Here is a 138,729-nt window from a genome sequence, read left to right as displayed (position 1 = left end):
ACCGTGAGTTTTTCCTCTAGGAAGTGGAGATTTCATGATATGTCATTACCGTATTTCTCCAGTCAGCGTGCACAGGCCCCGTTCTTTCTCAGTTGTTCGTTACAAGTGTGCCACGCGGGACTGTTGTGGTCCTAGCCTGCCGAGTCACCCTGCGTCCTTCACCGGGCTGGAACCCTGAGACCCCGCAGTGTGTGCGGTCTGACCGAAATGCGGTAGTCGCATATCATGGGATCTCTGGCAGGTCGCCCCGCGGGGCGCTGCAGATGGCCGTCAGCTGAGGACATCTCGGCTTCCAAAGAAAATAACTCGCTCTTTTTTCAGCCCTGAGTCTTGACGGAAGCGATCGCCAGGAAGCCGGTGAAGTGTTGACATTTAATTTTCCATAATATAAAGTTGTTGCGTTTTGTATTTCAGACCATTGCCCTCTTGAACATTTACCGTAACCCTCAAAACTCTTCCCAGTCTGCTGACGGTTTGCGCTGTAAGTTCATCCAAGTTCCTTCCCTGGTTCCCTGGGCTTGCGCGTCAGAGCTCAGTGTCCACCGCGCCTGGTCTGCCGCTCTAGTGTCAAGGACCGCCCTCTCAGAGGCGCCCAGCTCGGCCCCCATCGAGCTCGGCGCCCGGGCCCCTTCCCTAGGAGGAGGAGCAGGGACAGCAGAGGTGCCCTGGGGCCAGCGCGGAGCTGCTCGCCTGCCCCTGGGCCGTCACCGGGGAGGCTGCGGCAGCACCGCGCCCACGAGCAGACGCTTCTCCAGCTAGAGGAACCTCCTGAGAGCGCCCCGCGGGTTCTTACGTAGACCTCTCTGCCCCTAAACTCCACTGGGCGAGGGTGCTTTTGATCGTGAGAGCCCTTCCCAGATGAGGGCTGTCCAGTGACAGTGAGCCCGAGCCCGCCTTCCACGCCAGCCTGAGCCGACTTTGCATCGCCAGAAAACCTGGTGGGGGGCTCTCCCGCCTCAGGACCCAGGCGCTCCCATTGGAAGAATAAGGGACGCCTGGTAGGGAAGAGCGAGACCGGGCCCCCAGGAGCCGCTCCTGGTTTCCCCGGGTGCGGGAAACACTGAATTGAAGTCAGGGGTGTGGTGTTTACCCGGGGCTGGCTGTTAGGAAACAGGACAGGCGCTGCCATCATGGGAAAGTTGATTAACTACACCGTAAGCTTCAGAACCGGTGAGCTGTAGAGTGCATTTGGTCACCCGAGGAGACGGTGGCATGAGCGTCCTGGCCTTGTGTTAAAATCCAGGGGTCCGGACCCAAGGGAGCTGTGAAAAGTCATCACAAAGTAGCCACACAGGGTCCCTCCGTAGCCACAAACCTGAGTCATGTACACCCGTGGCCTGGAGCCCCTCAGTCTACAGGGTGACCTGCGGTGGGTGGAACCGTCCCCGCAGCCGCCACCTGCTCGAGGTGGCCCCAACCAAACTGGGAGGCCTCCGGGTGCGTGCCCGGGGGCCGTGTCTGCAGGGGAAGGACGGGTACATTTTTCCTGAGAGACACCACATGTTTTTGCTGCTCATGCTGATCTGGTAGGGAATTCATTTCTTTCCCTGAAGCTGATGGTAGCAGGATTGGTTTGATAGCCCTTGGTTAAAAAATGCCTGGTTTTTTGGTTTGTTTTCTTTTTTAAAGAAATGAGATGAGTAGGTGGGGGAACTCTGTATGCGGGCTGTTCCAGCCCTGCCCGGAGAAGCGAATGAGAAGCAGTGACTAACGACAGTTCATCATTCTCTGCCCTGAGCGTTTCGGGGGGAGTGTGTGCTTTGTTGACAGAAGAATGTTGTACCAGCTCTCTTTGTGTCAGTATTTGTGATGCACAGTGCTCTTGTTTTGCATATGCTACAAAGTAAAAGTTTAGCTGTACTAAATATTGCCATTCTGGGGTCCCGGTTGTATAAATTATATGAAATTTTGACTATGCAATTCCAAAGGAATATCAGTTTAAATTGACGAACTTGAAATATCTGGCAAAAGACCCTTCCAATAGAATTCCAACCAGCTAGGCTTAGCAGTTTCCTAGAATTACTGTCTCTTCTCAAGATACCCTTTTATCTGTAGAAAAACAAGCTTTCTATGCTCAGATTAGACTTAAACGTGAACCCCAGTTTAAGAGCGTTTCTGTGAGAAGACTGGATACTTGCATTTAAACTATTGAACAGTTTTTTAATCACTCATCTCTGCCTTTCAGGTCATTTTGATTGACTCGGTGTTAACCAGAGTATAGGAGAAAAAACTCTGCCCACTGGCATAGCAATATTGTTAGGTAGTGACAGGGTGGAAGCACCATGGACACAGCCCGTATTTTAACCACCACCAAAATTTGATTCTCGATACTGCTAAAACTTTGAGGGTGTAACTATTTTTTTTTGTTGTGGAGCAGGAAATTAACTTCCAACATTAAAATCTGCCCTTTGGAATGGGCTTCTCTGACATTGAAAACCTCATTTCTCCTTGAGAAGAGGTACGTTCCTGACAGCCTTTCACTTGGGCTGGGCTGTCGCCTGATACCCTGGGTGAGGCTTGTGTCCCAGAGCAAGCCAGAGTCCTGGAAATTCAGAAGGAACTGCAGAGCAGGGCCACCCCCACCCCAGTGGCTAGCAGGTGAATGTAAGTCGTAGTCAGAAACAAAGTCGAAGCGGGTTCTGACGCTCAGAGTTTTTTAAAAAGGTGTTTCCAGGAAGCTAGGGAACTGCTTGCAGGCAGCAGAGTGTGGCTAGAACTTGGGGCCCTGGGTGGGAGCCCGGAGGCCTTGGGCCCAGGAGGGGGGCCGACCCTCGAAGCCACTCCCTGGCCTGGCTGTTGGGGACGTGAGTTTCTTGACACACAGCCTCGTGCCTTCTCAGATTTAGGTTCAGAGAACTTCCGGGTTGGAACCGTAAAATTTGCTAGAATGATATTGAGGGTAGAATGTCAATCTGCAAAATCTCTGCACGCAGTGGACCTGATGTCACTTAGTGCCCGTGGATTATGAAGAAACCCGGTGGAAAGAGCTTGAAATGCAGACAAGGCTTTCCTCAGCGCATTGAAACCTTCCCTTCATGGAAAAGAGGGCGTTCAGAACACTGTCGCTGAACTTGGTTATATCCTACCGAACCTTTATATTTGGTCATTTGGGTTTTAATTGCATCAGAAAGAATTTTAAAAGCATTTGTCAGCTGATAAGCAGTCAAAGCAACTAGTCAGGAAACATAAGCTTTTAATTACCTACCTTGGTTTCAGCTTTCATTTTAACCTACTAAAGGAGAAAAAAAAAAAAAAATGAGTGTGATTCCTTGGCCTCCATTTTAAATCTAAAAAGAGAATTTTCGTTTAAAAATTTGAGAGTCAACGTTTTCCTCACATTTTCTGAAAATGTTGGCCCTTTGATGCTGATGAAAATGTGTCGTGATTGGAGTATTTTCGTAGCCAGAGCTGAGCCCGTGATGAGGCCTGTACAGATCTCACCACCCTGTGCAGCCTCCCCGAGGGGCCGTGTGCCGCGTGTCTGCCGCCTCCAGTAGGACGCAGCTCTCGTTCTCTCTAGATAATCTGATGTGTGTCGCGTAGCACGTCGAGGCGGGCGCGGCCGCGCGCTCACCCGCCGGGCCTCTGTCGCCTGCAGGTGCCGTGAGCGATGTCGAGATGCAGGAGCACTATGACGAGTTCTTTGAGGTGAGCGGGACCCCCGGCCGGCGGGCGGGCGGGCGGGCAGGGCGCCGCACCCTGGCCCGTCTCGCGGTGACCGCCCCGTCTCCCCCCAGGAGGTCTTCACGGAGATGGAGGAGAAGTACGGCGAGGTGGAGGAGATGAACGTGTGTGACAACCTGGGCGACCACCTGGTCGGGAACGTCTATGTCAAGGTAGGAGGGGGCCGTCGGGTCGAGACCCCCCCCACGTGGCAGCCGTGGGGGCGCCCGTTCCACCCCCGGCCTCCCTCCGCGGGGGAAGGCGCCGGCTCTGCCCCGAGCTGCGGCTCCAGCTCCAGGTTGACCCCTGGCCCAGGAACCTCCACGTGCCGCAGGTGCCACCTGGAAAGGAAAGGGAAGAGGGTGGGAGTGAGGGGCCGCAGGGAGTGGGTCCCCTAACCGGGGGGGGGGGGGGCGCCCTGCCCTTGAGGTCCCACCTGCTCAGACCTGTTCCTGCATTGCTCGTGGCTCCAGCCCGTGGCCGGCCTGTGGGTGCTGGAGGCCGGGGCAGCGGCCTGGGCGTCCGCTGTCCAGGGACTGGGGAGGAGCAGCTGCTTCCGCCTGCCTTTTTTTTTTTTTAAATCTTTCACTGCCTGCACTAATCACTGCATTTGTTCTTTTAACCAATTGAATTTGAAAACCAATATAGCGTATCTGGTGTGACCTTCGCGGAGGGAGGGTAGCCTCCTTTATGGCACCGAGCGACTCGCCTCTGGGAGCCCAAGTGTCTCTCTGAAGCAGTAGTAGGAAATCTGGCATGGAGGGGTGAGAGGCAAGCATTTTTGTTTCGTGTTTGCAGTTTCGCCGTGAAGAAGATGCGGAAAAGGCCGTGATTGACTTGAACAACCGCTGGTTTAACGGCCAGCCGATCCACGCCGAGCTCTCGCCCGTGACCGACTTCAGGGAAGCCTGCTGCCGTCAGTATGAGATGGGGTAGGTGTGGACAGGCCCCAGGGCGCCTGCGCGGGGCGGGGGCGGGGGCTGTGCACGCGCCCTGTGACCCCGTCTGGTTCTCCCGCAGAGAGTGCACGCGAGGCGGCTTCTGCAACTTCATGCACCTGAAGCCCATCTCTAGAGAGCTGCGGCGGGAGCTCTACGGGCGCCGTCGCAAGAAGTGAGTATTGGGGTGGTCTGTTCTCAGCGAGTGAGGCTTGGCCTTGGGGTCACGTGTCTTCCTTACAGGGCACTGCTGGAGTGTCGTGCGTGTTTATTTATGTGAAAGTTTCCAGGCCAGGGATCAAACCCGAGCCACAGCAGTGGCGGCACCAAATCCATAACCACTGGGCCGCAGACTTTAACTATAGAGTGTTCTTTCTGGAGGCCGTTGCACAGACCCGCGTCTCTCTAGTGACTGCGGGTGGGTCGGGCTGTCTCCCTGGTGTTTCATTCCCACAGTGAGAGCAAAGCACAGTCTCCTGTACACACCGTCCATCTCCAAGGGAGTTTCTTTGGTGGGCAGGCCAGGGTGGCACTGCCCTGCAGACCACCCAGCAGCGGGCACAGTTGGCTGTCCCGTCCTGGTGCTGAGGTGCGGGCGGAGTGTCAGCAGAGGCCCAGCTGTTGGCGGGGCGAGCCACTTTTCCTGCTCCCGGAGTTCTGACTCTCTTCTGCTGGGCACCCGCTGTTGGCGGTGAGCAGAAGCTGGGAAGCAAGAGCCCCCACCTCCAGCCGACGTCTGCGGGAGGCGGCCCGGCTGGGGCAGGACCTGGAAGCGGGGCCGGGCGTCGGGTGAGCGGCGCGCACGTCCACTTCGCTCTGGGCTACCGTTTCCCTGGTCATTTAAAGAGGCGGTGCCACCGCAGGAGACCCAGGATGTCCCCCCCGGCCCCCCACCGTCTTAGAGCTTCGGCCTGCGACTTCATCGGCACCTTTCTCCTTTCGCATCCGTGTCGCCCCTAATGCAGACGAGACACGGTGTGTCGCGTTAGTTCGCCAGCTCCACGAGACGCCCTCGTGGGCTGCCCGCGCGGTTTGGATGCCATGGTTTTGTTTCTTGTCCTTGGTTGCAGGCATAGATCGAGGTCCCGCTCTCGGGAGCGCCGCTCTCGGTCTAGAGACCGTGGTCGTGGCGGTGGCGGCGGCGGCGGCGGCGGCGGGGGACGGGAGCGCGACAGGAGGCGGTCGAGAGATCGTGAACGATCTGGGCGATTCTGAGCCAGGCCATTTTTACCGTATGTCTGCTAGAAAGTGTTGTAGTTGATTGACCAAACAAGTTCATAATGGGAATTTTTTTAAAAAACAACAAAAAAATACAAAGATGGGTTTCTGAATAAAATTTGTAGTGATACAGTATCCCGGTGTCACTGACTCCTCGTGGAAAGCCCTGGTCTTACATGTCCTTGAGGTGAAGCTGTTACTGCCGCTGTCACTTTGGGTGTAAGTGACACCGTCGTTCTGAACTGAGGGCATGAAACAAACCACCAGTTAAGGGGAAATTCCTGTAAGAACAAGTCACCGTGTCGCCCGTTACCCGCACGCCCCCTGACGGTGGCCCTCGCTGCCCGCCTGGAGTGCAGCGCAGCCAGTGCCCCTGAGAGCCGGGCCGGGCCCGGGAGGGAGTGCCCCCTGCCCCCTGCGGGCTCAGCTGTCCCACCACCGGCTGCTGCTTGGCTCCGAGAGCCCCCGTGTGTTTGAGACACAGGTGGCCCAAAACAGGAACGCGTTCAGGCCGCCCCCATGTCCTGAGCCACCGAGGTGACAGGGCTCAGACCTGGCTCGGCAGCCTCGGTCACGACAACCCCGGGCAGTCTGCCGGCTGCTGGGCAGCCTTACCCGGAAGCGGCCCAGAAGCGATTGCAGGGGACACGGCGTCCTCACCGCCGGCCTCCAGGCCCCGGCGCCCACTCTCCCGTGGCTGGTGGCGGCGGCTCAGGGAGCGCGTTCAGCCCTGTGCCGTCCCGCTCACCCGGGACCGGCTGGGAGGAGCTGATACTTACTCGGTCCCCTGGTTTCATGACAGTCCAGTCATGCTCGGTCAGTTATTTTAAAAAGGGATTCTAGTGATTTGAACATTAGTTTTTACCTAAGTTGTGGTGTCTTGAACTTTCTGGAGCTGGGGGAGCAGAGCAGCGTGTGGTTGGTCGCACGTTGTGTTTCGGGTTTGGTTTGTTTTCCGATTAATGAGTGACACTGAGGTGGTGATCTAGGTGGTTTTGTTTAAAGCATCTCTCACATTCCCAGAAGAAACACCCCTATTTCAGCTTTCCCAGCCAAGTTTGGCCAGAGTTAAGATTGACCATTTCCTCTCCTCTGAAGGCGAGACCGTGTGGCCGTTCTTTTTAAAAACAGTGGCCTTGATGTGCAGTGTCGGCCGATGTCTGCCGCACAGCAGAGCGGGTCGGTCGGTCGCGTGTGTGCCCTCGGTGTGTCACCTCCGTCCTGGTCCAGGCGGTCCCCGAGGTGACAGCGGGACCTTGCGGTCTGTTCCAGAGGTAACAGTTTGCATCTCCTGACCCCAGACTCCCAGTCCAGCCCGCAAAACTCTTACTTTTTACTTTGGTCTTTTTAGGGCTGCACCTGCGGCACACGAAGGTTCCCAGGCTAGGGGTCTAATCAGAGCTGCTGCTGCTGGCCTACACCACAGTCACAGCAGCACCAGATCCGAGCCACATCTGTGACCTACGCCACAGCCCACGGCAGTGCCAGATCCTTCGCCCGCTGAGGAAGGCCAGGAATCGAACCTGCCTCCTCATGGATAATAGTTGGGTTCGTTTACCACTGAGCCACGACGGGAACTTCAATCCCACAAAATTCTTAATTTGTATTTTTTTGCCTCTGGGGGGAGGTGGTGGTGGTTTTTGCTGTACCTGTGGCATGCAGAAGTTCCTGGGCCAGGGATCGAACCTACAGCACAGCAACAACCTGAGCCAGTGACAGTATCAGATTCTTAACCCACTGAGCCACAAGGCAGTGCCCATGAAAGAGCATTTGAATTGTTTTGTTGTTGCTTTTGAGGGCTACACTCTCTGCATATGGAAGTTCTCAGGCTCAGGGTCCAGTCGGAACTATGGCTGCTGGCCTGTACCACAGCCTCAGCAACGCCAGATCCCTGACCTACTGAGCGAGGCCAGGGATGGAACCCACTTCCTCGTGGCTACACCTGCAACATGTGGAAGTTCCCAGGCCAGGGGTGGAATCAGAGCGGCAGCCACAGCCACGGCCACGCTGGGTCCGAACTGCACCTGCAACCTACACCACAGCTCACAGCAACACCAGATCCTTAACCCACCAAGCAAGACCAGGGGTCAAACCCATATCGTCATGGACTCTAGTCGGGTTCTTAACCCACTGAGCCATAGCGGGAACTCCTGAAGATTTTTAAGCATGACTCAAAAGTAGAGAAATTGTGGTAAAGCCCCAGAGACTTAAGCTTTGTAGGCTTATGCTCGCGCCCCTGACACGCAGGACTCGACACCACCGTCTCAGGAAAGCTCAGCACAGCTTGGTTCGTGCGCATCCCCAGCGGCGCCCTGCCTTTCCTGTCTGTGCGTCTGGGTGTCGCAGCACGAGTGTGTGCCCAAGTCAGCGAGATGGAATGAATGCCTTGTTGGCATTCGGGGACAAAAAGAAGCACGGCTCTACCCTTGAGAAAAGGCTGCTCAACCAGAAGAGGGTTCAGAACCCCAGGCGCTGGCGTCCTTCTAGGGGCTCAGGGTCAGAACCCCCAAGGGCTGCAAAAGAGGCCACAGAGCTGAGCCCTGGAGGCCAGTTCCTGTCCCTGCAGATGCAGGCACAGGGACCTGGTTGGATCTGGCCGTTTATCCCAGGTAATCCACGTGAGCTTTCCTCCAAATCAGAGGAAGCAGCTCCGGAAATACTGGTAAATTGAGCCAGTTATCCCAAGATAAGTAAAAAGCAGGCACCGTGAACTGATTTAAGTAGCAGCAGCAAAAGATGCATTGGCTGTGTTGACGGCCAGCTCTTTCTCCAGCAAAGTCGGGCTTATTCAGGATCAGCAGAGACTTGCAGTTGGGGTCTGCAGCCGCGGGGAGCTGCTTGCAGGCCTGGGTCGGCTCCGGCTCGCCCTGGGGGCCGTGTCGCCACAGGCCCGCAGCAGGGTGCTTCTCCAGGCTGCCCACGACAGGAAGGACACCGTGCCCAAGACACCCAGGCACCCGCATCTGACCCACACAGGAGCTGCGACTTGTCCAGTCGGGAGATGAACAGCTTTCAGATTCTTGTATGAAATGCGGAGTGTGATGCTGACACAACTGGCAGACGTGAGACGCACAACAGGGTCACCTCACTTTTGAACGTGGCTGCAGAAGTCCTAGTTCTGCCGACAATCTCCAGCACTTATTACAATAAACACGCCACAGTTAGGTGGGTTTCTTCTGGGGTTCCCGGGTGAATGATGATGTTTCATTTGCTCTGTTTTAAGTTTTCTGAGGAGAGCGTCTCTGCTCTCCCTGCGGGCTCCATATTTGTCATGATTTTAATGAGCTGCACGTACCTTCAGCACAGCACTTAGAGACACAGCAGTGTGAGGTGAGCACCCGAGGAGGCGCCGCCCCAGCCCTCCTCCCTCCAGGGAAGAAGCCAGCTGCATCCCTGCGCACCGTTCTTGTTCGTTTGGTTTCATTCATCTACGCGGATCGACCTAGAGACAGTCATGCCAAGTGAAGACAGACGGACAAGTAGATGATAGCACTTGCACAGGGCATCAAAATACAGACAGGAGCTCCCGTGGTGGCTTAGCTGGCTAAGAACCCGACTAGTACCCATGAAGATGCAGATTCGATCCCTGCCCTCACTCAGTGGGTTCAGGATCCGGCGTTGCCAGGAGCTGTGGTGCAGGTTGCAGACAAGGCTCGGATCCGGTGTTGCTGTGGTGTAGGCCGGCAGCTACAGCTCCGATTTGGCCCCCAGTCTGGGAACTTCCATGTGCTGCAGATGGAGCTCTAAAAAGCAAAAAATAAGTGAATACAAATAAACGTACTTACAAGACAAAAATGGGCTTGACATGAAGTCAAACATATGGTAAGCAAAGGGGATGGGGAGGAGGCAAATGAGCGGTTTGGGATTAACAGATAGACGTCGCCGTGTGTATAAGAGAGAAACCAGAGTCTGGCTGTGGCTCCGCAGGTTAAGAACCCAGCTAGTATCCAGGAGGATGTGGGTTCGATCACTGGCCTCGGTCAGGGGGTTAGGGATCTAGCCTTGCCGCGAGCTGCAGTGTGGGCGACGGGTGCAGCTCAGATCTCAGCGGTAGTGCAGGCCAGCTGCTGTAACTCCCATTCAGCCCCTAGCCCAGGAACTTGCATGTGCTGCAGATGTGGCCGTAGAAAAGGAAAAGATAAAATAAACCAGCTACCTGCTGCGTAGCACGGAAAACCATTCGATGCTTTATGATAACCTCTAATGGAAAAGAGTGTGGAACATGCACCCGTGTGTAGGACAGCGACTGCACCCGGAGGCATTAGAAATCAGGAACAGAGTGTCTGAGAACAGTCTCCCTGGGCCTCACCACGCCTGGCAGCTTTGCCCGTTTCTGGATTTTACATAAACGGAGTCACTGCCTTCCACCTTGCCTTTGGCTCAGCTTGGCTGCAACTATTCAACACAGTGTTGGACGCACCTGCCTTGAAATTTGCAGCTCGAGGCCCAAGAACGTGGTGAGGAAGGAACCACGGTTGGTGCGTCCTGCTGGCGCCACCGAGCGCGGGAAGGGGAAGAGGAGGGGGAGTGGGACGAGCTCCCTGAGACACGCGTGAGCTCGGACGTGCATGGTGGAGCGGGGCAGGCTGGCACTAGCCTGTGCTGGGAAACACGTGGCCCTCGGCCTAGGTGCCCGTCCAGTGCCAGCTGCTGTGAGCCCCTCATCTTCACTTGGGGTGGCTGGGGGGCAGCCCCCACCTGCCGCCTGCAGAGAGCGGGCACCTCCTTGCTGGCTCTTCAGCTCCGATCAAAACGACGCCTGAACTAACTTCCAACTTCAAAGCGAGTCCCGTGGCCCCTCGGGATGGCAGCTCAGAGGGGCGAGAGGAGGACTTCGGGCGGCCAGAGCGCCCTCCGAGCTGTAGCAGGCCCCGTGCGGGGAGGAGGGTCGCCCCGTGGGCACGGGGAGGGTCGGGCAGGGGGAGGAGCCTAGAGCAGCGTCTTGCTGCAGCCCGGAGAGGAGGGAAAGGCAAGCCAAGCGGGAGCCCGCTGCTGTGCTCAGGCCGCGGGGAGGGCGGCAGCAGGCAGGCCTGGCGAGTCTGGGCCGCAGTGACACCTGGCACGGGCGCCTTTTCACGCCTTCGGCCGTTTGCATATCTTTGTGAAGCACCTGCTCAAGTGGTTGCCAGTTCTAAAACCAAGCGGCTTGTTTTTCCCTGTGTGTTTCTAGGCGTTCGTCCCAGGGCGTTCGTTTGATGTGGGTTGCAACACCCCCCTCCCCCGCCAGTGATGCGTTTCACGTGCCCAGGGCAGTGCAGCGATATTTCTTCTGTGGACAGTGCTTTCTGGGCCCTGTCGAAGACGTCTCTGCCTCCTGGCTTCCTGCTGATGTTCTGGTTTTGCCATAAGCTTCTTGTCTCACCATTCACACTTAGGGCTAGGATTCCTCTCTGACCATTCGTATGCTGTGAGGGTGACTAATTTTCTGCTTGGATAACCCCTCGACCCAGCAGCTTTTATCGTGGAAACAGCCAGGACCCTCCCCTGCAGAGGTAACCCCACAAGGAGGTGGGTCTTTTCTGGATCCCCTTCCGTCCCGGGCCCCTGCTAGACGTCCTTGTGCCTCACATGGGTTTGGAATGAAAGAGAGCCCGCAGGACGCGCTGGGGACCAGTCGTGGGTGAGAGAAGGTTCCGGGTCGCCCACACGGGCTTTAACCTCAGTAGATCTTTTTTTTTCCCCTTTATCAACTCTATTCTGATAGAACTGACGGAGAGCACAAACCCCTTAGACCTTGTACCACCACCTCCGTCCGTGGTTTGGCCACAGGACCGCCCACCTGAGGGACAGCCTGGGTCTGCAGGGCACCACAGTCCCCAGGACGCTGCCAAGGCCAGTCTGGGGAGGGGAGACTCAGCCCTTGGGGTTCGCACCCTTGAAACTGATCTCTGTCCTGCAGTCAGGAGATACGGACCAAGAAGCCCCTCCACGGAGCAGATGCCGCCCTGCTCTCCTGGGAAGAAGGGGGCAGGCGGGAGGAGAGGGGAGGGAGCAGCACCTAAGTGGGAACTGGAGTTAAGGGGGTGTGGCTGCCCACCCCGCACTCCTCAGTGACCCCCCAGCCAGAGTGGGCTGGGAGGGGACATCCCTCGAGGCTGCCCTCTCTCCCCAACACCCCCCTGCACCCTTCCTGGTCCGCGGATGGACGGGTGGCTTCACCCCTAAGAAGATTTGAACAGGTGAGAACTGTGCAGCCCTCAACTCAGAGGCCACCCCGAGGCCGAGGCTGAAACTTCCCTCCTGTCCGTCCGTCTCCCCTGGGCCTCCCTCGGTCCCACTGTCCGAGGGGCTCCCCTGCGGCCGTGCAGAGAACAGAGCCGGCGATCTGAAGTCACCGGAACTGGGAAAGGTAGCCCTGCTCCCACGTCACATCCCTAAGAGGGGGCGCATCCTGAGCCGAAATCACCTTCCCCTCAAAGTTCAAGCTGGCAGCGCTCCAGCTCTTCCTCCCACGGCCTCTGTGTAGTGGAAGCTCCTCAACCAAACAGTCCCGAGGCCACCAGGTGGCCACCTTCCCTTGCACCTGTTCCAGGAGCCTCAGGGCGGGCCTGAGAACAGCTCTGCAAGCCCACGTGGCCGGTCCGGAGAGGGCCTTGTCCAGGAACAGCAGAGCCGCGCCCGCCGATGGGACAGTGTGGCCGGTGGGGGTGGGTGTTCAAACCTTACACAGCAGAGGGAGTTCCCGTCATGGCGGGGCGGAAACAAACCCGACTAGGAACCATGAGGTTGCATGTTCAATCCCTGGCCTCGCTCAGTGGGTTAAGAATCTGGCGTTGCAGTGGCTGTGGTGTAGGCCGGCAGCTGTAGCTCCAATTGGACCCCTAAACTGGGAACCTCCATGTGCCTCGGGTGCAGCCCTAAAAAGCAAATAAAAATAAAAGCCCTTGAATTGTACACTTTAAATGCGTGAATTTTGTGGCATGTGAGTTGTATCAGTGAAGCTGTCGCAATGGGCTTCCCGGCTCCCGAACCATGAGAAAGAAATGCCTGTTGTTTAAACCAAGCCCCCACTCTTCTTAGGGAGGATTTTACCAGCCCTTGTTGAAAGGACCAGGAGGACTCGTCGAGGACTCTGCTGCAAGAAGAGAGACGTGGGGCTCTACTGTATTTACTTACTTACTTACTTACTTATTTATTTATTTGTCTTTTTAGGGCCACACCCGCAGCACATGGAGGCTCCCAGGCTAGGGGTTTAATTGGAGCTGCAGCTGCCACCCTCTGCGACAGCCACAGCAACGCCAGATCTGAGCCACATCTTCCACCTACACCACAGCTCAAGGCAACGCCGAATCCTGAACCCACTGAGGGAGGCCAGGGATCGAACCCGCAACCTCACGGTTCCCAGTCAGATTTGCTAACCACTGAGCCACAGTGGGAACTTCGGGCTCTACTTTTTTGTTTGTTTGTTTGTTTTCTTTCTTTTTTTTTTTTTTTGTCTTTTTGCTATTTCTTGGGCCGCTCCCTCGGCATATGGAGGTTCCCAGGCTAGGGGTTGAATCGGAGCTGTAGCCACTGGCCTACGCCAGAGCCACAGCAACGCGGGATCCGAGCCGCGTCTGCAACCTACACCACAGCTCACGGCAACGCCGGATCGTTAACCCACTGAGCAAGGGCAGGGACCGAACCCGCAACCTCATGGTTCCTAGTCGGATTCGTTAACCACTGCGCCACCACGGGAACTCCGGGGCTCTACTTTTAAGACAAGGAGGCAGTTGAGGAGCAGAGGGAGGGCTCCGTGCCGGAAAGATGCTAGTATCAGCTAGTACACGCCAAGGCGGGACAGTCTCGGCAAACAGGCCTTATGGGATTCTCGCTAAAGGCAGGCCAGGGGCTTCTCCATCAAAGGCGGGGGTGAGGAGCTTGACCCAGGTCAGGGGTGATCAGATGTGGGGGTTCGGGGACTGCCTCTAAACTGACTTAGCCAGGAGCCATTTCCATCATGGCTCAGCGGGTTAAGAACCCAACTGGGATCCACGAAGGTGTCGTTGGGATCCCTGGCCTCGCTCAGCGGGTTGAGGATCCAGCACTGCCACACGCCGTGGCGTAGCTTGCAGCTGCGGCTCAAGTCCGGTGTGGCTGCGGCTGTGGCGGAGGCCGGCAGCTGCGGCTCTGATTCAGCCCCTCACATGGGAACCTCTGTGTGCCACAGGTGAGGCCCTAAAAAAAAGAAAAAAGTGTATATAGAGAAGACAGATGGGAATCCATGGCTAAGAGCCTCAAAGAAAATAATACATTCAACAGGGTTGGAAGATTCTGAAATGAAACCCCTGAGAATCAAACTGCGGATGAGTTCAATGAGAATAAAAGCAAGTTTAAGAGACAAAAAATAAATTAAAAGAAACAAAACAAAACTGGCTTAGCAGGACTCCTGCTAAAAGTGGCCCAGGCGGGCCCAAGACGAGGGGGCCGTGCTTGCGGAGAAGGGGGTGTGGAGGGGGCTGACCAGGTTTGGCCAAGACCTCTTAGTCGCTCTAATGGCCTCGTTTTCACTTAATCACTTCTTCAAAGACTTTACCTCCAACAATACATTCTCAGGTGTTGGGGTGGGGGGGGCACTTCAACACGTGACCTTGGGGAGGTCACGGTTCAGCCCATAACAAGGACCTGTTGTCTAAGCAGGTGGGGTCGGGGGTCCCCAGAGAAAGAGAAGCAGGCTCGGCTTTCTTGACAAACCATTCTTGGCCCGAGCCGTTCCGTGGACCAAGCGTGGCCGCAGTGCTTGCTCTCGGACGGGTCTCGGTAGTTGACGACCTTCAGGGAAGTGCGAGAAGTGAGGAAGGCAGGAACACAGGCAAAGCCGTCAAGTAATAATAATCCAGCGATGAAACAGAGTCCTGGTTCCTCCCCCAGGGACGTGCCCAACAAGCCGATACATCCTGAGCGCTGCCGGGAGCAAAGCCCCCACCCAGGTACAGCCACCCTCGTGACCAGCCCGCTAAAGCTCAGACCGTCGCCCCTGGCCCCGGTTCCACCCTGAGCTCCCTTCTGCTCAAGCCCTCGCGAACATGCAGGTAGCCTGGCGTCGGGCTTTCCCGCTGCTGTCGGGGAAGACGCTGCCTGGGAAGCACGCCGATGCCCTCCTCACCTGCTGGGGGTGATAGATTCTTCCTCTCCTGATCTTTGGGCTCCATACCCCCCAAGAGGTGAAGCCAGTTTTCAAGGAACAACAGGGTTCAGCTCGAGTTCTAATCTGGGATCATTTTACCATCAAGATAAGGCCAGTAAAAGATGAACGCCCACAGGGTAGAGCAAGAGTCCATGCATTTACCTTATGGAAATAAAAGCATAAAGCAGTCCTTTAACCACTGATGGGGAGGTGAAGGATGGCTGCTCGTGGGTCTAGACTGACGCAAATGTTAAATTGTGGTGATGGTTGCACAACTCGGAATTCTAAATATTACTTGGGTATCAAAAAATCGCATTGTGTGCTTTCAAGGGTAAAACATATGCTTTGGAGGAAAGGAGCTATGAGGAGTTTCCTGGTGGAGCAGCAGGTTCCGACGTTGTCGCTGCAGCGGCTGGGGTTGCTGCAGTGCAGATTCGATCCCTGGCCCCGGAACTTTCACATACTGTGGACATGGCCAGAAAGAAAGGAAGGAGGGAAGGAAGGAAAAGAAAGCACACTGGTATAAATAAATGAATGGGGAGAAGGAAAACCCTTCCAGTGAAATGCCAAATCATAAATGCAGAAGGGGTGACGGGATTAGAAAACCAGCGTGGAGGGAGTTCCCTGGTGGCCTGGCAGTTAAGGACTCAGCATTGTCACTGCCGTGGCTTGGGTTTGATCCCTGGTCTGGGAAGTTCTGCATGCCGTGAGTGGGGCCAAAAAAAAAAAAAAAGAAGAAGAAGGACGAGGAGGAGGAGAAAGAACACCACCACTGGGCAACCATTTTAATTGAAGTTGACTCAGAAATCACCACTGGAACCTCAAAACAGAGGATGAGATTTGACAGGGCAACAGGGCACGTGCATGGTTTCAAAGCACCTCCCCATAAGATGCTTCCTGATTAAAGAGGGAAAATGGTGCGTTTACAGTGGAGAAAACGTGGTCAAAGCTACGCAGAAATGGGACACGAAGACAGCTAGCTGGTGCCCCTGACAGGGCAGAGACGCCGACTCCGCGTCACTCCAGGGGACTCTGTCCAAAGAGCATCCCCCGGACGGAGCCAGACCAGTCCGGGGACACTCTGCAAAATCCCTGGGCTGTGCACTTCAAAAGCGGCAACGTCTTAGTACAAAGAATGGCTGAAGAGACAGGGTCACTGAGGGCGTCACGTGGCCAAGGACTGGTTGTGCAGGATGCTGTTGGAACCACTGGCAAACCCTGAGGAAGGGCTGTTGACTGAGTCAGAGTTTGGTATCGATGTTAACTTTTTGTTTGTCTGTTTTTTAAAGCCTTTGTTTGTTTATTTACTTATTTATTTATGCAGTTTTAGCTTAACTTCTTCCTTTCGACAGGTGATCTGTGGCTGTAGAAAACAGTTCTTTGGGGGGATACACCCTAACGTAGTTGGCGGTAGAGGGACATCGAGTCTCCAACTTACCCTCAATCACTCAGAAAACCGAATAGATAAGATCTTAGACAAATTGATGACAGAGACTGAGAGTCATGTTGCTTTTTCAGCGGCACCCACAGCACAGGGGCGTTTGCAGCCAGGGATTGAATCCGAGCTGCAGCTGTGACCATGTCTGCAGCAATGCTGGATCCTTAACCCACTGCGCTGGGCTGGGGATCAAACCTCCACCAAGGCAGAGACAATGCCAGATCTTCAACCTGCTGCGCCACAGTGGGAACTCCTTAGAGTCATATTTTTCATGCGTGACTCTGATAGACACAGAGGCAGAGAGAGAAGAGTGTAAAGCAAACGTGAGAAAAATTTAACATTTGGAAAATCTGGATGAAGGGCATCTGGGAATTCCTTGTACTGTTTTTGCCACTTTTCTGGCAGTCTAAAATTATGTCCAAAAAATTTTAGGGAGTTCCCGTTGTGGCGCAATGGAAACGAATCTGACTAATATCCATGAGGATGTGGGTTTGATCCCTGGCCTCGATCAGCGGGTCAAGGATCCGGCGTTGCCGTGAGCTCTGGTGCAGGTCGCAGATGCAGCTCAGATCCCTCTTTGCTGTGGCTGTGATGTGGGCCGGTAGCTACAGCTCCAATTCGCCCCCTAGTCTGGGAATTTCTATATGCTGCAGGTGTGGCCCTAAAAAGACAAAAAATAAAACCACACAAATTTCTGGCCTCCCACAGTTCTGGAGGCCAGCGGTGCAAAATCAGGGGCCACAGGACCAGGCTCCCTCTGGGTTCTGGGGGAGGCTCCTTCCTGCCTCTTTCACCGCCTGCTGGTTGCCAGTGTCTTTCTTTTGAGCCCGTAAGACCCCCGGTTCTGCCTCGTCTTCACCTGGCCACCTCCTCTCCGTGTCTGTGTCCAAATTTCCCTCCTACAAGGACAGGGGTCAACCTTCTTCTAAGGACGCCTGTCCTGACCACCTTCTTTTTGCAGTATGACCTCCTCTGAAGTGAATTAGATCCTCAAAGACCCTCTTTCCAAATAAGCTCACGCGCACAGATTCGGGGTTAGTCAAAGGCTAACATTTGGGGGTGTTCCTTGGTGGCACAGTGGGTTTAAGGATCCGGTGTTGTCACTGCTGTGTGTAATCCCTGGCCCAGGAACTTCCACATGTGGGGAGTTCGCAGCCATCTGGGTCCCAGATGTCAAAAGCTTGACATCTGGGACCCAGTATCTTAGAATCCTTATGCTCTTCTTGCCACTTTTATAGCAGTCTGAAATTATGCCAAGATAAAATAATTCAGCGCATAATCAAAAACTCCCCCCTGGAAACCCTCCCGGGGCCCCAGGCCATTGAGACTAAAATCCAGCTCCCGCCCTGGACCCAAAGGCCCTCGGACCGGCCTCGCCTCCCATCCTCTGCAGCCGCATGGACCTTCCCTGGTCCTCCTGGCACCCTGGGCTTGTCCCTGCCCCGGGCATTTGCACTGACGGGCTGTCTTCAGGTGGGAACATCCTTCTCCAGAATAAGATCTGGTCCCTAAGCTCTCTGCTCAAGTGTCGCTGGTCCAGAGAGCCTTCCTGACGACCTGATCCACGACTCTCCCACTGCTGTGTCTCTCCATCCCTGGCTTTACCATTCTCCATGTCCCTTCTCTTTAATGAAAGGTTTTGTTTGTTTTTGCTTTTTTTCTTTTTTAGGGCCGCACCTGCAGCATATGGAAGTTCCCGGGCTAGGAGTTGAATCAGAGCTGCATTTGCCAGTCTGCGCCACAGCCACAGCCACACCAGATCCAAGCCACATCTGCTACCTACCCTGCAGCTTGGAGGAACACCGGATCCTTAACCCACTGAGCAAGGAGTGAGGCCAGGGACGGAACCCCCATCCAGTGGAGACTATGTCTGGTTCTTAACCGGCTGAGCCACAATAGGAACTCCTCACTGACGGAAGTTTTCAATAAAGCGCTGTCTTGTTGAGGCCGCTCCCCTAGCACAGGCACTCCTGTTTCCCTGCAGTGCCCAGTGCAGTGCTGGCACGTGGCCGGAGCTCTAATTAGTTGGGTGCTGGGCAAAGTAACTCCGTCCTCTGTTCAAGCCGGGGCCCCGCCCCTGACTTAGTCACAAGGGTCAGGGACTCTCCATGCAGCTCGGAACCTCAAGAGGTAGACAGGCTCTTTAAAAGTCAGGAGCACTCAGTTTGGAATATTTTTTATTAGTGGTGGCCTTCCTAGCGGTCAGAGCCTTCCTGGCTGTCAGCCTTTGGTGCCCCATGGCCAGGGAGAGCCCGCTGGCGGCCGGCCAGCCGCTTTGTGGCTTCTGGCCAAGTCCACGTGCTCTCAGGTTCCATCCCTGATGGGAACGGCCACCGGGCTGGGCAGACGGGGGTCCAGGGCGGAAGCACTGTATATGCTGGGTCCTCGGACCCTGAGGGGGAGGAAAGAACCGCATGGTGGATCCCAAGCCCGGGTGCTGTGCGCGCAGGCCCACGGCTTTCAGGCTCTGGGGTCCTGCGACCAGAAAGAACCGCGTCAGGCGGTCGCAGGACCAGGGCCGGCATGAGGGGACGCGGCAGGTGAGATGTGCGCTGAGGCCCATCCTCAGGGCCTCCCGACCGCACGTTTGTAACTCAGCAATGCGTCCTCATTACTCCCCGCAGAGCAAGGCGTTACCCTGGTGGACACTGGGTACAGAGCGTTCTGCACACAGAAGCGCGGCTCTGATTGGGGTCGTGTCGCGGGGCGGGGGGAGGGGGCAGGGGAGAGAGAGAGGGTAGGGGGCAGGCCGCGCGGGCGGGGGTCCGGGGAGCGGAGGGGACAGGGGCCAAGGGCGCCTGGTTGCGTCAAGAGAGATTAAGGGATGGGGGTGGGGTCCTGACCCGAGGTGAGGCTTTGGGGGCGGGGTGGGGGCGGGGCGCTGAGGGCGGGGCGGGTTGGGGGGGCGAGGGGGCGGGGACGAGGGAGGTGGCGGCCCGGCAATCCGCAACTTGGGATTGGCCAGCTGCCGGCCCCCGCCCCCCTCCTCTCGGCCAATCGCCTCCCTCCCACTCTGGCCGCCGGGTCCCCAGGGAGCCGGCCAGCCCCTGGTCTGGTCTCGAAGTCGCAGCTTTCCGGGTCACTGCTCGCCGCTCTCAGAGGCGCCCAGCCTGCTGCTCTTCCCCGGTCTCGGTCCAGGTGAGCACCTGCCGGACCGAGACTGAACCTACCCTTAGGCGGAGAGATCCGACTAGCGTCCAGGAGGGGGTCCCTGCCGCCCCAGCCCCTCGGCCTGGGTTGCATCATCTTGCACGCGCCCGCGGCGGACCTGGGCCAGCGCCCCGCGCGTCCCGCTTCCCCAACCCTCCCCTTACGGCGAGTCCGGACCATCCTGAAGCTGGCGATTCCGCGCCCACGTGGCCCAGGACCCCCGATCCAACTCCCGCGGCTGCGGATGGACCGCAGGGGGCGTGAGGGGCGGAGTGTTGCGCTGAGACCCCGGGAGGGAACTTTTGGAAGAGGCGCTCTGATGGTGCCGTCATTGATTTTTTTCGCTGCGTTTTGGCTGGGAAATGATTGTTTGGCAAATTACTGGCCTCCACCAGTTGTGTGTCGTGGGCGGGGGGGGGGGAACGTGTAAATATCGATGTAATTGCGCAGGATGCACGGGAGGTGGCCGCCCGCGGGGGGAGGGGGCCCTGACCCCAGCCCAAACCAGGAGGGTGGAAGAGAGTGACCTGCGACCCCAGCTTCGAGCCTAAGGTTGGCCGGATGGCTAGTCCGGAGACGGGGGAGGGTGAGTGGGGGAGGGGCGTGAGCGCAAAACAGCCTCCCACAGGATTACCTGGGGGTGTTTATCCCAAACTCTGTCCCCAAATGCCCCTCCCGAAGGCCGGTGACCGGGCCGCCTCCAAGTCCACCGTAGGGTCTCGATTTCCCGCCCTGACAACTCACATCGAAAGAGGAGTTTCCTACCGTCGGTACTCTCGGCCCTAACTGGCCCTCTTGGGCCGACTGGTGCCGTGTGCAGGGTGCCTGGGGGGCTAGGGGTCGTGACCCCCAGGAGGGTTCTGTGGTTTGAGGTGCTGCGGGAGCCAGCAGGGCGGCGTCAGGTAGCCCGCCTCCCCGGAACCAACGTCCATCGGCGCACAGGGCTCTGTGCCCGAGGGGAGCTGTGCCAGGGCCAGCGGGGCTGAGCCGGGCGGTGCCAGGAGAAGCCCGCCGATTGGAACTCAAGTCATCAAGCGAGCGACCCGCCTAGTGCCTGTGGGTTCTTCGGAGACTAGGTCGCTTTCAATCTTTGTTCCTGGCGGTCCTTACTTTTTGGGAGATTGCTCCAGGTGAGGCAAGTCGCCACATAGGAGGCGCGGGGCTGCCCGCGTGTTCGGGCTGCTTTGCGTGGTATTCTGGCCCGTCTCGCAGCTGAGTGCGTGCCCACCTGGCCAGGGCGCTGCAGGCAGGTCGGCCTCTGATGGGGAAAGAGTTCTGCTGGATGGAAGAACCCTCTCCCCACGGGCAGGACTCCGCTTCCCGCGGGCACTTTTTCAAAGGTGAGCGAAGGCGGCAAGACTTGCTTGCGTGGCTTCCCTAGGGGGCCCAGACCCCCTGAAAAAGTAGCCGGTGATTCCAAGACTTGAAGGAACTACGGCTCTAGGCACATTTAGCAGAATGGCTGGGAGGCTGGTTTCTCCCCGGAAAGCGGGCGCGCCGCCCAGCCTCGTGGATTTGAAAGGGAGGGGACTGGGGAGGGTGGGGGTGTCCGCTTCCCTTGTGCACAGGCTCCGGCCCGGGCACCTGCCGCGACCTGCTGGGCGCCGGTCCACACCTGGCGCTGGGAGAAAGGGAACCAGCAGGGCGCTGCCTCAGTGCTGGGGTCCGAGGTCCTTCCAGCTTCCTGGAGGAGCGGTGGGAGCTCAGAGATCACCCAGAGCCACATCCCTACCTGGAGCTCCTCGCAGGGACCTTCCAAACCCACGGGGCTCCAGGGACTGGGGGGCAGGGGGGCAGCAGGTTTTGATTTACGGAAAAAATGAGAGAGGGAGCGTGGAGTGAGTTCCCACACACGTCCCCTTCCCAGGTCCCGGTGTACTGAACACCTTACACCTTAGTATGGCGGGGCTTTTCTGTTTGTTGTTTGTTTGTCACAATTAATGAACATTACTGGGTTTTTTGTTTGTTGGTTTTGTTTGTTTGTTTTGTTTTGTTCCCTTTTCTAGGGCCGCTCCTGCGGCATGTGAAGTTCCCAGGCTAGAGGTCTAATTGGAGCTGTAGCCGCCGGCCTACACCACAGCCACAGCCACACAGGATTGGAGCCGTGTCTTCGACCTACACCACAGCTCACGGCAACGCTGGATCCTGAACCCACTGAGCAAGGCCAGGGATCGAACCCGCAACGTCACGGTTCCTAGTCAGATGTGTTAACCACTGCGCCACGACGGGAACTCCCTAATGAGCATTCCTTTTTACTAAAGTCTGTACTTACCCAGATTTGCTTGTTTCCCCCAGTCCCGCCCTCCGTTCTGGGAGGCCCCCCAGGAACCCCCGTTACCTTTAACAAAAGGTCAGCTTCCCGGGGGGGTGACTTTTCAGTCATCAGCCAGGCGCATGATGGCTGTGGTCCTGGCCTCTGTTCCCTGTAGAAACTCGGGGGGAAGCAGCAGACGGGCTGGGTTCTGTCCTGGTTGACGAACTTGAGAGCGGGCGCCCGCTCATTGTCACCCCCAGCAGCGGCCAGGGCTGCAGTCCCTCCCGTGTGCGCCCATTCCCCCCCTCCTTTTTTGATCACGTATGTTAAGGTTCCATGAGGGTTTTTTTTTAATTTGAGAAGATGTACATAATCTGCAATCGATTTTAACCGTTCTAAGTACCTACATTCACTGTGCTGTGCAAAATCCTCGGGATTCTCTGTACCCGGGGTTTTTTCATCATGTCTGTCTTCCTTTCTTTTTTTCTTTTGAGGCTGCACACGCGCACACGGCATATGGACAGTCCCAGGCTAGGGCTCAAATCGGAGCTGCAGGCTACACCACAGCCACAGCAACTTGGGATCAGAGCCTCATCTTCATCCTGTGCTGCAGCTCACGGCAAAGCCAGATCTTAACCCACCGAGCAAGGCCAGGGATCGAACCTGCATCCTCAGGAATACTAGTCGGGTTCTTAGCCCCTTGAGCGACAACGGGAACTCCCTTCTTCATCATTTCTAACAAAAACTAGGACCCGGAGTTCCCGTCGTGGCGCAGTGGTTAACGCATCCGACTAGGAACCATGAGGTTGCGGGTTCGGTCCCTGCCCTTGCTCAGTGGGTTCACGATCCGGCGTTGCCATGAGCTGTGGTGTAGGTTGCAGACGCGGCTCGGATCCCGCGTTGCTGTGGCTCTGGTGTAGGCCGGTGGCTACAGCTCTGATTCGACCCCTAGCCTGGGAACCTCCATATGCCGCGGGAGCGGCCCAAGAAATGGCAACAACAGCAACAAAAGACAAAAAAAAAAAAAAAAAAAAAAAAAAAAAAAAAACTAGGACCCATTAAACAGTGACTTCCCCGCCTCCCTCCCGCAGCCCCCGGGAACTTCTCTTCCAGTTGGCTCTGATGGCCAGTGCTGTGGTACCTCGTGTAGGTGGAGTCTTTCAATCTTTGTTCTTCTTTGTCCGGCTTATTTGACGAAGCACAGTGTTTCATTCCCCTGTTTTTAGGGTAAAAATGTACTATTATCTTCCTCTTATTTCTATTATGTGAACGTAGTCTTTATAAAAACAACTTTATACAAAAGTTGCATATATAGGCGTTCCCCTGTGGTGCAGTGGGCTAAAGATCTGGCGTTGTCGCTGGTGTCGCCTGGGTCATTGCTGTGGCGCTTCTGCATGCCAGGAGCGTCGCCGAAAGGAAGAAAAGTTGTGTGTGCGTTTAAGGTGCACAGCTTGGTGTTTTGACCTAAGTATACATTGCGCGAAGACTTCGCCGTCAAGCTAAGTAACTGTCATCTCCTCTACATACTTGCTGGGTGTGTGTGGGTGTGTGTGGGTGCCCGCCCGCGCGCGCGCATGCGTGTGTTTGTGCCTGAGCTCGGGTGTTGAGATTTTAGGGCTCTATTCCGCTTTGATGGCTGCATACTATCCCACTGTATGGATAAACCACACCTGGTTTATCTGTTCATCCGCCGATGGACACTTGGCTTGTTGGCACGTTTTTGCTGCTGCGACTGCTGCTAAAAACGTGGTGGGCCAGTATCTGTTTCCATTTGCTTGAATACGTGCCTAGGACTGGAATTGCTGAGTCACTGGTAGTTGTATGTTTAGCCTTTTGAGAAACCACCAAGCTGTTGGGCAGGCCAGCTGGCACCTGCATGGTTATGCCTTTTCCTGCTGAGCTGCTCACCAGAGAGGAGCCCTACCCCCACCACCTGGTGGCAGGGAGCAGGATTCCCAGGATCAAGCGGCAGGAAAGTAGGCTCCAGAGTTCCCACTGCGGCTCTTTGGATTGAGGACCCGACATAGTTCCCTTGAGGATGCAGGTTCCATCCCTGGCCTCACTCAGCGGGTTGAGGATCCAGTGTTGCCACAGGCTGCAGCTCGGGTTGCAGATGTGGCTCAGAACCCACACGGCGGCTCGCATCCAGCGTGGCTGTGGCTGTGGCATAGCCCTGCAGCTGCAGCTCTGTTTCGACCCCTGGCCGGGAAACTTCCGTGTGCCATGGGTGCAGCAGCCCTTAAAAAAAAAAAAAACAAAAGAAAGCGAGCCGGCTCTGCTGCGGGGGTTTGGAAATGTTGGAAGCGGCCTGAACTGACAGCATCTCTTCCCTTCCCCATGACAGATCCCGGCATGCCTTCTGAGACACCCCAGGCGGAAGAGAGGGCTGCGGGGTGCCCCCGCCTCTCCGCGGCACACTTGCGGAAAGGCAGCCTGGAAAAGCGGCCTCCGGGGGACAAGGACACCAAGGAGCACCTGTGGATCAGTCCTGACACCCCGAGCAGGTGCCTCTGGCAGCTGGGCAGGCCCGTCACCGACTCTCCACACCACCACACCACCTTGTAAGTGCCCGCCTCTGATCCTAAGACGGGCTGTCCATTCCCCGGGGGAAGAGTTTGGTACCTGGAAGCCAGACAGCCAGGGGGCCGGCACGAGACCCCACTCCCATCGCTGTGCCCTCGCAGTCCCTCCGGGTGGTGAGCTGGGCTGGGAGGCACCTTATAGGGGCGTCGACCGAGGCTCAGAGAGGCCAAGACTTGTTGGTGCTGCCGCCCAGCACTTAGCTCAGTCCCTCAGGGAGCAAATGGTCAGCCCGTAAAGAGATGGGCCCAGGCCACAGGCTCCGAGGGACTGGTTGGCGTGAGGTTTCTCTCCAGGTCCGTCTGGCTGCACACTCCCGTGTGAGGCGAGAATGCATATTGGTCAGAAATTAGGGTTGCTGATGCCTGCCCGTGTCTGCTTCAGGTCATGAAGGATTTTTCTGATGGGCTCTTTTGCTGTTGGCGGAGTAAACCTCGAGTCTCAGCCCTCTGTTGAGCATTCGGGTGTCCGCCTGACATCCTTATCATAATTGCAGTGAAAAATAAGTGTGTGTAGTCAGAGCACCTGCTGTCTGGGTGCCCTGCTGTAGGTGCAGGAGGCCAATCAGTGGGAAAAAGAGGCAGAAATCTCCGACCCATCACGAAACTCAAATCCAGCTCACCACATCTTAGGACTGTATTTATTTCCGTCTGTCATCTCCCAGTGTTGTGGAAACTGCAGGAACCCAAAAACCGTGGCAGTGGAAGGAGACAAACAGCCCTCGGAGACATGGAAAAGCCAGGTTTATTCAGCTCCGGTGCGGGCTCAGAGGAGTCACCTCCAGAGTCTGAGCACCAGGTCTTTGTTCTCAGTAACTTTTATGCACTACAAGGGCTTGATTTTGCCATGTAAGCATCCCAGACATCCCCCCATCCCCAAGCAGTGTTCCTCCCTAAGAAACTGAGCCAGCAAGGTTACGGAAGCAGAACTGATAAGCAATGCTGGGTACCTGATTAGCAGGGCTGCTGGCTTGGACAGAGGGCACACAGTTGTTACATTATTACAAGAAGGGTGGCATAGTGACGAGCACAGCTGGAAAGGCTTGCAGCTGCCTTCTTAGCCAAGGGGGAGTTGTTCTTTAGTTAAAACTCTTATTTCACCAGAAGTAAACCAATGAGTCAAAGAATACACCTTTTATGTATTATTATTATTTGTCTTTTAGGGCTGCACCCGCGGCATATGGACGTTCCCAAGCTAGGGGTTGAACTGGAGCGACAGCTGCCAGTCTACACCACAGCCACAGCAACGCGGGATCTGAGCTGCACCTGTGACCTACACCGCAGCTCACGACAACGCTAGATCCTTAACCCGCTGAGCGAGGCCGGGGATCAAACCTGCATCCTCATGGATGCGAGTCAGATTCATTACCGCTGAGCCGCAACGAGAACGCCCAAGAATGCGCCTTTCAGGTGTTTGATTCTTACTCCGTATGGGCTATGAACCACCCCTGTGAGTACTGATTTTAGAGTCAGAACTGGGGCGGGGCTGGCAGGTACGATCTCCCGTGGGGCCCATGGACAGAAATAAAATTGACAAACCCAGAAGGTCTCAAGGTCAAACGTATCTGGATATCCGCAGCTTAGGAGGCCGCCTTGGCCGCTGGCCATAAAGGATGAGCCCTCGCTGCCAGAACACCCCAGAGCAGGGGGCGAAAGTCCTACATGAGGCTGGGGGCGGCTGCCGGGAATGGGGCGTGCAGGAAAGAGGGTTCCCGGTGGCTCAGCGAGGAGGGGGGGCCCGGCCGCCATGTCATCCAACCTGGCATCACACCTGCCCTCCACGTAGGGGCCAAACCCTCCTAAAGCGCCCTGGCAGGGTCGCTGTCCCCTCCTGAAACCGCTCGTCCCAGGTCAGGCCCAGGTCACGGGGAGCTGGGCTCGGGCCTGAGGCGCTGGGGGCCCCCTGCTGGGAGGAACTAGACCCAGGTCCCCGGAGGAGACACCCTCGGGGAGCCTGGCAGTGAGAGCACAGGGGTGGGGGGAGAGGGCCCTGCCCGGGCGGTGGGGGAGACCTCAGAGCCGGTACCTGGATGGCCGAGCTGTGTGGCTTCTGGAGACAGCGAGTTCAGATGGTTCCAAGGTGGATGGGCTTAGAGAGAGGAACAAGGCGGGAGCAGCGGTCGGGGGTGGGGAGGCAGCCCCCTGCCCCCACCCGGCCCCAGGAGTTTGAGGCTGATTCTCAGGGGCTCTGGGTTCTGCTCCCGCAGCCTCCTGGGCTGTGCCCCAGTGAGATCACTCCGGCCCTCATCACCGCCCCCCGGCCTGGTGCCACCGTGTTGGGCACGCTGCCACCATCTCCTGCCCCAGGGGGCGGGCCGGCCTGGACTGGGCTCCCCCTCCCTGCTGGGGGCGGATGACTCAGCCCCTCTAGTCCCTCCCGGGTGTACCCCCCTGCCTTGGCTTTAACTCCTTAATGCGTCGAACCCGGGCTGCCCCGGGGCCTGGTCCCCTCCAAGGCCGGGTCAGGAGCCCTCTGTCCCGCCCGGGCTCTCCCGCACCCGACCGTCCACGCCCCTCTTTGCCAGGCCTGCCTCTGGCGTGGCCTGGAGCGTCCGGTTTAGCTCCTCGCCCCCTGGAAGGTGCAGCTGGCTTCCAGCCGGTCCGTGTTGCCGCCTGTCTGGGGCCGGGTGGCAGACGGGTGGAAGGCGGCGTTCCCTGGGGCCGATCGCTGCCCTGGGAGTGAGTGGGGGCCCTGGGAGTGAACGGGGCGGGGAGTCTTCGGGTTAGTGGGGTCCTGCCGTGCTGACCTCGCTCGCCCAGGTTTGAGAAGGGAGTCCGGGGCGTGGGAAGCTGCTGTGTTTCCTGGAATGGATTCCTTTTTCATATTCCGGATGAGTGGTGGCATGTCCCTCTCCGTCATGACAGCGGCGGGGCTGTCCTACAGGTGGCTGTCACCTGTCACCAGCTTCTCAGCTGGAAGAACCGCTGGGGACGGGGCAGGTCCCTCCCGTGTGAGGGGGACGGTTGGCCTGTGAGAAGGGATTCCCGTTCTGAGCCTGAAGGCCAACCTGGGAATCCCTCTGACCTTGGCCCCAAGGACAGAGGTGACCAGCCCCGAAGGCCTTTGTTCTTTGGTCTGAGTGTCGCGCAGACTCTCTGAGAGCTGCCAGGTGCCCGGGTGAGCACTTTGCAGCCACTGTCACTGCCTCGTAGCCAGATTGTCTGAGGGATCTCTGCCCTGGGGTCCCCACCAATGTTTTCGTCAAAGAAAAGGGAAGGCAGGAGGTGTCGCAGGTGCCGAGAGGAAAAGAACGGAAAGCCCAAGACCTTCTAGAAAAATGCATCAGGACCTGCTGTTGCTTTCAAGTCGGGGCGTGTTTAACTTTTTTATTTGAAAAGAAGCGGCAAAAATAACTCATAGAGGTTGTGGGGCCCTTTGCCCAGCTGCCCGCTGATTCTGTCTGTTAGAGCAGCAGGTCTTCAAACCCCGGATGCAGTGGGGCAGCTTTCGTGGGGTTTAGAGGTGCTCGCCTTTGCACGTGTGTGTGACCTTGACCCAGGTGTAGCTGTGTGTGAGCACTGCCCAGGTCCTCATGGAAGCCACTTCTCTGATTTAGGGTGGTTTTTTTTTTTTTTTTTTTTTTTTTTTTGGTCTTTTTTGTCATTTTAGGGCCGCACCCACGGCATATGGAGGTTCCCAGGCTAGGGGTCCAATCGGAGCTGCAGCCACCGGTCTACACCACAGCCACAGCAACGCCAGATCCAAGCCACGTCTGCGACCTACACCACAGCTCACGGCAACGCCAGATCCTTAACCCACTGATCAAGGCCAGGGATTGAACCCGCAACCTCATGGTTCCTAGTCGGATTCATTTCTGCTGCACCACGACGGGAACCCCATCTCTGATTTAGTTTTTGATTTACTTAAAAAACGTACTGGACTGCCAAGGCTGCCTTTCATTTTAGTTTTCCTTTTTTCTTTTTTTTGTCTTTTTAGGGCCGCACCTGCAGCCATATGGAGGTTCCCAGGGTAGGGGTCGAATCGGAGCTGCAGCTGCCGGCCTACACCACAGCCACAGCCACGTCGGATCCGAGCCGAGTCTGCAATCTACACCACAGCTCACGGCAATGCTGGATCCTTAACCCACTGATTGAGGCCACGGATCAAACCCACATCCTCATGGGTGCTAGTGGGCGTTGTTACTGCTGAGCCACCATGGGAACTCCTAGTTTGGCGTTTCTGAGTAATCGTGGATTCCTCTGTTTTAGGGCAAAATCCCCCCAAATCTTGCCAGATATCCTGAAGAAAATTGGGGACACCCCCATGGTGAGAATCAACAAGATCGGGAGACGCTTCGGTCTGAAGTGTGAGCTCCGTGAGTACCGGCTCCCGACCCTCAGACCCGGGGGTGGGGTGGGGGCCAGCCCTGGTGGAGGTGGGGAAGCACAGGGGCAGGGAGGTGCTGGAGGTGACCGAGCCTCCCTGGAGTCAGTGTTGGGGGGGGGGGAGGCTGGACCGTGGCGGGAAGCCCCAGGGCAGAGGTCCAGGGCAGAACGTGAGCCTTGAAGGAGGCTGCGCTAAGCCGGCCGCTGCGGGAGCAGAGCGAGTCCGTATCCTGTCCTGGACACGCCGCTGGGGGCTGGGCTGACGTGACAGCGGGGCCGCTTTTGCCACGAGGGTCTCAGCCACCAAGCGGGCAGGAAGCGGCCCAGACTGTTCATCTCTCACCTATGAGGCAGAGTGGGGAATAGGGGCTGTGTCTGCTTGTCCCGGGTACCCAAGGCATCGCCCATGAGTCTTGTCTAAGTAAGTCCTGTGGGGAAGGGGCTTCCTTGCAAAGGCTGTTTCCAGAAACATGAGAAGGTGGGCGCTTTCTTCACTGCCACTGTTCTCCAGGGCACAGAGCCCACGTCAATGCCAGCCTTGTCCCAGGGGACGTGGCAGGTGCAGAGGCCCTGGGGGGAACCAGCGCGGTGCTGCTGGGTCAGAGAGCCGGACTGGGGACAGCGTGGCAGGGGGGCACCACTAGGGGATGGACCGAGGCTACGTGCTGATTCACCCCAGAGGCGCCGTCATCAGAGGCCCCCGCCCCACCCCGGGTGAAGAACCCTCTGATAAGCAACGAGCAGGTCACATTTGCAGACTCTGCTGGGGTGTCCGGGCTGCATGGGAACAGCCCCGGGAGAGCTGCTCTCTGCTGTGTGCTCTTTCGTCAGATAACCAAGACCATTCACTAATGCCCCGCAGGCCTGGGCCTGCTACACCAGCGGGAGCCCCTGAAGGAGGTTTTAGTATGTCCATTTTTTCTTTTTTCTTTTGAGGGCTGTACTTCGGTCTATGGAAGTTCCCAAGCTACACCACAGCCACAGCAACGCCAGATCCGAGCTGCATCCACGACTCACACTGCAGCTCATGGCAACGCCAGATACTTAACCCACTGAGCGAGGCCAGGGATCAAACCCGCATCCTCATGGATACTAGTCAGATTCCGCTGAGCCACGACGGAAACTCCCTTAGTGGGTCCATTTTACAGAGGGGAAAACCGAGGTTCAAATTGATTATGTGGCTTGCCCACGGCTGATCAGCTTGAAGCCTTGCGTCCGTATTGGCCTTCCCATGGCTCAATAGAATGTTCTAAGAGTAAGTCCAGTGTGTGACCGACAAGAGTCCTGGGGCGCAGGCCTCCTCAGCGGTCAGACACTGGGGAGTCCCTTGAATGGCTGGGCAGCAGCGTCTCCTGGTCCCAGGAGTGAAGTCTGTCTGCAGTTGTGGAGTTTCAGGAACCAGGACAGAGCAGGGGGGGTGTTTTGCGGGTGCTCTAGGAGGGCCCGGATCCCTGCTGCAACCCCCCCCGTTACAAACAGTGCTCGTTTTCAGGAGGTGGGACGGATCCCTCCCAGAAGGACAGGAGAGCGGAAGCCAGGGCCTGGGCATGGGATGGACGTGGTGTCTGCCCGGTGGGGAGGGTGGCGGCAACCCACAACAGAGGGCAGGAGGAGGCCTTGCGGGTCCTGGTGGGGGGTGTTATGAGCCGTGGCTTTAGGACATCTGTCAGGCCCGCTGGGTACGGCCCTGATTCAAGGTGGGGCTCAGGAGTTCCCGTTGTGGCTCAGCAATAACAAACCCGACCAGTATCCCTGAAGATGCAGGTTCCATCCCTGGCTCTGCTCAGTGGGTTAAGGATCCTGCGTTGCCTGTGGCTGTGGTGTAGCCAGCAGCTACAGTTCTGCTTCAACCCCTAGCCTGGGACTTCCATAATCCGAAGGTGGAGCCCTAAAAAGCAAAACCAAAAAAAAAGTTGGGGCTCAAATGGGCTCCTCACTGCAGACCCAGCAGGGCTCTTGGGGACCGTGCTGCCCCACGGGGGTGGCTCTGCTCTGTCGCTGCCTCTCTCACTTGGAGTTGCCCTGTGGCCCAGGTGGGGTGGGGTGGGCAGGCGGGAGAAGCCCTGGCGGGGGAGCACCAGGTCCAGGGCAGGTGTGGAGGCAGCGATGGAAAGATGATGACTCCCAGAACCAGCAAAGGCCACACCTGTCCCTGCATCCCGGGACATACCAGGGCGTGGGGGGCGACCTCAGTTAGGGGCTGGGGCCGCTCCTGACGCACCTCTGGCTTCCAGTGGCCAAGTGCGAGTTCTTCAACGCTGGCGGGAGCGTCAAGGACCGCATCAGCCTTCGGATGGTCGAGGACGCAGAGCGCGCTGGGACCCTGAAGCCTGGGGACACCATCATTGAGCCGACGTCGGGGAACACAGGTGGGTGCTGCTTCTGGCCAGAGCCCCCAGCCCAAGAGATGCACAGCTGCACGCACTGGCCTGTCGGCCAGCCCTTCCCTTTGCACACTTTGCTCAGCACCTGAGGCCCAAGTGCAGGTGTGCACCCCAGACCTGCGTTCTCTGAGGCTTGCCGTCCAGGCTGCATTGATGCCATTGGCGTCTGTCACCTGGGCAACCACACGTGGGAGTAAAAATCTGCCCTAGAAGTTCCTGCCGTGGCTCAGCGGTTAACGAATCTGACCAGGAAGCATGAGGTTGCGGGTTCGATCCCTGGCCAAGGCGTTGGTAACTCAGTGGGTTAAGGATCTGGCGTTGCCGTGAGCTGTGGTGTAGGCCAGCGGCTACAGCTCCGATTCGACCCCTAGCCTGGGAACCTCCAACATGCTGCAGGTGTGGCCCTAAAAAGACAAAAAAAAAAGATAAAAATCTGCCCTCGTTTCCTCGGGCTGCAGTGATGAGCCCTGCAGCCTGGGCGGCTTAATCCACAGCTGTTTATGGTCTCCCAGTCTGGAGGCTGGACGTCCGAGACCTGGTGTCAGCGGGCCGGTCCCTCCCGAGGCCTCTCCTGGGCGAGTCGAGGGCCGTCCCCTCCCCGTGGCCTCAAACGCATCTGTGTGTCGGCGTCCTGCTCTCCTCTTCCCACGAGGACGTCAGACATGGGGGATCAGGGCCCACGAGACCCCACGTGACCTCATTAATCACCTCTTCAAAGACCCATCTCCCTGGAGTTCCCGTCGTAGCTCAGCCGTAACGAACCCGACTAGTGGTCCATGAGGACGAGGCCTCGCTCAGTGGGTTAAGGATCCGGCGTGGCTGTGGCTGTGGCGTAAGCCGGCCGCTGCAGCTCCAATTCGACCCCTAGCCTGGGAACCTCCATATGCCGCAGGTGTGGCCCTCAAAAAGCAAAATAAGTAAATAAATAAAAAAGACCCGTCTCCATTGCTGACACATTCTGAGGGGCCGCAGGGTGAGACTTCAAGGTAAGAATTTTGGAGGGACACAACGCAGCGCGGCCCCCAGGATTCCTGTCCTCGGATGCGAGGCACACCCACCCCGTGCCGGCAGCCCCTAGGTCTGAACACACCCCAGCACCTACGCTGTCTCATCTAAGAACCGCTGTTGGAGGTGGATGGGGCCGGAGGCACCGCTGCTCCCGGGGCGAATTCCACCCTGGCTGTGACCCTTGACCCCAGACTTGCTGTGGGGTCCTGAGGGCCGTGGAGGGACTGGCTTGGGCCGGACATTCCCAGTCCCAGCCCAGGAAGGGGCCGCGGGTCAGGCAGGGCTGAGGCCGAGCAGGGCAGATTCCAGGGGTCCCGAGGCTCCGGAACCCTCCTCTGCGGCGTGATGCTTTGTCTTCCGGAGAGTGGCCGCGGCCCCTTGGAACTGAGGAGGAGGAGGAGGTGACCGGCCGGGGCCTGGGCTCCGGGCCTGCCGTGGGTGTGGCAGCGCCGCCTCCAGCCGCTGTCAGGGTCACTGCCCTTCCTCCAAGGGTCCTGCGTGTTCACGGCGAGCGCCACGTTTGCTGTGCTTGCCCCTTCCTTGTCACCTACAGGCGCCCAGTGAGAGCTGGAGGAACTGGGGTTCGTGTTCTGCACCCCACTCTACTCTGGGCGCATTTGCCTTTTTATCGCTGCCTCCACGTTCTCTTCCCCCGCCCCTGTTTGAGGGCAGAAGGGGATGGTGCTGGCCATGGTTGGGGTCCCGCAGCGCCCCCTCTCCTGGGGCTTCCAGGCTGGAGGCCAGGTCTGGGGGGCACTGCGACCCCTCGCTCCCCTGTGCTGTCCCCAGGGATCGGGCTGGCCCTGGCCGCTGCCGTGAAGGGCTACCGCTGTATCATCGTGATGCCGGAGAAGATGAGCTCGGAGAAGGTAGGCGGGGGTGCGGGGGTGCGGGGGGTGAGGGGGGAGAGGGCGTCTCTGGGTCTCTGGCCTCCGGCGCCGGCGCTGCAGGCCTGGCGGGGAGGTGAAGCCCGCGTGCCCTTTGCAGGTGGATGTCCTGAGGGCCCTGGGGGCCGAGATCGTGAGGACGCCCACCAATGCCAGGTTCGACTCCCCCGAGTCGCATGTGGGAGTGGCCTGGAGGCTGAGGAATGAGATCCCCAATTCTCACATCCTGGACCAGGTGAGGCGGGGGCTGGGGCCAGTGCGCACCCAGAGCTTTGGACCAAGCGGGGCTGTCCCTGGGGCACCTCTGTCGGGGGCGGGGTGGTGCCGCCTCTGCCGCAGGAGTGACCGATGCCCTGGCGCGCAGTCGCTGGCTTCTCCCGGCCCGTTCAGGTTCCCGCATGCCGACTGGCAAGGTCGGACAGGCCTTTGGCTCTGCCGTGGGTGTGCCGGCTTCGACGGCTCAGCTCCAGGCGCTGGGTGGGGATGCCCTTGGCGGAGGACCCCAGAGGCTCTGCAGGCATAGGATGCGCAGAAACCTTTGTATCGGAAGCTGTCACTCCGCCACTGCAGAAACTGCATCGTCTGGAGAGCTGGCTTTCATGCTTGGTGTCTGCTGAGGTGCCTGTGCCGCCCCTGAGCGGCCGGGATCCTCCGGCTCACACGGAGCTGTTTGCCGGGTGCTGCCCGTCCTGCGCATTGACTTGACTCGGGGCTTTGGCTCTCTCTCTGCAGTACCGCAATGCTAGCAACCCCCTTGCTCACTACGACATCACAGCCGAGGAGATCCTGCTGCAGTGCAACGGTGTGTACTTCTAACCCTGCTGTGCATCTGAACCGGGCGGGTGCATGTCCCTTAGCCACTCCTTGGTAAACTCCTATCCACCCTTCAAAACCCGGCTCAAATGTCCCCTCTCTGTGCAGTGCTGTCTAGAGCATCACCCCAGAGCAGTTTCCTCCCTCTGTTGCGCCCTCCTGGACTTTGCTGACGCTTCTCCTGTGACACCAAACATTGCATGTGGTCGTGTTCGTTTACCTAGCAGTCCTCCCTCTAGTCCTGTGGGAGCTCCTAGGTGCAGGGAACAGGTGTGTCTCAGGCTGGTTCGGGCTCGCAGCTGGGGCTTCACGTTGCTAAACTGCATTTGGCCTCAACCCTCAAGGGGGCACTGAATTCCACATTCAGTTTTTCCATCTCCAGAGCTGGGGCGGTGACGCCTGCAATTAGCTTCTTCTGTACGGACACAGGGCTGCTTGCCACCTTTCCATGCGTTTGGTGCCAAGGCCCCAGGGATCCTGATGTTTTCTGATGGGCTGTTTCCCGAAGAGACTTTCAGGAGTGGCCAGGGGCTCGGCGCCTTTGGCTGCCTGTTTGGAGCCTGGCATTGGCGTAAGTGCCCCAGGAGCCAGACAGCAAAATCCAGGCATTTGCTCACCCAGGTTTTATGGGTGAGAACTCTCATGTGGCAAAAACGGCCCCTCCACCTCGGCCCGGGTGCCTGTGCTGACTTGCCTGCAGGGAGCCTGAGCTGGCCCCCGGGCACCGTGAGAGCCTGGCCGGCATTGAGCTGAGCTGGGCAGTTTATTCTAGTTCCTCAGATATTTCAGTTCACGTATTCTGAGTGTTTGGGGAAACACTCAGAACCTCCCAGGCCCAGCCCTCAGCCACCCGTGCCCGCTTCCTGCGGAAGTCACCTCCTCTCGATTCATGGATCCATGACAAAGCGGGGTTTCGGTGACTGCCGGTCATTTAGACTCAAACGGAGCTCCCAGGTTCCTGCTCCTGTGAGTGGTTCTCAGCAATGAAGGAGCCTGATGAGAGGCGCTAGGTTTGAGGATAGACGCACTCTTGTCCTTACCTGCCTTCGTTGCGGTTGAGTACGTTTTTGCTCCTTGGTCAGAGTGGGGAGCCAGCCGTGCCCGCCAAGAATCTTCTCCCTGACAACCCTTCTGTCCCAACAGGGAAGCTGGACATGCTGGTGGCCTCGGCGGGCACGGGCGGCACCATCACGGGCATTGCCAGGAAGCTGAAGGAGAAGTGCCCGGGATGCAAGGTGAGTGGCCCCAGGTTGCCCTGCCCCTGGGAGGTGGGCCTGGACGTGCCTGTGTTCCCCCCGCACCCCAGACCTGAACCACACTTGGAGTCTTAACCATCAGGCTCCTCGGTGTTGGGCCCCCAGGTGGCCTCTGCTAGAGCTGAAAGTTCTTGATGCTGACACTTCTGGGTAGACCACTCACGTCTTATACATCTGCCCAGCCGCCCACCCTCGGGGCACCCAGAGGAGCTGGGGAAGGGAGGGTCACTGTGGGTGGCCTCCAAGGATGTTCCAGAAGCCGAAGCTCTCAGGTGTGGGCCCTGAGGCTATCCCCCCCACTCCGGATGGGGGCTCTGAATCCAGGAAGGGTGGGGGCCTGGAGAGGGGCTCATAGAGCCCCCTGGCAGTGCCTGGCACACTCTCCCTGCACCCATTTCTCTGCCCCTGGGCTCCCGCTGTCCCAGAGGCGTCTCGGGGGCTGTCCCTGGGCCCCTGGGCAGGAGGGGCCGCTTCGCTCAGCCTCGTGTCGCCCAGCCGAATGCTTGCGCCCGTGTCGTCTCCCAGCGCCCAGGCCTGGGTCTCTGGCTTTCAAGTCTTGCCCGTGTGCCTGGGAACAGGCCCCGTCCTGAGGACAGCTGGGTGCATCCAGGGGCGTCTAGAGCCCTAACGCCGCCACCCCGCAGATCATCGGGGTGGACCCCGAAGGCTCCGTCCTCGCCGAGCCCGAGGAGCTGAACCAGACGGAGCAGACAGCCTACGAGGTGGAAGGCATCGGCTATGACTTCATCCCCACCGTGCTGGACCGCTCGGTAGGCGGGGCGCCGGGGCAGGTCCCGCCCTCGGTCCTGGCCTCTCCCGCCAAGGCAGTCTCGGGGGCCGGGATGCGGTGACGCGGTGGCACGTGGTGACCCTGTAGCCCTGCCGGGCAGGGGCAGAAGCCGTCGGGGGCGGGGGTGGGGGCGGCACGGATGGGGCCTCTGCAGAGGGAGGGAGTCGAACAGCTGGGGCATGAGCGGGCCAGCGTGGCAGAGCTGGGCCCCCAGGGAAGGCCGTCTAAGGCCCTAAAGGATGCTTCAGCTGGGGAGGCCTAGGGCAGGGCGCACAGCGGGCAGGTGGGCATGCTGGATCGGGGAGGGGCAAGACCCGGGTCTGCAGCCTGAGTCGTGGAGGCTGCCCGCCGCCTGCCTGGGCCAGGGTCACCTGTGAGGTTGCAAACTGGGCGGTGAGGGCCCGCCCAGCGCCCCCTCACGGCCCGAGCGCCCAGCCCCCGGGCTGACCGCCTGCCCCCGCTGCCTGCAGGTGGTGGACAAGTGGTTCAAGAGCAACGACGAGGAGGCCTTCGCCTTTGCGCGCATGCTGATCGCGCAGGAGGGGCTGCTGTGCGGTGAGTGGGGTGGCGCTGGTCACCCGCCCGCTTCCAGGCCAGCGCGTGAAGGGCGACCTCATTCAGGGGCTGCCCGGCCCACCCGCACCCCCACCTGCTCTCGGCATCCCGCCTGCCAGTTCCCATCCTGGGGCTTGGCAGTTCCCAGCGAGGGTTTGGCTGTGCATCCTGAGCAGACAGAGACTCCGTGGAAATGAGGAGCCTGGGGAGGGACAGTGCCGGTGGGGGGGGGGTCACATCACAGGTACCCACACACCTGCTGGTCTACCCCACCCCCCACCCGGGCCTCTTGGCAGGTGGCAGTGCTGGCAGTGCCATGTCCGTGGCCGTGAAGGCTGCCCAGGAGCTGCAAGAGGGTCAGCGCTGCGTGGTGATCCTGCCAGACTCTGTGCGCAACTACATGTAAGGCGCGTCCCTCCCCTCCTGCACCCCCCTCCTGCCTCCCCTCCCCCTCCTGCCTCCCCCTCCTCCCGTCTCCCCCTCCTCTCCCACCTCCCCCTCGCCTTTCTAGAGCACCTACGCTGTCAGCGCTCCCTGCCCCCATCAGGCCTCCCAGCTCACGCTTTCTCAGCTGGCTTGTCCCCACTCAGCTCTCCCAGGGGCCTTTGAGAGTTGAGGGGGCAGGTGCTGGTAGCCCTGCCCGTGCCCCGGCAGGACTCCTCCTGGAGGGGCGGCTCCCGTGCACTCATAGGGACGCAGCCTCCCCGCGCCCTGTGTCACCAGCTCCCACCTGGGGAGACCCTGGCTGGGCTCAGCAACCCTGAGGACAGGCTGTGCCACGTCTGCCCTTTGGAGTCCGATGGTGCAGCTATTTGCACAGCTGCCCGGGGCAGTGGGCAGCCTCCTGCTTCGAATTACCATCCTCTGGGCAGGTGGCCCTGCCGTGGTCACCGGCCGAAAGTGCCAAGGCTGCTCTGTGGGAGGGAGGGGACGGGGCTTAAAGTCCTCCCCAGGGACCTCCCACCCCCTGGCCTCTTCCTGGCCCTGGGGTGGCAGGTTACATGCCTCCTGTGAGCTCAGCTGTCCCGGCGAGCCCAGCCCTAGGGGGTTTCACCTGAGGGCCATCCTGTCTGGGTGTCCACTGCCAAGGTGCCCTCAGCTGGGCTGCCCGCCCACACGACACAGCGCGGGAGAACGGCCATCTCCCTGTGTGCTTGGCTGGCCCGCTGTGCGTGCACACGTGTGTGTGTGTGGTGGCAGGAATGTGGTGCATGATTGTCCCCTGTGGCATGTATCTCTAGGCTTGGGGGCAGTGGGCATCTGTGCCTCCCACTTTGTTGGTCCTCACTGGGCAGGGAGCGGGCTCCCCCCGACGCCTGGACCGCTGTCCTCTGACCCTGGGTGGGACAGGCCCCCTCTGCCAGGGCAGACATGAGAACTGTTCCCAACCAGGGTTCTTGGGCTCTTGAATCAATAGAAACTGGTGAGAGATCAGACTAGGAATCCAGCCGGGCTTCCCCGGGACCAGTGCCGCAGCGGGGGCAGTGCGTCTCCTGAGGGGGCTGGTCCCTTACGTGGGCTGAGGGTGGCGCTGTGTGCAGGCATCACGCGTGGTGCCCTGCTTTTGCTCCCAGCATCTCAGAAACGGTAGCTGGGTTTTTGGTCTTACTGGTAATTTGCTCCAGCCGCAGGGGCGCACGTGGCTATTTTTAGTCCCTTATAGCCTCTTTGTATCTGTTGCTGGAGGAGACCTCTGTCCAGTGCTGCCACTCAGCCAAGGGCGCCAGCCACAGGCCCCAGCCTGGCATAGAACCTTCTCCTGTACCTTGAGCACAGCCAGCCCTGGTTGACCAGATGCCCCATCGACCGCAGCTCCCTGCAGTGGGGGCTTCTGGAATCCAGCTCTTGGCTTCCACGCAGCCCCAGCCAGCCCCTGGGGTCTCTGCTGGGCCGTAGGGCCGGGGAGGGACCCGGCCTCCCTCTGAGGAGCGGGTCGACCCCTCGGTGTGAGCAGAGCCCGGGCCCTGTGGCTTCTGTTGCGGCAGGTCCAAGTTCCTGAGTGACAAGTGGATGCTGCAGAAGGGCTTCATGAAGGAGGAGGACCTCTCGGTGAAGAAGCCATGGTGAGGACGGCTCTGGGCGGGGGCGCCTCCCCAGCGACGCGCGCGTGGCTCGGGACACGCATCCCACACCTGGCTGGGCACCCCCCACCCCCACCTCCCGTCTCCCCGCCCTTGGACAGCGTCGGCCCCGGACGCACCGGTTCACGGCCTCCCTGCCCTGCCCCCTTCCCCCAGGTGGTGGCATCTCCGAGTTCAGGAGCTGAGCCTGTCGGCCCCGCTGACCGTGCTGCCCACGGTCACCTGCGAGCACACCATCGAGATCCTCCGGGAGAAGGGCTTCGACCAGGCGCCCGTGGTGGACGAGTCGGGGTCAGTCCTGGCCGCCGTCCAGAGCTCTGCCCTCTGGGCTCCGCCAGCCTGGGCTCCACGCTTCTCGGTGTCAGCGGTGCTGGACGGGGCAGCCCCGTGGACCCCACGGCTAACCTTGGTCACTGTGTGTACAGATGCTCAGAGCATCGGGTGGCTGGTCCCTGAGCACCGCCTGGGTCGGGGCTGGTCGTATTATTAACCCTTTAACCCTTTGGGCCTTAAAGCCTCAGTCCCACCCACTGTTGTGGCCAGTGTGGGGACCTGGCCTTGCTCTGAGGATGTGCCTAACAGTGGAAGGCCATGGCAGGCATGCTCTGGTGACAGTGACCAACCGCGTGGGGTCTCCCGGGCTGTCCCAGTTCTAGCACTGAAATTCCCACCTCCCGGGACACGGCCGCTTGGTCACTCTTGACACCTGTCAGAATGGAGATGCCCAGAGGACTCACTGGCTCCCTGGACTGGATGGATGGCTCCAAGGGCAGGCATTTGGCCACTGCTGTGCACCTGCCATTCGCAGACCCCGGGCACTGGCTGAATTCTAAGAGGAGCTCTGAGCTTGACCCGAGGGCGGCTGCGCAGAGGTGGCGGGGCGGCCTGGGGTGGGGGTGGGGGGCACACTGCCCTGACCCCTGCCCTGTCCCCTCTTCCTCAGGGTGGTCCTGGGGATGGTGACTCTGGGGAACATGCTGTCGTCCCTGCTCGCGGGGAAGATTCAGCCGTCGGACCAAGTTCGCAAAGTCATCTACAAGCAGTTCAAACAGGTACGATCCCCACTTCCTGGAGCAGCAGGTGCAGAGGCCAGCTGTGCTGGACGGAGGAGACCGGGCATCGGCGAGACAGCCTGGTTTCTGACCCCATCAGACCCACAAATCTGAGGATTTGCCCCAGCTTCGCAAGGCAAGGCGCCCCAGGTGGGGAAAGGCCCCCGTCAGGAAGGGCTCCCTGCATCCATACTCGGGCAGGGCCTGGGGTCACCCGCAAGCCCAGAGACCACTGTCCCAGCTGGGCCAGGCATCTGCCAACGTAACCGCCCTCAGAGCGCTGGGCCCTGACTTTGTCCTGTGCACACACCCGTCTCAGAGCACCTTAAATGCACCCGAACCCGAACTCCCTGGCAGCAGCACCTTGCCGTGGTGGGGCTGGTCAGGCCCCGTGGCATCCTGAGTTGCTGGCCACCCTGTGATGGGCTGGGCAGAGCTGACTCTGTCCCTGGGGGGTGGGTGGAGTCCGGGCAGCCCCTTTCCTGGTCTTGGTAACACAGACACCTGACATTGCCACAACCCTTTCTCGTCTGACCTCCAGGAGCGTGGGAATGGCGGGTTGTTGGCTCTTTGCCCTTGAAAGGCTAAAGGGTTGAGCCCAAATCTAGGACTGAACTGGATTTTCCTTTTGGCCCACCACACCCGGAGCTGAAGTGTCCCTAGAATCCCTGTGTTTTTCTCATCGCCACCTCCGCCGCCCTCCCCTCCAGCGTGGTCCATGCAGGCACCCCCCGCCAACTGTCCCGCGGCTGGAGAGGCCACAGGAGACCTAGTGGGGTCCTGATCCTCCCTGCCAAGCCCAGCCCCCCTTGGAGAAGCCCCTGCCCTGCGACCCTCAACCCTGACCCCCTGCTCCCTCCGCTCCTGCCTGCAGGTCCTTCCCGCTGCCTCCCAACCCTGCTCCCTGCTCCCCCCTTCCCCCGCCCCCTCCCCGCTCTCCACTCATGCCCCCCTTGCTCCCAGAGGCCGTCCTGGCCTGTGGTCACTGGATGGGGAGCACGGTGCCCAGAGTCACGTGTGGGTGGGTGGCCAGCGCAGCTGAGGGAGGGCTACCCTTCCCCCATCCTACTGCCCACCAGCATTTCTGGAAGTTTCTGCCCCTCTTCTCTCCCGTATTCAGGTGAACATACTCAGCGCGTCCCATTTGGTGATTTTGACCTGAACGGAGGTGTCCACCCCCGAGGGCTTCCTCGTGCCCCCGCCCCCCGGCCCCGCTGCTGTGCACTGTCCCTTTAGACGGCGCGCCCCCGGGCTCATGCACTGTGTGTGTCTTTGTCCAGCTCCCGTCACACGTCACACGGCAGTGTGCTGAGGTCCTGCCTGCACACCGTGTGCCCTTCCCCGCCCACGTCCAGGTCGTGGTGTCTCTGGCTCTTCCTGGGGATGCTGCCCTGGGAGTGGCCCTCGGTCCCCGGGGGGTAAGGGTGGGGCGCGAAGTCTGTGGTCTGTCCCCGCCCTCGGCGGCCCAGTCTGACCTCCAGCCACACTCCCTCCAGCCCCCTGGGCTCTAGTACCATCGGGACCTCGGGGTCCCAAGGCCACTCTGCTCTGGGCACCAGGGGCGGGCGTGAGCCGATGGGATGGCCTTCGGCCGGGCCCAGGTGCCCTGGTCCAGATAGTGTCCTGTGGAGGAGGTGGCACCGCGGAAGCCTGGTGGGTCCCATCTCGGGCGCTCTGTCCCACCCAGGGGTCCGGGCGCCAGCAGGGGAAGGGCCCCTTGGAGCTGTGGCCCCTCAGCACCCGGTTCTCCTGGCGGGGAGGAGGCATCCCCCCCCAGTCTCCTGCCCTTGTAAAGACAAAGCCTGGGGCCCAGCTGCCGGGCAGTGGTTGGTGCTCAGCGGGCGGGTGGACCTCCTGAGGCGGACAAAGCAGCTTTCCATCTGCCCCAGAGCCGACATCTCTTCACCAGGGACCTGTCTCTGTGGCCGGGGTCAGACGACAAAGGGCGCCCGGGGGGTCCCCGTGGGGCTCGCTGCTTTGATCACCACCTTGGGGGTCGTCCAGCCCCCGTGACCCTTCCCAGGGAGCCACGGCAGTGAGGGCCCCGGGGGCGAGGGCGCTGCAGGTCCCTACAGGGTTTTCCGGGGACAGTAAATGATGACCCTGCGTCCTTGTGACACCCGGGCTGTAACTCCACGCCGTGCGGGGCACTAGCCTCTGTGCCTGCCCTGTGAGAACCTCACTGTGACCGGGGATGAGCTGCAGGCGAACCCAGTCTAACTTTGGAAGACGGTCCTGGGTGTCCGTTCTCACTTTCTGGGAAGTTCTCTCAATCTGTCTACTGAGCAGACAGTGCAGCCGCCCCTCCCACCAGCCCATGTGATCACATCTTGTGCAGATTTAGGACTTGTTTTGTTACAACCAGTGTGACCTCATTGGTGACTACGGCCCTGGCTTACGGGAGCGTCCCGTCTTTGGGTTCTGCAGGTGTAAGTGACACGCGTCCCTCACAGCATCACACAGCAGTGGACGCGGCCCCAGGGCTCCTGGCCCCTCTCCCTCCCTCCCTCCCTCCCTCCCCGAACCCCTGCAGCCCCCATCCTGCTAGTCGTGCCTCTTCCGGAATTCACAGGTGGAGTCGGCGTGGGAAGCCATCCCGCTGGCTCCTGCCCTTAGGTTATGTACAGAATCTTCCAGCTCATCCTTTTAGGGGCATCGCGTCTCGTTCAGTTTCTAAATCAGTCGCCAGCCTCTCCCGCTGCCTCGAGCTCCCTTCTGGGGGCCTCGGGCCGGGCCGGGCTGCCCTGGTGAGCGCTGCCCTCGGCTTCTCTTCCAGATCCGCCTGACAGACCCGCTGGGCAAGCTCTCCCACATCCTGGAGATGGACCACTTCGCCCTGGTGGTCCATGAGCAGATCCAGTGTAAGTGGGGCGGCCGCGGGCGGGGCCGGGGACCAGGACGGGGAGCCCGGGCCTCTGTGCACACTTTCCTGCCGTGAGCTCCCAGGCCGTCTGGGAGTCCAGGTGCTGACCGTCAGCGCCCCCCACCCCCAGCCTTGGGGCTCTCAGAGGGACCCAGCTGTGGGCCATGCCAGGGTGCCCACTCCCACGGGCCCAGGGAGATTCATCGCCTGCTCACAAAGCCCCTCCCGGCCTCCTGGCCGCGTCTCCAGTGGTTCTGGGTGAGGACGAGGGTTGTAGAAATCTCGAGAACTGGGGGGCCCTGGAGCCCACCCAAGGCTGGTCCCAGGGCCCAGGCCCCCCCCGCACCGGTCTAACCCCTCGCCCGTGCTTGCTCACAGCATGGGACCTGGCCTTGTCAGGAGTCGGGGGGGGGCGGCTGCAGGTATGTACGCCCGGCCAATCCTGCCTGCTCGGAAGCTGTGCTGTGGTCAGCATCACGGCCCCTGAGCGCCAAGGAGTGGTCCAGGCTTGGGTGGGAGTGTCCTCCGTGTCACTTTTTACTCGTGTTCGAGCGTCTGCACGGCCTGGTCTGGCTCCACTCGCAGGGTCTGTAATACAATCAGGCGTCCTCGGACACGGCCCAGCCTGGAAGCACCGTCCACAGCTGCCTTCGTGCGGTGCGGGCAGCGCTGAGTGGTCACTACTGAGACCGCACAGCCCCTTCTAGGAAGGTGGCCGGCCTGGCTCCAGAGGGGCCTGGGGGCTGCTCCGACGGCCCTCCCCGCGGGGTGGGAGCGCCTCCAAAGCTGCCCCTTGGCCTCAAAGCCCCCGATCTCTTCTGGGTCCCTTGCTTTTTCCTGAGGCACTGCGGCAGGCCAGTGGGACGCCCGGCCCCTCTGTGTGACCTCTGCCCCCAGAGGCCCGAGGGACAGACCGGAAGGCAGGTCTGGAATGGGACCGGCTGGCTCCCTGCCCTTGCTCAGCGCCATCCTGTCTGGCCCAGAAACAGGAGGAGGCGTGGAGAGGATTTCAGGTCCCGAGACCTGCAGGGCGAGTGGGCACGCCGGAGACCCGAAGCGCCCGTGTTCCAGACCCAAAGGGAGGACATTTCCCTCTGACTCGGGGAGGGTCAGCCCTTCCGCTCTAGACGGGCCTTCAACTGCTTGGACGAGGCCCACCCTCCCTGGGAGGGCACCTGCTTCACGCGGTCCCCCTCTCGGGTGCTGCTCTCCAGACCCCCAGGATGAGGACTGACCAGATGCCAGGGCCCTCCGTGGCCCAGTCAGGTTGAAACGTAAAACGAGCCCCGCCCCCAACCAGCCCCTGTGCCCTGTGCCAGGGCCTGTGGGTGTGAGCGGGGCTGGAATCATGCCAGGACGCAGGCCTGGGGCAGGAGAGTGGCCTCAGGCTGTTCTGAAGGACGAGACCTTCCGGCGGCTCGGCGTCAGGGCCCCGCGCTCCGCGAGGCTCACGTTGGGCGGAGAGGGCACTTGTGGGTGGGCCTCCCGGGCACCCGGGAGCCCGTGGACACTGGGCGGGCTCAGGGCCGGCCCCCCAGAGCCTCTGGGCCGGGTCGCTCTGTGTGGCGGCGCCCTGAACCCGCGCCCTGCCCCCGCAGACCACAGCCACGGGGAGTCCAGCAAGAGGCAGATGGTGTTCGGGGTCGTCACGGCCATTGACTTGCTCAACTTCGTGGCCGCCCGGGAGCGGATCCAGAAGACGAAGCCAGGAAGTGCCCTGGATGCCAGGGGCGCCGGGGCCGCGGCCCAGTCCTGAGCCTCCAGAAACACCACACACTCATGTTCTGCCGCAGCCCGCGAGGGCCCCGCGCTCGCGGCAGGTAGCAGAGCGGGCGTAGGACGCGCACTGCTTTGCCCAGGCCAGCAGCAGCGGTGTCATTTCTTCTCCGGTCAATAACACTTGGCGGCCTTAAAGAATCTATTTATGGTTTGTTCAATGAGATGGTTTTCTTTACCTTTCTCTGAATGTTTCATTGAGCACGTCCATTAAAAGAGGACTCGGGGGGGGGGGGCGGAGCATGTGGTGACGGGGGCGGGGGGATTAAAGGCAGGGTCCAGAGTGGGGAGTGGGGAGCGCCAGAGTGGGGCTGGGGGCCGGGGCTCGGTCAGGCCCCGTCTCACGGCCGCCTTGTCCTCTTGGGGCCGGCTGGGTCCGAGTGGCTGGAGTGCTCGGGCGGGCGGGGGCTGGTTCATTGAGGCGCAATTGACATGCACCTAAACCGATCCACTTGAAAATGTGTGATTCAGGAGCGCTATGACATTGCCGGTGTGGCGCAGCCACCCCCCCGTCAGGTTCTCAAACATTCCATCCCCCATTAAACGGTCGCTCACCGCACCCCCCCCACACCCCCACGCTAATCTTTCTGTCCCCATGGATTTGCTTATTTGGGATACTTCCTATAAAAAGAATCGCACAACCTTGACCTTTTGTGTCTGGCTTATTTCCGTCTGGCCTGCCGTTTCGGAGGTCCTTTCACACCGCAGCGTGAACCAGGACTGCGTCCCTTTCTGCGCCTGAACCGTATTCCAGGGACGATGGACCGCAGTCCGGGTGTCCGCTCACCAGCCGCCGGACGTTTGGCTTCTCTCCGGTCTCGGGCTGTGGACACCCGTGTGCCAGGATCTGTTTGAACACCTGGTTTCAGTTCTTCAGGGTATAGACCCAGGACTGGAACCGCGGGGCCACGTGGTAATTCCATGTTTCATTTCTTTGAGGAGCCACCACACTGTGTCCCACAGCAACTCTGGTTCACGTGGCACCAATTTACGTCCCTGGCAGCAGGGCCTGAAGTTGCCAATTTACGCCAAGTCCTCACCAGCTTTTGTTTTCTGGGTGTTATTTTTTTTACAGCCATCATGGTGGGTGCCTCTCACGGTGCTTTGGGTTTGCTCCTCTGTTCATGCACTTTTTTGTGCATTTATATCTTCTTTGGAGAAATGTCTGTTCAGGTCCTTTGCCCGTTTTTAAATCGGGTTGTCTGCCTTGTGTTGTTCAGTTGTGGAAGGTCTTTAATATTCTGGATACTACACCCTTAGCAGACGTGATTTGCAAACATTTTCTCCCATTCTGCGGGGTATCTTTTCCCTTCCTTTTCCTTTTCTTCTTCCTTCTTTTCTTTTCTTTCCCCCCCTTTTTAGGGCCATACTTGCAGCATATGGAAGTTCCTGGCTAGGGGTTGGATCAGAGCTGCAGCTGCCTGCCACAGCCACAGCTACAGCAACACCAGATCCGAGCCGCGTCTGCGACCTGCACCACAGCTCAGGGCAACGCCGGATCCCTAACCCCCTGAGTGAGGCCAGGGATCGAACCCACATCCTCATGGATGCTAGTAAGTTCATAACCCACTAAGCCACAGAGGGACCCCCTCTTTTCCTTGTCTTAATAATGATCTTTGGTGCACCCAGTGTTTGGTTTTTGATAAAGTCCAATTTACCTGTTTTTTCCTTCGTTTTGCTTTGTTATATCCGAGAAGCATCGCCAATTCCAAGGTCGTACTTTCTCCTAAGAGTTTTATCATTTTAGCTTTTGCATTTTCGTTCATTCGTCCATTTTGAGTTAATTTTTGCACATGGTGCGAGGCAGGGGTCCAGCTTCATTCTTTTGTGTGTGGCTGTCCATTTGCTGAAGAGACATGCTTTCCCCGCTGAGTGGTCCCCGAACTCTTGTGGAAGATCAGTGGCCACAGATGTGTGGGCTCACTTCTGGACCTCGGTTCTGTTCCACTGGCCTGTCTGACCTGTGCTAGGACCACACAATTTTGTTTTTGTTTTTGGCCAAACCCTCGTCTGGGGGAGGTTCCCAGGTCAGGGGTTGAATCCGAGCTGCAACAGTGACAATGCTGGGTCCTTAACCGTGAGGCCGCCAGGGAACTCCTGCACTGTTCTGATTACTGTAGTTTTGTAGTGAGTTTTAATATCAGGATGTGTGAGTTCTCCAGCTTTGTTTATTCTCAGTATTCTTTTGGAAATCGGGGTGGATTTGGATGTATCTTTCATCATGTTTCTTGTTCTTGGAATTCTTTGCGCTGCTTGGATCCCACATCCGACAAGGAAGAAGTCAGAGAGAAGAGAGGAAACGGAGGGAAGGAAATCACCAGTGAAACACTTCAGGAAACTCCCAGACTGAAAGACACGATTTCCTAGATCGAAAGTTAGCCCAGGACCCACACAGGGACCGTCACTGGGACAAAAAGCCTCCAGATGGGGGCGGGGAGACCCAGCGCCCAGAGAGTCCGGGGAGCGAGAAAGGCGGCACCCGAGGCTGCGGGACCAGCCAGGGAGGCTGAGAACACCTGAAAGGGGGATGAGGGCCAGCACCCAGGTGCAGACGCTCCCCTCTAACCCCTCCACCGAGGCAGGTGGCGCCCGGGCCCAGGGGAGCAGTAAGATGCACTCCATCAAAAAGCAGGGGAGACCAGGCACGCCCCCAGAGTGACAGGGAAGGGAGATCCCAGGACAGCAGGGCTCGGCAGCCAGGGACGCGGGGCTGTGGACAGGCCAAAGGCACAGCCCTGAGGGCCCACAGGCCAGTTCTGCTCACTTGGAAGGGTCAGACCCCGGGGGGCAGGCCTGTGACCCCGGGGGCGGGGAACTGCCAATGTGTGTGGGGGTCATGCCATCAGAAGCTGGGGGGGGGTGGCTGGGCTGTGGTGCATGGGGCTCACCAGCCCCACCGTGTCCCGGCCACCTCCCTCCCTCCATCTCCTCAGGGCGCTGCTTTGCGGGGCAGCAGTCCAGCAAAGGCCTCCTGTCGTGGACAGGGCCTCACTCCTCTGTAAGGACCCCGGGGACAGCTGGATGTGCCTTTGGGAATAGCGGGTTCCTTGTTCCTTTGTCCTAAGGGGCTCCTCCGAGTGACCTGCAGGCCAGGGCCCCTGGCAGCCGCGAGCAGGCCACACCGCCGCCTGCCCTGGAGCCTGGTGCAAAGCCGGCTCGAACCCCCTGTGAAAGAGCCACTTCTCCCTAGAGACAGCCTGGCAGCCGGAGGCCTTCCGAACCCGGTCCCCGGGCGCAGGACCACGCCGAGCGGCGGGTGATGGTCCCACCTCTGGGGGTGAGCCCGCGACTGTTCCCTTATTTGGAAGCGTCTTTGCAGGTGTGCCGAGGTCAAGGCCCTCCCGTAGGTAGCACAAGGTGTCCGTCCAGGAGCGCCGCACAGCCAGAGCAGGAGGGTGTGGCCGTGGCTGCGGACCCTGGAGGGGGGCGGCCCCGGCCCAGGACGCCCGGAGCCCCGGCAGCTGGAGCAGGTATTTGGGAGCAAATCAGACTAGACCGGGGCCCACCCGTGGTGAGCCCCGGTCACAGCGACACTGCCATCCCTCTCCCGGCCCCTCCTTGGGGCACAGCTCGGGGACACGCCCCGTGCTCACGTGCACTCGCTGCCCTGGACCTGCAGCCCCTGAGACGCAAGCAGCGGGGCCAAGTCGGCCTCTGCAGGGAACTGTTCCCGAAGGTAGTTGAGTGGGAACGGGTTTTTAAAACACTGTTGAGAGCCTGAACCCTCACCGTGTCCTTTCCTGCGACAGTGGACCCTCCCTCTCCCACTCATTACGGAGAAATGGGATCCTGGGAACCCAGGTTCCCAACCCAGTCCCCACGGAGGAGCTTCTCCAGGAAGTGCGCTGTGACATACGGTGATGACTAAGAGTGACAATTTCCATGTGTGTGGAGCTGTCACCCCCAAACGCAGTTCCTCTGAACAAAGGGACTCCTGAGAGGTGAAAAGCTGGGTGGTTCAAGAGTCCACTGACTGACGGTTTGGCCAGCACTGGGTGAAACCGCTCCGTTTCTTTTTGCAGGACCTCTCGGAGCTTCAGTGTCCCATTGAGCATCAGGGCTCTCTGTGTCAGTCATGATTCAGTTCCGCAAGCGATGGAGGACCCCGGATGACAACGGCTCCATTCAGGTCGAGGAGTTTGTTTCCCTCTCCCTGAATCACGGGCAGAGGCCAGCAGTTCCATCAGCAGCAGCCCTTTCTATCCTGTTGCTTCTCCATCATTAACACACAGCTCTACCTCATGATCCCAGGGGGCTGCTAGAGCACCAGCCATTGTGTGTGCATTCCAGTGAGCAGGGAGGAGGAGGGATAATGAAGAGTGCCCTCCTCCCTTTGTTGTTCCTCCTGAAGTCATGCACCACACTTGCCCTTGGGTCTCCTTGGCTGATCCGGCTGCCAGCACACAGTGAACCCTTGGGTGAATTTGAAAAAGGCAGTCCCTCTGCTAGAAGCAGCCCGAGAACACTGAGCTTGGCAAGGCCACAGTGCCTTTGTGCAAACGGGAAAAGTGCTGGATTGGTTCATGGCTGCCCTTCCTCCAGGTGGACCTGGGAGGCAGCCCCGTGCTGGGAGCGCTCCAGGGTGAGGCTCACCCGCTCCGCTCCGCACTCTCGCTCTGGGCGCAGCTGGCGTCAGGCGGCATCAGGAGGCTGCCCTGCCCGCTGGCCCCGAAAGCCTCCTACAAGGAGGTGGGCAGTGGGAGCTTTACTCAGTGGCCACAGGCTCAGCTTACAATGGGAGGGGCTGCTGAGGAAGAGGAGAAACCGCTGCTGCTGGCTTTAATCTCTGCCACACCCTCGCCCTCCCCAAGGTGCCCTTTTAACTGGAAGCCCCGAGGACAGATGGCTCAGGACCCTGGTGGCCCCGAGGGCAACCTGGTCGAGCTCCTCGGCTCCAAACCACGACCATGGTTTGCTGCTGGACCCGCCCTCCCCCAAGCTGGGGCGCGGACGTGGGCACACTGGGGCCCTCCTGCACTGTGGACGCCTCACCCCAAGACTCCCATCCAGGTGGGAAGAAAAGCCCACCTCCCAACCTCTGGACCCCAAAGCGCCATCACTCCCCCATCACCCCCCGCGGGGAAGGTGCAGGCCCCCGATGTGTTCGGAGGACTCGTCCCTGACCATCTGGGGGGCCTGGGCCCAGGAAGGAGGAGGACATGGAGCCTCTCCACAGGGTCCAGCCGGCATGCAGAGGGCGACAGTGCCACATCTGGGGGCAGCAGCGTGGCCTCCCCCATCCCTGCGCCTGGCTGTGGGTGGGTGGCCAGCCTGAGCCTGGCCCTCTGGCTTTGTGGCCATCAGTCGGGCTCTCCCGGCAGTGCCCGTTCTGCTGAACGAGCCCTGAGCGGGGACAGGTCCCCTGCACCACCGCCAGCATTCTCCATCACAGCTCAGCAGCAGTGGGGTCCAGAACTCACTCTTCCCAGAGCCAAGCCAGCCGGAGTCCCCAGCTGTCCCCTGTGGTGTGAGCCCGGGACCGGCTGAGAAGGCTCCTGCCCGGAGAGCTCATCCCGATTCTGTCTTCTTGGCTTCAACCACCACCAGCAGCTTCGTTCCTTCGGAGCGTCGGTCACGTGCCTCCACACGTCCGCAGACATCCAGGCTCTAAGAGCGAGAGCTTCTTCACAGACCAAACCGTCGATGCCAGGAGAGGAAGTGGCCGTGGGCCTCCCAGCTCCTGACCAGGGGGAGCTGCCTCTGGGCCGGGGGCTCGACGGCGGGAGCCTGAAAGGGCTCCTTCATTCACTCACTCAACAGCTACTCGCCAAGGTCCCGCCACCATCAGGCAGCAGGCCAGCCCTGGAGTGACGAAGGCCACAGCACAGGAGCACCCCTGCTGGTGGGAGGAGCCAAAGAGGAGATAAACCAGGGGCAAAGGGAATCGGGGCCCCCAGGAAAAAGCTAGAGACCAACAGACAATGGATAAAAAGTAGTTTTTTTTGGGGGGGTTTTGTTTTCGTTTTTGTCTTTTTGCCTTTTTCTAGGGCCGCTCCCGTGGCATATGGGGGTTCCCAGGCTAGAGGTTGAATCGGAGCTGCAGCCACCAGCCTACACCACAGCCACAGCCACGCCAGATCCAAGCCATGTCTGCGACCTACACCGCAGCTCATGGCAACACCAGATCCTTTACCCACTGAGCAAGGCCAGGGATAGAACCCGCAACCTCACAGCTCCTAGTCAGATTCGTTAACCCCTGAGCCACAACAGGAACTCCAAAAGCGGGGTCTATACACGTGCTAGAATAGTACTCAGCCCTGAAAAGGGACGTTCTGACACAGGCTGCAGGCAGGTGAACCTGGAGGAACTGTGCCGAGTGAATAAGCTGGTCCCAGAAGGGCAAAGACTGTGGCCACTCACAGAGGTCCCCAGAGGAGTCGGACCCATGGAAACAAAGTGAGAACGTGGTGCCAGGCAGGGCCCAGTGGGGTGATGGGACTGAGTTTCCGTTTGGGAAGATGAAATGAACCATGTGCTTAAAATTAGTGAAGACGGTAAATTTTATCATTTGTGTATCTCACCGCAAGTTTTAAAAAAAGGCACGGAAAGAACTGGTGCTCGGGGAGCCAGAGCAGCCGCATTTTGCAACAGACCGAGCGGGGCTGCCCAGGAGACAGCAGAAGCTCTCAAGTCAGGTGACAGGCCGAGGGCCCAGGCTGAGGAGGGCGCGACCCAAGCTGAGTCAGAGGGCGGCCGGGGGCTGGCCCCTGGGGAGCACGGCTGCCCGGCTTTGAGCAGCGCACCCGCCGGGGGCCGGCTTTGCTGGAGTCCTCGTGGGCTCTCTGGTTTGGTGAGTGGACACCCAAGTGGCACGTGTATGCCAGTCCTCCAGACAGGGCAAGGCCACGAACACGAGAACAGAGGGGGCTGGTGTCCGGCGTCAGAGCAGCACTGCCAGATCCTCAGTCCTTTGCCAGCAGGGCCGGGAGGACAGCAGGGAGCAGGGAGGAGGCTGGCTGTCGGAAAGGCCAGGCTGGGAGCGACGGGCCACCCAGCGTCCAGGCGCCGGGAGCGCTGGTGATGGGTCGGTGCTGCAGGAAGGCTGGCGCTGCTGCGTGGACTGGTCCCCCGGGGTCCCTGGATCCGGCCCTGAAACCGGAGCCTTGCTCTGACAGCTCCGTGTCCCCCCAGGCAGGCTGCTTTGTGGGCTCTGCCAGTGGACACGCTGCCCCGGCGTCAGAACCCTGCCCTGACTTAGAATGACCAGCCCCACGGGAGGGGTGTTTGTTGAGCTGATCTCAGAATTTCAGTTTTGTTTTTTTAATTTTAAAGTCAAGTTAGGATTGCTGTATTGTATAATAACAACAAATACATGCCAGCCGTTTTTTACTTAGTTTGGTGGGTGAAATTAAAGATCGCAAGTTTTCAGAGCACACATTTACCTGATTAAAGGTTTATAACTTTAAAGAGAGAGGCGGGATGGCTGCGTGTGACACTGAAACGCTATCAAAGGCACGTTGTCACGGAGCCCTGGAGGGGAGCAGCCGATGGAAGGGCAGCCCCAGAGGGAAGCGGAGGGGCTGGGGGCGAGCAGGTCCACCTGCACCAGGCACCCCGTGTCCTGGCCGGCAGCTGGCGGAAGCTCCAAAGCAGGACATGATGCTGCTCGTTACAAGTGGACAGGACTCACAGCAGGCCCCCGACGACTTCCTCTTAGGGACACTGGTTTTGCCGCCAACTCGTTTCTTCAGCATGTTTTCTTCCTCTTTTCAGGCCTCACCCGCAGCATATGGAGGCTCCCAGGCTCGGGGACGAATCAGAGCTGTAGCCGCCGGCCTACGCCACAGCCACAGCCACAGCCAATCCGAGCTGTGTCTACAGCCTACACCACAGCTCACGGCAACGCCGGGTCCACAACCCACTGAACGAGGCCAGGGGTCGAACCTGCATCATCATGGATACTAGTCAGATTCATTCCCCCTGAGCAGGATGGGAACTCCTCTTAAGCATTTTAAGAACGGCACTAGGCTGCTTCCGTAGCTTATGGCTCAGTCTTCTCATTAACTCCATCTGGCTCCTGTGACTTCGTCCACACTCAGCCCTTCCCGGGGGCTCTGGACCGACGAGCGTCTCTGTGCAGGTCCTCCGGGGGCCAGCAGACAAGCCTCCCCGGGCAGAGCGTCCTGGCCCCGGGGACCACCAGGACCCACCTCCCTGTGGCAGCGATGCCCCCGGAGCAGGTGCCCAGCCCACCTTCTAACTTCGGCCGGACGGCACTCAGGCTCAGCGGGGCCCGGGTTTGGGAGGTGCGACTCCCTGGCATGCCTGTGGGCCGGGAGGGTTTCCTTTCCGTCGGCGAGCAAGACCCTGGTCACCGCCCCTGGATGTCCACGAATCCTCCCTTGACTCGAGACGTGAACGCGTCAGCTTTGGATGTTGAAAGGATTTCCCCAGACTGTCGCTGCTCCAAGTCCAGGCCGTCCGCCCCTTGATTTGGCCAAAGCCACCCTCCGGCACTCTGTCCCGTGATGACGGACGAGGTGACGACGAGCCCCTGCTGGCGTCGGGCTGCCTGGCTCGGCCCTGGCCCGCTCCTCCGCTGCCACCGCCCTGGTCGAGGCCCCAGGGCTCCGGGCTGCGCCCCCTCTGGGCTCCTGGACGTGCTCCTTCCTCGGCTTCTGCGGCTTGACTAGCCGGAGGGCCTCCTCCAGCTCCACGCTGTGCTCCGACCGACTCCTCTGGAAAATGCGCGGCCACGCTCAGCGAAAGCTACCAAGGGCTTCCCTTCACTCTGACACAGACCGACTGCGGGGTGAAGACGCGGCTGGGGAAAACGCGTTAACATCAAGCAAGATGTTTTAAAATACACCGGATTCTCCCTACCGTTTTCTTTCTTTTCCTTCCTTCCTCTCTCCCTTCCTTCCTTCCTTCCTTTCTGTCCACTGCACCCTCAGCACATGGAGGGTCCAGGCCGGGGGATAAACCAGAGCTGCGGCCGCCGGCCTGCGCCACGGCCCCAGCAACACGGGATCCAAGCCGCACCTGCGACCTGCACCGCAGCTCACGGCAACGCCAGATCCTTCGCCCACTGAGCGAGGTCAGGGACCGAACCCACATCCTCATGGATCCTAGTCAGTTTCGTTCCTGCTGAGCCACGACGGCAACTCCTCTACCAACCATTTTCTAAAAATACGTAAGCAACTAAAGCCGTCAACATCGTTGAAATGTTCCTTTTCAAATACACTGGGACAAAAGAATCCCCGACTCAGACCCTTTATCTTAAAGCCAGGATTGGCTCGTACAGGCTGCAGTCTTGGGTTCATTTAAATAGTGACGTAGGAGTTCCCGTCGTGGCTCAACAGTAACGAACTGACTAGCACCCATGAGGACGAGGATCCAATCCCTGGCCTCGCTCAGGGGGTTAAGGATCCGGTGTTGCCATGCGCTATGGTGTAGGTCGCAGATGTGGCTCGGATCCTGCGTTGCCGGGGCTGTGGTGTAGACCAGCAGCTACAGCTCTGATTTGACCCCTAGCCTGGGACCCTCCATATGCCGTGGGTGTGGCCTGCAAAAGACAAACAAACAAACAGCGATATAAAAAACGGAAGTGTTCCCACTGTGGCTCAGCAGATAAAGCACCCGACACAGTGTCTGTGAGGATGTGGGTTCGATCCCTGCCCCGCTCCGTGGTTGGAGGATCCGGCACTGCCGTCAGCTGTGGTGTAGGTTGCAGACCGTGCATTGCCGTGGTTGCGGTGTAGGCCAGCAGCTCTCTCTCTAATTCCATTCCTGGCCTGGACAGGGTGCAGACGTGGTTTAAAAAAAAAAAAAAAAAAAAAAAAGGAACCGCCTGTGCAAGATAAGGCTTCTGAACACTAGTTGAAGTACTCAGCAGGTTATTTCCTCAGGCAGCACTGACTAGCCCCTGACAGCCTGACAGGGCCAGAAGGCAGCCCGCGAGGCTGTCCTGGGCCGGGTTCCGCCTGGCGGGAGAGCAGGTGCACTGAGAGCTGTCCACCCCCAGGCCAGCACTCGCCCACTACGTGCCCTGGCTGAGATGCTAGCTCTATGGTTTTGCAAACTTGAGCTGAAAAATGGCACGGAGATCCCGGGTCTTAGTAACGATAAGAGGACCTAACTGCAAAAGGGCAAAACGACCCACGCTGAGAACTTCTTCTCAGAGCGTGTGTGGCACAGCACGTGGGCCACACCTCATCCACGTGAGTCAGGACGTCGGCGTGAGGTGACAAAATGCACGACTCTGGACCTTGGGTCCAGAAGCAGCTCCTGTTTTCAGGATCTGCTCCATCACTGCTTGTTTATTCATCTCGCTCCAGACAGAACTGCATCAGGCAGAGACTGCCTCGAGCTAGACGCGACCTGATAAACCAGTACCTTCCTTGCAGAAACCAACTTCTTCCCGTTTACAAACCCGAAGCCTGGAAAAAGAGCCAAGGGCTGGGCCAAGGCCTCCCCTGGCTCCCTCTCACCTGGCTCACTGCACGCACGCCCGCTCGCCTCCGACCCGCAGGAGCTGCAGAGAGAAAGGGTGACTCTGCTTCTCGGCAAAGCGATCAGAACGGCGTCTTAAGACAACACACATCAGAGCAGTCACGCCTCATCTCCAGCCAAGGCCACAATTTTAGACGCACTTTAAAAAAAAACCCAATGTCTGGAACTCCTTGATGGCCTAGCGGGTAAAGGACTCGGTTGCCGTGGGCGGGTTCCAGCCGTGGCCCGGGCAGTTCAGCGTGTTGTGGGGGAAAAAACCAAAAAACTAGGGTTTGCTGACGTTGTCTCTCGGCATCAGCGGCTGAGGAGTTAAAGCCGACGGCGCCTCTTCGAGACGCCAGGGCACCGCTCGGCGCGGCACAGAGCGAGCTCCCGAGGGCGCCCGGCACGATCGCTGACGAGGCGCCTGCTGCTCACTCTGTCAGAATCACTGGAGTGTCACCAACGACCACGAAACCCGAAGACGCGCGTCTTCCTCCTGCAAAGCCAGAGGCTCACCGGCGCGGCCCGGCGCGGTCCAGGGCGGCGCAGCCGGGTTCTCAGAATGGGCAGAGGTCACGGGGACCCTCGGGGTCACCAGCACCCTCGTCAACACCTGAGCGTCGTCTGTGACACGGGAAAGCAGCTGTGGTGACATGAGCTTTAGAAAAGAAAACACCCATGAAGCCGGTTTCTGCTTTTAATTTTTTGCTTTGATAAATCAATTGCTTCACAAAAATCCCTTCCAAAGACAGCAACCCAAGAACACATGGTTACAGGATTCACATTTAAAGACTGTCAGTTCGGAGACCGGACAGAGCTAACAGGACGGAGGACTGCGGAGGATCCGTCACTGGCCCCGGGGCGGCCTCCCACGGCGTCCGGGGTCTGAGGAGGACGTGCCCGGCCGGCTCTCTCGCCGGGCCACGCAGAGGTGCCAGCGGGGCCCTCCGCGCAGGGTGCGGGCACGGGGCCCTGGGCGCTGCCCACTCCAAGCTGTGGCCGAGCCCCTCGGCTCAGAAACGGGGCCGAGTGAGGCTGCCCGGCTCGGCCCCGCTGCCCACTGCCCCTCCGCGGCGGAGCTGGTGACATGAGGACCTGGGGCCCGAGACACATTCAAAAGCATCCTTCGTGGGGAAAGGGTTTCGCCAGAGCCAAGTCGAGATGGAGCCTGATCACTCAAACGCAAGCCCGGTGGGCTCGTCCTCTAGCAGGGCCCTTGGGAGTCAAGGGCTGGGAACAGGTGCTTATCAGGCGCCCAGGGACGCTGGTGCCCCGGGCAGCGGTTCAGGAGCCCAAACCGTCTGCGGTCGGGCTGTTGAAAGTGCCTGCAGTTCCTCAAGGGAAGAGGTTACGGGAACCCCAGGCCGCGTCCCGGGCCCCTGTCTCTGAGCACCCTTCTCCTGTCCCTCCACCGTGTAAGAATTCAGGGCTTACGAGAGCCGATCTCAGCTGGAGGGGCACGGGCCGCACCACCGCCTTGACAGTCCACCCCCGACGGCCCCAGGGTCCACACCCCGCCGGGGAGACACCACCCCCGGGGAGTCCTGGTGCTGGGAGGGTCCCCACTAACCTATAGCCGGGCAGAGGGGCCGAGGGAGGGAGGAGCTGGCCGGCCAGCTTCCTGGGTCCTGGCCTTCAGTTCTAACTTTGTTGGACTTAAATGATCTTTTAAACTTCTGTAGATTTGACTCAAAGTATTAAAATTAATATTGTCTAATATCTTAAACAGTATTAAAGTTGTTCAGAAATAAGGACACACAGTAGCTGCTTAAGAGGGTTACTTTCCTCCCCAAGGAATCCATAGTCAAGTTTTTCCTTTAAATTTCCTGAAAGATTTTAAAAGGAGTTCCCCAGTCCTTCCTTCTTCCTTCTAAGGTATCTGGCAAGTATCCTCCTATGACTAACTTCAGGTATTAACCATTTGGGGGGGACTCAGTTCTAGAAAAACATCTGCTCTAGCTCCAAACATGCCCCACGCAGCCCTGGCCACACCAGTCCCCGTGGCTCCATCTCGGGACCCGGCGGCCTTCCCGACGGCGCGGCTGTCCTCGGGGCCCCGCGGGGCTGGGCGTCCCCTTCATGCCTGGACAGAGCTCTCCTCTGGGAAGCTAGGTGTGCTGTGTCCTCGCTGAGAAAAAGCTCAGCTTGGAAGTCAACCAAGGGGCCACGCCAAGCCCAGGAACCACACCCGGCTGCTCTCGGGGTGTCTGGTCCCCGGGAAGTCCTGAAACGCTCCCAGGTCGGACGTGACCGGGTCAGAGGGCAGGCTCTGGAAATCCCAAAGAGCAGCGACAGGGCAAACCCCGCCACCGGGACCAGCGGCCGGCCCGAGCCCCAGCGGGAGGCCGCCCAGGCCCCGCTCCTTGCGTCCCTCCGTGGCCCGTGATGACGTACCAAGCCGAGGGGCTGCCCGGGCCCCGGCTCTGAGCCAGGGCACAGAGGATGCCTTAGATTCGTTTATCATAAACACTATGCATAACATACGGCTAACTAAAATTCTAAAACAGGATCCAGCTGACATGGTATACCAACCATGTCACTGTAGTCAAGTTTAAGTTAGACTCAAGGACGCTGGTAGGAGCTTTTAACTGGTGACTGGCTACCATTTCACTTAGCTTACCCAAGTCCTGTTTAGTCGGTTTCTTTAGATGTGTGTTTCGATCAAGTGTAAAATGCAATCTGAGCATTTACGTATCAACTACAATTTGAAGACAGCAAACGTTCATTAAATAGCTGTGTCTCATTTACCGTCGTAAGAGAACACCTCCACCCTGGGAAGGCAGAGGGCCACGGAATCCTAGCTAACTTTGGGCAGGTTCGTTAAACTTGGCCCGTTCGGAACATCCAAACCGAGACGGCAGGCGTGTGCTGTGTCTTCTCTGGACATTTCATCCTCGAGAGAGTCATAGTCAATTCATAATGAATTTATAAAAATAGCTCTTTATCCAATAATTCCAGCAAGTTAAAAATAGGAGTTTCTTTTCATATATAGCAAATGACACAGGCTCAGGGGCCATCAGGGACGGTAACCACGTCGAGTCACCTACATTCGCCACCGGGTCACACTCGGGTTATTGGTGTGTGTGCTGTTGCCCAGGTCACACTGGCAGTTCTAAGGTGCAGAAGCTTCTTTCAGATCCATGGGCTACACAAATCAGTCAGCCCCCGGAGGCCTGCTGTAACCACAGAGCTAAATGAAAACTGCATAATTCTCGGAAAATGGCAGCACTAGTCCTTAATCTAATCGGGGGTTTGTGGGCTGGGGGGGTGTTTGTCATTCATCACATTTTTAGCGTTAAACCTTTAAAGAATTTCCTTAAAAACGCACACGCACGCGCGCGCACACACACACACACACACACTCACACACCCTGGAAGAAGTCGCTGCACCAGCAAAGACGCTCTTGAAGCTGACTGGGAAATACAAAAGTGCACTCTTCTAAACCTACATATAAAACATACGGGAGTAAAACTGTGTAAAATGTTTGCTGTGCAAACTGTAAAAAGTCAGGCCAGTCCGCGGGCGCGGCCCTACTGCAGGGAGTCGCTGTTCTCCAGGACCAGCCCGCCCAGGTGGCCGGGTGCCAGCGCCGCCCCGCCGTCCCCCGTGCTGTCCACCGACTCGTCCTCGCTCTGCTCCGCCATCATCACCTGCTGCACCGCCAGCGTGGCCCCGTCCGACGACAGGGACTGCAGGCTGTCCACGTTCATGGTCACGGGGGCGGTGATCGTCACGACAGCTCCTGCAGCACAGGCACTCGTCACCCCGCCGTCAGCGCTTGGGCCGGAACATGTCACCACTCACCCACCAAGCCCTGCTGTGAGTTTCTGGGGCAGCCCCGGGGTTTGAGAAACTGTCCAGAATCAGCCCCAGACCCTGTGCAGCGAAGCTCTCGGGCTGCAGAGGGTCCAGGAAGGTCAGGGTGGAAAGCCAGGGCCACTCAGAGGACACGCGACGGAGGACACAGGAGAGGCCGCAAGACGATCGGATGCGAGACAAGGCGGGGGTGAGGTCAGGGGAAGGAGGCCCGTCGGGGAGAAGAGAAAGCCCGGGACACACAACGCCCAGCAGCCGAGGAGGGGAAACTACCAGGCACCAGCCACTGCGCCAGGAAATGCCCCATGGTGCCCGCACAGGCTCGTCCGCACAGACCCACCACACTGACAAGGGGTGCGGTGTGTGCGGGGCGCACGGCCCCGGTGTCACGAGCTCAGGACGATCTTCAAGGAGAGGCACCTGTCGGCGCCCAGCCGGCGCGTCTGCCCGTGGGGAGCGGGGCGCGCACGGAGGGGGAGCAGCACTGTCTCGAGGCGCCGGGAGGCCGGGGTGAGGAAAGGGGCACCGCTCGCTGGACGCCCTGGTACCAACTTCCTTCCCGACAGATGCATGCCACCTTTTCCAAGAGCAGGAACAGAGAGAGAGAGACACACACGCCTTTCTAACGAGTCCTCCCCCACCCCCGACACCTGCGGGACACGGACATTCCCACGCCAGGGCTTGAATCCAGGCTGCGGTTGTGACCTGCGCCCCAGCTGTGGGGGCCCCGGATCCTTAACTCACTGCGCCGGGCCAGGGATCGAACCGGGGCCTCCTCAGCGACCTAGGCTGCTGTGGGCGGACTCTGAACCCACCGCGCCACAGCAGGAACTCCCCAATCCTTTAATTCTTGAATTAAAAGAGCAAATGGAAACTGAAGATGCAAATTAAGCATGAGTGGGAGACGCCTGCCTAACAAAACCCAGATGGTGAAGCCAAGCGTGAAGCGCCCAGCTCAAGACCCCAGGTGGAAACAGGGCGACTGGGGGCCGCCGAGAGGTCCCGGCCCAGGCCCCGCGCAGCCCGGGAACACCGCGAGCCTGCGGGAAACCACCCCACGGGGCAGTCTCAGTGTCCGGGGCTGACAGAGCCGGGCCGGAACCTCCCTAAGGCACAGGCCGGGGCAGGGCCCTGCTCCTCAGGCGCCCCTCTGCCGTGGCGCAAGCGGGCCGGACCGTTCGCCAGACAAGCACTGCGGCGGCAGAGCACAAGGCGATCAGACGGGGCCAGCCACCTGCCAGAGCGGCGCCCAGGGCGACTCGGAGCCACGTGGGGACACCCGGCCCCGAGAAGGCGCGCTGCCCCGTGCGTGGCAGCCAGTCAGAGAGCCCGGCAGGCCCACGGGCAGGTGAACCCCGCGGTGAGAATTCCATCACCAGGAAGCAGCCCGGGGCTGAGAGCCGCTAGAAGCAGCCGAGCAGGGCAGCAGGGCGGGTCCTGCCCTGTCTGCCCTCTGCTCAGACTCAGGGACACCCAGAGAGACATCGACTCCGGGGACCTCTGGACAGTGTCCCCACACGAACAGCACAGGGATGGGACGAGCGGGGCGTCACCGTCGCAGAGGAAGAGCCCGGCAAGCGGATGGACAAAGAGAAACTGTCCGGGACGAGGCAGAGGAAAGGCTCCAAGCCCGGAGCAGCCCGGCAGCTGTGCGCATTCAAGCGCCACCGGAGCCCGACAGTCCATCTGGAGAAGCACCGGCCCCAAGCTCTCCTGGCGAACACGGTGCCCCGGCAGAGAAAGAGGCGATCGGGCCGGTCGGGACGCGCTCGTAAGGGCACGTGCCTCCCGCACAGCCACCGGAGTGCGGCCAACGCACACCCAAGGACGGGGCCTGGGACGAGGGGACGGGCTCAAAGGCAAGAAGCCAAAGCGGGACAAGGGCTGCAGGGACAAGACGGGCGCGTGGCAGCCGCCCTCCCCCACTGAGGAGGGAGAGAAACGGACAGGAGGGACCTCGCTTGGGGACTGGCCATGAGCCCGTGTGGGAGGCAGGCCACGTCTCCCGCACGCGTGGGCTGTGTGTCCCCCTCCCAGGCCCACTCCCGCACCCCTAACAAGCTTCCAGAACCAGCGTCTGGGGCCAGTGCCCCACATTCAGATGCGGGAAGATGCCCGCCCGCCCGCCCGCCCGGGGCCCAGAGCATCACCCACGCCCGCAGGCCCGCCCGGCCGCGAGCCTACCTTCTGACATGGTCAGCTCACTGGCGGCTGGCTGGGCGGCCCCCGAGGCGATGGAGTCGGGCCAGAACCTCTGGACAGGCCTGTTCTGAGCAGTTTTTTTCTTTGTTTTCGGAGTCTCTGAACAACTAGAATCCAACATCGGCTGCAAGATTCGTCTTCTGGCGTTGATGAACCTGAGCAGAGGAAACCTCGGGGTCACCACGGCCCGGGCGGAACCCGCAGTGGCCCTCCCGACAGGCCAGGTGCCCCCACACCCCAAAACATAAGCCGGCGTCCCGTGACGAGAGGCGCTCACGAGGGTCGGCGTGTGTACTATCTACGTGTCCAGAGAGACAGGCTGCTTCTCGTGTAACCGTGTGAATAGCGGCTCTCCCTCACTTTGGCTGAGTCCACGTCTGTGAATCTGACATTCACAGCGACACGGATGACACTGCCAGAGCTGTGGACGGGGCTGACCCTCCCTCCTGAGGAAGCAAAAGCACGTACCCCGCAGTCTTGCGGGGAGCGAGGCCTCGCGGGGGTGTGTCTCTATCTGGGCCCCAAGTGCAGACAGATGTTCAGCTCTGAGGCTGCTTAACTTGAAAATCCCGAGATTCGAGCACATCTGTGCTTGCCCTTGGCCGTGGTCTAACAGGACAAGTGAAGAGGCTGGCTTCCTGCAGACTTGGCCTTCGGCCCCCGCAGCGCAGGGTGAGGACGGCGTGGGGACGTCAGGACAGCCCAGCTCACCGCCCGCCCCAGGTGGCGCTGCTTCCCTCCGCTGTCTCTTAACCTTCTCTGTCCGAGCTACCACGAGCCAGAGGCGTATGCAGGTGATGGGTGTGCCCATGCTCCCTCCCAGATGTCATTTTTGTAAATATAAAAGGAAAGAAAGTCACAAAAGGTAAAAATAGCTACAAATATTAACTCTAAGACTTTGGAAACTTTAGAATTTACAAAAGACATGTATTGACCTGTTACTAATTTTACAATTAAAAGTTGAAGTCTGGAGTTCCCGTCGTGGCGCAGTGGTTAACGAATCCGACGAGGAACCATGAGGTTGCGGGTTCGATCCCTGGCCTCGCTCAGGGGGTTAAGGATCCGGCGTTGCCGTGAGCTGTGGTGTAGGTGGCAGACGCGGCTCAGATCCCAAGTTGCTGTGGCTGTGGCGTAGGCTGGCAGCTGCAGCTCCCATTCGTCCCCTAGCCTGGGAGCCTCCAAGTGCCGCGGGTGAGGCCCCAAAAAGACAAAAAGACAAAAAAAAAAAAGAAAAAGTTGAAGTCAACCCTTCTAGATACAACAATTCCCAACCTTGACGCCATTCGGCGATGTGACTGCCTCCTCCACGGTCAGGGTCCGAGTGTCCACAGCGACACGGGCCCCAGCACCGGAACAGAGCGTTTCGTTCGCAAAGCAAGCGCTGCCCTGGGCTTGCCCCTCTCAGGTCCCCACGTCCTGTGGGTGGCAGGACCGCCACGGGCCAGCCAGCTGAGGCACTGGCCCCCTGAGCCCTGCTGAACTGGTGATGCGGGATTCAAAGGTGGGGGGCGGCGGGGGGTGGCAGTCAGGAGCGCTCACCTCAATGCCCGCCGCCCCGGGAAGCATCCGGGTTTGGAGTGGGGGTGGGGTGGGGGTGGCAAGGCCTGGAGAAACACGTTTCTGTTTTTCTTTTTATGGCTGCACCTGTGGCAAATGCAAGTTCCCAGGCCTGGGGCCGAACCAAAGCTGCAGCTGCCGGCCTACCGCCCAGCCACAGCCCCGCGGGACCCTTAACCCCCGAGCGAGGCCAGGGTTCACACCTGTGTCCTCGAGGCCACTGTGTTGGGCTCTTAACCCTCTGAGCCACATCAGGGACTCTGAGAAGCACATTTCTGCCCAAGCGAATGGGATGGAGGCCCGAGTCCCCCGTGGGGCACTGACCAATGAAACCCCAAGGGGAAGGCGTGTGCGGACTGAAGCCTGGGTGTCCTGCCCCCAAGTCCGGCTCTGATGGCCGAGGAAGGCTAGTTAAAGAGCCCCTGTGCTGTCAAACGTCCCCGCTTGTCGGCGCCAGTCAAGCTGACCGGCAGCCGCGGGCAGCGGGCGCGGCTCACCAGTTGTTAACTTGGAGCAGCGTCAGATTCGTCTGAGCCGCGATCTGTTTCTTCTCGTCTTCTGTCGGGTAGGGATGCTGAAAACAAGGAGAGTCGCCATGAGCTTCCGTTGTACAAAGGGGCTCAAGAGCGCGCGCAGGCAACCGAGAGGCACACGACTCAATAGCCGCAGCGAGACTGGCGGCGGCGGGGCTGCTCGCTAAACCTGACTTCAGCCTCGCAACGGGATCCAGAAATGCCTCAACAGGACGGAGCTGTTCTGCCGGCTGCCCCGGAAAGCCCGCTGCGGTGGCCGCTGGCGAGCCGGCGTCTGCGGGCGCGGAGGGCACGGGGGGGCCCAATGAGCCCGCGATGCGGCCCGGCTTCTGCAGCGCCTCCCACGTGTGAGCTGAGGCCGTAACCCGCCCCCGTGCAGAGCAGACACACGCGAGTTCCCACCCTCCGTGAGAAGCAGCATGCGCGGCCCGTGTGCCCGCCGGGGCCGTGCTGATTCTTATAGTCACGGGAGCTCAGTGCCACCACGAGGAAGGCGCGCAGGGGCTGGTAACTCATGAGGGGAGGGGAACAGGCTGGCAGGCCGCTCCACGCCTGGCACATGCAGGGGATGTGTTTCCCGCACGGGACCTGCGAGCAGAAGCTGAGCCTGGCAGGCCCGGATGCCATCGATGGGGTCTCAGGGACAAATCTCTGCTCCATGAACGGGTCTGTCGCAAAGAACTGAACTGAGGGCGGGTGTACATGAAAGAAAGAAAGAAAGATTTCTTTCTTTTTTTGTCTTTTTGCCTTTTCTAGGGCTGCACTCGCGGCATGTGGAGGTTCCCAGGCTAGGGGTCAAATCAGAGCTGTAGCCGCCGGCCTCCACCAGAGCCACAGCAACAAGGGATGCAAGCTGCATCTGCGACCTACACCACAGCTCACGGCAACACTGGGTCCTTAACCCACTGAGCAAGGCCAGGGATCAAACCCGCAACCTCATGATTCTTAGTCAGATTCGTTACCAACTGAGTCATGACGGGAACTCCTGAAAGAAATATTTCATACCTAACCTATTCCACCTGAACAGAATTAAAGCGCAAGTGCATACGGACACACCTGGGAACCACTGTGGGTGGGGTTCCAGGCCGTCTACTAACGCGAATACCGCCACAGCCAGTCACGAATGTACTGGCTTCCAAAAAAAGCTACGGAGAAGCCATGTTTACACCATGCTGTAATCCACTGCAGCACCGTAGCTGGAAGAACAGTGTACGTGCCTTAACTAAAAAATACTTAATTGCTAAAAACACTACCTTCTGCAGCTTCAGCAAGTCTTTCTGCAATAGTCCCATCAAAGATGACTGATCCCAGATCATAACAAATAGCAACGACAAAGTTTTAAATATTGTGAGAATTCTCAAAAAGCGACTGAGACACGATGTGAACAGATGCTGCTGGAAACAACGTGCTGGCAGGCCTGCCCCACGCACGCGCGGCTGCCACACACCTTGAACTTGTAAAACACGGGCATCCGAGGAGCATCTGAGAAGCACGCTAAAGCGAGGTCTGCCTGGATCAAAAGGCTTTTTTTTTTTTCTCTTTTCGCCTGCACACAGGTCATGTGGAAGTTCCTGGGCCAGGAATTAAATCTGAGCCACAGCAGTGACAATGCCTGATCCTTACCCCCTGAGCCACAAGGGAACTCCTCAAAACTCTCCAAAGTACCAAAAAGGAAAGTACTTTCTAGCTACAGTAATAAACCAGGTTGATTAGCATCTCTATGGAGCAACGGGTAAGCCGTTTACTCTAAAACCTACGGGCACCAAAGGCCCTTGTTTTGCACCGACCAGGACCCCAGAGAATGAACAGTACCACTCAAGGGAGGGGGTGGGAGCTCGTCTGGATTTTCAGCGAACTCAGTATGTTGGGAAAGCCACGGTACACACACCGTGGTGATGACGGAACAGCTCAGATTTATCTCAGCGGCAGTCTGACTCCTGTAACCAACCAACAGGAATTCGCTTTGAGTCTCCAGATGAGCACGGGGCCCCAAGTGAGAGCTCACAGAAATGAAAATACTGTGCTTGTCCTTTAAAACCTCATAAAAGGAAAAGCGGGCAGGAAACAAACCCGAAAACAAACCCCGAAACAGCAGTGACTGCTGCTACCAACATCAGGGAAACTACCAGAAGAGGATTTCCAAGAAACGAGGCAGGAAGAACAGAAAATGCTGCACAGAGAAAACACGCGGCACTTTAGCCGACCCTGTGGGCGAGGCCTGTCTTAGAAATTATTAAAACATTAAGGAAACGTAACAGGAAAATGCCCCTGCGCCGCCCCCTGTGCCCGGCCTGACCTCTGCCTTGCAGCCACCTGTGCGGGTCCCAATCAGCACAGTACACTCAGACGCCCGCATCGCCACTCTGCCACTCACCACCACTCCTCGAGCTCTCTGCCCTCGCGGGCCCTGCGGACTGGCCCTGCGACCCGCCAAGTCGCTGCGCCTTCCTTCGCACCCCAGCCACGCCCCGTCCCTGTGGCCATCGTCCCTGTGACCTCACCCACGAAATGCACGTCCTCCTGGCTCTCTCCAGGACAGCGTTCTGGACGGGGTCACACAGCCCAAGTCGGCGCTGTTCCTCTCCAGCATGGGGGCCACTCACCCCCGGGGCAGAGCCGGCAGCCCGCCGCTCCCGGACGTCCCTCAGCCGGGGAGCCTGGCTCCAGGCAGAGCAAGGGAGCTCAGCAGTGACCAGGGCTGAGCCCCAGGGGACTGAAGACGACCGCCAGGTGCTGGCCTCAGGGCTCCCCATCAGGGGGAGGGTGGAGGCAGGTACCAAGGAGTAAACGCCAGCCTCGGCCTGGGGTGGGCGCCTGGGGTGGGGGTGTGAAGGCCTAAGGGGGTGGGGAGACCGCAGCGCAAGGAGGAGACACAGGAGGCCGAGGCCACAGTGCGTGATGATGGCAGTTACCACAAGGGGCAGGTCCCGGCCAACTGGCTCAGCTCCCGGGAGCAGCCCGGGGCCGGGGCTCTGGAAGGAAAACCACTCGATGGACCTTCCTGCTGGCCCCTGCCTGCCTGTCCCCCCAGACCCGGGGCCAGCCCCCACCTCCCCCCAGCCAGTCCAGCCTGGCTCCCTGAGGGCCAGACCCGGCGGCTAGACCCCCGTCACTCCGGAGAGCCACTGGGGGTCACAGCCTCTGCTGAGGTCAGGGGCCTGGAGAGTGGGGCTCAGGTGGGTAAGGAGCTAGCCTCCTGGTGACATCAGTAGCCGGCATGTGCGTCCTGAGACAGGACAGCCTCCTGGAGACAAAGGGGGCACACAGACAAGGAGGAGAGCCAGGGCTGCCCGCTGCGCCAAACTCTACTTCAACAGCCACCTGCTGACCCCTCTGTGGACAAGCTCACCCCCACCTCACCTTTCCAATCCAATATACACACAGCGCTATTTCCCAAGGTTTTGCCCCAAGACACCTCTTCTCTGCTCACTTCTCTCCTTTCACCAGCACTGCCCCTTGTTTTTTTCAGTTTCTTTCTTTCTTTTGTCTTTTGTCTTTTTAGGGCCACACCCGAGGCATATGGAGGTTCCCAGGCTAGGGGTCCACTTGCAGCTACAGCCGCTGGCCTACATCACAGCCACAGCAACTCCAGATCCAAGCCGCGTCTGTGACCTTCACCACAGCTCATGGCAACGCCAGATCCTTAACCCACTGAGCGAGGCCAGGGATCGAACCTGCATCCTCATGGTTCCTGGTCGGATTCATTTCCACTGTGCCAAGACGGGACCTCCTGATTTCAGTTTCTTGAAGCACTGCCCATTTTGTGGTGACCCTCCCATGCTCAGCCAATGAGGACAGTCGGATTCTTCAACCAGGCCCCTACCAGCCCACTGAAGTTGATTTTTTTCTGGAAAATAAGCCAGGAAGAAAGCATCTCAGGAGTTCCCCGGTGGCCTTGTGGCTAAGGGTCTGGCGTTGCCACTGCTATGGCACAGGTTCGATCCCAGGTCGGGAACCTCCGCGCGCTGTCGGCACAGTATCTCTGAGGGTCTGGCCACCTGGGACGGCGCCTGCTCTTACCCCGATGTGCTGGAAGAGCCAGGACCTCATGACGTTGGTGGCGTGCTTGGGCAGAACCCCCCTCTTGTTTTTGGAGGAGCCGTCGTCTTGATGCAAGATGCTCAGGTCTTGGTTTAACTGTAACTGAAGCTTTTAAACAAACGAAAAACTCGGTTAGAAAGCATACAGACGGAGGCTACGTCCTCGCAGCTTATGACCACAGGTGGCCGGACAACCAAGGCCCCTGTGGGTGAGTGACTCACTTATGGGCAGACATGCCGGAGCCCTGCGGCTCAGATACGCTCACTCTTCGAGGAGCAGGTCCCCCACTGTAAGTACCTAGCGTTTACTTGCTAAAGGACTGAACGGTATTAAGTGCTACCTGCATACTCACGTTTGTGTGCACAGGAAAAAGAGCTTTTAAAACTAGTTCCAAAAGCACCGAGACGGAAACAGAGCCTGTCGCCGGTGTCTGCCCTCATCTGACACGTGACCTTCTTCATGAAACGTGACATGGGTTTGGTTCCAGTGTTGCTTTTCTGAGCAGGAGTAAAGCCAACATGGGCTCACCAACAGGGAGAGTGACAGCGGCCGCAAGCTCCACTTCCCAGATGCCACCAAGAAGCCCAGGGCCTGAGAGGGGACCCGCCCACGCCGCCGCTGCACTGCTGCACAGCCCGGGCCTGCGCACGGCAGCAGGATGCCGGGGCCGAGGAAACTGGGTGCAAATCCACTTAGGAAGCAGTGGGACCCCCGCCCCGCCCCCACCGGTCTCTGTGGATGAACCGTCCACCCCCCTCCCTGCAGAGACCGGGGGTCTCTTTCCCAAAGAAACAGAGCAGAGGCGGCAGACGAAGCCCTGCGGGAGGGTGGGAGGAGGACGGGGAAATCACACAAACCGGAGACCCCCGCCCCAGCCAAGAAGGCAGAGTCCTCCCCGGGGAAAGTGCAGGAAGGAGAGATGGCTGGCCGGCCGGCCGGCCGCAGACCCGGGAGGTTGGCCCGGGAAGGGCTGCCTGTTACAGCCCAGCACGCGACAGGCCATTGTCCCTGACACCGGGGAGCCTCCGCCACAGAGGGCCAACGGCAAAGCCAGTGAACGGTGCCATCAGAGGAGACAGCGCCCGGAAAGCACAGGCAGCGGTGCCCATCCCGGAGCCCCGAACAGGGTGCTGCTTCCAGAGGAAGCATGGAAGGCAGAGAAGAGCCTCAGAAATGAGAACCCTGCTGAAAACCTAACGGGGGGTGGTGGTGGGAGGGAGCCTCTCACAGGGAGACCCAAGCGGGCAGTGGGAGCACGAATCCAAACACACCAAACTCAAGGGACTCTGTTCAGAGGTCTGGTGGCCAACAGTCAGGGCTCCGGAACGAGCCTGGGCATGGGGGCGGGGGGGGGGTGCTGTGGCAGCGAGTTCAGGAAACGGTCCGGGCCCCAGGACACCAGGGCTCCGCGGTGCCCAGTACGGCCAGTGAACCGGACCCGCACAGCTGGAGCAAAGGGAAGCGTCTTGTGAACGGGGGTCCGGGCCCTGCCGTCCACCGCCAAGTGGACTGAAGCCTGAGCCCCGATAGCCGCCGGCCTGCAGCAGCCCCTGGACGGAGCTTGGGCTGAAAACCGGGAGCGAGGCCCTCTGTGCTCCGGAAAACTGGAAAAACGGGCCTCAGACAGTCAGACGAACGAGGAGAAGACAGGACAGGAAACCACAGCTCACGCTCGACGGCAAAGCGCCTGCGTGTCCAGGATGAGAGCAAAATCCGTCCCTCTGAGGCGGCTGAGTCCCAGCACAGCCCCTTCCCACCCGCAGTCTCGCCAGGCAAGAAAGGGGAAGACGTGGGAGCTGGGGGAGAAGGGCCCTCGGGGCGGCATGGACGGAAGGCTCAGGAACCCGTCGGACGCCTGGGACGACCAGGAGGCGGCCCTGGCCGGCCAAGCCACTTGGCAGGCACCATGGAGCAGGGGTTAGGGAATCCGCGAGGGTTCAGCCACGGAGGCCGTGGAAACTTCTCGGAGGGAAACGTCAAAACAGCCGCTTACTCGGACGGAAACAGACTCTGGACCAGAAAGAGCGCTGTGACGACGGCGCTCAGCGGAAACCAGCGGTTCTTTCTGTCTTTTTAGGGCCACACCCGAGGCACATAGAGGTTCCCAGGCCAGGGGGTGAACTGGAGCCGCGTCTGCGACCTACACCACAGCCACAGCCACGCGGGATCCTTAACCCACTGAGCAAGGCCAGGGATCGACCCCGCATCCTCCCAGATGCCGGTCAGGGTGGTCATCGCGGAGCCCTGACGAGAACTCCAGAAACCACCGCGTCGCGAAGACGCTCCCAAAGAAAACGGGTCAGCCGGCTGCGTCTGAACAAACAGGCGCCGGCCTGGGAGCGAGCGGGGTCCCCGGCACGACAAAGCCAAGCCCCACTAAGTCGAGAGAGGGGGTGCCCCTCAGAAACCAGGAGAAGGGGCAGGAGAGGAGGCGAAACGGCCTGACGTGGTACAGCCCGGGCGGCGCGGAGGGGGCGGCAGGGGAGGGGCCGGACGGCTGGACACCGTGGTCTCGGACCCAGAGCAACTGGATGGGGAGACCTCGGCGGGACCGTGGGCTGCAAAAAGTCAAACAAGAGCCCAGACCTCAAACACCCAAACACCAGTTCTATGAATGACTAGACTCCCCTGGGATGGGTTGCTGCTGCGGCTCGGGTTCGAGCCCTGGCCCTGGCACCTCCATGTGCCGAGCAGCCAAAAAAAGACTACCTGGGGGCAAAGGGACGGGTGGAGGGAGAGAAAATCAGTGACCTCACTCCTGGCCACGTCTTATTTTCTCGGGAGAAACGTTTGTAAGCGAGCACGTACCAGGAGCCCAGCGAAGGACTCTTCAGGAGCGCCCAGCCCACGCCTGCCGGCACTAGGGCAGAAAAGGCCCCCGAGGCCGGGGCCAGGCTGAAGCCCCGTCCATGTGCATGTGCCCCACACCCCAGCCGGGCACTGGGAGGGACCCGCCTGCTGCCCCACCACCACGACTGGCCGTGAGCACGCCGGCCACCTCGTGCCATCAGACCCAGGCACGCGCTTCCGGGGCAAACACAATTCTGTTGGTTTCTAACACGAGAACCGTCACCAGCGTCTCACCCTGATTGTCCGAAGCACAGCAAGAACCAGACTCGGGCCAAGTACGAAGGCAAAAGCCCAGAGCGGCCCGAACAGCTGCGACAGGGCTGTAGAGAAAAGTGCCAACACCCGCCTGGGCCCCAGCAAACGCTTACTCTCCCTGAGATACCCTGAGGGCCTGTTTCTCTGGAGCCCCGCCTCTGCGGCCCTGGCAGCACAGACGGGGGGGCTGCGACAGGGAAGGGACACTGCAGGGCTGCCAGGGCCACCGAGGGCCAGAGCAGAAGGGCTCGGGATGGCAGGCGGGGGCGAGAAGGGCCCTGAGAACAGTATGCCTGACCCGAGCCCGCTTTACGCTCACAGCCTCTGTCGACAGAAAACATCGGGGAGCGGGGTGCTCGGGGAATGGAGGCCAGCACTGGGGGAAGCCACCTCTGTCCCAGGCCCGTGTGTGCCCGGGGGGCCTCTGCCTGCGCTGCCCTAGGCCTCTCACACCTGCTCCTGACTTAGGTCTGGTGGGGCCGGACCGCACCCGCACAGGCCAACGACAAGGCGCTGACACCATGAATTGACGGCCCAAATGAGAACTGACAACAGAAACCTGCTTCGGACTTAAGCCTCGCTCTGTGAGGGGGGAGGTCCTCGGGGGGGGGGGCGCTGGTCTCATTTTACCACAAAGGCACAGAGGGTAGGACGGCCCTAAGGTCCCAGCACATCCTGGCGTCCCCAGCGCTGTCACTTCTCAGCACCCCCTCCCCCTTCTCAGCTGGAGGCCCGGGCGGGCGGTTCTGCTGTGAAGCTCCAGGGGCCTGGAGGGGGGGGCGTCTATGTCGCCTCCAATCTCCTGAAGCCGAGACGACCACACAGCCCCACGTTAGACTGGACAAGAAGGGCTGCTTTGGGGAGGGATGGGGTGATGGTTTTCCTCCTTCCTTGGGCGTCTCTGCACTTTGCCACTTTGCAGTAACGAGGGAGTCAGAGAGGGAAAGAGAAACACCACCCGAGGCCGAGACTAAGGGGGGACTGTCGCATGGAGTGAGCCCGAGACGAAGCTTCGTGCAGAGGGAGAGACGAAGCTTCGTGCAGAGGGAGCGGCTGGAGCCCAGCTCTACCCGAGTCCCCCTCCCGCCCCGCCCCTCTCCACGGGGCCCGCCCACGCACCTGGGAGTTCTGGATCCGGATCGTGCCAGGCGACAAGGCCTGTGTCACCACTTGGCCTTGGGGAGTGACGACTGTGACAGGCTGATAGACTGTGCCCCCTCAAAAGGAACCGGAAAAAGCCAATCAGCCTGAGTCATCCATGTCCATGAGGGAAGAATAAACTCTACGGCTTATGGGCTTTGAAAATCACTTCCAATGGTCACCACCCTGCTGGCTGACGGGCCGCTTCCGGCGGCTGGGCGGGCAGGGCGGCTGGCGGGCAGTGACCCTCCGTCCCTCGCCTCTACCTCCTACTTGCCCACCAACTGGCACAAATTAAGGCCAAGAGTGTTAGGCAACAAATATCTTCATTCTAGTTTCTTTCTTTTCGGCTGCACCCGAGGCACAGAAGTTCCCAGGCTGGGACAGAATCCAAGCTGCAGCTGCGATCTACACCACAGCTGCAGCAACCCCAGACCCTTCAACACACTGCGTGGGGCTGGGGGTTGAACCTGTACCCCGCAGTGACTCGAGCCGCTGCAGAGACAAAGCCACTGGATCCTTAACCTGCCCCGCCACAGCAGGAACTCCCCCGTTATGTTTTGATTCCGTGTGTTTTGGCTCCCCAGAGAGCTTTCCCTTTGCACAATTAGTTACGTGGGGGTTTCAGGGTAAATTCCCCCCCTGTGCCCCTTCCATTTTCACAACAGGTCTGTGTGTGCAACACATAAGAAAAGCCCATGTGGGAAGGGGACTGAGGCTGGAGTTCCCTGGTGCATCTGGAACAAACACACTAAGGCTGCGTTTTCATTTCCTCGTCCTCAATTCAGGACACGACTTAAGATTTTCCAGGTGTTGCTAAGAGCACAATTAAAAACCATGTTATCTGAAAATTTCCATTGGTTTTGCTATATGTTTTCAACTCCTAGATAGAACTTTTCTTCCCGGTGTTTTTCGATGGGGAAACCCAATTTGCATAGAACATTTGTTCCTGAGAATTAACAAGAATCGGGGGTTCGAAGGGCTCTAGATGGGGGCGCTCCTGTGTTGGAAACGGGCGCTCATGAAAACCGGTCTTTGCGCCTGCCTCATTCTAACACAGAGGACGTTTTTCTGCAAAAGCTCAAGGACAGTGTCCTTTTCTGTCCTCATACCTGCCACTGTTGCCATGGTGACGTTCCCCTGCTGCAGCGCGGACGCCGGCACCACGATTCCCTGGGGGCTGAGCGTGCCCGTGATGGCACTCTGGATCTGCTGCGAGGCGGAAGCACAGTGAGGGTCAGCAGAGGCCGGAGACCCGCGTTTAAGACGTCAACACTCGTGGCAGAAAGGCATCGCGCGTAGAAGAAGATGCTTGAGGCAAAGCATCGTCAGGTGACCAGGCTTCCACCACCCGCGCCACCTGCCCGTCGGGAACCAAGAGATACTGAGATGTGAGCTCCAAAGAGCAGTCTCAGTTTAGCTTCCAGAAGATTACCTTTCATCTCATCGGTGTACTAAACACACCCCACAGCCCCGGAGGCGACACTAGGGAGACGGAAAGGAGCCTTTTCCAAGCAGTTTGGCGCAGACTCTTGAGTTCCAGGAACCAAACCCTCCTGGACAGGACGAGCGACTCAAAAGTCATGCCACAGCCTGGGGAGTCACCCCTGGTGCCCACCCCTCCCACAGAGCACATTGGAGCCCCCGGTGTTCATGTGCGGGGGCAGGGGTTGGGTCCCGTCTGGCCCCCTGCAAGCTCCACGCAAAGGTCTGTATACGTCTCACGGGAGAGGCTACTCCTCTGAGGTCGGAGGGGTTTTCTGCGGCGCTGAATTGGGAGGTGGCAGGGAAGGGATCTCTGCACCGGGCACGGGGCACAGGGTCCGGCAGGCGGCAGGCACCTGGATATTTAGGCCGGTAAAGCGCCCAGGCCCATGTCCTCCAAAGGCAATTACCCTGTGGGCCAGGCCACTGATTGGAAGGCGCGAGCTCTGGTAGAGCAGCAGGTGTGCCAGTAAAAATGAAGCCATTCAACGCAGTAACCTAAGCTCCACCTCAAGAACCTGGGAAAGGAAGCACAAAATGAAGCCAAAGGAAGCAGAAGCAGGAACATAACCAAGATCCAAGCAGAAATCAATGAAACTGAAGCTAGAAGAACCAATGAGATGAGAAGTGACTCTGTGTAAAGATCATGACACTGGCAAGCCTCTAGGAAGACTGAGAGAGAAAAGGAATTTCGCCAAAGCAGGACCAAGACAGGGAGACCACGACAGGCCCTGCAGACGTCAAAGATGAAGGGTGTACCCGTGCAAACGACAAACTCGACACACAGACGCCACACAGACGCCTGACGTCTTAGACAGGCTCCAACGGGAACGGGACACTCTGAATAGCCCTGCATGTTAAGGAGACGGGAGCGGCGATTCTAAAACTCCCACAAAAGAAATCTCCAGGTATGGGAGTGTCACTGAAGACTCTGCTTTTAAGCAGTCAGAGAAGAACTAACACCGGTTCTACATGGCGCTTCCAGAAAATAAGAGGAGGGAACACTCCCCGGTTCATGTCATGAAGCCTGTATTATCCTGACGCCAAACCTAGCCCAGCCTGCACCAAAAAAGACAACTACCGAGGAATATCCCTCAAAATAGACACAAAAATGCTTAGTGAAATATTACTGAACAGAATTCAGGAAACTATGTAAGTAAAAAGAATTATGTGCCATGGCCAAGGGAAGTTTATTTCAGGAATGCAACGCTTGCTCAATGTTCAAAAAAATCAAGCAAAGGGAGTTGTCACCGCAACAGTTCAGGCCACTGCTGTGGCGTGGATTCGATCCCTTGCCAGGCAGCTTCCACATGCCCAGACGCAGCCAAAAGACAGGTACTGTAATGTACCACAATAACAGACGAGGGAAGGAAACTCACAGGAGCTCCCTACGTGGTTAGGACCTGGTGCTCTCACCGCTGCGGCCTGGGTTCCATCCCTGGTCTGGGAACTGAGATCCCACAGCAAGCCGCTGCCCGCCAGGGCCAAAACAGACAGGCAAGTCACACGATCATTTCAATCCGCGTGGGACTAGCGAAAGTAATTTTGAAAAAGAATATAAAGTAGGAGGAATCCGTCTACCCAATTCTGGGACCTAACAATAGAGCCCCAGCCGTCAAGACAACAAGGCCGAGACACACAGACGAATGCAGTGGAGCAGAGAACACAACGCAGGCCCACAAATGCGCCCAGCTGGTTTCTGCCAACAGTGCAAAGGCCATTCCAGGGGGGAAGGACAGTCGGCTTGGCACGCGGCGCTGGGGCAAACGGACAACCACAGGCAACAACCTTCCGAGATGGAGCACGGATTTAAACGTGAAATACACAACTTTTAGGAAAAACAGATATGAGAAATCTTTGGGATCTAAAGCTAGGCAGAGTTCTTACACCTGACACTGAAGTATGACTCATAAAAGGAAATTCGACACATGGGGTTTTGTCAAAATTGAAAAGGCTCAGCGTTCTGGCTGTGGCATAACAAGATCAGCAGAGACTCTGGAGCCCTGGGACACAGGTTCAATCCCTGGCCCCACACAGGGGGTTAAGGATCCAGCTGCAGCTGCGGCAACTGCAGCCTGGATCTGACCCCTGGCCTGGGAACTCCACGTGCCACGGGGCGGCCAAACATGGGGAAAGCAGTGTACAAAGTTTGCTCTACAGAAGACCCTGTTAAGAGGAGGCAAAGATAAACTACAGACTTGGGAAAAATAGTTGCAAATCATATATCCAATAAAGGACTACCTTCTGGAATACTCTCAAAGGTCAACAACAACAACAAAAAAAACCCAATTAGAAGACGGGCCAAAGACAGGGGCCGCCAATCCGCCAGAGGGCACACGGATGGAAAGGCAGCCGAGGAGACGGTCGGCAGCGTCGCCACAGGAGAAATGCGCGTTACAGCCACCGTGCGGCGACACCACACACCTGCAGAGGCGCTGAACACAGCGCGGCTTCAGCACCGAGGAACCTGAGCCGTCGCGCTGAGGGAGACCCGCGGACGTGGAAGAGCAAACACGGGATGACGGCCCTGGGACGAGGTGCCTACACAGGCCAGCTCCACAGCGACAGCAGGCAGAAGGGTGGGGGCAGGAGCTGGGGACGGGGACGGGGAGTGAGTGTCCAGTGGGCGCAGTGGCGACTGTGGTGACGGCTGCACAGCCATGTGAAGGCGCTTGGCGCCCTGAGCTGAGGCCAGCCACTCGATGTCATGTGCATTTTACCACAACTGACAAAATACATTTAGGGAGTTCCCGTCGTGGCGCAGTGGTTAACGAATCCGACTAGGAACCATGAGGTTGCAGGTTCAATCCCTGGCCTCGCTCAGCGGGTTAAGGATCTGGCGTTGCCGTGAGCTGTGGTGTAGGTCGCGGCTTGGATCCTGCATGGCTCTGGCTGTGGCGTAGGCCCGTCGCTACAGCTCGGCTTCAACCCTTAGCCTAGGAACCTCCATATGCCTCGGGTGCAGCCCTGAAAAGCAAAAAGAAAAAAAAAAAAAAGAAACACTTAAAAAAGAGAGAAAGACTGAATGGTACTCCAGCCTCAGACACCCAGGCTCCCGGGTCCAGGACGCAGACGAGGCCTCGCTTCCTTCGCTGCCTGAGGCCCAGGCGGACTCTCGGCCGAAGGCCGGGGTCAGAGACTCGGGGCCTGGAGCCGGGCAGCCTAGGACGGCCCCGGCTCTGAGAGGGCCGGTGGGCTCGAACAGCAGCGCGTTTTCCCTGCAGACGCCCGGGCCCAGCGTACCTGGGACTGGACGGGGGAGTAGGGGCTGCCGGGCTCCCCGCTCAGGAGGGTCTCGCTGTTCATCTTCGTCCTCAGACAGGCGATGTAGCGGCTGCAGAAGTCTTTGCAGAGCTCGTTCACCTTCTCCAGCTCGAGGAGATGAATACGCAAAACCTGGATGGCTTTCACCATCTGGAGGCAGAGAAGGCGCGGCTTTCAGACGGGGCGCAGGGAGCGCGGGCAAGGCGCCCTCGTCAGCACACGGCTGCTCCCGGCGCGAGCGCGACCCTGACGGGCTGCGGCCACAGGCACTGCCGGGGGCAGGAGGAGAACGGGTGCTCGACACAGTGGCCGAGCCGTCCAGCCCACGGGCCCTGGCCTGGTGTTTCGGCTCCACCTGGGGCGCAGGGCAGAGACCCGGTCCGGAGCCGGCCTCGGGAGCCAGTGCCGGCCGGGGTGACGCCGGCTGCCTCCCTCCTCGCCGACGGCTGCGTAACGGAGACTCGGAGGCAGAGAGAACATCTGGTCCTCACCCCCAAAAGGCAGGCACTATGGGTCCCATTTCAAAGATGGGGAGACAGACGCAGAGTCAGACAACTCACCTGTAAAACCCACTATGCAGCTGGAGCAGCTAATGAGAAATTAGCGCCCCGAGACCAGCGCAATTAGCTGAGGAAAAGTTTTCCAGGGCCCTCCTGCTGTTAAAGGCCCCAGGGTTTTGGTCTGAGGGTCCAGCGGAGGTGCACCCCACCCCACCCCCGGGCGCAGCGGCGACGGCAGCTCCAAGGAATTCGCTGCGGCCTTCGGAGCCAGCCCAGGGCCCAGGAGGAGGGCGCCCACGAGGCAGGCAGAAAGAGCAAGGGGAGCCTCTGCTAAGCCTGTCCCTGCTTCGGGCTCACGCCCGCACCCCCCGATCTCACAGCTTGTCACCCCAAGTGCCAGCCTCCAGACAGCCGTCATGGAGAGCAAAGCTGGGGGCCACGATCGGGGGCCAAGAGCTGAAGTCAGGCTCAAACACACACCGACCCCAGTGGGCCTTCCTGAGCATCCAGGGGGTGCTCGGCCCGCAGCCCAGTCGGGACGTGGGCCCAAACTGTCCTGCGTGATCATGACAAGGGGTCATCAGAGAAGGCTGGGGACCAGGGACATTCAAGTCACACTCGGGACGTCACTTCATTAAGTTGAACAATTTTCCCCTTTCGCAGAACCAGAAACCATCTAAAGTTCTAATTAGAAATTTAAGTTACCGAACAGATTACATTTAGAAGAAATAAAAATATACGGGAGTTCCCGTCATGGCTCAGCGGTTAACAAACCCAACTAGGATCCATGAGGACGCGGGTTCGATTCCTGGCCTCGCCCAGTGGGTTCAGGATCCGGCGCTGCCATGAGCTGTGGTGTAGGTTGCAGACATGGCTCGGATCTGGTGTGGCTATGGCTGTGGTGTAGACCAGCAGCTGTAGCTATGACTGGACCCCCGGCCTGGGAACCTCCGTATGCTATGGGTACGACCCCAGAAAGACCCCCCCCAAAAAAAAAAAGGGAAAGAAAGAAAAACATTGATTTTACTTACTAAATTGTCAGTTTCCGGATCTTCACAAAAGAAGGGCTTTCCCTCCTTCTCTTGCTTCCTTACAAAATTCTCAATGTCCACGTCGAAACTGGCAGAAGTCGTGCCTTCCGAGCCCTGTGTAGATTGTTCACATTTTTCAAACAACAAAGCTAACAACGGAAAGAGCGGATGCCTGGAGGGAGAAATTTTACAATATATTTTCTGCGTTTTCGAGAAAGCGTTTTAGTGTGCACACACGCACTGCCTGATCCGACGGCTCTGCGGCGACAGGACCTCAGGCCACGCAGCACGCCCATGCACGCGCTCTCCCTCCCCGGACCGCAGGGCACCCGGAGGGGTGCAGCCCCCGCCCGTCAGGCCCGGAGTGCTGTCGCCCCCCAGCGATCCCGAAGCTACGAGCAGTCCCTCTCCATTTCCCACCAAACCCCGGCCCTGGGCGCCGCTGGACGGCTCTACCTCCTGCCTCTCCAGCTTCGCCGTCGGGACAGTTCTTATAAACGGGGCCAGGCGTGTCGTGGCCTTTCGTGTTGGCTTCCCGCACGCGGCCTGGCGTCCAGGCTCACACATGCTGACACGATGGCCGCAGACGATGCCACTGCGTGGCTGACACCCGCTGTACGGGTCAGAGTTCACGTGCGCATCCCCGTGCTCGTTGGGCTGGGTTTTTGTATGGGAAGTGTGATCGGGTCAAGGGTCTCTTATTCTGCACGAGGAGGCCCAGCGGTTGGGGGGTCCACCCGAAATCAGGTAGACCGATTCTTCCAACTCCACGCTTCTTTCTCAAGGTTTTGCTCTCGTTGGTCTGGTTCTCTCGGCTCCCGCAGGAAGCTCGGGACGAGCTCGTCTACAGCTGTCGGAACATCTCCCTGCCTCCCACCGCCCCCGCGGTGGGACAGAGACCAGCATCGGGAGAGGGACCCCTTACCGGGCTGTCATCCGAGCCGCGGACACGGCACACCCCTGGGTGAGGTTCTCCTTGATTTCTTGCATCGGCTTTTGATAGTTTGTAGCATAAAGGGTCTGTGTGTGGTGTCTTAGATCTACACCTAAATTTCATTTTTGGAGCCCTTGTAAATGGTATTGTCCTTTTTTTTCTTTTTGGCTGCACCCGCGGCATATGGAAGTTTTGGGCTAGGGATCAAACCTGTGCCACCACAGAGACGATGCTGGCTCCCTAACCCACTGCACTGCAGCAGCAACTCCGATGACGTTACCCTTTTAATTTCAGTCTCCAGCTGTCCATTACTGGTATAGAAACAGGATTGGTTTCGGTGTGTTGCCCTTGCAACCCATGACCTTGTTAAACTCACTTATCTTGGGAGTTCCCATCATGGCGCAGCAGAAACGATTCCAATTAGGAACCATGGGGTTGCAGGTTCGATCCCTGGCTCGCTCAGCGGGTTAAGGATCCAGTGTTGCCGTGAGCTGTGGTGTAGGTCGCAGACTCGGCTCAGATCTGGCGTTGCTGTGGCCGTGGTGCAGGCCAGCAGCTACAGCTCCGATTTAACCCCCAGCCTGGGAACCTCCATATGCTGTGGGCGTGGCCCTAAAAAGCAAAATAAATGAATAAATAACCAAACCCAGTCACTTATTTCATTCCGGACGTTCTTCCGGTGTGGTCTGCACATAGACGACCATGTCATTTGCGCCTAAAGCCTGTTTTACCTCCTCCTGTCCAGGTGGACGTGCCTCTTCTCTCTCCATCTCGCCTTGGCCGCCCAACGGCCCAAACGTCCACCACAGGCTGAGCCGGAGTCGGCGGGGTCGCCTCTGCCGTCCCGAGTCCCAAGCTCAGGGAAAGCTTCAGGCTTGCGCCACTTCGGATGATGTGAGCTACAGGCGTGGGGCAGCTGCCCGCTACCAGGTTAGGAAAGCGCCCTCCGGGGCCACTTGGCGGACAGGCGCTGCCCGTAACTGGCTGTTGGCCCCCGTGCCGCGCGCTCCTGCGCCCCGGTGCGATCGCGCCGCGGGTGGCTCGCTGCCTGGTCTCTGAACGGCGACGCCGTCCTGCGCTCCGGAGAGAAACTCCATCTGGCCACTACATGGTCTCCTTACGTGTTGCCGGACTTGTTAGTATTTTGCTGGTGACGTTCAGGGCTCCCTTCACGGTTTGGTGCCGTCTGCCCCCGGCTTTCGTGTCCGAAGGATGCTCGCTTCGTAAAAGGAGTCAGAGGTGTCCCCTCTTCGTCCCTGGACGAGACTGGGCGCACTTCTGTTCTCCCTTCTTTATATTTTTGGTGGAATTCTCTTGCACAACCATCTGGGCATGAGGAGTCCGGCTTGCAAGGCTGACTACAACGTAGATTTATATTCCAAAACCTTTTTAGAGGCATTAGGAGCAGCGGCGTAATGAGAGCCTTTCACCCCAGCAGCCGTCGCCTGGCGCCTCACGGCGCTGCCTCCCCGAACGCCCAGTTCCGTGTAAGGAGGTTTTCTACACCCGCAGGCTCCACGGCCCGCCCTACCTGTAAATGGCCTGCTTGTCTGCATCCATCGGTGTCTGGGACCCCACGGGGGGGGACTCACGCCCTCCACATCGGGTTCGGAGCAGTGGGGGTCTTGCTCGGTTTTTAGCTCGGTTACCACGTGCATCTGCGAAAGGTGGAGAATCTGTCACCGACGCAAAAGAAGCTGCTGCCCAGGGAGCCTCGACTCTCAGAGGGGCCCAGCGGGAGAGCGAGGAAGAGCACGCCGCCAGACCGCTCAGAAGACCCAGGGACGCGATGCGTGCGGCCGACAAAGCTGCCTGGAATCGGAGATGCTCTCAGGCCGCTAAAACCCGGGCCAGATCTCCAAGCCACTGAAAAGCCGAGCGGGCCACTATACGTGAAATGCTCAGATTTTCAAAACCACAACAACCCCACACCTGTGAGGGCGCTGGCGGGTTCGCAGTGTCACCTGCCTCTCCCCCTGCTCACTCCTCTGTCCGCAAGAGGATAAACAGGCCAGGCGCTTCCCATCCGGTCACAAAACAGCCGGACCCACTGTGGCCCGTATTTGCGACAGGGCTGAAACTCTCCCTCTCCTCTCCCCCTCTTTTTTTTTCTTCCATTTTTGGCCACCCTGTGGCATACGGAAATCCCCAGGCCAGGAATCAGCTCTGAGCCACAGTTGCAACCTATGCTGCAGCTGTGGCAATGCCTGATCCTTTAACCCACTGTGCCGGGCTGGGGACTGAACCTGTGTCCCAGCGCTGCAGAGACGCCGCTAGTCCCATGGTTCCACAGCAGGAACTCCATCCCTTACCTGCCTTTAAACCTCAGGAATCCACATGCTGTGCAAAAAAAAAAAAAAAAAAAAAACTTTTGGCTGCGCCTGCAGCATGTGTGACTTTCCTTGGCCAGGGCTTGAAACAGCCACAGCCATGACAATGCCGAGTTCTTAACTGCTACACGACCCAGGAGCTCACAAACTGCAAACATTGCAAGAAATACTTGAAATTTTTAAAAGTTTAAGAAAATTTTCACTGCATCCAGAAAGCAAAGACCAGCTGTGTTTAAATAGTATTACACATAAGAGGAAGCCTTAGAGATATTATCATTGAAATTGCTTTCAACTAAGTGGTGTTGCTTGTAATTAGGGGAAGAGTGTTTAAATCCTTACACATAAAGAACTCAGTTTATTTACAAATGAAACAAAATTGCTACAGTGAACCTCTCATTATCCCTGAGCTGATGGCCGCCCCCTTGGCTTCTTCACGGCTGGGGTGTCTGGGGTCTGCCTGCCCCGCCCCCAACTGCTAGCCTCTGTCCTCAAGTGGCTTGGTTTTTGGGGGGGTGGGGGATGGTCTCGGCCAAGGATAAGAGAGCCCATGTCCCTGCCAGGAACCCAGGCGGATGCTCGGTTAGGGGTAGGGGTAGGGGTAGGGGCAGGGGATAATTCTTCAAGAGTCAACTAGAGAGACAGACATCTATGCAACAGGAAACATGCCCGGAATGGTGCCAAACTGTCCACCCAGGAGAGTCCTGAGTTGGAAAGAGAGGGCGCAGCCTCTGGTCCTACACACCGCCTGGAACCCATCGCACGGGGAGTACGTGAGGGGGGCACCCCGGGCTAGATGGCTCCCCAAAGCCCAGAGCAGGGAGCCGGCCCAGGGCTGCAGACCAGGAGGGAGCATGAAGTGAGCCCCGTTCTGCACTGAGCAAGAGCCTTCCGGGGACCTCAGGGTCCCAAGAGAGGCTGCACGTGCCCCCAACGCCCCCGGTCCCCAGTTCCGGGCTTTCACTGCAGCTTTAAGGAAAACAGGTCTCAGGGACAGTGGCAGAGTGCTCAAGAAGCCACGTGTGTTACCAGAGAGAGTGTGTAGACACAGCCACCGAGTGGGAGCAGGAGACAGACAGCACTGGGGACACACGACCTGACACTGGGCAGGCCCCCTGCCGCCCGCGCCGGGGACGACCCTGCCGGTCAGCACCCAGGCAGAGTCTGTGATCATCAACCACCAGCGCGTCCTTAAAGCAGCAACCCTGACTCACTCTGACGCTGAAAAGGTAAATTCCCAAAAACTAGGATTTAGAGGGGTCAAAATTGCGAACTTGATATCGCCCGGCAAGACTCTGACCAAGTCCACGGCTCAGCTGCCTGAGCGCCAGCAGGTCACGACCGCATCAAACGCGAAAGGCCCACCCTGCGCCTCCCGGAGCCCGGCCCCCCCCCCAGCACACACGGCGCTCTCGGCGCTCGCGGCCAGGCTGGCGGCTGATCCTCGTGCAGAATAAAGCGCGAGCTGTCACCTGCTGCCCATCTTGATAGCCGTCTATGCTCAAGGCCTGTGTAGCCATCATGGTCGGTGGGCTTTATCACAAAACATCAAATCATCTTGAGTCAAACGCACACGGTGTCTGCGAAAACAAAAGCAGAGACACATCGGTTAATCGGGGCAGAGCACTGCCTGCCCCTCGTTCCGCAGCACCACGGACCTTTTTTTTTTTTTTGGCTGCACCCACGGCCTGCAGAAGTTTCAGGGCCGGGAATCAAATCTGTGCTACAGCAGCAACCACGCCAGACACTTAACCCGCTGAGCCACCGGGGAGCTCCCCGTATACACGTCTTCCCAGGAGAAGGAGGACCATTCTCCATACTTCGTCAGAGGCCGGATCCGCCCAGCATCGCAGCGCCTGCCTGGCCACCCCACGTCTGTCCTCGCACGTGCTACCGCCTCTGCAGGCATTTAGATTTACCCCTGCACTCACCCAGCAAACACCCAGTAACGTCTACATGTGCAGGACACTGTTCTAGGTCCTGGGGCCATAAACAGGGGGCCGCCAGGCAGCACCCAGGGAGGCAGGGGGCTCTGGCAGGGTGACACGACAGAAGGTGAGTGTGCGGCTCGTGGCATGCGGCTGAGCCCCGCAAGGCCGAGGCAGCCCCTGGGCTAACCTCTGGTGCGATGTAGGGACAGGAAGGCCAGGTGCACCTGTCAGCACGCACAGGTGAATGAAAAGGGAAACAGGGGCTGCCTGTGCCCCGCAGGGGGGAGGGCCAGCAGGGGCACAGGAGCAGGTCACATGCGCTCACAGGCCAGGTGAGGACTGTGAGTCTTCCTGAGGGCCAGCGAGCCTGGGAAGGGCTGAGCACGGAGGCTTCCGGCTCCGAAGGGCCCCTCTGGCCGTGGGGGGGAGCAGGCTGCATGACTGGGGGCCAGGAAGGTGGCCGGGAGCACAGGCTGTGCGGGCGGCCGGGGAGCAGGGTGGGTCGGGTCGGGTCCACGGTCCCACCTGAGCCACTGGCAGAGCTGAGCCACGTGTCCCGAAGTGGACACACCGCGAGGAGCAGGTTCCGCGGCCTGGGGCAGAGAGGAAGAGGGGACGTGCCAGGTTTGAGACGCTCCTCGAAACCCACGAGCAAGTTCCAAACAAGGGCATCTGGGCCACAAACCCAGCGACCCCAGGGTGCGGTTAGGAGGCGCAGAGGCCTGGCGGGGTCGCAAGCAGGGCCAGACTAGAAATGGGGTCTTTCTGGGTGCCACATGCTAAGGGGCTCGAGCGGGGAGAGATGCTCTGAGAGGCTGGGGGAAGGGCTGTGAGCCCCCGGGATCGAGGCAGAGGCTGGGATGGGGGTACCAGCCCAGGACACCTGGAGTCCCCAGTCCTGACCTGCTCACTGACCCTGGTCCAACTGACAGGGCGGCCGCAGAACCCGCGTAAGGGCAACAGCGCAACTAACCCAAGGCACCGCGGAGGCCCTGCAGCTCTAGACGAGGCCCGGTCAGTCGAGGCCCGGTCAGTCGGGGCCGGGAGCACGTCTCCAGGCCGGCTGTCCCAGCGGTGGAGGTCACTGCTCTGCTCTTCCACCTCTGGGGTTTCAACGTGCCCACAACACACACTGGGGACAAGACAAAACTTTATTTAAGACCCTACGGCTCCGCGGTCCTCCTCTACTCCAACTGCTTAAAACTGCAGTATCGGCATCACCCGGTGCCAAGGTTCTAAAGGGAATTTTGACATTTGTGGCCTCTCTACAGGGAGCACCGCGCCAGGAGGTGGCAGAAGGGGAACAGCGCCACGGTGACTCACGTCTGCTGGGTGAAAGTGTGGGGACAGAGAAGCAGGGGGACGGACATCCCCGCAGGACGGCCAAGGAGCCAGCAGGACGCTGCTGGTAGGTGGCAATGCCGCCTGATCCGGCTCCGGAGGAGGAGGCCCGGGCGGGGGCAGGGGGCAGCCTCCGGGGCTCAGTCTGGGGCGCTCCCTCCAACTCCAGCCGAAGCCGCGGGTGTGACACTGCGGCGCCTGCTCCCAGCAGAGCTCGCCGTGCTGCCAAGGAAGCCGCCTGCTCTGCTCGAGGCCTCAGTCGGCCCGCTGGGCTACACGGCCTCCGGGTCAGCCGCCACGCGACTAAGTGAAAAGCGATGGTTCCCCGGGAGATCAGAAAAGCATCCAGCCCAAGATAAATCAGCGGCAGGCTCATCTTGGGAAAAACCTGTCATATTAGGCATTACATGAAAACCAAGGCTCCCTGAGATTTAGAAACAGGCAGCGAACCCCTGCTCCCCTCCCGTTACACAGAAAACTAAGTTTCTACGATGTTCAACCTCAACAGTGTCCCCCACTCTTTCTTTACAAAGATCACACTCCACTTACAGGAACCGCACGTTGGCCACATTCCTTGTGCTACACAGCACACACCCTCGTACCTTATCTGGTACCTAGTGGTTTGTCTCTCGCAATGCCCTCCCCCCACTTGCCCCCTCCCTCCCCACTGGTAAGGACTGGTTTGTTCTGGTACCTGTGAGTCTGTTTCACTTTTACTGTATATTCACTAGTGATTGTTTTTATTCTGCACGTAAGGAACATACAATGCTGTGCTTTCTGACTGGTTTCACTTAGCACAATGCCCACCAAGTACATCCATGTCGGTGCAAATGGCAAGCCCCCATCCTTTTTTAGGGTCGAGTAATACTCCACTGTGCGAATGTGCCCCGTTGTCCTCATCCGTTTGCTTGTCGATGGGCACCCAGGTTGCGTGAATGCCGTGGCTACTGTAACTAATGCTGCTATGAACCCTGGGGTGTGTGTTATCTTTTCAAATCAGTGGGTTTGTTTTCTCCAGATATATGCCCAAGAGTGGAATTGCTGGGTCATATGGTAACTCTATTTTTAGTTTTCTGAGGCCCCTCCATACTGTTCTCTGTAGTGGCTGCACCAGTTTACATCCCTGCCAACAGTCTAGGCGGTTCCTTTTCTCCAAGTGTCTCAACCTCTTCTTCTTCTTTTTTTTTTTTTTTTTTTTTTTTGCTTTTTAGGGCCACACCTGCAGCATGTGGAAGTTCCCAGGCTAGGAGTCGAATCAGAGCTGCAGCTGCCAGCCTCCACCACAGCCACAGCCATGCCGGATCCTTAACCCACTGAGCGAGGCCGAGGAGCGAACCAGTGTCCCTGCAGATCCTCGTCGGGTTCATTACCGCTGCGCCACAGTGGGAACTCCACGTCTTCACTTAACGTCATGTGGGGCTAAAATCAGGATACCACGGTTTGGGTCCCTTTTATGTGTACAGGTGTAATCCAGGTAAACGGACTCATCCATGGAAACTGTCTCTTTGCGCCCTTTCAGGAATTCCAGCCAGATGAATACAAATGACCAAAATGCAACTTTCCAATCTTCGTGTACAGAAACCATAAAACTCAAAAGTAACTGGAGAAACACAAAACTTAAAACAATCCATCCCTTGCCAGCCGCAAGTATTAAACTTGAAACAACAGCAGGGCGCTCTGCTAGCAGACGTGACGAGAAGCCTGGTGCCCCCGAGGGGTCCTGGGATCGCAAACCAAGTAACCAGTTTGAAAGAAACTGGAGCACACGAACGGTTAACCATAAAACAGTTATGCTCTTCTCAGAGTTCCTGCTGCGGCTCAGCTGGTTAAGAAGCCAACTAGTAACTGTGAGGATGTGGGTTCGATCCCTGTCCTCGCTCAGTGGGTTAAGGATCCAGCGTTGCCACAAGCTGTGGTGTTGGTCCCAGACGTGGCTCGGATTCTGTGTTGCCGTGGCTCTGGTGTAGGCCGGCAGCTACAGCTCCAATTTGACCCCCAGCTTGGGAACCTCCATATGCTACAGGTGCAGCTCTAAAAAAAAAGTTTTGCTCTTCTCAAAATCAACTAAGACTATAGCTTTGGTGCTAAGACCTCAAGGGCAGATAAAATACGAAATGTGAGCCAAGTTGAAGAGGCAGGCACTTTGCTATGTTTAAGCTTTCCAGCCCAGGCCAGCTGACAAGCCGGGAAGCTGTGCAGGAGCCAGACAGGCGAATCCCAGCAGCGGGGAAGCCCTGGGCGGGGAGATGGACACGGCGGGAAAGGTCAGAGCAGGCTCCTTCTGCGGATCAGAGGCTGGAGAGGCCCCAGGTGGCCGCTGCTCGGCTCCCCACCCCCGCAGCCCCCCCCCCACCGAACCCTGATGTGTCCAAGGTGCCGTCACTGCTGCCTTATCAGAGCAGAGTCTCCGGGCCCCCCGGGAGATGTCGGTTTTAATGTTTTTGTTTGGCTTTAGAATGTTTGTTTGCAGTATGTAAGAACATTTGGCAAATTAATCTTGGCTTTTAGCCTTGATTCCAATGTAACCCCTGAGTGTCCGATCCTGCACGCTTCCCTTTTAGTGAAGAGGTACGGAAACGCACTAGGATCGGAAACCCTTCCACGTCCTGAGGGTGACGGGCAGGCGCTATTCCAGGCGCTGGCGACCTGGCGGGCGGGGAACACATCCACGCCCCTCGGCCCACGAGGCTCCCCTCCGGGAAGGTCTGGCAAGTCCGAGAACGTGGGGTTCCCTGCAGGTGCGATTCTAATCACTAGACCTAGTCACGGAGGCTTTATTTATGTGGTGCTTAAAATGAAAACTGCATCTACTAAACTTAAAACTACGGTTCGAAAGGTGTGAGGAAATTTACGTTGCATGTGGGAGGCTCAGTAGGACTGGTGTATGTGGTCTGATCACCTTGAGCTGATGGAGGCTGTCTTAGGGTTAAAGACGAAAATTTACTAAATTTACAAAGAGTAGAATAAAATGTATAAATTCTATGTAAAAGGGGGGGGGGGACAGGTCTGTAACTCTGTAGCTTTAATAAATGCTGGTTTTAAAACGACTTCAAGTGATATCTTCCCGTGCTCAAAAGCCTTATTTCAAAGGGCATTAAAAGCGCACAACACGGGAGCTCCCCTTGTGGCGCAGCAGAAACAAACCTGACCAGTATCCACGAGGATGCGAGTTCGACGCTTGGCCTCGCTCAGTGGGTCGGGGATCTGACGTTGCCATGAGCTCTGGTGCAGGTGGCTAATCCAGCTCAGATCCCACCTTACAGGGCTGTGGTGCAGGCCAGCAATTCAACCCCTAGCCTGGGAACTTCCACCGGCCGTGGGTTCGGCCCTAAAAACCAAAACCAAAACAAACACTCATGGCAAGAAAGCTGGATATGTGGAAACAGAGCCTACATGTCACCCCAGGGGCAGAGGAATCCACCGCAGTTCCCCCCCGCAGCTCCCCCTCCGTGAACACGACGGTCACGTCCAAGAGAAAAGGCGCCTCGGGCCTGGCAAGTGGAAAGGCAGGCACGCGACCTGCTGGGAGCACGACGGTGCCTTTTATTCAGCCTGCAACGGCGTCTTGAAAGCCTTGTCTGTGCCCAGCTCCGTTCTAAATCCTGGGGACGCGGCAAGAAACCAAGCAAGGTGCCTGCCGTCAAGAGACCGTTTCCTAACAACGCTGGAAAGCATCCGGATTACGGGGGACGGACAGCGCCCCAGGACCAAGAGCGTGGGGTCCGCTCTGGCGCCCGTTGTGAAGTCTGGGGGTCTTTTCAGTCCTGATTAGACACTGGAGGGGTTTCTTGCTCCTGGCAGAAGTATGTCCCTGTCGCTCTACTTCCTGGTGGACGGGCGGGTGGGAAGTGACCCGAGTCTGTGCAGACCCCCCTGGCACCCGCTCTAACTGTGCTGAGCCCACTCGCGGTTCGAGCCGTTTGTGGAGCGTCTGCAGGTTCTCCTTAGCGCGTGTCGTCACCTAAAGATCACGCGGAGACAGAGCCCCAGTCAAGACTCCTGCTGGTTCTGAGAAACTCCCAAAACTGAGGCACAGGGCTCCCGGTGACCTGGCTGGCAAAGCAGAGGCTCCCACGAGATCAGACCTGGAGGCAGCCACCCCGGAGCCGCTCGGTGTGGGTCCTGCTCAGGCAGCCCGTGCCAGTGCCCAGGCCAACACGCAGGCGCCAGGAACATGGGCCCCGAGGGGCCACCAGTGTCCCAGAGGGGCTGCGCGAGGGCGGGGAGGAGGACGGGGGAAGGGCTCTCCCCAGCGCCACCGGAGGCCCTACTCAGACACGCTCCACACCCCCCGCCACGGGGCCCTCGCCCCCTCTCCAGTCCGACCTGACCTCTCTGACTCCCTCGGAACCAAGAGACACCCAAAGTGATGCAGGGCACCCCCACGGCTGGGTGAAGCAGGTGACGTGCTCCTGCCTCGAGGCCCCTCACTTCTGCAGCCCTGAGGCCGCCCCCCAGTAACAAGTCTGACTAACCAGACCCCCCCACCCCCAGAGGCGAGGAAGCCCAGGCCACAGGGAGGGTCTGTCCAAGGGGCTCTGGGCCACAGCCCGGCTCCCATCCCAGCCGACAGCCAGCATGGATTTCCGAGCTGGAGCACCTCTCCCCCCAGACTCTGGAGCCCTCGGCCACCAGGCCACCCCCAGCCCCCATGCCCCCCTAGCTGAGGACCCGACCTTGAGGAGCAGAGACGGGCCGTTTCCACCGCACTCTTTCCGAACTGTTGGCCCGCAGACCCACGAGCAGGACGAGAGGGCCAGGCTGTGCCCGGCCTGGCCGAGCGGGGACGCGGTGCCATTGCTCTGCCACAGTGAGGCGACAGGGACACGGCTAGACACCTCCCGAGGCCAACCTGGCCGTGCCGTGTCCTCTGCCTGGTATTTCGGAGAACGCAACAGAACTGTGTTTTGTAAAAATTAACAAACAGAAACCTCGATTCGACAGAGTCGGGAGCCAGCAGGGGGCGCGCGCAGGCCCCGACGGTGGGGACGCATGGGAAGCAGACTGGCTGCTCCGGGCCTGGCGAGAGCTCAGCGAAGAGAGGCCACCAGCGAACCCTCACTTCCTGCAGGGACTCTGCTGACTGCAGCCCCCCAACTTCTCCCCCTTTTCAATCGGCTCTCCCTCCCTCGTGGCAGCGCAGCCTCGCCAGGGTCGCAATTCTTCGTGATCCCGAATAGCTTCGATTTTGCTAGAGAAGTAACCAGCAGTCTGTTTCAGGTCAACCGTTTCTAGATTAACTCAGAACTCACAAGGAAGTCACAACAGCCCGGGCAGTCTGACAACTGTGATGCCTAAGAATGGTAACTGTATCAACGCAACCTGTGAATTACGGGAATTACGTCATTCGAAGTGGGAACGGATGGGAGTTCCCACTGCAGTGCACTGGGGTAAGGACCCAGTGTGGCTGCAGCTCCAGCCCAGGTGTGTTCCCTGGCTGGGGAACTTCCGTGCCACGAGGATGGGCAAGTGAGGGGAAAGGGGGCAGGTCGGACGAAGGTGACCCACTGGGTACACACCGCGAATGACCTTCAACCACGTACCTTCGAGGACACACAGGTGTCAGCTTGCTCTGCAGACATTCGTGAGTCTACAGAAAACGACGGCCTGGTGCTCGATGCCTGGTACCAGTGGCGTATCTCCAAAAGATCCTAACACCTTCCGGTACTAAAGGGGAAAGGACGCCTCCTTCCTGCCTGATCCTGGCATGTAAGAAGCCTGTAACGGAGTCCACACACACTGACAGCCCACGGACGACCCCACACCACCCGAGAGCACGTGAGCACTGGGCAACCATGAGGTCTACGCCCTAGAATTCCACTCTGGAGAACAGGCATCTAGCTTTGACTCAACAGCTAAGCTACAGAAACAGTCACCACCCAGCCCATCATTTCCTGGACTCCTAGTAACGCCTCCAGACCCTCCTCCCGCCCCACCCCGCCACCCTCTGCCCTGCAGCCCCAGGGATGGCATCACGAAGGCTTGCTGTTCCCTCTGGGTACCAGTCTTCAGAGTCACCGCCGGTTTCCTGGCCTTCTCTAGTGACTGGCGAGGTGGTTTCAGGACACTAGGATCTCCTGGGTTTGAACATTTACAAACTAAGGGCAGTTTTTAAAATATGTATACATGTTTTGACACTCCCATTACCGCATCTTTTTCCAACGCAAGCCCCTGCTGTTACCTCCTACAGCCTTTTATCCCATCCTGGTAATTCTTTTTGTTTTCTTGGTTTTTGTTTTGTTTTGTTTGCCTTTTTTAGGGCTGCACCCATGGCATATAGACAGTCCCAGGCTAAGGGTGAATCAGAGCTACAGCTGCTGGTCTACACCCCAGCTCACGCCAAGGCCAGGGATCGAACCCGCATCTTCATGGATCCCAGTCGGACGGGGTTCTGCAGCGCCATGGCGGAACCTGCACGCCCTGGTGATTCGAGACAGCTTTCTGCTTTTAGGTGAAACGGGGCTCCAGGCTCAGCTTGTCTATTTGCTGTGCCAAGCCCAGACTTTTCCAGGCCACGCGAGCCTGGAGCCGACTTCTCGCAGGGGGCAGGTGTGCGGGGACCACGGTCGGTGCCAGGGGGCTCGCTGTCCTGGCTGCTCACGGGTCCCAGGACGATTCCACGGACAGGGAGGAAATCTTTTCTCACAAATTTTTTTTTAAAACAAGTTAACACTGATGCCTCCAATTCAAATCTGAGATTACAGGGTATTTACATAACTACTTTGAATTACAACTTGTATGTCTTTCTTTCTTACCCTGAAAACCGTGTTTCCTAATGACAGCGACATAACGACTCATGTCTACGTGTGTATATGGTATCGAGATAGCATGAATATCATGCTAACAACTGGAGTATTGAGAACTGTTTTAAGATTTCTCTAAAGTTCAAGATTTAGCCCACTAAGACAGATGTATAATCCAGTTTGTTTTGTTCTGTATTTTGTCTTTTTAGGGCTACACCCCCAGCACATGGAGGTTCCCAGGCTAGGGGTCGCATCGGAGCTACAGCTGCCGGTCCACACCACAGCCACAGCCCCACCGGATCCGAGCCTCGTCTGCAATCTACACCACAGCTCACGGCAACGCCAGATCTTTAACCCACTGAGCAAGGCCAGGGATCAAACCCACATTCTCATGGATCCTAGTTGGATTCATTTCCGCTGCGCCATGACGGGGGCGCCAAGCTTTTTGGATCATGAGCAAACACTTAACGGCCTCTCTGAGATGAAATGCACGCTCTCCTCACACCCCGCGCATCCTAACACGAGGTGAGACGGCTCAGGGGCGGCAGGCTGGCCGCCCCTTCGCGCCCGCTTACAGCTGCAGATGGAGCACCTTGGGGTGTGGACGCTGCACGGCTGACTCAAGCGCCGCTCTGGGGGCCTGGGCCTGCTTCCGGGCCGTTAAAGGGATCTTCTGGAGCCCTAGATCCGATGAGGACACACCACTTACACCCTGCAGGGGACTCCCGCTGCCTGCAAGACAGAGACCCTAAGTCTTCCCAGGCGGGACTGCAGCGTGGCTGCTCCTTGCTGTCCCCCCGCCACTGCAGTCAGAGGCCCATGTCCCGCACACATACACCCTCAAAGCCTCTGGACACACAGCAGCACCCCCTCACACTGCACTCAGAGGCCCATGCCCCCCCCACCCCTCTGGACACACAGCCCCCCCACACACTGCAGTCAGAGGCCCATGTCCCCCCACACACACCCCTCTGGACACACAGCCCCCCCCCCCAACACTGCATTCAGAGACCCATGTCCCCCCCACACACCCCCCTCTGGACACACAGCCCCCACCTGGAAGGACCTCCCACCCTGCATGCCCTTCTCCACTGCCGTTCCCCTGGCGCGTCACATGGGTCGGCCCGACTTGGAAGAACTGTCCTGACCTCTGACCTGCGTCTCAGAGCAGAAGCTGCTGCAGGTGGCATCTTCAGTCTACTTGAATGGGCTTCTCGTTAACTTGTGCCACCACCACTTCCTGGCAGGAAGGAGCCGCAGCTGCATTTGGGCACCATGATGTCCGTGGCCACTATCACAAGGTTTGGTACACAGCAGGTGCACAATAATGCTGTTTAGTGAACGGAAGCTACAGTTTATACAACACGGATTATGTGTCCCCTGAAAGTCTGACCTAACCCTCCCGGTGCCTTTTTAAAAGATCCATCTTGAGCATCTCCGCCGCGGCTACAGCGGCTGCCCTGGCCAAGGTCTCCTCCTCCAAGGTCAGCTCTGGTCACTTACATCGTCTTCCTAAACCACACACAGCGCGAGTTCCCCGGGTCTGGTGGTTAGGCTTCGGCCCTTTCACTGCTGTGGCCCAGGGTCCACGCCCTGCTCTGGGCACCGAGATCCCGCCTGGAGCCGCTGCACGCTGCGGGGACTGCCGTGGAACCGAACATGGTACGACCTTATGTGTGCAGTTCCCATCATCTGGGGTCACACACCTCTTAAAATACTGTTCTCATTTCTTCTTAGTGAGATCCGCAAAAAGCAAAAACACATTTGCCTTAATTTTATTTTCCTGGTTCCTTGGGCTGAAGCTGAATTCGTTCGTTTTTCTGGTTCTCTACTAAATGCACTTCTCCCGGGGGCCGTTCCTGCCTCACCCCGGGGCTGCGGCGGGCAGCCCTGTCCTTCACTGAGTGTCCTCTTCAGCCCAAGAGCGACAAGGAAGGGGCTGGGGCCTTCGGCGTAGATGTTCTCAGCTACCCTTAGACTCTCAGGTTAACTGGGTTGCACTGTGGTCGGAGAATCTGCTATCTACAGGTTTTACTTTTTGAAACTCGGGATTTTTCGTTGGGGCCTAACATGTGGCAGTTTTTGTTCAATGTTCCATGCAATTGAAGAGAATCTATTCTTTATGTCCCGTTACTTAAATCCCCTCTGTCAACACCTCTCAAGTAGGGATGGTCTGGCCCCCAAGGGGCACCAGGCAAGGCCCACACACTTCCAGTTACCACGCGCAGGAGGGAGGGTGCTGGCCTCGAGGGAGCGGGGCCCAGGGACGCTGCTGGGCAGCTTACCCGGCATAGGACAGCGCCCCTGGGTGACGGGGCCCCAGTGCCCACAGGGCCAGGCTGAGAACCCCCCACCCCCCCCTTTCTCTCTCTGGCCCACCTGACACGCAGCTTGTGAAGAGCCCTCCTCTGTGTACAAGCGTCAGCTTCCATTTTGACCCATCTCCGTGTTTTTCTACATTTTATTAACACGTTATACTTGGGACTAGTGGAAGGGACTCCTCCAATGCTTTTCACCTTGAGTCTAGGTGTTTGAGACTGATCTTGCTAAACCTTTGTTTGTTTTTGGCCATACCCACAGGACGTAAAAGTTCCGGGGGCAGGGATCAAACCCGGGCCACGGCAAGGACAACACTGGCTCCCGAACCCACGGAGCCACCAGGGAGCTCCCCTGCTTTCTTTTCACGCGCTGGATCTAGTTCTCTCCCTCCTGCCGCCGCCTTCTTGTGTTGGTTACAGGTGAATCACTCACAGACTGCACTCAACTCCACTTCGTGTTTCTGCTAAGCCTGGGGTCTTGTCAGCTGGGAGACTTAACCCTTCTACGTGACTCACGGCTACCGCTGTCTCTGGGCCGATTCACACGCCTTGCTTTGGAACACACCCAGCAAGCCCCTCCGCCTTCGCTTAACTGCCTTTGGCGGGAAATGACGCTGTTCTTTGCGCCACTTTCCCGCCGAGCACGTGGGAGCCACGCGGCCCCTCTCGCGTCTTCTGCCGGCTGCCCACGCCACCTGCATCGGCGACTCCTACAGCCCACGTCTGCACGACAAGCCTCGGTGCAGAGCTGTGCCCTGCGCTCATTGCTGTCCCACCCGAGGCTGTTCTTCAGCACGGGCGCTGCAGGCCCGGGGCTGGTCTGAGCACGTGCCAAATGCCAACGCGGGAAGGCAAACACATCGGGGACCATCCAGGACCTTTTCTCAAAGCTTTAAAATGAATTCGGGGCGTTTAAAGGTTAAACTTACGACCCTGGGGTACACCTGGCTGCGACGCGTTGCTCCCAGCGAACGCCGTGTGACCTGATACCCACATATGCCCACATGCACAGGCAGTATTTGCTCCTCTGCACGTTCACGGCCACAGCCCCGCAGGGTGCCTCCTAATGGGGAGGGGACCCACCGAACTCAGCGAAGCGCCTCACAGAAACTACTTCTGAGTATCTGACTATACCGACTAGACAAGAATTCCGATTACTTTAATGACACTCTTAAGAACACAGCTAAAAAGAGAAAATGCACGTTCTGTTGGCACTATAAGTGTCACTTTCAGTATTATTCGTTACATGAGAAAATTACATTAGAAGAGCATTCCTGGAGTTCCTGTCATGGCTCAACAGTTAACGAACCCAACGAGTATCCATGAGGATGCAGGTTCTATTCCTGGCCTCACTCAGTGGGTTAAGGATCCAGCGTTGCTGTGAGCTGTGGTGTAGACCAGTAGCTGTAGCTCCGATTCGACCCGTAGCCTGGGAACTTCCATATGCCACAGGTGCAGCCCTAAAAAAAATAAAAGGAAAAAGAAAAAAAAAAGAAAAAAAAGAAAAGCATTCTTTTACACCTTGAAGGCAGAAATACTGGGGATATTCCATAATACGTATTCCACTCCATGCGAATTCAGTAGCTGCATTTTTCTCTGGGAACATATAATTTATACAGAATACACACACACACACACACACACACACACATACATATATATACATATTTTTTTTTTAGGGTCAAATCAGAGCTACAGCTGCCAGCCTACACCACAACCACAGTAATGCCAGATCCGAGCCGCATTTGCGACCTATATACCACAGCTCACGGCAACGCTGGATCCTTAACCCACTGAGCAAGGCCAGGGATCAAACAAACCCACATCCTCATGGATACAAGTCAGGTTCATATCCCGCTGAGCCACAACAGGAACTTCCAGAATATTTTTTTTTTCTTCTTTTTTTTGCAATTTCTTGGGCCGCTCTAGCGGCATACGGAGGTTCCCAGGCTAGGGGTCAAATCGGAGCTGCAGCCACCGGCCTACACCAGAGCCACAGCAATGCGGGATCCAAGCCGCATCTGCAACCTACACCACAGCTCACGGCAACACCGGATCCTTAACCCACTGAGCAAGGCCAGGGATCAAACCCGCAACCTCATGGGTCCTCGTCGGATTTGTTAACCACTGCGCCACGACGGGAACTCCCAGAATAATTTTTTTTAACAGTAAAAATAGCACACATAAAGGTGGAAAGATTTTTAAAATTTGAAACAGTTACAGTTTTTGGTCTTAGGATATACTGGACTGACATGAAGCTTGAACCTGAGAAATAACTATTTAAATAAACAACAGGCAAAGTACAACCTCAGGCAAGTTAACTAAACATCACCTTCTCAAGTCAAAGGGTCCCCAGGAAAGCAAGTCTCAGAGAAGTGCCCCAAAGGAGCCGAGGAGCACGCCTTCTCCTGTCTTAATTCCCTTTACTGAGAATCAACGCCAAGACCCGGGCTGGGGAAATTCTGGAAAGAAAAAAAGAGCCCTGAAGAGCCAAAGATCAGAGAGGAGCCAGGTCCCAGCCCACCCCAGGGAGCTCCTGAGCCCTCCTTGCTGCCCGCTGGCATCCGGGGTCTGAGGACAGGCGCTCTGGGCAAGGAGGGGGCACCCACGAGAAAGAAGCCAACCCCGTGCGCGGACTCGGTCCAGAGAGCAGGGACGCTGCGCACTCGGCGCCAGAGCGGAGAACGCGGGGCTCGGTCCACGCCAAGTCCTTCCTCCGCGACCCTCGTTACCGCCCGGAGCGCTTCACCGAGGCCCTAGTTTTGCACGACCCCACACTCGGGTCCTCGCACGTGAGGAGCTCAGGGAGGAAAACCTATGTCTCCCCGCTTCCTGTTCCTGTGCCCCGGGTCATGCCTCGGCTCCATCCGGCCCCAGGCCCGCTCTGGTTCGGCGCAGAACCGAGCGGGGCCAGCACGCCCCCCGAGCGGGGCCAGCCAGCGAGTGTCCGGGGCTCTGCGGGCCTCAGGCCGTCTCTATTCCGGCTTCGCTCTCCTCCCAAACGTCCCCTGACGGCTCTAGGGCGGGACGGGAACAGGCCAGCGGGGCGCGGCCCACGGGCCTGCTCTCTGCCAACCCCAGGCCTCCAGTCCAGCTGACCCTAACCCCACCCAGAATGTGCTTCTAAGGCCGTCCTGGTGACTCGAGTCTTTTGCAGGTTCCCCTTAATCCACAGGCGGGCTCCCCCCGCCCAGCCTCGGCTCCCGTCCCCGGGGGGCGTCACCCCAGCTGCTCTGAGGGCGGCTGCAGCTGGCGAGCATGACCAGGCCCGCTCCCGGGGACACACAGGAAAGCCGAGGGCACCTGCAGCTTCGGCGGCTCTAAGAGGGCCGGTCACGAGGCCAGAAAAGGACAGGGAACAGTGGCGACCAGGCAGGAGGCAGGGCCCAGCGAGCTCTCGCTCCCGATTCTGGAGGGCGTCACTCATCTCGGGCAGGACCCTTGCTGGACTAAAGCTGTGTGTGCACAGAGCTGAGAGAGCTGTCAAGGAATCCCAGGAAACTGTCGAAATAACATAGCCCAACAAAAGGGCTCTTTTCCAAGACACCCTGCAGGCTGCTGGGCGGCGTGGCTGCAGTTCACTGAACTCCCCCTCGGGAGGCCCCGCTGCCCGCCGGCTGGGCTGTCCCAGGGTCCCAGGGCGGGGCTGCCAAGACCTCACTCTGAGAAAGCAGCCGTCGGAAGATCACTTTCGTTTTCAAACAAGGTTTGGGGAGGCACCACCTGAAGTTTAATATTCAAATAAAACCACAGATGTGGAGCTCCCGTCGTGGCTCAGCAGGAACGAACCTGACTAGCATCCATGAGGATGTGGGTTCAATCCCTGGCCTCGCTCAGTGGGCTGAGGATCCTGCGTGGCTGTGGCTGTGGTGGAGGCTGGCAGCTGCAGCTCCAATTCGACCCCCAGCCTGGGAACCTCCATATACCGCGGGTGCAGCCCTAAAAGACAAACAAACAAACAAAAACATAGACATTAAATCCTGTCAAAACAAAATCCATCCCCAAAATATTTCGAAGCTAAAGGGCCACATACGCCTACTAGAGACAAAGCAAAACCCTAATAAAGGCGTTTAGTGGTTTCGGAATCCACTGTAGTAACTTCTGAGTTGAACGGCCTATCCCATCAAACGTGGGTTCCACGTAACGCTTTCTGGGAAACGCTGTTCCAGGTCAGTACTTCTCAACTTGGGGGGGTTGTCCCCCCAGAAACATTTAGCAAAATGTGCAAAGACATTTTTGGTTGTCACACCTGCGGGTGGGCTCCCAGTGGGTGGGGACCAGGAATGCTGCTAAAGTCTTCCCATGCACAGGGCAGCCTCCCTAACATGGACAACTAGCCCCTAGTGACAACGGTGCCACTGCTTCCAACCCCTGCCTGAGTGGACCACAGGGGCTTTTGCTTGGGCTGCAATAAATTCTGCTGCAATAATGAAAAAAAAAAAAAAAAGTGACAAAATTTAGAATAATGCAAAGTTAAATTCCTGATTTTTTAATAAAACCGCCACCTCCCCAAACCTTGATAAAATGTCTCAGACAACAGGTAACAAATACTGAGCTCACCAAGCTCTCGTGAAGGCGTGACTTCTGCAAGTCTGATCAGAGCTCAGGACGCTGCAATAGCAGCTCTTCCACCCACCTCAGACCTGCTGCAAGGGGGCGCTGTGCAGTTGGCAAGAGCCTACCCTCCCTGGGAGAGCTGGAGACCAGGAGGCCCTGGCACACAGGTGGGCACCAGCAGAGCTGGCCGGCAGCGAGCAGGCCAGCCCTGACACGCTCTGTGGGGTGTCTGCCGGGACAGTGGAAGCGGGGAGGCAGGGGAGCTGGGAGGAGCGGCCCCGCAGCAGACGCGGGTGGAAGCAGCAGGCCAGCAGGAGCAACAGGACTCAACAGGGAAGGTCAAGGCCTGAGTGGGCAGTGCCACCCGCCCCAAGGCCAAGCACACGTGGTCCCTGGATCCCGGATCCCTTTTTTCCTTATTTCCCGTGTGACCCTAAACCCGTGGCCTGCTCCCTGCCATCCTGGGGCCTGACTCCAACAGCCAGGCATCCATCAGTCACAGATGCAGACGGCGTGCCCGCAGCCTCAGCCCCACAGGCTCCACTAGGCAAGAGGCTGAGGCCAATGACACACCCCCTGTGGGCGGCAGGACTGGCCTCAACAGAAGTGACCTCTGGGACAGCCGCCCAGCCCTTGCACGTGTACACTAACAGGTCCCAAACTGACACTCTTCTGCTGTCTGTCTCCACCGTCCACGTGTTCCTGAGCAGCTTGTACAAGACTCATCACAACAGCGCCGTCAGACAGGAGCCCGCGTGGCCCAGCCGCCCGGACAGCAGACTTGCTAAGCTCGGGGCTCTTATCTGCCCCGTCTGATTTCCTCGTCATCTTTGCGTCAGCAGAGTCAGCTGAGTCAGGAGAACGCAGCACAGACACATTCCTGCGAGGGGACGGGCGGAGAGGAAGTGGATTTCTGGGCGAGTGCAGAGGTTCTTTCCTAGGTGGTCTCGGTGGACCCGAGGGGGTGGGGGCGGAATCACTCCTTCATTTGCACTATCTCCCGCCTGAAATTTAGCCCTCACTCAATGACGAAGGTAGACATGAACTCCCGGAGTTGTAACGGTACCTGTGACTTCTCTACAACAGAAACCAGATATTTTTACCAAGCATTGGTGTTGCTGTAGAAATCTCAGGTTGTCAGTTATACTCATCAGCACGCAAAAAGAAATTACTAGAGCTGCTGTAACCTGCTACTAAGCGAGCTAACAAAGAGCGTGAAGGAAACCTGCCCAGTCTGGCTCAGTAGTTTCACAACTGTATTTGAGGGTAACAGCTTCTCTTCTAGATGCTACTTTCTCCTTCCTAAACTGTCCGAGGAGGAGTCTGAGCCAGCACAGAAAAAGGCCCCTGGGGCGGGCTGTGCATCTCTCTAGAAGTTTCAAGGTTATTTCTACAACAGTGTGAATTAGTTTGCAACAAAAGTGAAAGTTACAACTAGAATGTTACTATTCAAGCTGTACCTTTCACTGGTCCTAAGTAGTACTTTTCTAACGTGACAATAGGCTGATACAAAGATGTAAATGTGTGCAACACATAGGGACAAGAATCCAACAAAATGTCTTTACACCCAGAATCATTAACTATGCAGCGCTGACACGTAAACCACCAGCACAGAATGTTAATCCTTCAAGTCATAGTTCACCTACTCTATTTCCTAGTTCTAACTCCCACTTCTTAATCCCTCAGGCAGGAAGCTTCCTTGCACAGCTGCCTCAGAAAACACCGTGGCAGTCATTACCACACCACGGGGCATCCTGGATTCAACCAAATACTGTCATTAAAAGATCCACGTATCACTCTCCATGCTCGGTTAATTAAGAAAGTGATGAAAGGCAGATTCGAGCCCGTCTGCCATCTTCCAAATCCATGTACAACCACATGTGAGAGCATCCCCAATACCTGCACTGGCAACACTTCACCAAACAATTCTTCCATATATTACAGAAAATATTATGCACTATGTACACCCTTTTTCAATATGTCAGGAAAAATCATATACTTATACCCAACCAAGCTGAGAGTGCCGCATCTACCTTAAAGTGGAAAGTACTCACTTCCTTCGGAAAAGCCAGTAGCTTTCACTGAAAGCTAAATCTTAGAATCTCTAGGAATAACTATAACCCCCTTACATAGGGCAAACGTATTCTGGATGGCTGCAAGTCCCCGATCAAGTCTGCCCATTGCTCATCTGCGTGGGGAGGGCTCCTTCCCTTCCACCCCACAAGTACCGACTTCTGCCCTCACCCCCGCCGGACCCCCTGCCCAGGAGCACGTGCTAAGACGCATTTTCGAGTCAAACATCACAAAGGAGAGCCTAACTGGCTGAAGCTCAGAACCACTAAGAAAACAGGGCGTTTCAACAGCCACTACGATGAAATAAAGCAGACTCAACTTTTCCTGATTTTTCTGAAGTGACTCACGATCTCTTTCTAAAGGAATGTGAAATTCCAGCCAGCGGCCAGACCATGCCCCACACGTCCAGGCACCTATTTCAAATTAGCCCTTTATTATTCGCCATGCATTTGTAACTCATTCCAGAAACCGGGCGCCCAGGCCCTGGAGCAGGAAGGCAAGCCCACCCGGCTCCCTGCCGGCGCCGCCTGCACAAGGCCCAACCCTCCGACCCCGCCGCCCCGGGAGCCCCGCAGCCAGAGGGCGCGGCGCCCCCGCCCCGAGCGGCCCCGCCGTCCACCGCCCGAACCCCGGGCCCGCGCGCCCCGCCGGCCCCGCCCCCGCGCTCCGGACGCCGGCCCCGCCCCCGCGCGCGCCCGCGCCGCCCCGCCCCCACCGCGCGCGCCCGCGCCCCCGCCCCCGCCCGCGCTGGGGCGCGCGCCGCACTCCGAGAGGGACGGTTAGGAGCGCGCGTCTCGCGGCGGGCCCCGCGCGGCGGCGGCAGCGGCGGCGGCGCCTTCCAGAAATTTCCGCGTCCCAAAGCCCACACCGAAAAACAAGCGGGGCGCGCGCCCACGCCGGCCCGGCGGACAGCGCCCCTCCCCGCGGCCTCGGCTCCCCTCCCCCACCCGCGCCCCCTCCCCGCCCCCTGCCCCGGGCGGCGGGTCCGGCGCGGCCCTCCCGGGCGGTGGCGGCCCGCGGAGACCCAGGCGGCGGCGGCGGGGCGGCGGCCGCGGCGCCTGCGGGCCGGCGTGATTGATAGGGACGGGGCGGCGGAGCGGCGGCGGCGGCGGAGCGGTTGAGTGACAGCTTACCTGGGTGCCAATCTTCATCACACTGACAAGCGGCTGCAGCAATCGGGACCCGCAGTGCCGCGCCCGCGTCCAACCGTCACGCCGACGCTGGGCCACGCGACACAGCCTCGCTCAATGGGAGGAGGGCGACGCCGACGCGCGCCGCATCAATATTCACACAGGGGGCGGGGCCTTCGGGTCCAGGGCCCCGCCCCGCCCCTGCGCCGCCGCGGCGGGGGGCGTGGCCTGCGCGCCGGGGGCGGAGAGTGGGCCGGGGGCGGGCGATAGCCGGCCCCGCCCCCGCCTCGCGCCCCAGTCAGGCCCCGCCCCACGCCGCTGCGCGGCGGCGTGAGGAGCGGCCCACCCCGCAGGCCGCGATCCCCGCCTCACCGCTGTGCAGCTGGGGGCGTGGCCTGTGCGCCACGCCCCCTTTGTTCGCCCCTCCGCGGCGGATGGAGGAGCGGACTCGGGTGGGCGAAACCATCCGCGGAGGTCCGGCGGGGAGGCTAGCCGTACCATACGCGGGAGGCGACGCTGGGCCGCCTCCGCGCATCTCGGTGCTGCGGGGTCCGGCCAGCCCCGGGCTGCCTTCGGAGGCCGGGCCACGCGAGCAGCCGGCGTCCAGTCCCCTACTGTGCGCGGAGCCCCCTTTGTGTGCAGGCCCGCAGCAGCCCCCCCCATCTTCTTCCCGGCAGGCGCGCACGTGCGCCCCAAGCGCGGTGGCGGTGCCTAGCGACCAGCCTGACTCCGGGCGCGCTCGGCCCGGGGCCGGCTCCCCGCGGTGCTGCGAGCATGCCTCTGGTCGGGTGCTCTGCTCTCAATGTACCTGTCCCCGGTGACCCGGGCAGGCCCCGTCTCAGGGCGGCCCGGAAAGTGTGGTCTGTATTTCAAGGCGCCCGTGGGTCCCGCCGGTGGCCTTACCCTCCAAGACGTTAAGGGAAGGGCAACACCTTCCCTAACGCAGAGGCAGAGGGGCTCCTCCTGGGAGGGATCGCCGTAGGGGGACCATACACACCTCGCAGAAGGGCTCCGCGCTGCCCGGGGAAGAAGCTGACCCGGGACTCGTGGCTGGAGGCTGCCTGGGGTAGGTTCGGTCGTGAAGAGCCTGGGAGGACCTCCCTCCCAAGTCTTCAGGGCTCCACAAACACCATGAAGCCCCAGGCCGTCTCTGGCCCTGCGGAACTGCGTTTTCCAGAGAAGGTTGTAGCAGCGCCTGGGCGAGGAGGAGGCACGGATAGTGGAAAGTTGGAGAGGACGCCAAAAACTCAGTGCTGCAGCCCGGCTACATACATATGCAGGGTCCAGTGCAAAATGGAAATGCCGAGTTCCCGTCGTGGCGCAGCGGAAACGAACCCGACTAGGAACCGTGAGGTTGAGGGTTCGATCTCTGGCCTCGCTCAGTGGGTTGAGGATCCGGTGTTGCCGTGAGCTGTGGTGTAGGTCACAGATGTGGCTTGGACCCTGCATTGCTGTGGCTGTGATGTAGGCTGGCAGCTGTAGCTCCGATTCTACCCCTAGCCTGGGCACCTCCATATGAGGGTGTGGCCCTAAAAAACAAAATAAATCAATAAATAAAAATTTTAAATCATTGCAATTCTCACTTAAAATAATAATAATAAAAAAAAAACAATGAAAATGCAAGGCCCCTTGTTCCAAAGTTATTAAGAATTTTAAGACGGGGACAGCAGAGCATTAAACCAAGTGAGAGCCCCAACCAACTACACTGCTCACCAGCATCCGGAAGCCGGCCCTGGCCTCACTGGCCTCCCCCTAGTCCTGGCTCTGGGCTGAAACTTTCATCTGGTTCCCAGGGAGCAGGTCTACGACCAGGAGGCCTGGATGTGTGCAGCAGCCCAGTCCACGTCCCGGGCAGGTGAGGCCCAGACCCAGCACCCCCGGGCTGGTGGCCGCAGTCCACTTTCCTTGTCCTTGTTGGGCCGCCTCCAGAAAAGAGAAGGGGCTAGAAGCCCTGTTCGTGGTGACCGCCAGATCTGTGGCCCTGAGGTTCAAACACGTGAGAATACTCTTTAGGAAAAATAATTCAAAATTACGCAGAAACGGGGTCTCCAAGGGCGAAGCTTCCTTTATTTTTATTTCTTTCTTTTTTTTTTTTTTTTTGTCTTTTTTGCTATTTCTTGGGCTGCTCCCGCGGCATATGGAGGTTCCCAGGCTAGGGGTCGAATCGGAGCTGTAGCCACCGGCCTATGCCAGAGCCACAGCAACGTGGCATCTGAGCCGCGTCTGCAACCTACACCACAGCTCACGGCAACGCCGGATCATTAACCCACTGAACAAGGGCAGGGACCGAACCCGCAACCTCATGGTTCCCAGTCGGATTCGTTAACCACTGCGCCACAACGGGAACTCCTATTTTTATTTCTTCAGTGCTTTTTATTTTTTGCATTATAGTTGGTGCGAGGCTTCCTATGCTTCCCTTGTCTCTTCCCAAGGCTGCTCCCGCCCTCGTGCTGCGGGGTTTGGAGGGTGGCTTAATAACAGGAAAGCAACATTTGTGCACAACCAGCTCTTCTGGCTCTTTTCTTTCCAAATTCTTTTTAAAAGATTTTGCTACTATTTCCCCAAAGACCACATTTAGGTGTGTGAAGTAAAAAGCCACATAGTTATTCATAGAATGTCACTGCAAGACGGCAGGTGCTGCGAAGCTAGGAGGTGGGAGCAGTCAGCTAGGCGGAGGAGGTCCCACAGTGAAAGGCAGAAAGAACTCTGCCAAGGTGCCAGCCAGCCCGAAGGAGCCCCCCTCTGTGCGCCCCCCGTCTCAAGCTGGAGGAGGTGGAAGAGTGTCGAAGAAAGGTAAGCCTTGGAGCCTTCCTGGCAGAGCTCAGGATCAGGTGCACAAAGCCTGCGGCCCCCAGGAGCGGGTGCAAGGTGCTGCATTTTATGCAAACGATAACGGGGTGAAGCCTAGAAACGGTGGGGGGAGGCAAGGCCTGGGCTGTGCTTAGAGGATGGCTGGGATCTGGGGCTTCGGTAAGAAAATGACCCAAAGGTAAGGACAAGTCTCTTGGCTTGTTACAGCGGCCAGTGTGCATGCTTTGGTTTGTAAAGAGGACCGGGGGCTGGAAGTCACCAGCGAGGAGGAGTAGGGGACGATCCTTTTAAATATGTGCGTCAGGCCACATCACTGCTGTGCTCAGCCCCTTTAAGAGCTTCCCATCTCATTCTCAGTAAAAGCAAAGTCCGTATGCCGTGCCCCCAGGGGTCGCCACCATCTCCCCCCGACACCCAGCACCTCTGTGCTTAGCTCCGACCACGCTTCCCTGCACCCACTCTGTTCCAGTCTGCCTCCTTGCTGTTCCTTGCTCCTGCCAAGCACGAGTCAGCCCCAGGGCCTTTGCACTGCCTATTCCCTGGACTTGAAGCACTCTTCCCCAAGGTAACTTCATGGTCCCTCCGTAAAGTCTTTCTCAACATCACTTTCTGTAAAGAGATTTAAAGAGCTCCCGTTGTGGCGCAGTGGTAACGAGCCCAACTAGTATCCATGAGGATGCAGCTTCGATCCCTGGCCTCACTCAGTGGGTTCAAGATCCAGCCTTGCTGTGGCTGTGGTGTAGGCCGGCAGCTACAGCTCCCATTCAGTCCCTTGCCTGGGAACTTCCATGTGCCTCTGGTAAGGCCCTAAAAAGATTTTAAAAATAAAACTAAAGAGGTTTAAAATTGCTAACTCCCAACCCATTCCAGGTTCTCACCCAGCTTCCTCTTCCACGTGTAGATTCATGTAACATACGACATAACTGTATAACCACGCAGCTTATTTTGTCTGTCTATCATCCAACACTCCCCACCTACACATAAACATTAGAATTCACCTCCAGGAGAGCAAGAATTTGACTCTATTTTGGTCACTGGTGGATGCCGAGCACCTGTGCCTGGAGAGTGAATATTCGTTGACTGCATGAACAAGTGTTTTTAAGATGAGCTAATCTATTGCTGAGTAACAGCTTATCACAAACTTAGTGTCTGAAAACTAAGTTTTCTCTGGGTCAGGAATCTGGTGGGTGTGACGTGACTAGGTCCTCTGCCTCAGGACCTGTCACCAGTGGCCATCAGGGCTGGGGTCTCATTTGAAGGCTTGACTGGGAAGGATCCATTCCCAAGCTCACGTGGTTGTGGACAGATGGACCAAGGGCCTCAGCTCCTTGCTGCTTGCTGGCTGTCACCTGGAGGCCCCTTCAGTTTTCGAACACGTGGGCTGCTCGGTAGAACACGGCAGCTGGCTCCATCACAGCCAGCAAGGAAGAGAGTCTGCCAGGAAGACAGAAGTTAAGGTGTCACGTAAAGTAATTCCAGAAGCATCTTCCCATCACCTACATCTATTCTGCTGTTTAGAAGCAAGTCTCAGAGTTCCCATCGTGCGCAGCGGAAACGAATCTGATTAGGAACCGTGAGGTTGTGGGTTTGATCCCTGGCCTTGCTCAGTGGGTTAAGAATCTGGCGTGGCTGTGAGCTGTGGTGTAGGCCACAGATGTGGCTCGGATCTGACATGGCTGTGGCGGAGGCTGGCAGCTACAGCTCTGATTTGACCCCTATCCTGGGAAGCTCCATGTGCTGCAGGTGCAACCCTAAAAAGCAGGAAAAAAAAAAAAAAAAGGAGCAAGCCTCAGGTGCTGCCCACACACGGGGTGGGCAGGGGGTCGTCAGGAAGACAGGGGCACCCGGAAGAGAGGATCCCTGGGGACCGTCTTGGACCCACCCACGTGGCACTTTCCTTTTCTGTGTAAGAGAGACCCCTTTCGTGTTGTGGTCAGAAGAGCCCGGGACTCGCAGCCCACGGCGCTGGGCGTGGAGTCTGGCTCTGCTCCTGACCATGTGACCGGGCATGAGGCCACGTCACCTCCCGGTGCAGCTCCCATGTTCAGGGGGGCAACCACGCATCTCTCCCTCGGGGGAGTGCCCGTGTGTGTGCCCGGGGCCAAGAGGACCACCCGCAGCTCTTCAGAGCCAAGCCTCAGTTTTCTCAAGAGGACGGTTCCAACCATGAAGTCCCTAAAAGACCCTGCCCCCACCAGTGACCCTGCTTCCTCCAGGAACCCCAAACGGTGAATCAGGGAAGTGGCGCCGCAGCCAATGTGAACAACGATGTCAGGGTTCCCGTGTGGCTCAGCAGGTTAAGAACCTGACACGGTCTCCAAGAGGACACAGGTTCAATCCCTGGCTTCGCTCAGTGGGTTGAGGACCTGGCCTTGCCATGAGCCGTGGTGCAGGCCACAGACATTGTTTGGATTTGGCGTGGCTGTGGCTGTGGCGTAGGCCGGCCGCTGCAGCTCCAATTTGACCGCTGGCCCGGAAACTTCCATACGCCGCGGGTGTGGCTATAAAAAGAACAGAATAATAACGTCAACCAAAGAAAGAATCGTGACCCCCGGCCGACAGGCCGTCAGCAGGAGGCGGGCACCTTCCGGAGCGCATTCGGTGATGAAGGAGCTGGTAGGAGGTGGCGGCCCGTTCAAAGGAGGATATGCAAGAAGAGGCACCTGCACAGGCAGGAACTTGCAAGTTGGGCAAGCCTGGCTTTGGGTGGGAGGGCCCGGGGGGGCCAGGGGGCGAGGGCTCCCCCCACATAATTCATGGGCGAAAGCTATTTGCATCGTCATCCGTTCTCTACACCTCAGCCCGTAAAATGGCTCGGAGGCAAAGGCTGGCATCGCAGCCTGGAAGGGCGAGGGCTAAAGAGCGCGCTGTTTCCCGTGGGAGACGCCCCACAAACGTTTCAGCTGATTCCAGATGTGTAGGGCCGCAGGCCATGTGGTTTCCACAACTGAGAGTTCTTCCCTCAAGTCTGGAGGCCAGAAGTCCAAGACGAAGGGGTGAGCAGGGCTGGTTCCTTCTGAGGCTGTGATGGAGGAGCCGTCCCAGCCTCCCCCCAGCTCCTGGCGGTCTGCTGGCCGCATTGGGTGTTCCTCGGCCTGTAGAACTTGCGCCTTGATTTCTGCCTTCGTGGTGTCTCCATTTGTGTCCCCCTTTCCCTCTGATAAGCACCCCAGTCACGTTCGGTGAGGGCTCCCGCCCAGTTCTCCAAATACAATCACTGAGGTCCCGGGTTAGGACTCAGCGTATGAATTTTGAGGGAACATGATCCAAGCCTCACCAGGAAGTGCTAACCTGGAAACACAGCCAGGCAGGCAGAATTGGGGCGGGGGGCGGGGGTGGGGGTGGGGGCAGGGCCTGAGCTCTGGTCACAGTGCCAAACCTCGCCAGGTCCTGGCTGGGAGGGTCCCTTCCCCGTCCACCGGCCAGGGTGGCCCCAGGGCCATTTCACAATTGATGCCTGATCAGCACACATGCACACCAAGGCCTGTCCTGGCCCGTGGGCTTCAACCCTGCCACCAGAATGGTCCGGCCTCCTAGGGGTGACCCTTAGTAATTTGCAGTCTGCTCATCAGGAAAATGTTTATTGTGGGTGCGTTCTGGGAGGGCGCTCTGGTGGCCACTGTCTGCTGTGCCAGCCTGCTGGCCAGGCGTGCTCTTGCCAATTGAAATCAGGAATGTGAAACACCAATCAAAAAAGAAAAAAAGGAGTTCCCGTCGTGGCGCAGTGGTTAATGAATCCGACTAGGAACCGTGAGGTTGCGGGTTCGGTCCCTGCCCTTGCTCAGTGGGTTAACGATCCGGCGTTGCCGTGAGCTGTGGTGTAGGTTGCAGACGCGGCTCGGATCCCGCACTGCTGTGGCTCTGGCGTAGGCCGGTGGCTACAGCTCCAATTCAACCCCTAGCCTGGGAACCTCCATATGCCACGGGAGCGGCCCAAGAAATAGCAAAAAGAAAAAAAGTCAAAAAAAAAAAAAAAAATCAGGGAGTTCCCTGACAGTCTAGTGGTTACGACTCTGCACTCTCACCACTACATCCCAGGTTCAACCCCTGGTCTGGGAACTGAGGTCCCACGTCAAGCCCCTGAACGCTGCAGGTGGGGAGGGGGGGATCAGATGCTACAGCAAAAAGCCAGTTTCCTCTCAGGTTTAGCTAGACCTTTTATTAACCACGTTCTCAAACTGAGTCTTATTTATGTAAACAAATTTCCTGATGCCACCTCATATTTTAAGGCCGTGAAACCAAATTCCTTCTTATCATTTTCAGGCACCCAGAGCCTTCACTGAACTAAAGAACTGGTAAGACAGGATCTTGCCCTAGGTTTTTGCTACATTAAACTGTACCATCCAGTTTAAAAAAAAAAAAAGAGGGAGTTCCTGTCATGGCGCAGTGGAAACGAATCCACCTAGGAACCATGAAGTTGTGGGTTCGATCCCTGGCCTCGCTCAGTGGGTTAAGGATCTGGCGTTGCCGTGAGCTGTGTGGTGTAGGCCTGTGGCTACAGCTCCAATTCGACCCCTCGCCTGGGAATCTCCATATGCCGCGAGTGCGGCCCTAAAAAGACCAAAAAAAAAAAAGAATAAGAAGCACAGAAGGGAAGAACAAGAGTTGCTGGCTTTACCCCGACTGCACGGTCTTTGGCCAGCTTTGCCCGTGAAAGAGCTCTGTCCCAAGCACCTGCCCCGGGACAGCTGTGCTGATAGCACGAAGCTTGGCCCTGCGTCTCCTATTTCACAGCGGCCACCTCCCCCTGGCCGTGGGTCACACCCCGACAGCTGCCCACCCCTCAGATGGACCATGGGGTCTGGAGCTGGGGGCCCCCGAGGAGAGCCAGGCGGTGACTTTTGGAGCAGGACCAGAAGAGGCCTCCTTGGACCACATGGCTGCAAGTGGCACAGTGACCTGGCGACTCGCTTGCCACCCGTGACTTTCCAAAAGAAGCTGCTGCTTTAGTTTCCTTTGTGATGGGTCCGTTTCTAAATAAGGTTCATGGTCCAGAGGCATTGTCTGCAGTGTCGTTTATGTAAAAATCTGTTTCTCAGTGAAATTAGAAAAGTAACAAGGATGAAAGCTTTGGCAGGTCCCAGCTCACTTTGTTCTGATCTTGCAGGGAGTCCCAGAGATGGGTGGACAAAGTCTAGCTCTGCCCGAAGCTTCCAGCCCAGCTGGGCACCCACTTCCTGTTCTGAGAAACAGAACCAGTAAACAGAATCCAGCTCCTCTTTGGTGTTTGCTAGGGAGAGGGATCCGATTTCCACATTACATGAAGGCCCTGGCGCATTTCCCTCAGCGCAGTGTCCTCAGCACCCCTCCATGTGGTAGCCTGTGGCAGGATCTCCTTTTTTAGGGCTGAATACTATTCCAGAGTCTGGGTAGGCCACATCTCCTTTCTCCACTTGGCTTGTTTCCATCCCTTGGCCATTGTGAACAATGTTGCTGTACTCACAGATGGACCAGCATCTGAGTCCCTGCTTTTCATTCTTCCGGGTCTATACCCAGAAGTGGAATGGCGGGATCACATCGTAATTTGGTTTTTAATTTTTTGAGGAACTGCCATCCACTTGCCACCGTGGCCACATGATTTTACGTTCCCACCAGCAATGCGTGAGGACCTAACTTCTCCACATCTTTGTCACCACTTGGTGTTTTCTGCTTTTTGCCGATAGCCAGTCCCATGGGTGTGGGCTGGTAGCGGGGATTTTTTTTTTTTTTTTTTAATGGCTGCCCGTGCAGCATATGGAACTTCCTGGGCCAGGGGACGTGCTGTACGTCGGGGCCGTTGTGGTTATCTGGCTTATATGTAATAGCGTGTATCTGTTAACTCCAAACTCCTCATTTATACAAGTAGCTTTGGCGATGCTCATCCCTAAACAGGTCTGGGGGCCTCAGGACCTGGAGACCACACATGGAGAGGGCCTGGCTGGACATGCATGTCCCACAAAAGAATGTCTCCCTTGGAATGGGTTTCTTTCTTGCTTTTTTTTTTTTTTTTTTTGTCTTTTTTTAGGGCCACATTCATGGCATATGGAGGTTCCCAGGCTAGGGGTCCAGTCGGAGCTGTAGCCACCGGCTACACCACAGCCACAGCAACATGGGATCTGAGCCACATGTTCGAATTACACCACAGTCACAGCATGCCGGATCGTTAACCCACTGAGCGAGGCCAAGGATCGAACCCGCAACCTCATGGTTCCTAGTCAGATTCATTTCCACTGCGCCACAATGGGAGCTCCTGGAATGGATTTCTAGTGAGCTCTCACAGGACCTTTTCAGTGTTGTCCTTCCATCATTCACTTGCTTATTGACCTGCAATTGTGAGCGGACGAGGTACGAGGTCCTGGGTGGGTGTTTGGTGGTTCGTGGGAGCCCCCCTCTTTTTACTCTTGAGCAGAGTCTGCCTTTTACACCCTCCTCCAGGGCCCCTCACACCGCACCCTGGGACCTGTTCAAACATTGTCGCACAGTGTCTGCCCCCCGCCCCCCGCCATTCTCCAAATCACTTGATGCTGCAGTCCCACAAAGCAGCGCTTCAAAGAGTCTTTGCTGGGAGGTCACAGAGCCATGGAGCTGTGACAGCGACAGCCAGAGGGAGCAAGCCCGCAGGTGTGGTCAGGTGTTCGGGAATGTAGGATTTACATCATACAAAGTGCGTTCTCCACCCTGCTGGAGCTAAAGTACGAATCAGCGAGAGAGCTGGCATCCCCAGTACTCTGCGGTAGGGGGCACACCTGCCAGGCTGGCCGACCCCGCTTTGGCAGGTGTCAACTGCGCTGTAGCCCTGCCCTCGCCGGCGGTCCACACTGCAGAAGGACAGCCCCCGGCCCTCCCCCAGACCCCGTGGGTCTCAGTTCTGCCGTCCTGCTCTCTATCCTCCTCCCAGCGCCTCGTCTCAGTGGAATCGGGCAGTGCTTGTCCTTCGGTGCCTGGCTTATGCCACTGCACATGGTGTCCCCAGCTTTCCTCCGTGTTGTGGCCTGGCTCAGAACTTCCTTCCCCTTTAAAGCTGAATAATAACTTGCTGTTTTAAGAGAGAGAGAATTTCTCGACTAGGTCAATGAACGGTCAAAACCTGAGAACCCACGGTGGGGGGGGGGTGCAGCCGCGGAGGAGGCGGGGCTGCAGGGCAAGAGGAGGCTCCGGGTTCCGGGCAGACGGGGACTGGGCCTGAGCCAGGGTGCGCTTCCCATTTGAAGGGAGGGGCCAGCGTGCTCCGACAGGCTGAGGGAAGCACGAGAGGCGAGGACTGTGAGATGTCACAGCATGTGCAGCAGACACTGGGTGTGGGCTCAGCTTCCCCAGGCCGGGACAGGATTTCCTGGGCTTTGGTACCATGCGTCAACGTGGCTGGGCTGGGGTGCCCAGTTGAGTGGGTCAAACACCTGTCCAGATGCTGCTGGAGGGGATGTTTCAGATGAAGTCAGTGGATGAAAAGCAGAACACTGGCTGCAATGTGGGTGGGCCTCGTCCAATCAGGTGAAGGCTTTCAGAGAAAAGACAGGTTCTCTGTGGAGGGAGGAATTCTACCGGCAGACGGCTCACCAGAATTTCCAGCTTGCCAATCTCTGCAAATGTCAGGCTTGCCTGCACCCACATGGCACGAGCCGAATCCTTAAGGTCAATCTCTCTGTGTTTCTCTCTCTCTGGAGGCCCCTAAGATGCCCCTGTCTGTCCTATTTAGGCCCTCCTAATGGCACCAGGATAGCAGGCCGCGTTCATTTATTGACGGCATCATCTCCCCTCCCCTACCTGGACAGCCGTGTGGCCGTGAGACAACACTGGGAGGCCCGTGTCCAGGTTTCCCAGCTGGATGGCACCGCTGGGGCTCAGCCTCAGCCTCATGCCCTGTTCCTCTCCGCCCTCAGCAGCCAGGCTCCTTGGAAGGCTGCCCTCCTGCCGGCACAGGCCCTCGGGGCTCGACACTGCTGCTGGAGGGGCTCTGGCCACCTGCCTGGCTGAGGAGGAGCTGGGGGACCAGAGAGGATGCAGAACGGAGGTGGGGTGGGCTAGCTCCTCTGCCCCTCCCGTTGGCCAGCCTCTGCCGGGCCTGGGTCTCTGTGGCAGCCTGGGAAGGCTGATGATGGATGCCCAGAAAGGAGATCAAACGGGGAAAGCTTTTCTCATCTTCTTGCTCCTTGTTCCTGGCCGCTTTGCTGATCCTGCTGAAATGAATGTTTACACTCTCTCAAGACATTTGAGCACAGCGCGGCTGCTCCTACAGCATATTTTCAATGAGAAGACGGGAAAGAGAGGAGCAAGCCCGGGGGGCGGAGGGCTGGCCGGCAACGCGCGGCCCGTCGGACTGGGTGGCCTCTGGTTTGGCTGAGTCCGCGTAGGACATGACCTACAAATAAACGCACTTTTCTTGTGTGTAAGGGTGAGTCAGGATGGGTGGAAAGATGAAAGAACAGACTTTTTACCAGAAAACAGAAAGAGCTTACAAAATTAAAGCCCTGGGAGGAAGCTCTAGGTCCTGTCATGGGGAGGAAACTGGACAAGTCGAGGGCTTTGCCACGCGGTCCTGAGGCCCCGCCCTCGTCCCGGGCACACTCTTCACGCTTAATCCACGCCTTCAGTGCCAACAGGGAACACACACGTGTCCCGGTAAGGATTGACACGAGGCTTGTTGAACAAGGCGAGAGAATCACTTAGCGTCAGGCAAGCCTTTGCTGATTGTATAGAGACGTTCTCAAAGCTTTTTTTTTTATTTGTCTTTTTGCCATTTCTTGGGCCGCTCCTGCAGCACATGGAGGTTCCCAGGCTAGGGGTCTAATCGGAGCTATAGCTGCCAGCTTACGCCGGAGTCACAGCAACGTGGGATCCGAGCCACGTCTACAAACTACACCACAGCTCACAGCAATGCTGGATCCTTAACCCACTGAGCAAGGGCAGGGATTGAACACACAACCTCATGGTTCCTAGTCGGATTCGTTAACCACTGCGCCACAATGGGAACTCCGCTTTTTTTTTTTCTTTTTAAGGTGGCACCTGCGGCATATGGAGGTTCCCAGGCCAGGGGTCAAGTTGGAGCTGCCTCCGGGGCAGCTTGCCAGATCCAAGCCGCCTCTGCAAACTACGCCACACGTGTGGCAACGCCAGATCCTTGACCCACTGAGTGAGGCCAGGGATCAAACCTGCATCCTCAGAGACACCGTGTCGTGTTCTTAACCTGATGAGCCACAACCGAACTCCTCAAAACTTTTTTTTTGTCTTTCTAGGGCTACACAGACCTCCTCAAAGCTTTTTTTTTTCCCCTGTCCTTTTTAGGGCCGCGCCTGCGGCATATGGAGACGGAGACGTAGCCACTGGCCTACGCCAGAGCCACAGCAACACGGGCTCAAGCTGCATCTGCATCTATTTCCCATCCTTTTTCCCCTTACATAGTTTAAAACAAATCCCAGACATCGTGCCATTTCACAGGACACGTGTTGGTAATTCCACTTTCGAGGGAATCAGAGGCACGGAAAGTGTAGATTCTCACCCAAAATGGGGCCCTGAGTCTTTGGAGGGAGGGAGGTGCCAGACCCCGGTTGCTCTCCGTGCCAACGTGCTCCTGCACCCTGAAGCCACCGTCCACCCACGGATTTCCTCAGTCACGCGTCGCGCCCTGACCGCGCGCAGCATCGGCTGGGGCCGAGGGGCTCAAGCAGACTCACCGCAGGCTCCTCTCGGTCCCGTGTGTGGACGCAGCCCTGAGCTCCTGAGAGCAGACACGGAGTCCCTCTGAAGCAGGAGCCGAATTACATCCGCTCAGGAGGACGCTGCTCAACCACAAACGCGCAGAGCGTGAAGGACGACCGCGGGGCCCCCCGTCCCCCAGCGGCCCCGAGGTACTTGCTTTCATTGTTGCATCGGCCGCACCAGCGTTCCAGGGAGAGCGAGGAGCCCCAGGTCCCCGCAGGCATCTCCTGACCGTCTGTTCAGCTCTGGGTGCCCAGGCATCCGGGCACCGTGGCCAGGCGGGTCCCTCCCTCCAATGTCTCCGTGGGGCGTGGGCTCCAGGGGGCTCTCCCAGTGAGAAGCCCAATTCAGGAGTTTCCTCGGTCCCTCGAGGTGCCCTGGGCAGCTGTTGTGTAACAGCGTGGCCGGCCTGGTCCTGGTTCCTGGGAGGGGCCTCTAACCCTCAGACACTTATGCCAGGAGGTGACTGACAGTGGCTCCTAGAGAACTTCCGAATGGGGGCCTGTAGTGCCAGCAAGACCATGGTGGGTTTGGGGCGGGGGCATTTTCAGCCGGGTGATAGGCTGACCTCTGACCTCCGGGGGTCGGGGGGTGGCTGGAAACTGGATCCAGTGACGTGACTGGCGGTCCAGTCGTGCCTGTGCACCAAAGCCCTAATAAGAACTCCAGACACGGAAGCTCAGCTGTGCGTGAGGGCTGGCGAGTCACGTGGCTGGGCTGGGGGTGGCGTGCCCGAGGGTCCCTCCGCACCCATCCTGTGATCACCAGGACGCTGCTCTGGGCTCTGTGAGTCATCCTAGTGAACGACGGAAGTGAAAGCAGTGGTGGGGACCCCGAATTTGTAGCCAGTTGCTCCGCAGCACGAGGGGCCTGGGGTCCAGAGGGAGGGCAGCCTCGGGGGGGCTGTGCCCTCCACCTGCAGGGTCTCACAAAGCCCAGAGTTGGCATCAGAGCCACGCAGCTCCCCCAGCACACTCACCCCAGGCCCACAGGTACCCACTTGGTGGAGGTCAGTCCTGCAACCACCCCCCAATTTCAGCACAGGACCTCGGAGCCTGGGGCCCCTCCCCTCGGCCGCCCAATGATGTAGAGGCCAGGCCCCACCCCCATACCCCAGGGGAGGGGACCTCCTGCCAACCCCGAGCCACGGTGGCCAGGGATGGGTGAGCAGCTCTGCATCTCTCCCTGTCACCACTTCATGTTTGTTTGAAAACAGTCACTTTAGATTTTATCCTTGAGTTACACACACCTTGTTAAAAGCCCAACTAGACAGGTGAACAAAAATATGACGCCAATAAGTGAAAACACCCTCAGTGTCCCCACAGGTTCTTTTCAGGGAGCTCCCAGCATTTGGGGGGCAGAGGAAGGCTGGCCTGGTTCCCGCAGGGAAGGCGGGGGTGCCAGCCCCCCTCCCTGCTCTCCTGCTCCGTGTCCCGAGGGGCGCCTGCTCCCTGGGGAGCTGGCCAGTGGGGGCGCTGTCAGAATTCATTCGGAGGGTGGGCAGAAGCCAGGGGGTCGTGCCCGGGTCACCATGGGTGCAAGGTGCCTGGCCCCCTGCCACAGCCCTGTGCATTCGCCCGCCTCCCTGGCCCTCCTGTGGGGGTCTCTCAGCTCAATAACCCAGTGAGGAGCCAGCCCTGCGGTGTCCTTGGCCGTGGCTCGCAGGCAGCTCCTGGGCAAGGACCCAGAGTGAGGGGCCTGGCCAGTGCAGGGAGCGGGAGCAGCATGAGCAGCCTGCATGCACCCTTTGGGAGCGAGTGCCACCCGCCAACACAGAGGGTTTTCATGGGGATGCCCAGGTGGTTCTAGGCAGACCAGGTCAGGTTGAGAACAGACCAGCTGGCAAAGGTTACTGAGGAAAGAGGGCAGAGGGCAGTGGGGATGGTGAGGGGCCTCCTTTATCTTGGGCCTGGTGTCAGCTGGGGGAGACCAACCCCAGGGCTGACGGCAGCAGACGCTGGAGAGGCCGTGATGCCCCACGCCCAGCAGCTCAGGTTCTCACAGGACCAGGAGATGCAGAAGGTGTTACCCGGGCCACAAGACCCCCCCTGCACCCCTGCAGTGCTCCAGGGCAGAGCTGCTCAACCTCGGGTCCAGTTTCACCTGCCGGAGCACTGTCCCAAGCACAGACTGTTGGTGCTGAGCCCCAGGAAGCCCCTGCCCCACCCGCCTTGGCTTAGATGCTGTCCACACTTTCTCAGGAGCCCGCAGGACACACAGGAGATGCCCTTTCACACACAGGTCCTCCAGTGTCCCCTTCCTCGTCTCTTGGATGGTCAGCTGTGATTAGAATTGTCCCCGAGAAACCAGCCAGACACAGAAACATTTCCATTCCGCGAACTCGCTGAGTGGCCCTTGGTGGCCCCCCCACAGCGTGAGTCAGGACCACTTGGCCGAGAGGCTCTGTCTTTGGTGGGGGCCTGTGTGTCCCGCCGCAGCCTGAGAAACATCGGTCCTCACAGCTCCAGCGCAGGACCCACTGCGTCAGGGATCGGCGTCCTCGCCACTGGCACCCTTGGGTGCCCCCATGGGGACCACCCTGGAGGCGAGGTCATCACCCAGGGCAGAGCAGGCGAGGGACGCCCAGGCGGGGAGTTCGCCCTCCAAGTGCAGTTCTGTCCTGGGGCCTGATCCCGGGCCGCCTCATTTGAAAAGAAGCAGACCTTGTAAAGAGAAACAGATTTAGGTAAATCAAAGCTAAGAATGTTGAAGTCAAAAGCAGCCTTGTGCCCCTGCCCAGGACCCGGGCTTTTTTCCGCAGCTCCTCCCCACGCAGGCTCTTGCTGGCGTGTCACCATCGCCCCGCCGACATTCCGGGGTTTCTTCTCATCACAAGAACCGCGGTGGCTGCCAGGTTCTTTGGCACAGAATTCCTCTCTGAGTCACAGCCCGAGGCCATTAGCGAGGCGGGAACAGCTGCGAGGGCCACACATCTGTGAGTCATTCGAGAGTTTTATGATGAACAAGAACGATCCGTTACACAGACGTGTGCATCCCGCGCACGCCTCGTGCGTCCCCAGTGACACCGCTCCCGGCCTCCTCGGGCTGCACACACATTTCTCCCTAATGACGCGCCAACCCCAACGGTAAATTCGAACATCGAAAACATGGGCTCTCCAGCGCGAAGCCGTGAAGTCTCTGCTGTGTTGTCCAATCCTGAGTCACAGCAGTGACGCACTGAACACTCAGGGAAGCGGGGAGAAGGTGAGAGGGTGGAAGCGAGAATTAGGGGGTTTAGACGGAAGTAGCCAAGCGACGAGAAAAAATACAGGGACCATCCGAAGAGGCTGCAAAGATGCTTAAACATGGTCCAAGCACTGCGCGCTCGCCAAGCGGTCCTCTGCGTGGAGGCGAACTTTGTCTGCAGCTGTACCCCTGGCGACGCCGGCACAACGCTGTAAAGGACCTGGTGGGCGCTCCCGGCGTGGCGTGGCGGAAACGAATCCCACTGGGAACCACGAGGTTGCGGGTTCGGTCCCTGGCCTCGCTCCGTGGGTTAAGGATCCCGAGTGGCCGTGAGCTGTGGTATCGGTCGCAGACGCAGCTCGGATCCCACGTTGCTGTGGCTCTGGTGGAGGCCGGCGGCTACAGCTCTGATTTGACCCCTAGCCTGGGAACCTCCGCATGTCGAGGATGTGGCCCTCAAAAAAAAAAAAAAAGAGGAAATAAATAAAAACAAATAAATAAATAAAATAAACCCCCTCAGCTCCCAACCTGTCATATCTTGCCAGGCTTCTTCCTTTAAAAAAAATTTTTTTAATCAAAATAAAAATAAAGGACCAGGGGGCAGTGAGAAGGGGGACGGTAGGCGCTGAGAGCCCCCAGCAGGAAAAGGACCCCCTTGATGGACTCGGAGGCCTGTCCCGCCTACGAACGTCACCTGGCAGCGTGTCCCATCAACTCTGTCCCGAGCACGTCTCAGGCCCTCCCCCCTCTCCCGACGGCGTCTCAGCTGGGACGGTTGGGTCCTCGGCACCCACGTCAGTTTTCAGAAGTGCCTTTGACCCTATTTTTCACCAACTCTGCCATTTAATAGTTCTCTCCGAGAGGAGTTCCTACTGTGGCTGAGCAGGTTAAGAACCTGACTAGTATCCACGAGGATGCGGGTTTGATCCCAGGCCCTGCTCAGTGGGTTAAGATCTGATGCGACCCCTAACCTGGGAATGTCCATATGCCACCCCTTCAGCTCTCTAAAAAACAAAACAAAAAACCAAAGCAGAACAAAAGAAGACAATTTTCTCTGAAAACATGGAGCTCCCTGGTGGTTCAGTGGGTTTAGGATCCAGCGCAGGTTTGATCCCGGGCCCGGGAACTTCCGCATGTTGTGGGCACGGCCAAAAACCCCCCCAAAAACAGAATCAGGTCTTTCTGAAAACAGCTTTTGGTGGCGTGACACTTTGTCTCTTTCCATGCAATAAAGCTTCCTTTTCATTCCATGCCAGAACATCCTTCTGCTTCGATTTCTCCCTCGTTCCAGCCGCCGAGACAGGCCGTGTGTCCCGAAGCAGACAGCGTTTTCTTTGACTCCACCAGCTGGCTCAGAGTGGAGGAGGATATATTTTAAGCCCCACACTCTGAAAACCTTGGCACGGCTTCTGATGAACTAAAAACATCACGATAGACTTGTAGGAAGGTCCTGCTGTGGCTCAGCGGTAACAAGCCATGAGGACGCAAGTTCAATCCCTGGCCTTGCTCAATGGGTTAAGGAGCCGGTGTGGCCGTGAGCTGTGGTGTAGGTCGCAGAGGTGGCTTGGATCTGGCATGGCTGTGGCTGTGGTGTAGGATGGCAGCTGCAGCTCCAATTCGCCCCCTAGCCTGGGAACCTCCATATGCCGCAGGTATAGCACTAGAAAAAAAAAAAAAAGGCACCCCCCCCAAAAAAAATCACGATAAACTTGTAATCTGGCTCTGATTAGTTTGGATTAGATCTAAAGCCAGTGCTTAAAAAAAAAGAAAGGAAAGGAGTCAGGGGCCAAGGTGACAGGGGGCTCCATCCTTCGAAGGCTGAGCCCACTGCCCGGGCAGGGCTGGCATCCCCAGACAGAGCATGTCCCCCAGGAGGCTGCTCTCGTCATGGGATCCAGGTGGTCAGTCCAGCCCTGATCACTTAAGAAAGCCAAAGACACTGCTCCCCAGGCTTCCCGAACCCCTGGAATGCACTCGCCTGGTTGCCTGTTGCAGGCGTCAGGCTGGCACATGCTGTCCCTGGCCACCATCTGTCCCCTGATTGTCCCACTTGCTACATCCTACTTGGCTGGGAATTCAGCAGATGGGGTCAGCCAAATAAAACTATAAAAAATAGGCATCTGCAGCCTGCGGAAGTTCCCAGGCCAGGAATCGAACCTGGGCCGCAGTAGTGACGACACTGGATCCTTAACCCCTGGGCCACCAGGCCACTCCAGAAGAGACATCTTCAACATCGTTGGGTAAGAAGAGTTGCTTCTTTCTCTTTTTTAAATGATTTAAAATTTGATTCTACTTTTGAGTAATGAATTCACATACTTCAAAGATCAAGATGGATAAAAGAACACACACAGCACACAATTCGTGCTCCTACCTGTGTCCCCAGCTGTCCTAGGCGTGATTCTAACCCCCAGTAACTTCTGCTGCTCTAGTAGCCACACATGCGTGGAATCCCTTGTCCTTGAGTGAGGGCGGATTTTGCTTCCCCAGATCCCAACAGCCCCCTTTCTGGGACACCCGTCTCGTCGTCGCCCGCCGCCCGGCCGCCGTGGCCGAGGCACTGATACCGTTACTGTTTCCTTCCCAACGTTAGGTAAGGTACTCATGGATTTGTGGGTGTCAGACACGGTACAGGTGACAGGTCTCTTAATGTGGGAGAGGGCGGCCGGGACTGCTCGGGGCACAGGGTGCCAGGCTTTGGGGGGAGGAGGCTGCCCCCCTCAGCCTCCCCTGGCTCTTCCTGCGCCCCAAGGTCTGGGCAAGCCCACAGGAGTGCCGCCCTGGGGCACGCCCGTCTCCCCAGCATCCTGACCCCCACGGAAGAAAGGCTGCCTGCTCACCTGTGGAAGCCCGTTCAGATGCATCGACCCAGGGGTGTAAAAAGTCCTCCAGGGCGCCCCGCAGAGAAACGCACCATGTCAGAGGAGACCCCCGCTCATCAAGGCCCCAGGACCCCACGCTGGGACCCCACCTTCCCTGTCTCAGATGGGATTTTCTGTTACGAAAAAAATGCAGCGTTGGACACATGTTTTGTTGGGCGTTTGGGGTTTGAATTTCACCAAAGTAAAGGTGATTTACGGCGTGGCGTTAATTCCTGCTGTTCCGTGGTCCAGGTCTCCACGTGCACACATCATTCCCACCCAGCTCATCGCGGAGCTCGTGTGCTGTACAGCAGGTCCCTGCTGACCGTCCATTCCTAACACACTGGTGTGCCTACGCCCACCCCAAACCCCCAGTCCTGCCTTCCCCCCCGATCTGGCCCCTTTGGTAACCGGAAGTTGGCTTTCACAGTTCGTGAGCCGGTCTCTGTTTTGTGAGTTCATTTGTATCATTCGATTGCACACAAAGGTGCTGTCATGTGATACTCGTCTTCCTAACTTCACCTAGTAGGATACCTCTAGGTCCATCCATGTTGATGCAAAGGCGTTATTTCACTCTTTGCACGGCCGAGTAATATTCCACTGTGTCTACGCCCCGCCTCTCCTTTAGCCACTCCTCTGTCCATGGACAGGTAGGTCGTTACCGTGTCTTGGCTGTGGAAAGACACAGACGTTTTGGCCCCTGTCAGGATGTTGGGTGTTTGGGGAAGGGGGCAGGAGAGCAGAGGTCGGCTGTGGCTGTGCCCCTTCCACCTCCGACTGGGGAAGAAGGACGGGGTCCGCAGACAGCAGAGCAGCCTCAGAGCAAGACCCCCGAGGGGCAGCCCATTTTCATCCCGGCGACGGACAACCTTGGGCAGGTCCCAGTCCTCACCTGGCCATGTCCCCATCGCGGAGCTGGGACACAACAGCTGCAGAAAGCTCACTGGCACTGCCTGCCCCGGGCCCCTGCTGCCCTTCTCACCGAGAGGAAGCATGTGCCAAGCACTGTCGCTACTGTGTGGTTTTCGTGATTTCAAGAACACTCAGGGGAAAGTGTACACGACTTCTGACAGCTCAGGGCAGCTTCTCAAGTAAAAAACAAAAACAAAACAAAAAAATAGACAGTGAATGTTTCCTGGGTTCCCCAGACTTTTGGAGAAAACAGTCTTTTTTTTTTTTTTTTTTTTTGTCTTTCTCTTTTTTTGGGGGGGGGCTGCACCCACAGCATATGGAGGTTCTCAGGTTAGGGGTCGAATTGGAGCTGCAGCTGCCGGCCTGCACCACAGCCACAGCCACACCAGATCTGAGTCTCATCTGTGACCTACAGCACAGCTCACAGCAACGCCAGATCCGAGCCGCTTCACTGACCTACAACCACAGCTCACAGCAGCAACGGATCCTTAACCCGCTGAGTGAGGGCAGGGATCGAACCTGTGTCCTCATGGTGACTAGTCAGATTTGTTTCCACTGAGCCACGACGGGAACTCCAGGTGTTGGTTTTTGCCCAAAGTTCATTGGAAACCATAAATTCATAGTCCTTTTTTTTTAATGTGGGGCAGCCTCGCCTGCTGCGGCCCACCCCCGCCCCCATGTACGCATCATGCTTGGATCAGCTTGACAACAGGGGCGCTGGCTTTCAGTGTGAAGATGCACTTGGTCACCATCAAGGCACGACGCACACTGGACGCTCCCCAGCCCCAGAGGCGGCTGTACCCTGTCGCCAAGGGGACAGGCCTCAGCACCCCCCCCGGGGGGCAGCCGGGGCTTCATGGGGTCAGGGGGGGTCAGAGATGCAAAAGGAAGGTGTTTGGCCACAAACACCCAAGACACAGCCTCGCTCCCCTCCAGTGCCCTCCCGGTGGCTCGGAGTGGTGGCGGGCACACTCAGGCTGGGGAACTGAGACCTGTCTGCGGGCTCACACTGAGTCCCGAGCTGCCGAGCTCCCGGGCGGGTGCGGTGGGCTGGGCTCCCGGGCAGGACCCGCCAGGCGGCTGATGGGGAGGCCTCATGGACACGTGGCCGTCACAGGACCAGGGACTTGCCCCTGAACCTGTTGTATGATTTCAGACATGACGTGAACATGAGAACCTACCGCGTGGCCGCAAACACGCGGTGACTGGTGACCACGAATGCCCTTGAGCCCTGACCACGTCCAGGGAGGCTGACAGCAGAGGTAGGTGAGGGAGGAGGCGTGCAGGGAGGGGAAGCTGACGGTGGCAGGTCTTTCCTGAGAAATCCTATCAGAGGATTTGGTTCCCCTGCGAACCGACCCGGGACAAAGGGCTCGGGGACACAGCATAGGCAAGCACAGGCCTGTGTTTCTCTCACTTTCTTTTTTTGTTTCTTTTCTCAGCCCCCCGCCCCCCCATGGCATATGGAAGTTCCCAGGCTGGGGGTTGAATCTGAGCCGCGCCTGCCACCTATACCACAGCTGCAACACCAGATCCTAAACCCACTGAGCGAGACCTGGGATCGAACCTGCAACCTCATGGTTCCTAGTCGGACTCGTTTCCACTGCGCCACGATGGGAACTCCAACACCAGATCTTTAACTGGCTGCACCACAGTGGGATCTCTGCCTACCTTCTCTTTACCGATGGGAATCATGTGAAATTAAATTGTCAGAATTCCTGTGTGCCGAGACCAGCTCAGCAGGTTGGGGCTGAAGAACGGGGCCTGTGAAACTTACGGAAGAAAGTTAACATACAACGAGACACAGAGACACTTCTCTTAAGTAAAGGTGGCAACCGGGGGACCCAAGGTCTCAGGGACCCGAGCGCCGCCTCGAGAAACCCCACTGCTTTTGTGGTGGTCTTGAGGATGATGTCGTGGGGGGGGGGGGCTGTAGGTGCAGGAGAGAGGGGTTTTAAGTTATTTTAAAAGTCACAAGGCCGGTTGCTGATGAAGCTTTTCCTCTGACCTTTAGGCATTGAGCAGTCATTAGCATTGAGGAAGCTTGGCCTCGATCTCTAAGCGCAGCATCCAGAGACTCACCACATTCACAGGTCGGCTGAATGAGGACTTAACGCGTTGGTCTGGGCAGGCCGGACCTGTGCCGATGGGCACGCCGCCGCCGTTTGCACAGCGTGATACGTCCTCTTAAGAATACAAGAGGAGCCCCATGGCCCCAAGGGGTTTATGAGGGGTCGTTAGCTGCATATGCATTAGCAGGGAGAACCCAGGTGCAAACCCAGGGTTGCTGCAAACAGGCAGGCGGACTGCGGAAGCACAGTGGTGATTCTCTGGGTGCTGCGCTTAGAGATCGAGGCCAAGCTTCCTCAATGCTAATGACTGCTCAATGCCTAAAGGTCAGAGGAAAAGCTTCATCAGCAACCGGCCATGTGACTTAAAATAACTTAAAACCCCTCTCTCCTGCACCTACAGCCCCCTCCTCACACGACATCATCCTCAAGACCACCACAAAAGCAGTGGGGTTTCTCGAGGCGGCGCTCGGGTCCCTGAGACCTTGGGTCCCCCGGTTGCCACCTTTACTTAAGAGAAGTGTCTCTGTGTCTCGTTGTATGTTAACTTTCTTCCGTAAGTTTCACAGCCCCCGTTCTTCAGCCCCAACCTGCTGAGCTGGTCTCGGCAACTAGGAACCATGAGGCTGAGTTCGATCCCTGGCCTCACTCAGTGCGTTAAGGATCTGGCGTGTCTGCGGCTTTGGCCGTGGTGGAGGCCGGCAGCTGCAGCTCTGATCAGACCCCAGCCTGGGAACTTCAATGTGCCATGGGTGTGGCCCTAAAAAGCAATAAAATGAAATAAAAAATAGAAAATTAATATTAATTTTAAGTCTTTTCTGTACAAGAAACTGTTTGACACAAAAGAACTCATCTGACGCTTCCAAAAATAAAAGGCATTCATTCAATTATTTAATGCTAACAGATGAAGAGATATTGAACTGAAAAAAAGTTGTTGCTAAATTTCAGAAAAATACGCTTTTTCCGGGAGACACTGGTTCTCAAGCCGCTGGACAGACAACGCCTGATCCGCAACCTGCTGCGCCACAGCGGGAACAAGGAAGTCTTTTTAGGATGACTCTTCCCAAGGCCTTGATGAGTGAGAGACGAAAATCATGAGCTTCCACAGGCCCGGCACCACATCAGCAATTATCAGCATTTTCCCGTTCTTTTTTCATCATCTGTGCAGTTTACCCCTTTCCTCACTTTTTGTCAGAATATTTGAAATAAATTACCAGCTTTTCTCATTTGGGCTTTTTTTTTTGGTTTTTATAAAACCAGAGGGTTAAATTTTCCTCGAGGGCAGAGCGTGCTGTGGTCCGTCTCGGACCCTCCCAGACGTGCAGGGTGAGGCCCTAACCCATCATGTGATGGCTCTGGAGGTGGAGCCTATGGGAGGAAATGAGGGTTGAGGGGCCACGTGGGGGGATCCCCAAGATGGGATTCGTGTCCACATCAGAAGAGACACTCTGCCACACAAGGACACAGGGAGGGCAGGCGTGTTCGAGCCAGGAAGGGGCTCCCAGTGCACGAAGGCTCAGCCAGTACCTCGACCCTGCACGCCCAGCCCCAGAACGGCCAGGAGTCTTGCCTGCGGTTTGGCCACTCGGGCTGCTCTATTTTGCTGCAGCAGGTGGAGGTGACCCACACAGAGCTTGTCTTCACGATTCAGCCCCCAGTCCTTCCCGCTGGCAACGCCAAGCCGAGTGCTGCCCCGGCGCCCAGGTCTTGGTGCGTACGCACCCTGGGGCCTCGGGCCCCCCAGGGCTCCCTCCGCAGCTCCACCTGCAGGGCTGAATCCCTGGGCGCCTCCATCATTCGGGAGAGGCGCTGCCCCCCAAGGCTGCTCCGAGGGACACCCAGCCTCCCCTCTTCCCACCCCTGCTCCTGTTCTGAGGCCCCATGTGACCTGCACCCCCCGCCCCCTCGCCTCCTTTCCCAGGCCACGAACCCAGGAGAGGCCTGCAGCCTTAACCGCCGTTGAACCCAAGGCCCCGGCCAGGCCGGCGGAGAGCGGACGTGCAGACGGATGCTGCCGGCAGGCCTGGCAGAAGGAGACCCGGCCACAGCGCACCCCTTCGGCTGTGAACTGTGACTCCAGCCTTCTTCTCGATCCTTCTGGAACCCAGGCTGGAGGAGGCGAGGGGAAGGAGGGCAGGGCGAGAAGGTGGGGGACGGGGTGCTGAGCCCCGAAGGGCACCACCTGGCCAGGCTTTCGCTGAATTCGGTGGCAGCGGCGGTGCCCTAACACCGGGGGTGGCTGCACAATGCGGGGCCTCAGACAAGCCCTGCTCTCTGCCTCTTTTGGTAAGAGCCCACAGCAAGGCTGGTTCTCTAAACATTCTAAAGGGTTGAAACCAAAGAACGAGTGAGCCACACAGACTGTACGTGGCAAAGGCAAACATATCTACCCTCGGCCACCTGGGGAAAAGCGTGCCACCCCGGCCACCCTGCTCTCACGGGACGGAAGGTCTGCAGGGGTCCCGCCTCCCGCAGCCTCCCGCAGCCTCCCGCAGGTGGCGTGCCCGTGGGATCGGCTGACTCATCTTACAAACCTTTGAGTGCTTCCTACACGGGGGAGGGGGACAAGGCGGGGGAGACAGCGATGGGGGGCGGGGAGAGGCTGTGGAGCCCCTGGGAGACAGGCAGGATGGAAGCCACCAAAAACCAAGCGCCGGCTTGGACGCAGAGCTGGAAAAGCCACACGATAATGTGCTGATTCCCAGTTACTAAAAGTCACTCTCAAGGTGAGACTCACTGCCAGGCTGAGCCTGGGGCCCCGCACAGCCCTGCAGCCACGGGCCTTTGCCGTATCGGGTGTGAGAGGACCAGGTCTGGGAGAGGCCGGAGCTCAGGTGGCCTGATGGGAAAAGTTAAAAAGGAGGTAATTACCTTAACACACATTAAGCTGGTTTAAAATCTGGTGCACGAGGTATGTTCATGGCTCACATGCGATGCCTCGGCCCGGCTTCTGGACACGCAGCTTAAGCAATCAACACACACCGCACACTGAGCTCGTCACGCACGTTTCCAGCAACGCCCTTGCAAAGAGAACGTGGGAGATCACCCAAATCCCCAAAGCCGCGCTGGGCCAGTAACGGTGTGTTGCCGCCAGACAGACAACCGGGGAGCCACTCGCCAGGACGGGTCCAGGCCTGGTGCTGTGCATTGTGGACTCTGGGGGGCGGGGCAGGGGGTCACCAACCCCGCAGGGAGGCCGCAAGGGGCACCAGTGGCCCTGGTTCCACAGGACAACTTCACTCAAACTGAAATACAACTCAGACTCGGAGTTTCCGCTGTGGCAGGGCAGGCTGGGGACCCTCTACTGTCTCTGGGGCAGCACAGGTTCAATCCCCAGTCCAGCGAAGTGGGTTAAGGATCCCGCACCACCACAGGGGCGGCTCGGATTCAACCCCTGGCCCAGGAACTTCCACACACCTCGGGTGCAGCAGAAAGAAAATACACCTGGACTCATTTGTATGTAAAAAGAACAACTCTCCATGGCGCCAAGAGCACAGGGAAAGCCGCCTGTGGTTTCACAGTCCATCGTCCTCCACGCACCCCACACGCCACGGGCGCAGTGGGTCCCAGGCTGGGAAGCCAGCTACCAGATGAAAAACCCTGGCAGGACAAAGCTCGATGTACGTTACATGGTCACATCGAGCCAAAGCCGCCACCGCCGGGGAGACGCGCTCGGCGTGGACCGTGGCTGGGTTAGCAGAGTGCGTCTGAGTCACCTTGCTCTTTCCCGTTTTGGTGACGGGGGCTTTGTGCTGTGACGGAAGAAACGAGGCTCCTGGGCGGTGGCAGGACCTGGGCAGATGATCGCAGCTCGCTTTCCGCCTCGGGGCCCGTACCTGGACGCCTCTAAGAAGTGCAGGCTTCCGGAGGCTCGAGGCCTCGGTACAACGCCCTGTTCCGTTTCCCGTAAACTGAAGAGCGGCCAAGCGCGGGCAGTGAAGGAATCTCTGCATGTCAGGGACCATCCACAGGCAGGCCGCGAGAGCCCGCGGGCGCGGAGGGCCTTCTAGGGGACCGTGCGGCCCCAGGTGAGGGTGCCATGCCCTGGGTGTGCTCCTTCCCCACAGTGGACGGTCACCTCTTCGACACGTGGGCCTGGCGCACAGACCCTGGGTGACACATGGGAGCCCGCTCACACCGCACCCACCCGGGCTGGAGTCATGTCCTCTCCCGAGGGATGCGAACCCACCCGGCCGCCGACACAGGCCGCCCGTCGGCCACGGGACCCAGCAGCTGCTCCGCAGCCCCACCCCAAGGCCACAACGGATGCCTTCGCTGATTCCAAGAGGCTCTGAGCTCACTTCTTTGCAATGCGGTGGTTAAACCCCCATGTCCAATGCATCAAGCACTAGGTCTACAAGTCACAAGCGAGCACCGTGAGCACCGCGCACGCGCACCTGCCGGTAAAGCAGACCGACACCCGCGGGGCGCTCTCGGCAGCGGAATCCCACCTCGGGAAGCACCCGCGAGCCTGATTTTGTGGGCCTGCCCACTGAGTCCTGCTCTGTGACCAAAGAAGGGCTCCCTGTGCGCGGACGTTTCCCCACACACCTGAGGGCCCAGCAGGAGCGTGGCTGGCTCACCGCTCCCTGCACTCGGTGTGGAAGGGACACAAGGACACAGGCCGTGACCGCTGTGCAGATTTTATTTTCCCAGGCAAGGATGCAGGACGGCAGGAGAGGAGACTCTCGGCCGGGCGCTCAGTGGCGGGGGGACTGCCGCCCCGAGGAGGGCTGAGGCATGCGGAATTTGGAGAGCTCCACGTTCAGGTCGAGGAAGGTGTACGTGCTGTACTCATGATGCTGCAGGTTCCTGTACGTGCTGTTGTCGAATGGCTCGGCGGCCGCGGCGGCTGGCGTGGGCTCTGCGGGGGACACAAGGCCGTGAGGACCCCCAAGGAGGGCGCTTCTGGTTAAGTCTTCACGCACGCGCTCGCGCACACACACACACACACACACCCAGCACGTTCTTCATAAGCCCCACTTGGAATGAATACACTGTCTACTCAGAAAAGCCCATGAAGCAATAGCGTCTGAGAAGGCAAACAAATCAGCAGAGAATTGATACTAAAACACACATCAGCCCTGAGGACAGAAGAAACGGGAGACTTCCCACAAGGCGCCCTAACACCTACAGCCGCCCAGGATTTTGAAAACGCCCAGAACCGCTGTGGAGGGGCTTTCAGGTCATCTGCAGATGGAGGAAAAAAGCAGGTCTATGAAAAATCTGCTTCTCAACCATTTACAGGAGAAAAACTTAAAAAGGGAAACTAACGGAGCACCCAAGTCTCTAAATCCAAGAGAAGTGGGCAAAGCCCAGCGGTGTCGGTGAGAGCGACGCCACGTGAAGGGCAGCTGGAAATGACAGGTGTAGTTTTTGTTGTTGAACTTCTGGAGAAGTTGTTGGTAGACTAGATTCATAGACTAAAAAATTCTAACTTAGTCTTATTTCTCTAAGCGGAAAAAAGAATTAAAACCCACACACCTACACAATTGGCAATTTTTTTTCCTGTAGCTTAACATAATTTTAATTAGGAAACAATTACAGCAACAACTACACTTAATTTGTGAGTTTTTTTTTTTGCTTTTTAGGGCCATACCCACAGCATATGGAGGTTCCCAGGCTAGGGGTCGAATCAGAGCTACAGCTACCGGCCTACACCACAGCCACAGCAATACCAGATCCTTAACCCACTGAGCGAGGACAGGAATTGAACCTTTGGCCTAACGGATACTAGTCGGATTTGTTTCCACTGAGCCACGACAGGAACTCCTCTCAATTTATAATTTTGAGGTCACACATGCACAATTGGTAACCTTCAAACTCCGTGTGTGGACGGGGCAGAAGCTCCGGCTCCCCTGCAGCGTGGCCTGAGCAAGCCCACGGGACGGGGGCGGGCTGGGTGGAGGCGGGAGGGGCACTTGGACCCCACCTTCGGCCACGGGGACTCCCTCCCCTCACTCACAATGCAGTTGCCCGTGATCTGAATGCATACCGAAAGCTTCATTTTTCACTTTTTTAGTGGTACGCAACCACGTGACATCTCATTGAACAAAGCGACATCTCCCCATCTCAACGGAGCGGAGGAAGACGCCAAAGCAGACGCCCTACAGTGGGTGTGGGGAGGGTGGAGACTGAAGCAGGGAAGACGAGGGTTTAGAAAACACTCAGCAAGAACCAATCCCTCGGAAGGCAGGGCTGGGCGGCTGGGGGGGAGCTGGCGTCCGCCCACCCGCAGACACCGCCCCTGCAAGTGCGCCACGCTCGGGGCAGGGTCTTTAGCCTCTTAAGCAAGGAGAATTTTGGAAAAATAACCCAACCATGAAAAATGAGAGTTGGGTTGTTTTCAAAAAGAAGCGTGACCTGAAAACTCTACCCCCGCTGTGGTAGCATCCTGAAGGTTCTGGCATCACTCTCAAATTTACAGCCGACTGACTACAACAGGTGCATCAAGAGAGCAGGTCCTGGCATCCCGAGAAGGCTGGCAGGCGCTGGCACTTTGCATATTCATGAAAGGGGGAGAGGATGGAGGGAAGAAGACACCCAAGTCCTGTCAGCGTCCCGAGACCACTGACAGGTTAACTACAGGCAACGAAGCACAGGCGAGGGGCCCCAGACAGGCAGGAGGCGCACACAGGCGGGAGCGCGGCTCGCTGCTGAAGCGCTTCCAGAGCCACAGGTCCTACAGCTGCAGGCCTCTCACTGCTCTGCAGGATCCGCCTGAAGGGCGCTCGATTTTATACAAAAATTCAACGTGGAAGGAAACGGTAGCAAAAGGAAGAACCAGTTTCCCTTTAAAAATTTACGGCAGCATAAAAAGCCCTTCATAAAAATCCCGTGCAGGAAACGCAAGCAGCGGCTGCACCCCTCAGGTAAATCAGACCCAGGCAGGTGGAGGCTTTAACCCCTAACACGCGGCCGCCCCTCAGGAGAGACGGAGACGCCCGGCTAGCTCGCTGAGGGCCACCACGGCGGCTGGGAGCACCGCTCCTCAGCTGGGGGAGCCAGCAGCAAACCCCCCCCCACTCAGTAAGATGCACTGCAGGTTCAAAAACGAGCACTTAGGACACCCTCGGGAGTTCCCGTCGTGGCCCAGCAGTAACGAACCCGACTGGCATCCGTGAGGACATAGGTTCGATCCCTGGCCTCGCTCAGTGGGTTAAGGATCCGGCGTTGCCGTGAGCTTCGGTGTAGGTTGCAGGCACAGCTCAGATCCTGCGTGGCTGTGGCTGTGATACAGGCCCCCTAGCCTGGGAACCTCCATATACCGCGGGTGCGGCCCTAAAAAGACAAAAGAAAAAAGAAAGAAAACGGACGCCCTCCAAAGCGAAGGATGGCGATGCTAAGCTGCCAGTTTTCCAACACGGCACCGGGCGGGGCAGAGTCGGGAGAGCCAGGGGCACGCGCCCCCACGGGGAACGCGCCGTCCCCGTCTCGGGATTTGGGGTGGCGGTGTGTGCACTGGTAAGTAAGAGACACCCTCCGCCCTCTGAGGGCGGCGGGCCTGCAGCCGTCACAGGACCCCAGCACGTCCCTCCGCCCCGCGGCTCCTGAGCCCGACCCCCAAGGACAAGAGGGTCTCGAGCGCACGTCCATGTACCCTGTGTGGCGTCCCGGCCTGCCGTCCCGGGTGCTGCGTCTCCAGCGATGCCAGCCTCCTCCTCGGGCCTCAGCGCCTTCTTCTCAGCGCCCTCATCCTGCCCGTCGGGGACGGCCTTCGGACCCTGTACAAGGGGCCGACCTTCCAGAAGCTCTCCCTTGGCCTCCGCGACGCCCTCTGCCGCCTGCCCTCCCAAGGGCGCTCTGCTGAAGAGGGGAGAGGCCACCTGCCCGCCAGGCTCCGGGACCCGCTCCCCAAGAGGGCGCTCTCCAGTCTCGAGAGGAGTGGCCGGCAGCCGGGCCCCTGCCGGGGTTGCTGCCGGCTCCGCGGACGCTGGGCCGCCCCTGGGGGCTGTGGATAATCCTGATTTTGTGGGGTCAGGTAAGCTTGTTTTAACCTCAGGTGGCTTCTGGCTTTCGGCATCTGCCTCCTCTGATCTGGGTATTTTCTGCGATGGCGTCTCACTTTGCCTGGCGGCCCCTGGGCCTCCTCGTGACCCGGGTGCTGCGGCTTTGGGGGCCCTTCTGTCCTCCGGTGCCCCGGAGCCCCCCTTCCCCTTGGCCTGGCGGGGCCTCTCTGCAGCGGCGAGGTCTGGATGTGGCTGCTGGGGGCCTGGCCTCGCTTCTGCTGGGACGCCTGTTTGGGGGGCTCCACCTGCCAAGGAGCGGGGGGCCTCTGCTTTGGGAGACCCTCCCGGGCTTGTGCTCTTAACTGGACGAACAGCTTCCGAGCCGTCACCCTCCTCTTCGTCGTCGGACTCGGAGTCCGAGGAGCTGGAGGACGAGGAGGACGAGGTCGCGTCCCCCGCCCGGCCCCTGCTCGCCTGCGTGGCTGCTGAATCCGAGCCCTGCTGGCTGAACGGAGACAGGACTTTCCGAGGAAACTCGACCAAAGTCTTTCTCGATGGGAATCTGGGACGCCCTCGGTCTGTGAACAGTGTGCTGTCACCGGGGTTGGGGGGAGCGAGCGTCCCACCTGGCCTCGCAGCCGCTGGGGGGGACGTGGGTGAGGACAGCTGCTGGGACAGTTCAGGGGCTGCCGGGGTGGCCAGCGGTGTGCCCCCCTCCTGTGCCGCCACTACATCTAGGAAACGGCATAAAGAGGAATATCATTTTTAATAGTCAGAAAAACAGTGTAAGTGCATCAAGGTCACAGACATCTCGTTACGTATCAGCTTGTTGCTGATAACATCTTGGACACAAGTCAGGAACCGCTCCGCGGACACCCACGCCTGAGCGAGAGCCAGCCCAGCGAGAAAGAACAGGGAAAAGACGTCCGTGGCTTCCTTGGTAGCTGAGAAGTTTCTTAAATGAGATTTTTACCAACAGAAGTAACAACCTTGTCGCCATCCTTCACAGCGAGGGTGTCTTGATAATTATTATTATTATTACTTTGGTCTTTTAGGGCCACATCCATGGCATATGGAAGCTTCCAGGCTAGGGATCGAATCAGAGCTGCAGGTGCCAGCCTGCACCACAGCCACAGCAACGCCAGATCCGAGCCGAGTCTGCCACTTACCCCACAGCTCACAGCAAAGCCAGCTCCCCGACCCACTGAGCAAGGCCAGGGATCGAACCTACGTCCTCATGGATACTAGTTGGGTTTGTGACTGCTGAGCCATGATGGAGCACCCGATAATTATTTTTAAACTACTATTCCATCTAAATTTAAAGTAGACTACAATATAAAGACATTTTCCAACGATGAAGGTTTAGAAATATATGCTGTCCGTTTTTCTGTAAAGACATTTTTACAAAGAATGCAGGGCCACGTTCACGACATGGAGGTTCCCAGGCCAGGGGTCGAATCGGTTGCTGTGGCCACTGTCCTACACCACAGCCCCAGCAACGCCAGACCTGAGACACACCTGCGACCTACCCCACAGCTCACGGCAACCTGGACCCTTAACCCACTGAGGCCAGGGATCGAACCTGCATCCTCATGGATACTAGTCAGATTCATTTCCGCTGAGCCACAACAGGAACTCCAGAAAAGTGTACGTTCTTAAATCCCTAAACATACTGGTATATCTCAAATACTTAAAAGCTACCCCCACCTTTTAAGTATTTGATGAACCTGAACTCTCTGAACAAATGAGCAAAGCAAAGGTACAGACGAGTGTGGTGTGACGCGGGGAAAACACACACGAGCCTTAGAGCGGGGGGGTGGGGGGGGACGAGGGGGAGGATGACGTGGTTCAAACAGGCAGCCCTGAAAGGAAGAAAATCCTTCAAAATCATGTCATTTGGGGATTTTTTTTTCTGCCACGAAAAAGCATGACAAGACCAAAAAGTCTAAAGTAATTTGCTATCATACACACCCCACTGGAGATGAGGAGTTTTAAAGCATATTCTAAGAAAGTGCTAACAGAAGACTTAGATTTTGTCGGGTTAGTTACAAAAAAGAATGAAATCCCATAGTACACGCATTAGAGCTAATTTCACTCCGTTTTCTCAGGTGGTACATCTTTTTTAACCATGCAGATTAGAAGAAAAATATAGGATGGGTTTTTTGTTTGTTTTAATACAAGAACTTAATTTATTTTTTAGCCACCCCAAGGCGTATGGAGTTCCCGGGCCAGGAATCAGATCTGAGCCGCAGCTGTAAACTACGCTGCAGCTTCCGCACTGTGGATCCTTAACCCACTGTCAGGCTGGGGATCAAACCCACATCCCAGCGCTCCCAAGATGCCACCAATCCCACTGAGCCACAGCGGGAGCTCCTAGGAGGGGTTTTTATAAAATAAAATTACTTTTCAAATCTAAAAGCAAAATTTTAAGAAATACATTACAGATGAGCAAACTCTAAAGCTAGAGTCTTTATTTTCAAGTCTAGGAGTCTATTTTACACTAAAATGTAAATGACTTCTTTAAAGTGGAAAAAAAAAATGTATGCCTAACTTTATAACATTATTGGCATCCAAAAAAAATTTTGTTTTCTGAGCATAGGGAGCTTATAGATCTACAACAAAATAATAGAAAATGATCAAAGAAAACTAAGGAATAACCCCAAATTAGAAATGGGCCAGAGAGGGAGTTCTCTTGTGGTGCAATGGGTTAAGGATCTGGCATTGCCACAGCTGTGGTACAGGTGGCATCCATGGCTTGGGTTTAACCCCTGGCCCAGGAACTTCCACTTGCCTTGGGTGTGCCCACCCCCCAACAAAAAAAGGTTTAAAAAAGAGAAACGGGCCAGAGAGAGGTTACTGGGCAGTGTAAGAGGATACGACTGGACAGCTAAAGCAGTGGGTGACTGTAAAACCATCGGCCCGTCCTCACCACCTCCTCTGTCACCTCCACTCCCTGTCTGATTCTGCGGCTGTGTGCCATCCCAGAATCTGCATTCTGACGGCAGAAGCAGCTCACAGCTCCAGCATCATGTGAAACACAAGGCATGCATAGGCACTGGAACTCTCCCTCTGTCCTTCTAAACACATCGGATACGGCTCAGAAATTCTTATACGCAATGTACAAGACGTGCTGGCCTCCAAACCCTGCTGGCCCGCTCACCTGTCTAATTAATCCGCTTCTGTACTGAGCATGAGTTTTCCAAGGTGAAAAATTAACTTAAAACAAAGGCTTATTTAGACAGGTGGCTTTAAAGAGAAAAAATTATAACACCTCAATGTTCCAAAATTTACTGTGGAGATTTTTACTTTTTAATGCCCAACCCCCACAGCACATGGAAGGTCCCCGGGCCAGGAAGTGAATCCAAGCCACAGCTGTAAACTACACCAAGACTGTGGCAATGCCACATCCTTTAACGAACTGCACTGGATCGGGGTCAAACTTGCACCTCTGCTGTGATCTGAGCAGCTGCAGCTGGATTCTTAACTCACTGTGTCAGAGTGGGAACTCCTATGGAGGTTTCTACATTTTAAATAAGTTATAAAAATATTACAGGTTGGGAAAAAAAAATTTATATGGGTTGGAGGTCCCATTGTGGTTCAGTGATAAGAACCCAACTAGGAGCCATGAGGACTCGGGTTCGATCCCTGGCCTTGCTCAGAGGCTTAAGGATCTGGCATTGCTGTGAGGTCACAGATGCAGCTCCGATCTGGTGTTGCTGTTGCTGTTGCTGTGGCTGTGGTGTAGGCCAGCAGCTGCAGCTCCTTTTCAACCCATAGCCTGGGAACTTCCATATGCTGCAGGCACGAGCCTAAAAAGACCCTCCCCCCCAAAAAATATATATGTTGATTTATCACCTATTGAAATTTTCAAATGAAATTGTGTTTGAAAAGAATAGTCTTATCTACCATATGAAATAAAAATGCTTTAAAGTATCTTTTATTCAGGCTTAGTTATTGGGGGAATCCCACGGAAAGGTTATTAAACTACAGGAACGTTTTTTATCCAGAGCCACCCTCTGACCCACTCAGCACAGGTGCAGCGTCCTGGGACTCAGAGGGAAGCTTTGCCCACGATGATCTGCAGCTGCCACCAGTAACCCTGGGCCAACGTGCCAGTGTGGGTCCCCATCTGCATTCAGCAGTGCAGGACAGTGGCACCCGGAGGCAGGCCACCACGCAGAGGGACAACGGCCCTCACTGTGAATCCAGGTGGGACGTCACCGGTTCCTTTCCAGGAAGCCTCCTGGGTCTGCCTAGGACGGAGGCCTGTACACTCCGTGTGGACGGACTGTCCTTGAAAGACACATGTATGAAACCACGAAGCTACCTCAACAGGACGAGCCAGGGGATCGCACCTCCCAGCACAGGATGGGGGCTCTCGGAGCTGCTTCTAACCCTCAGCGAAGCACTTGCGACCCACAGAAATAAAGGTCCACCAACACTACTGACAGCAGAGGTCTCTACTGCTTCTCTACCTCCTCTGAAAATAGAACTTCAAGGAGTTCCCGCCGTGGCGCAGCGGCCACTGCTGCAGACTGATCCCCTGGCCTGGGAACGTCCATGTGCCTCGGGTGTGGGTGCAGATGCGGCCAAAAAGATAAAAACCCTTGAGTTTCCTGAACTTCTTTTCTGCCTGTTGAACCGTCGACATTCCAGTAGCCCTGCTGAAAGCAGCCTGACCTTGGGTTTGAACAGGGCGGCAGCCCTCCTCCCACACCTCGGCCTTGAGCCACAAGACTAGCTTCAGGCAAAGCACATTCAGAAACGAAGGCGCGTTTCAAAAAGATGTGAAAGAAGAGACGCTGGCGTTGCACATGGTCACGAAGACTCTTTTAAGGTGAGCCTGACTAGTAGTATTTGGGTTTTATTTTTGTTTTAATGAACACATGAGAATTGAGATTTTTTTTCCCAGGAGCAAGACAGTATATTGACTGTAAGTATGGACTGTGGGGCCCTGCTGCCTGGGTTCAAGTCCAGACTCCAGCAACCACATCTGCGTGACCAGGGGCCGCTCAAGAGCTCCCCCCTCCCCCACTTTCTTATCTATGACTCAGGGATACTCACTGTCCCCACCGATGGGGTTGTGGGGACCAGACCCAGGTGACATAACAAGGAGTACGGAAAACAGGGCTGAGAAATGCCAGTTAGAATTAAATACATTGAACACCTATTTCCGGAGATTCCTCACTTACTGAAATGGGGACTTGATGAATTTCGGCTTCCCAACAGAGTCTTTAAAAAGTGACACAGGGAGTTCTTGTCATGGCTTAGTGGTAATGAACCCAACTAATATCCGTGAGGACAAGGGTCCGATCCCTGGCCTCACTCAGTGGCTTAAGGATCCCGTGTTGCCATGAGCTGTGGTGTAGGTCAGCAGCTGCAGCTCCAATCTGACCCCTAGCCTGGGAACCTCCATGTGTCATGGGTGCAGCCCTAAAAAGACAGAAAAAACAGTGCCACAGTTATTCAGTTATTACTGATTGTTGTAAAACAGCCTTGTGACTGAATTCACTGGAACATCAATGCAGGCGAGCCAGGCGGCTGTGCAGGAGGGCACCAGGGGTTTCATGTGCTAATGTGCCCCTGGCAGGCCCCCAGCTTCTGTGCCTTGCTCCCTGATCGCTGACACTTGGGGGGAAACACCCAAACCCACACACAGGGACTCAGAAGCACTATTCTTTTCTCTTCATGCAGGGGTTAGAATTCTCTTTTAAATTATGAGACACAAATGTCATGTGCATTACAGACAGTGTAGTGCTGCCCACCTGACAGCACACGCAGACAGCAGCCCAGGTGCCGCATCTCACATCCACCCAGCAAGACTGGCAGGCTGACCCCACTCAGCACGAAGGGGCTCAGAGGCCGGCAGGGCCCTGCCGAGTCCAGAGGGAGCGGCTGTGTGAGCCCAAGGCCAGTTCCTCGCTCAGTGTTGCGTTCACACTGTCAGAGGCTAAGTGCTCCATTTCTCCTCACATATAGCACGTTTCTAAAAGGGTGATTCGTGGAGCAGAGGCCTTATATTTAAGATACCTATTAGAAAGTGGATAAATTGAAAATTACAAAAGAACCCCAGCATTAAAAATGCAGCAGGCAGGAGTTCCCAGAGTGGCTCAGTGGTTAACGAATCCAACTAAGAACCATGAGGTTGTGGGTTCGATCCCTGGCCTCACTCAGTGGGCTAAGGATCCGGCGTTGCTGTGAGCTGTGGTGTAGGTCGCAGACACAGCTGGGATCCCGCATTGCTGTGGCTCTGGCGTAGGCTGGTGGCTACAGCTCCGATTGGACCCCTAGCCTGGGAACCTCCATATGCCACGGGAGCAGCCCAGCAAATGGCCAAAAGACAAAAAAAAAAAAAAAAATGCAGCAAGCACAGGAGAGAATACGACAATGCTGCTGTTAAATCCAGGCCTCTGGTGGATGGACACACAGACACCACGGGGAGGGTGCGTTTCCTCAGCCAGGGCCGAGGGCATGTGAGAGGCAGTCGGAGGCCGGCTCACTCAACAACGCAGCAGTATTTCATAACCTACCCGTTCTTTGTGTGCAGCTGGAGAGACGAAAAGCATCCACACACTTGCAAATGATCAAATTGAGGAAATGACATTTTGATGAAAATAAGACAAACTCAAGTTACCCTTCTAAACCCCAGCTGGTCAAAGATTTGCAAAGAGACTGTACATGTTACGTACGTATCTTAAGAGGTGACTGACGTTTCGTCAATTAGGACTAAAGGCAATGGACCTGCAGCACCATCAGTTACTGGTACTGAGCAGCGAGGAGAAAAGGCCCAGAAGTAGCTAAAATGGACTGTTGTGTTTCCTATTTTCCTTCCACGAGGGTTTACTACATTGGATTCAGGATAAAAAGTCAAAAACTAGGGATAAAAGTCAATGTGACTGTGGGAAGAGCTGGAAACTGGTTGGAAACAGGCTTCATCAAAGTGCGTCACGGTGGGAGGGCCCTGCTCTGGACCGAGTCTGCAGCCACAAAGGCCCCCTGCGATCCTGGACTGGGGCCAAGCAAAGCCTGGGAGACCACAGCTGAGCCTGACACCGACCAAAGTCACAAGCAGGGAAGAAAAACAAGGGGGGTCACGGCTCCCTCAGGCCAGGATGGGACTAGATCAGGGCCACCAAGTGCCAGAGCCTTTACACCCTGCCTGCCATTGCTACACTGGAGTTTGGCATTTAGAAAACACGGACAGAGGAGTTCCTGACGTGCCGCAGCAGAAACGAATCTGGCTAGGAACCAAGAGGCTGCAGGTTCGATGCCTGGCCTCGCTCCGTGGGTTAAGGATCTGGCGTTGCTGTGGCTGTGGCGTAGGCTACAACTCCGATTAGACCCCTAGCCTGGGAACCTCCATATGCCGTGGGTGCAGCCCTAAAAAGACCAAAAAAAAAAGTTAAAAAGAAAAAAGAAAATACAGACAGAACCAAAACAGGGCTACATGATGCATCAAAGATGGTTACGGTTACGTCACTACTGTGTTGGGTCTAAAATCTATTGCAGATCTTAGGTCTGGTTATAATCTGGACCCTGCTGGGAATGAAGAGTCAAATTAGGCAGCAAGTAAAACTCCTTTTCATGCTTGCGAAGCTGATTCTTTACTCTGCATTCTCTCTCCCTTATGACGACCATCAGAATCTTACTTTTTGGTGGACTTTGCTTCTTAGGATTCGGTGGCCGTTCCTTTTCATTCCTTCCTGATTCTGCAGAGAGAGAAACTGCAGGAGCGAGTCCGCGAAATACTCCTCCTTCTAGGAGCACCGTCTGTCAAAAGGATGGAACGCACACAGACACCTGAGAAATATGCCAACAGTTATTACAACACGAACACTATATTACAACATATACGTGCCTTGCATTCATAGGGCATATTTCTAATGGTTATTACAATTTTCATAATCTATGTGCATTATGGAAATTTCGGAAAACACAAAAAAAAGCTGCAAGGAAAAAAACACCGGAGTTCAAGGACTGTCGCTGCTAACAGCTGGGTATTTTTCCAACCAGACTTTTACCTGAGCACACTTTCTTGTAATCTCCAATTAACTACCGACCTACAAAATACCGATTCATTTTGTAAAATGTTTTCCTGTGCTTAAATAGAAGCACTATCTACCCATTAAAAACAAGGTAGATGAATAGCAGTGGTTTCAACACTGTCTACCATCTATGGTAAGTGGAAAACATTGCATAGCACATTAACTCACTCAGCACATATTTACCAAGGCCTACTGTGTGCTGGGTCCTATTCCAGTGCTGGACACAGAGCAGAGGCGCTTACAGCACACAGGTGAAGGTGAAACGTTTGCTTCTTATGCTTATGACAGAAGCATGTGTGTATATGTTTACATGACAGCTTAAAAAACTAGGTGAGTAGGGTAAGTAGTGGACTCTCGGACAAGAGATGTCGTCCACCTTTTGCACTTGATTTTGCAACCATTAGCTTTTGCTTTTGTAACAAGAGCCCCTTCTAATTTTAAACAGAGTGAAGGGGACTTGGCTTTTTCTACATGGAGAAAGGAAGCCTTTCTTTCTCCAAAGACCAGCCTAGAGTTCCTGTCCTGCCGCAGTGGAAACGAATCTCACTGGTATCCATGAGGACGCAGGTTCCATCCCTGGCCTCGCTCAGTGGGCTAAGGATCCGGCGTGGCCCTGAGCTGTGG

General features: G+C 57.8%; 5 protein-coding genes across 9 annotated transcripts in view; 2 read left to right on the top strand and 3 right to left on the bottom strand.

Annotated features, from left to right (window-relative positions):
* U2AF1 (U2 small nuclear RNA auxiliary factor 1) overlaps window positions 1–5,954 on the top strand; it is a 12,926-nt gene extending 6,972 nt beyond the window's left edge. The window contains exons 3-8 of one of the 2 annotated variants that reach the window (XM_021071048.1): window positions 415–481; window positions 3,599–3,648; window positions 3,738–3,836; window positions 4,462–4,595; window positions 4,684–4,776; window positions 5,672–5,954. In XM_021071048.1, coding sequence (XP_020926707.1) covers window positions 415–481; window positions 3,599–3,648; window positions 3,738–3,836; window positions 4,462–4,595; window positions 4,684–4,776; window positions 5,672–5,816 — 588 coding nt within the window. In that variant the 3' untranslated portion in view covers window positions 5,817–5,954. The remainder of the gene's footprint in view (window positions 1–414; window positions 482–3,598; window positions 3,649–3,737; window positions 3,837–4,461; window positions 4,596–4,683; window positions 4,777–5,671) is intronic. The other variant, XM_021071049.1, reaches the window with a different exon arrangement.
* Window positions 19,363–44,784, top strand: CBS (cystathionine-beta-synthase). Of its 3 annotated transcripts, none has more exons than XM_021071046.1 (16): window positions 19,363–19,501; window positions 24,112–24,328; window positions 28,556–28,662; window positions 30,907–31,041; window positions 32,854–32,933; window positions 33,052–33,186; window positions 33,684–33,753; window positions 34,908–34,999; window positions 35,665–35,790; window positions 36,281–36,365; window positions 36,662–36,767; window positions 38,351–38,428; window positions 38,603–38,737; window positions 39,390–39,498; window positions 42,275–42,359; window positions 43,960–44,784. In XM_021071046.1, exons 2-16 carry the CDS (start codon window positions 24,120–24,122, stop codon window positions 44,115–44,117), a joined length of 1,710 nt encoding a protein of 569 aa, XP_020926705.1. In that variant the 5' UTR covers window positions 19,363–19,501; window positions 24,112–24,119; the 3' UTR covers window positions 44,118–44,784. The 3 variants fall into 3 exon arrangements, with proteins under 3 accessions (XP_020926705.1, XP_020926706.1, XP_020926704.1); XM_021071047.1 differs by lacking the exon at window positions 19,363–19,501 and adding an exon at window positions 20,457–20,643; XM_021071045.1 differs by lacking the exon at window positions 19,363–19,501 and adding an exon at window positions 20,457–20,853.
* Window positions 55,255–91,462, bottom strand: PKNOX1 (PBX/knotted 1 homeobox 1). The gene is given in 13 exon segments (XM_021071043.1): window positions 55,255–58,314; window positions 60,573–60,745; window positions 62,645–62,721; window positions 66,701–66,829; window positions 70,946–71,043; window positions 72,079–72,178; window positions 75,695–75,865; window positions 77,247–77,418; window positions 79,712–79,757; window positions 79,760–79,838; window positions 81,980–82,087; window positions 82,964–83,031; window positions 83,412–91,462. Coding segments are annotated over 11 exon segments (1,308 nt in total). The 5' UTR covers window positions 82,031–82,087; window positions 82,964–83,031; window positions 83,412–91,462; the 3' UTR covers window positions 55,255–58,102.
* LOC110256373 (collagen alpha-1(I) chain-like) lies at window positions 100,250–113,310 on the bottom strand. The gene is made up of 5 exons (XM_021069856.1): window positions 113,150–113,310; window positions 111,155–111,371; window positions 100,947–101,393; window positions 100,763–100,828; window positions 100,250–100,690 (listed from the first exon to the last, which is right to left on the bottom strand). The coding sequence occupies exons 1-5, from the start codon at window positions 113,308–113,310 to the stop codon at window positions 100,250–100,252; spliced, it is 1,332 nt and encodes a 443-aa protein (XP_020925515.1).
* Window positions 126,739–138,729, bottom strand: part of NDUFV3 (NADH:ubiquinone oxidoreductase subunit V3) — a 12,651-nt gene continuing 660 nt past the window's right edge. The window contains exons 2-4 of one of the 2 annotated variants that reach the window (XM_003358981.5): window positions 137,710–137,830; window positions 129,712–130,794; window positions 126,739–126,975 (exon numbers count right to left, since the gene is read on the bottom strand). In XM_003358981.5, the coding sequence (XP_003359029.4) occupies window positions 126,812–126,975; window positions 129,712–130,794; window positions 137,710–137,830 (1,368 nt within the window). In that variant the 3' untranslated portion in view covers window positions 126,739–126,811. The remainder of the gene's footprint in view (window positions 126,976–129,711; window positions 130,795–137,709; window positions 137,831–138,729) is intronic. The other variant, XM_021071042.1, reaches the window with a different exon arrangement.

This window comes from Sus scrofa, chromosome 13 (genome assembly GCF_000003025.6).
Source record: "Sus scrofa isolate TJ Tabasco breed Duroc chromosome 13, Sscrofa11.1, whole genome shotgun sequence".
Classification (NCBI taxonomy): Eukaryota; Metazoa; Chordata; class Mammalia; order Artiodactyla; family Suidae; genus Sus; species Sus scrofa.
Note: the sequence above shows the minus strand (reverse complement) of the source record. Positions and strands in the feature narration are given on the sequence as shown.

Excerpts from the sequence above, each read along its gene's own strand:
- CBS (XM_021071045.1), top strand. The coding sequence starts at position 20,775 with ATGGGGAAAGAGTTCTGCTGGATGGAAGAACCCTCTCCCCACGGGCAG. Across the intron at positions 28,663-30,906 it reads CGGTCTGAAGTGTGAGCTCC|TGGCCAAGTGCGAGTTCTTC; the intron begins GTGAGTACCGGC and ends TCTGGCTTCCAG. Across the intron at positions 42,360-43,959 it reads GGTCCATGAGCAGATCCAGT|ACCACAGCCACGGGGAGTCC; the intron begins GTAAGTGGGGCG and ends CTGCCCCCGCAG.
- LOC110256373 (XM_021069856.1), bottom strand. The coding sequence starts at position 113,310 with ATGCCTGCGGGGACCTGGGGCTCCTCGCTCTCCCTGGAACGCTGGTGC. Across the intron at positions 100,829-100,946 it reads CGGGGATCGCGGCCTGCGGG|GCCACGCCCCCCGCCGCGGC; the intron begins GTGGGCCGCTCC and ends CCCGGCGCGCAG. Across the intron at positions 100,691-100,762 it reads ACCCGAAGGCCCCGCCCCCT|CGTCGGCGTGACGGTTGGAC; the intron begins GTGTGAATATTG and ends CGCGTGGCCCAG.